Source organism: Schistocerca gregaria, chromosome 11 (genome assembly GCF_023897955.1).
Source record: "Schistocerca gregaria isolate iqSchGreg1 chromosome 11, iqSchGreg1.2, whole genome shotgun sequence".
In the NCBI taxonomy this organism is placed as follows: domain Eukaryota; kingdom Metazoa; phylum Arthropoda; class Insecta; order Orthoptera; family Acrididae; genus Schistocerca; species Schistocerca gregaria.
In genome coordinates this window covers 45277358-45421536 of record NC_064930.1, presented here as the reverse complement: position 1 = coordinate 45421536, position 144179 = coordinate 45277358, and the positions used below count along the sequence as shown (strand labels likewise).

The following is a 144179-nucleotide window of genomic DNA, read 5'->3' as shown; positions in this document are numbered from 1 at the left end:
CATATCACATCTATAATCTAGGTATAATTTAAGTTTCACAAAAGAGAAAACTATCAAAATGGTCTACAGTGACCCTCAATTATCTTTAATTAGTTATCTAACTTGCCGTAAATTACAGTGGCTGATGTGGCTTCTCAATAATTATATAACAGAGAAATCATTGCGTTTCAGATTTTTACTTCAAGTGGCAAATGTGAACACCATGAGCTTTAATTGACGATCGACACTAGTATTACGCAAAAAAGGGGGTGTAACAGATGAGTCTTCTGCAGTTCTGAGTGAAGCTTCATGCGCTGTTATGCGGCATCGCGTGCTTTCATTACCTTGTCGTTGGTTAGGCAGCTTCAGGGGGGGCAGCGGCCGGTGTAGCAGCCATCCAGCTCGTCGTCTCGGAACTAACTAACTTCTCCTTACAACCATTTACCGAAGTTGGTTAAAAAAAACTAGCTGGCTGTGTTTTCATCTGACCAATCAGGGTCTCAGTGTTAACCTTAAGCTCCGCCTACAAACGTTCTGTCTATGCAATGAGAAACGGTGTACTTTTCGTGGTGGGGAAATGTTTTTAAAGTTTGCAACGTAACAGAGACGCGAAAAAGTCTCACGCTAAAACTTGCAGCTGGTGTGGTCCTTTTAGCGTTATCTACACTGTTTTCTGAAGGACTCTATCTTTTAACATGGGCTGCGGGGTAGTCCTAACGTAACAGAGACGCGAAAAAGTGTAATGCTAAAACTTGCGGGTGGTGTGACCCTTTGTGTGTTATCGTAAGATCTATACTGTTCTTCTGGAGGGCTCTAGCTTTTAACATGGGCTCGGGGGTGGTCCTGACGTAAAAGAGACGCGAAAACGTCTCACGCTAAAACTTGCAGCTGGGGTTGTCCTAGTGGTTAGCTGGTGACGTGGGTGTCCAGTCCGTCCCTTATCGTAGGGCCTTCTAGCTTAACACGGTTGTGCTCTCGGCTTCTGTTCTCGTTTCTCCCCTCGGAACTGCGTCTGTCTCACGGTGGGAATGTACGACATGCATTTAGGCATTCTTCTGTTAGTCTGTGGTATTCCATTTGCTCACTCGTTACTCGTATTACTTTGGTTAATTTAATGTCACGATTTATTCGGAGCTATGTGACATACTACTGGATTTGTTTATCATGTCAGGGTTTTCATGGAAGGTGTTGGATTTGCCTGACACCTTACAGCCTCGTAGCACATGATAATGTCATTCGAAATTGTGGCACATTGTCCAGCATTCCGATCTCTTACTTTGGCCCATGTCTTTAACACTACTATTCTTTTTATTCATTTTATTTTATTCGTCTGCTTTGCGCGCTAGTACCTGTAGTTTAGACACTCCTCATCCCTGTGAAACAATGCTCTGGCAATAGCAACTTCCTGGGCTACACTCCTCAGACTTTGTCTTCCTTCCAGTTTCCCAATGGTTCCTCGCCATTTTAATCCATACAAATTCTGTCCCTGGGGCACATTGTAATAAAGAACACCACCACAGTGCATTGTAACTGCTCCCTGTGTGTCAGATACAATCTCTTCCTATTCCTTCAAGTGTCTTGTATCATGAGCCCATCTCAACTTGGTGGTATGGTCACACTGACGTCACGCCTGCGCATGACTGGAAGACATCTGGCAACATGCTCCCATACTTTCATTCCTTTCCAATGAGCAGTTACGTCACTTCATCTAACGTGTCCGTACATTCTTCAGAGCAGTGTAGTTTGTTCAAAGTAAATGATCAGTTTGGGGTTAATTTAATCAGCAGTATCATATGTGTAATCCAAAACTAGCTCTGTTGGAAAACGAAAGAAATCAAAATGTACAAAAATTTATTAACAACATTAATAAAGTAAGTACACCCTCTAGCACAAGGCTTCGGCTTTCAATAATACTGTGGCATGTGAATTACTGTGTGCAGAAACAGGGAGAGGGAGAGACAGGGACAAGAATAGTTTTCTTTTATTTTGCTTTTATATTGTCTTTTGGAGTCAAAGCTGTCATTGCAGATTGGCAGTAAGTTGACTGCTTGAGTTTGAGTAGGCAAAACCAATAAATGAGACTTCACGAGAATAACTTTGCTGTGGCATATATTTTACACAGACTAGGACTCTATCCTAAGATTCATGTCTACCATTTTCATAACATCATAGGTCAGTCAGAACAGATGGGATTGGCAGGTTCGATATTCACCATAAATAAATTTAAAATATAACGATTCTAAACTAGAGGTTCCATTACCAAGGTGGTATATAAGTAATGGGAAGTTCTAGAATGGATAAAACCCAGTTCTGAAAAGTTAAATACTGCTTTAACTTTAGAAGTGAACTTTAAAAAATGTTCAAATGTGTGCGAAATCTTATAGGACTTAACTTCTAAGGTTATCAGCTCCTAAGCTTACACACTACATAACATAAATTATCCTAAGGACAAACACACACACCTATGCCCGAGGGAGGCCTCGAACCTCCGCAGGGACCTAGACCGCTCGGCTAATCCCGCGCGGCGAACTTTAAAAACTATGTATGTTCTCTCACATGATGTGAAACTTGAATTGATGTGCTGAATACTTTCTGTGACATTTATAGATGTGAAAGCCACTTACATTGTATAAGTTAATAGAATATGTTTTTCAGTCAGTGTGTTTTGTGTAGTCAGAAGATACATTAGAACATTCTCACCACTGATGCATTAATACATGTGAAAATTGTTGCCTTGACAAGTATTTCGTGATATAGTCTCGAAGCAGATAGATGTTACTACTGACTCTTGTAGACTGGAAGCCAAAAGAAATTTTTACGTATGTTGTAGTTCCTATGGAAAGAGTGTCAGAGAAAGTCAACAGCAAACCACCTCCATTAGGATACGGCAGTGAGGGTCTCCCACGCTCTGTCAAGAAGCATGCGACTTCATTTGCATTTCCATGGAAAGATTAATGCCTCACTATCCACTTTCCTGATACTTTGCATTAACTAAGAAGGCAAACTAATGAACTGGTAACTACCTAGGCAAGAGTAATGTCGTGTACAAAGGAAATCAGTTACAAAAACTGTGTCCATTTGATTCTTGGGTATCATTTGTCAGTCAAGAACATTTACAAAATAAGATTAAATGAAAGACAAAGGATTCACAAAAGTGGAGCACTATTCGTTGCATGTTTCTGTCTTTAGTTTCAGAATGCCACAAAAGTGATAAAAGGATACCAGCAGCAGCTCCGACTGAGGTTGTGGCTCGCTTCCCTCGAAAAAGAAGACTTACCGAGAGCTAGTTTCAAAATAATTGATCTTATGAAACTTTTATATTGTATCATTGAATGCAGAGATCATAGTGCATAAAAGTACTTACTACACTATATTAATTTTTTTTTACCCTCGGTCCTGGTTTATTCGTTCAGCACGAAAGTGAAAGAAAAATTGCAGGAGAAGGTGAATTAAAAGGTAAACTTAAAAATTATCTGTCTATACAGAATTAAACTATGGTGTGTTGTGATATGTTGTGTTGAATGTAGTGGAATGGACAACTAATATTACAGCTGTGCATTAGCAGCCTTTCCTTGTATTGGCTGTAATGATGAGAGACTGATAGTAACATAATGTGCCTCTAGCAGAAACTAAGCAGAAGAAGGCAAAATCCGTTTTTAGGCTTTACACTATATGGATTGAAGTATTATTATGAGTGGGTGAAATAATTTGGGCATATGTACCTTGAGACTTTTAAGAAGTAGAGCGTCATATCACAATTATTGTCATCTCAGGATGTGAGCAATCGCCTAAATGGTGAGACTATAAAAGTGATTACTCACAAATACAGAAAATACAGGCTCTATTTCCGACTTTGGTAAAAATAAATTTATCTGGTGCAATCCTTAAGTATTGTTACATTAACTTCTATATTCCCACATTTCTTACAGATTTACAGAAGTTCAAAACCAGTTAAATCTAAAGTAATAATTTGTGCTTAAGAATACAGTATTTGTCTGCAATGGATCTGGTTGCCAACAGATAGAATACTCACTACATGTGCCTGTAAGGCGGTGGATAGGAGGGAAAGCATGAATAAAGTTGTAATTTGTGTAATATATAAAGGAACTTGGGATTCATTGTAAAACATGAGACGTCATGGACATTTTTTCAATAATAAAGTGGAAAGGTATTTACAGACCAGCATGTAATTCACAATTTTAAAAGCATGCAGTTTTCTGTCATTTCGAATTTTGTTTTAGTTGTTGTGGTTTTCTAACATAATATTTTAACTGCCATTTTTAACCTCTACTGTATCCTCTATTTTGACAGTGTTGAAAATATCCTTGTTTCTTTCCACTGTTTTTGTGTGTGAGTCTGTGCATGTGTGTGTGTGTGTGTGTGTGTGTGTGTGTGTGTGTGTGTGTGTGTGTGGGTGCGTGCGTCTGTGCGTGTGTTTGCGAATGGGCGAGCATGAATGGGATTTGTGACCATGGGTCACGTAGAACCGCTAGACCACCGCGGCCGGCTGTGATCATCTGATGGGTTGTTTATCTATTGTGTGTGTGGTTGCGAATGGGCGAGCATGCATGGGATTTGTGATCATCTGATGGGTTGTTTATCTATTGTGTGTGTGGTTGCGAAATGGGCGAGCATGCACGGGATTTGTGATCATCTGATGGGTTGTTTATCTATTACATAATCAATTGGTGTGAACAGAAAGTAGTTAGTCGTATTCACATGGTCGTTTAGTTGTAGTTTCTTTTCTGCCTGTTTTGTATATGTGATTTTGCAATGGAAAGTCCAGGCTGGACTAGCAATATTATGAATGAGATCGATGTGATTTTGCAGTGGAAAGTCCAGGCTGGAAGAACAGTATTATGAAAAGGACAGACTGCTACTCGCCACTTAAAGGAAGCACTGAGGAACAGACACTTGCTAGGTGGTAGCCTTTAAATCGGCTGCGGTGCGTTAGTGTACGTCGGACCCGCGTGTCGCCACTGTCAGTGATTGCAGACCGAGCGCCGCCACACGGCAGGTCTAGTCTAGAGAGACTCCCTAGCACTCGCCCCAGCTGTACAGCCGACTTTGCTAGCGATGGTTCACTGTCTACATACGCTCTCATTTGCGGAGACGACAGTTTAGCATAGCCTTCAGCTGCCTCATTTGCTACGACCTAGCAAGGCGCCATATTCAGTTACTATGTATCCTGACCAGATACTATTGTGAATCATGTACCGTCAAGAGCGACGTTCATCATTAATGGATTAAAGTTAAATATCAAACTAGCTACGTCCGCTTTCCGAATTCTCATTCCTTGTCATGTTCCAGAGCTCACGTCAGTATGTTTCTCCCCTCCGCACGCCAGCTTGCGTAAGCTAGAACGCGTGCATTTCGGCCTCCTCTAGTAACACGGTGTCGGCTCTTCTGCCAACACAACACTTCATGTTAGATGTCTTCTTTTTAAACTCCAGTGTTGAAACGGAGGACTTAAAGAGGCTTGTTAACGTCCCACCAGGGTGAAATGAGCAGCAACTACTCGTGGGGCGACGCTGTATGCAACCAACCCGCTCGTTACACACAGCCGGCATACATCACGTGACCCCTCGGCAGAACCGACCGGGAGCCACGCTGCCCTCCCGTCTCCACCACACTCTGAGCGCACGCCCCTACTTCCGCGCCACCACACGAAGTTACCACCGGTCAAAGATCTCACTTCCTTCATAGCAGTTTCCCGGACGCAGAAACGTAGATATCGATAGCAGAGAGAAAAGGCAACCAAGCAGCCACTTAATGACAGACAACGTATCAAACAAACATGTCAGGGGAAGAAAACGAAAACCAATGCAGTCTAAATACAAGCTGTAGCAGGGCTCAGATGCTAAACAGTAAGTACCTCTCCACTTTATTATTCAAAAGCTTTCACTGACTGCTTCAAATTAATTACCGTAATGTGACGATGAAGAGATTCATGTACGTGGACATGTTGAAAAGTAATGCCTCCGAATTTTTTATGTAAGAACGCGTAAAGCTTATTAAATAAAACAAACGTGACTAACATTCTACACCTTTATTCTTCATGCCTACGTATTTACAGCCTTCTGCTGGCTCTGAGCACTGTGGGTCATCAGTCCCCTAGAACTTGGAACTACTTAAACCTAACCAACCTAAGGACATCACACACATCCATGCCCGAGGCAGGATTCGAACCTGCGACCGTAGCGGTCGCCCGGTTCCAGACTGTAGCACCTAGAACCGCTCGGCCACTCCGGCCGGCCAGGCCTCTGCTGCTAGAAGGCTCCCAATTTAAGAGTGTAACATGACGGTGTGCAACTTACCTACAGCATTGCACGAGAAACAGCTAGCTTTAGTCGAGTTTCAAATTTGAACAGTTTGTACAGACACTGAGCGGCTGAGGTTCCTCTCCTTCAGAAAGACAATGCCAGAACACACACGGATGCTGCGATCTCTCCAATAATCGAACGCTTGGTTCCACTGTCACTGATCACCCTTCATACAGTCCCAACTGGGGCCACCTGATCGTAAAGAACACCTTTGAGTACTTCATTTTGACAGTGAAGAAATGGTGCAAACTCTGTCAACAAAGGGAAACATTCTCCACTGACAGTATCAATTAACTTGGCTCCTGTTGAGAGAAATGTGTTCGTTACCATATTGACTATGTTGAGAAATAAATAAGTAAATATGAAGGTGAAGATATATAACGTTAATAACATTTATTTTACTTAAGAAACCAGGATTTTCACACACAAAATTAAGACGCGTTACTTTTCAGCACAGCTTTGTAATATACTGAGACTCACACAGAAAGTGCCTAATATAGCTCTCTAAATAAATTTTAAGAAAATGGCAACATGCAGTATCTCTTTTTACAGTAAACTACTTCAGTTATATACAGCTGCTGCGAAAAATTGTTACTACAAAAAAATTGTACTACGAAGTATTCAGATAGTAACATCTCAACTGGTCACACATACACTCATGAAAATAAACAGTAAAACCACTAGAATGGATTCCTACCAATTCAAAGAGTTGTGGCACTAACCTAATCTTATAACAGCCTGTTTTAACAGTGGCTTTCATGTGTTTCTGTTCCAGGTACTAGAACTGAGCGGTTAATGTTTTGACAATAGACATGACTACATTCCAGTGGATTACACACTGCCGGCATGAGTGGCCGAGCGGTTCTAGGCGCTACAGTCTGGAACCGCGCGACCGCTACGGTCGCAGGTTCCAATCCTGCCTCTTCTTCAGAAACACTTTCCTTGCCATTGCCAGTCTACATTTTATTTCCTCTCTACTTCGACAATCGTCAGTTATTGTGCTTCCCAAATAAAAAAACTCCTTTACTACTTTAAGTGTCTCATTTCCTAATCTAATTTCCTCAGCATCACCAGACTTAATTCGACTACATTCCATTATCCTCGTTTCGCTTTTGTTGATAATCATCTTATATCCTCGTTTCAGGACACTGTCCAACAGCTCTTCCAAGTCCTTTGCTGTCTCTGACAGAATTACAATGTCATCGGCGAACCTCAACGTTTTTATTTCTTCTCCATAGATTTTAATACCTACTCCGAATTTTTTTTTTTTTGTTTCCTTTACTGCCTGCTCAATACACAGATTGAATAACATTAGGGAGAGGCTACAACCCTGTCTCACTCCCTTCCCAACCACTGCTTCCCTTTGCTTCTCCTCGACTCTTATAACTGCCATCTGGTCTCTGTACAAATTGTAAATAGCCTTTCGCTCGCTATATTTAATCCCTGCCATCTTTAGAATTTGAAAGAGAGTATTCCAGTCTACATTGTCAAAAGCTTTCTCTAAGTCTACAAATGCTAGAAAAGTCGGTTTGCCTTTCCTTAATCTTTCTTCTAAGATATGTCGTGAGGTCAGTATTGCCTCACGAATTCCAACATTTCTATGGAATCCAAACTGATCTTCCCCGAGGTCCGCTTCTACCAGTTTTTTTTCATTCGTCTGTAAAGAATTCGCGTTAGTATTTTGCAGCTGTGACGTATTAAACTGATAGTTCGGTAATTTTCACATATGTCAACGCCTGCTTTCTTTGGGATTGGAATTATTATATTCTTCTTGAAGTCTGAGGGTATTTCGCCTGTATCATACATCTTGCTCACCAGATGGTAGAGTTTTGTCAGGACACTGGATATCCTCCCATAATATGTAGGATACTGATTGAAGAGTGCTGTGAAGAATTAATTTTAAATTTGTTAATATCTAAATACATAATTGCATGAAAGGATTTTAATAAAACAGCCAATTCTACAATTGGGATAAAACATTTTTAGACGGACGGTGAGTCTGCCGTTGCACTGAAAATATTAGGCAAATGCTCAATTATGTACTTGAGTGAAGCATGGTGCGACGAAAGTCAGCCTGATGAGCACATAATCACGAATGTCCAGTTTCCATGATTTCACTGACGGTACTTGAAAGCCAAATCCAGAATTGTTTTCCTTCCCACAAGTCGCATTACTCTACTAGTTTTGAAATTCTAGCTCGTTCTAAGGTAAGGAAGTGAAATATTTTCGATAGGAAATCTTGTCATTGAATACTGTGAAAAAAGACTCATTTAATCCACTTATTGTTACTATTTATATCAAAAACAATGTGTTGGACATATGCACTTGTCGGCCACTGTGACCGAGCAGTTCTAGGCGCTATAGTCCCTAAACCATGCGGCTGCTAAGGTCGCAGGTTCGAATCCTGCCTCGGGCATGGATGTGTGTGATGTTCTTTAGTTAGTTAGGTTTACGTAGCTCTACGTCTATGGAACTGATGACCTCAGATGTTAAGTCCCATAGTGCTGAGAGCTATTTGAACCATATGCAATTACTGTGTAACACCAAACTGGTGGCTGTATTTCTGACTTTTTAAGGAACCTAATTAAGTTTCGTAGTGAACTTAGACCTGACGTGCACAACAAAACCCATAGCAGACCAACGCTCAACATTATGCAGTTTTGGGAAGGGAAATTTCTGTCAAATTATTTATAACTTGCCTGTTATTTGGGCAACGATTGTTACACCGGTTCCTGCAGTTCACCGAAGTTACATGCCGTCGAGCGTAGCCGGCACTTTGATGGATGTCAATCCAGGCCGTCATGCATTGTTGCCAGTTCTCGGAGTGCACTCAGCCTCTTGATGCCAATTGAGGAGCTACTGGACCGAATAGTAGCTGCTCTGGTCACAGAAAACCATCGTAACGCCCAGGAGAGCGGTGTGCTGACCACACGCCCCTCCTATCCACATCCTCAACTGAGGATGACACGGCGGTCGGATGGACCCGATGGGCCACTTGTGGCCTGGAGGCGGAGTGCTTCCTGTTATGTGTTACACTGTTCGTCGCCCTAGACCAGCTATCGGATTTCAGAAACATATAAGAGACCATAAGTTGAGGAGCCGGCCGAAGTGGCCGAGCTATTCTAGGCGCTTCAGTCAGGAACCGCGCGACCGCTACGGTCGCAGGTTCTAATGCTGCCAAGAGCATGGATGTGTGTGATGTCCTTATGTTAGTTAGATTTAAGTAGTTCTAAGTTCTAGGGGCCTGATGACCTGAGAAGTCCCATAGTGCTCAGAGCCCATAAGTAGAGGAAACATAGGCCAGCACACCATGCTACATATTGCCAATTCACAGTTCTCGCCTGGCCATACTGCTCCAACTGACACCTTTCTATCCATTGTACCAATAGTAAAACTATTTCCATCATTCGTTTAATGTCTTCATTTCACGCTCACTGCTTTATTCTGGCTTGATCAGTATTGTTCAATACATCATTTTTACTGAACCGAACTTTTCTTTTACACTGATAGCAAAAAAGAAAATCGCAACACCAAGAAGGATGTGTGTGACATAAACGAAAGTTGGTAGGCATGTTTCTACATCTGAAGTACGATGTCTACTCCAGCTTCCTGCGAGTTGCAGAAGTGGGTCACTAGCAGCCCAACTATGAAGATGCAAATCATGTTTGCTTTAAATACATGCCTTAACGGTCGTGAGCGCCAGTTCTGTTCGAGACTGCATGTGGTGAGTTGATGTCGTTCAGGAATGCCTTCAAGACTACAAAGACGCAGTTCTTCTTCTCCTCCTTGCGTTAAGGCCTCTGTAGGACCACGGGTAGTCCCTTCGTGGACTGTATTTTCCTCTTCTTCTCCCAGAACCTCTTTATTCTTTTTCTTCTCCTCTCCCGCTCTTCTTCCGAGATCTTCAGTTTCCGTTTCTCCTGGCAGCTCCACTGGTGACATTTTAATCTTTTCCTGTATTCTTCTCTGTCATTGATCTCCGTCATATTTGTCGTTGTATATTTCTTCCTCCAATTTTCCTTTCCTTCGACTTCGATCCCCAATTCCAACCAGTCCTTCGGAAGTTCAACAATCCACTTGGTTCCTGTCTTTCCCCTTGTCTTCCCTGTTGTTTCCCACACTCTCTTCGTCATTCTGTCCATACTCATCCTAATTACATGCCCAGCAAACCTTGCCCTTTTGAGTCTGATTTCCCCTGATATTGTTCTCACGTTCCGGTACAATTCTTCCCTAGGTCTTCGCATCCACGTCTGTCCAGCTCTTTTGGGACCTAGTTTTTTTCTCAGTCCATAATGAGATTTTCACTCTGGAGCTGAGTGTGCGCTGATATGAAGCTTCCTGGCAGATTAAAACTGTGTGCCCTACCGAGACTCGAACTCGGGACCTTTCCCTTTCGCAGGCAAGTGCTCTACCATCTGAGCTACCGAAGCACGACTCACGCCCGGTACTCACAGCTTTACTTCTGCCAATATCTCGTCTCCTACCTTCCAAACTTTACAGAAGCTCTCCTGCGAACCTAGCAGAACTAGCACTCCTGAAAGAAAGGATACTGCAGAGACATGGCTTAGCCACAGCCTGGGGGATGTTTCCAGAATGAGATTTTCACTCTGCAGCGGAGTGTGCGCTGATATGAAGCTGTGAGGACCGGGCGTGAGTCATGCTTCGGTAGCTCAGATGGTAGAGCACTTTCCCGAGAAAGGTAAAAGTCCCGAGTTGGAGTCTCAGTCGGGCACACAGTTTTAATCTGCTAGGAAGTTTCATTTTCCTCAGTATTTTCCTCTCTTCTTTCTCTAGTTGCTCTGCCACATTTCTTCCTAGTTCCATCGTCTCAGCAGCATATCATACTGCATTCCTCACTGTTGCCTTGTAGTGGCTTATCTTTGCCTCTGTGGATATATTCTTTTTATTGTATACCCATCTTGTCATGCAGAAGGCTGACTTCATCTTCTTTATCCTCCCTGTTATTCCCTCCTGTTCCTCCCTGTTATAAATTTTCCCTGGTATTTAAATTTGCCCACCATTTGCACAGTGCCTTCTGGTGTTTCCCAGTCTGCAGTGGTATTTAATGTCTGTGCCTTGTTATAGGCGGTCCTCAGTCCCACCTTTCTGGCTACCTTACTGAAGTTGTCGAGTTGTGTCTTTGCGTCTTCTTCCGTCTCACTTACTATTGCTATGTCGTCTGCAAAGGCTAGGCAGTCCACCTGAGCCCCGTTGTCCTCTTTGTCCCCCACATGGGTCTCTGGTATTCCCATTTCCTCGTTTACTGCTGTCCGCTGCCTGATCACTTCGTCCAGTGCTATATTGAACAACAATGGGGACAAAGACGCAGTTATCCACACCTCGCTGAGTTACAATGAGGTCACGTAACAGGGCCGCGGAGAGCTGCCTATTCCTTCTGCAGTCTTGCAGGTACGTAGCCACTGTACGTAACTGCTGGCAGCAGTCGTGACGAGAATGTGAGAATGTACGGTCTACATCTGCATCTACATCTACATCCATACTCCGCAAGCCACCTGACGGTATGTGGTGGAGGGTACCTTGAGTACCTCTATCGGTTCTCTCTTCTATTCCAGTCTCGTATTGTTCGTGGAAAGAAAGATTGTCGGTATGCTTCTGTGTGGGCTCTAATCACTCTGATTTTATCCCCATGGTCTCTTCGCGAGATATACGTAGGAGGGAGCAATATGCTGCTTGACTCCTCTGTGAAGGTATGTTCTCGAAACTTCAACAAAAGCCCGCACCGAGCCACTGAGCGTCTCTCCTGCAGAGTCTTCCACTGGAGTTTATCCATCATCTCCGTAACGTTTTCGCGATTACTAAATGATCCTGTAACGAAGCGCGCTGCTCTCTGTTGGATCCTCTCTATCTCTTCTATCAACCCTATCTGGTACGGATCCCACACTGCTGAGCAGTATTCGAGCAGTGAGCGAACAAGCGTACTGAAACCTACTTCCTTTGTTTTCGGATTGCATTTCCTTAGGATTCTTCCAATGAAGCTCAGTCTGGCATCTGCTTTACCGACGATCAACTTTATATCATCATTCCATTTTAAAATCACTCCTAATGCGTACTCCCAGATAATTTATGGAATTAACTGCTTCCAGTTGCTGACCTGCTATTTTGTAGCTAAATGATAAGGGATTTATCTTTATATGTATTCGCAGCACATTACGCTTGTCTACATTGAGATTCAATTGCCATTTCCTGCACCATGCGTCAATTCGCTGCAGATCCTCCTGCATTTCAATACAATTTTCCATTGTTACAACCTCTCGATATACCACAGTATCATCTGCAAAAACCTCAGTGAACTTCCGATGTCATCCATAAGGTCATTTACTCCCCTGCGGCACACCTGAAATCACTCTTACTTCGGAAGCCTTCTCTCCATTTAGAATGACGTGCTGCGTTCTGTTATCTAGGAACTCTTCACTCCAATCACAGAATTGGTCTGATAGTCCCTATGCTCTTACTTTGTTCATTAAACTGACCAGACTCTGGACGGCCATGCAGAACTACTGACAGGGAAGTATGGGTCCGGTGCATCGTACTCCATTTACAGCATCAGTTTTAGCAGCAGTTGGCACCGCAGTCACACAAATAATTTTTAAAAATCGATTACTTGAAGGGCAGCTCCAAGCCAGACCCAAAAACCATTTCCTACTTGAGTGGTGTGAAGCGACTGCTCATTGGAGGGCAAGATGGAGACCTGCTGTTTTCTCCGATGAAAGCTTGCTCTGCCTTGGCGCCAGTGACGCCCATGTGTTAGTTGCAAGACCAGTTGAGGCCCTGCAACGAACCTGTCTGTGATCTAGAAACGCTGGGCCTACACCTGGAGTAACCCTCTGGGGTGCACCCTTACTGCAAATTTGTACATCAGTCTGGTGATTCGACCCGCTGTGCTGCCATTCAGTAACAGCATTCCAGGAGATCTCGGTGTTTTCCACCAGGTTAGCCCTCACACACAAACCGCTGCTGGAACCCGACGTGCTCTACAGAGCGTCGACGTGTTGCCTTCGCCTGCTCGATTACCACATCTGTCTCCAATCGAGCACATATGGGACATCATCAACTCGAGTGTCATCCACAAACAACATTAACCCCCTGTATTTAGCGACCAAGTGCAACAAGCAGATAACTTCATACCATAGCCATCTGGCCCCTTTACAATGCAATGCCTGCACGTTTGCATGCTTGCATTCAGCGTTCTGGCGGTTACGCCGGTTATTAATGTACCAGCATTTCACATTTGCAATGACTCATCTCGTGCTGACGTTAACTTGTCATCCTGCATTGTTAGTTACATACTTTACCTAGACAAATGTCCGTATTCGCGAAATTTCATTAGCCTACGTTAATTACGAGTCTGAGTCAAATGAAAAGATTAAATATTTTTTAAAGCATTATTTATTGTGCAGAAGTGGTACAAAGCTCCGTCACGTTTCAACATACTCTCCCCCATGCTCAATGCAAGTCCTCCAGCGTTTACGAAGTGCATAAATTCCTTTAGAAAAAAATTATTTTGCTACTCCACACAACCAGTCATGCACCGCGTGGCGTATCTCTTCATCAGAACGGAACTTCTTTCCTCCCACTGCGTCTTTGAGTGGTCCAAACATATGGAAATCACTTGGGGCAAGGTGTGCTGAGTATGGTGGATGAGGAAGACACTCAAAATGCAGGTCCGTGATTGTTGCAACTAGCGTGGGGCCTCGCATAGTCATGTTGCGAAAGGACACCTGCTGACAGCAATCCACGTCGCTTTGATTTGATTGCAGGCCGCAGATGACGTTTTAGGAGATCTGTGTATGATGCACTGGTGACAGTGGTCCATCTAGGCATGGAATGCTCCAAAATGACGCCTTTTTCGTCCCAAAAGAGAGTCACCATAACCTTCCCTGCTAATGGTTCTGTTCGAAACTTCTTTGGCTTTGGTCATGAGGAATGGCGCCATTCCTTGCTCGCTCTCTTCGCTTCCGGTTGGTGGAAGTGAACCCATGTTTCGTCCCCAGTAACGATTTTTGCAAGGAAGCCATTCCTTCTCGTTCAAAGCGGCGAAGAAGTTCTTCACAAGCATCAACACGTCGACCTTTCATTTCAGGAGTCAGCTGCCATGGCATCCATTTTGCAGACACTTAGTGAAACTGGAGCACATCATGCACAATGTGGTGTGCCGACCCACGACTAACCTGTAAACATTCTGCAATGTCATTCAGTGTCACTCTGCGGTTTTCCTTCACTATGGCTTCAACTGCTGCCATGTTCTGTGGAGTCACAACTCGTTGTGCCTGACCTGGACGAGAAGCATCTTCCACTGAAGTCACACCATTTGCGAACTTCCTACTCCATCCGTAGACTTGTGGCTGTGACAAACATGCATCACCGTACTGAACCTTCATTCGTCGATGAATTTCATGGGTTTCACACCGAATAACAGAGCGCTGTTCCTCCCTGGTGCAAGTCGCAAGTGGGGCGGCCAACTTTATACTGATACTGCGACAGTATGTGTGCATCTGGACTATGCTGCCACCTAAAGGCCATTCTACACGCTGTTTGTAGCACGCTTACCAAGTTACAGGAAAACGGCGCGAAATTTCAGTTTGTTATTACAAATTAGAGGTTTTCATTTGACTCACCCTCGTATTTTGTGGTGGTGCGATTTTTTTCGTCAGTGTACTTTCTTTGTTAGTCTTCACATATCTGCTACACATGTCACCATGCAGTGCACAGAAATCTTTTACATCTGGTTCTTTGTACCTTTCAATACATTTTCACTTCCTACCTTTCAAATTTTTACAGTGATCAACCTTATGACAATATTGTGGTATGCTTGTTGATATGAGACTATGGATTACCGGTACCTAGTTTGTCTGTACCTATATGGTACACTTACATTTCTGAAGTGGATCCTCTGACAAGTAATTCGTACGCAGGGGACTACTGAAATTTGTTGCAGGGCATTGTCCCAATCTTTTGAATCCTTGCACAGCAGACGTGACAGCGGACAGTAAGTGACATGTAACGTGGGTTGCAGTTATCCTAGTAGGTCAGAACTCTGTTGGCAGAAGGGTGGTAACTCGAGTGATGAGCGAAGTGCAATGGGACTCTTTCGAAGAAAAACAACCCTTCCACAAGACCCTTTTGTGTAAATAAAGAGCGCCGGCATTGAAGGTAAAATGTGCAACGCTTCTGCTGGCTGCTTTCTTCATCAGTGCAGAGCTTTTGTTGTTCTGTTCAGGTCTATATGATCAGAAATTTCGTTTCTTATTATTTAAATAACAATATCACTTTATAAAATTTCATGACTTTTTCTGGAAATGCAAGGGGAGTACATGTCTAAAAAAGGTTTAAAATATTTTAAGTGATTTGTTCATAAACCCAAACAGTTACACATGTAACTTTCGTGTCATAGTGACCCGACGTTGGTTACTCTAACGTCGAATACTTTCTGGTCGTCTTTTAGATTTTATAGAAGTAAAGAGTCTCGTTGTTTATACTTAGCCTCATCACTAAACAAATCAGCAAAAGCAGTGCGTTTACAATAGACTTGTCATTAGCACTTCTCAGCTGTTCGAATTATCCATTGTTTCTACTCAGTTTAAACTGTGACATGGAATTCTCTATCTTTTGTGATCAGTGTGAAGTGTGACATCATGGACATCACTGACTGATGCTGAGTTGGAAGAACCAGTAAATGCCTCAACAGATGAAGGACCACTTTCCGATTTCGGAGATCATCTGAGTAATGCACCTAAAAAAAAGAATTTTGATGTCAACATGTTCAAAATAGTATACAGACTTCTGTTTATAGAAACTGTAACAAAGAATGGCAGTTGCAACCACCAGCGCACCACGGATGCCTACCTTCTTCAAACGTCATCAAGAGTCCTCCAAGAGTTACCTGGTATGCAAGTGGCCGAATAAGTGATGTGAAAAGGTCATTTGAAGTAGTGGTTTGTACAATGCTTCAGAATGTCATTATAGAAATGTCAAATATTGAGGGCCTATGAGCCTATGGTCAATAATGGGCAAACATCAATGATTCTAGAATGAGATTTTCACTCTGCAGCGGAGTGTGCGCTTATATGAAACTTCCTAACAGATTAAAACTGTGTGCCGGACCGAGACTCGAACTTGGGACATTTGCCTTTCGCGGGCAAGTGCTCTACCATCTGAGGTACCCAAGCACGACTCGTCCTCACAGCTTCTGCCAATACCTCGTCTCCTACCTTCCCAACTTTACAGAAGCTCTCCTGCAAACCTTGGAGAACTAGCAGTCCTGAAAGAAACGGTATTGCTAGGAAGTTTCATATCAGCGCACACTCCGCTGCAGAGTGAAAATCTCATTCTGGAAACATCCCCAAGGCTGTGGCTAAGCCATGTCTCCGCAATATCCTTTCTTTCAGGATTGCTGGTTCTGCAAGTTTCGCGGGAGAGCTTCTGTAAAGCATGGAAGGTAGGAGACGAGGTACTGGCGGAAGTAATGCTGTGAGGACGGGCCGTGAGTCGTGCTTGGGTAGCTCAGTAGGGTAGCATGCACGGTAGCTCAGCATGTTCGGTCACAGGGCCACCTGCCCTCTGTAATAAAAAAACTGAGTCACTGGATCAACAACGAACTGAAACGGTTGTCTTTCGATGTCCGCCAAGAGCAGATACAACGAACGAAAACAAACAAAATGAGATTAAAAAAAAAAGTAGGCAGAGCGCTTGCCCGTGAAAGGCAAAGGTCCCGAGTTCATGTCTCGGTCCGGCACACAGTTTTAATCTGCCACAAAGTTTCTACTTTATTTCTGATTGCAAGGACTCTTTGTATGTGAAAGTTTCCTCGTAATATCAGTATTATTTTCACTCTAATAAATTTCATATCTTGTTCCATGACGTCCATGCTACATCAGGTGTTCGGCGAAGGTAGAATATTTCCTTCCTTCCAGCTTCTTATATAAGTCCGAAAGTATGATAGTAGCTGAAACGCTTGTGGGGACAGATGTTGGATGCGACAGCGGGGGCCATAGTATGACGATGTTTTCTTGTTGCTAGGTGGGGTCGCGTCAGAGATATGGTCAACTTATTTTTATAAATGGAATATTATAGTTTGGCTGTCGAGACGATTATCGCATCTAATCGGATGCCCTAGTTTGGTACTTATTTTCTGATAGCGGCTATCGAGACGAATCCAGTGATGTGTAAAAGTAAGGCCTTCGAAGGTCAACAAAGGTGAAAAAGGTGGCATGAAAGTCCATTGATAGAAAGTGTTCGAAATGATGACCATAGGTATCAATGCAGTGCTGCAATCTTCTTATCATGGATTGAGTGGTACTTCTTATCACATCGGCACTCGTAGATGCACGTGCTCTGACAATTCTCTCTCGTATATCTTCAGGCGTAGTTGGAACGTCTTTGTAAACAATGCCTTTTACGAACCGTCACAAGAAAAATTACAGAGGCGTCAAGTCTGGCGAACGAGCCGGCCACGACACATCTCCTCCGCGTCCAATCCAACGATTTGGAAATTGTCTCTGCAACTCATTTCTAGCCATCAGCGGAAAGTCTGCCGGACACCCAACGTGTCGATACCACATTGTGTTCCTTGTTCCTAAAGATATTTCTTCCAATAACAGACCTAATATTTCTTGCAGGAATGTGGTGTACTTCCAACCATTCAGATTTCCTTCGATGTAATAGGAACCTATAATTCTGTCCTCCAGAATACCACACCATACATTCACCTACTACGGTTTTTGCTGTACAACTTGCCGCAACCAGTTGCCCAATAATGCATGTTCTGGAAATTAACATTTCCATGATTCTTGAATTTAGCCTCGTCAGTAAATAAAATCAAATTAATAAATGTGTCATCCCTCTGAATCTGAAGTTGAGCCCAGAATTAAATGCGACATTACAATCTGTACCAGTTAATTCTTGGTGGAGGCTGATATGGTAAGGATGATATTTATGGCGATGCAGAACACGAACAACACTAGTCTGGCTCATGCCAGATTCCCTTGCGATTAGACGCGAAGTAACTCAAGGATGTCAAACCACAGTGGCAAGGGTGCCAATTTCCGTTTCCTCGTTAGTAACCTTTGCCAGATATGTTTGCTCTGCGTTAAAGATCCAGTTGTTCTCAATTTGTCACGCGAGTACGTTGAGGATACCTTTCAGTGTGTAAGTCTGTAGCTCTCACTGAATTTCGTTGGCCTTCTCCGTAAATGAGAAGCGTTTCGACTTCTTCTTCGAAGGAACACATCATTCACATTCGCTTCGTTCGACGGTACTAGTCTAACCGTTCCTATTAGTGTTGCACTGCGAAACCGTCGAACGCTGTTTACATGTCAGTGGCACGTTAGATGGATACGCCATATTCGGCGAATATTTACTACTTGCACGATAAGCGAGAGAGAATTGTCAGAGCATGTGCTTCGATAAGTGCCGATGTGATGAGGAATACCACGCAATCCATGATAAGAAGATTGCAGCACTGCATTGATACCTATGGTCATCATTTCGAACACTTTCTATCAATGGACTTTCATGCCACCTTTTTCACCTTTGTTGACTTTCGAAGGCCTTACTTTTACACATCACTGGATTCGTCTCGATAGCCGCTATCAGAAAATAAGTACCAAACTATGGCATCCCATTTAAAAAAAAACAATGTTTACTTTCGTATCTTTGACGTGACCGCAAATAGATACAAGAAACAAATGTCATATTATGGCGCCCACTGTCCCATGCAACTTTTGTCCCACAAACTTTTCAGCTCCTATCATACTTTTGTAGTTATTATAGGTGACTCACCCAGTATATCTACTTCTTGGTATTTATCTGGTTTGTCTGTTGTTTGTTAACGTGAGAGGTGCGTGTTTCTTATTCTGTAGGCAATGTGTAATCCCTGCTTCTTTTATGTATTCGCTATTCTGTGTGTTGCTTTGCGTTTGTATGTTAAAGTGTACGATTCTTTTCTTCTGCTAGTCATGTTATGGGTGTTAATGTTTCATTTTACTGTATGTGGTGTGGTGTCTGTTGTGTTTGTATTCTCTGCTTGTATTCATTTTTCTTTGTGTTTTTGATTTTTTGGTTGAGCTTCTATCATATATGAGTGTTTTAACCATTATTTGTGGCTGTGAGTTGTACTGTTTGTAATTTTCTTTCATACTTTTGTTTGCTGAGTGATATATTATTTAGTCTGTGTAAATGTATTTAGGGCCATTAATTTTTGATTTTTCTGGTGGTTGGATGAAGCATGTATAATTGTATCTGTGGCTGGTGGCTTTCTGAAGATGTCAAGTGTGTGCTTATTGTTGCCTCTCTTTACTGTTATATCCAAAAAATGTATTTCCTTTTGTGTTTCTTCCTCCATGATGAACTGAATATTTTTATGTATATCGTTAATGTCTGCATTAACTGCTAGTTTGTCTACCATACAGATTATGTGATCCACGTATCTGTACCAGTAAACAATTTTGTATTCTTTCTTTGTGATGACTGTATCAAAGATGGTGTTTTCTATGTGGTTGATGAACATCTTTGCCAATGTTTCCAATATTGGGTATCTCACTGGAAGCCCATCTTCTTGTAAGTAAAATTGTTTTTCAAATTGGAAGTAATTTTGGGATGTGATTGCTTTGAGGGCTTCAGTTATTTTATTAATATTGTCTGCAGCTAGTTTTTTGTATGTCAGTAAGTTTTCTTTAATTAGTTTTAGTGTATCTGCAATGGGAATTGACGTATACATGTTCTCTATGATGAATGGGTGTCATGCTGTTTGTGGAATGTGTAAGTCCTCTATTTTTGTTGAGTTCATTTGTGTTTTTCACTGTTGTTGCATTGTGGTTTTGTTCATGTGTTTTGCCACATGGTATTATGGTGTGTTCACGAAATTAATAACAGGCCTCAACGAAATCAGGCCTTTGTGAACCTAGAATTCACTTCTGAATGTTGGTGCCTTTGTGTTCTTTTGTGTGATGTGTTGATTCTGTTTATCTGTGGATACGTGTTTGATGTCTCTGAGGGGTTTTTATGTATGTCTGGAAATATGCTGTTGTACCAGATTTCAGTTTTTTAGCATTGTTAGATGAAACCTTTGTTTTTTCCCTTTATATTGTTCTTTATTGATCAGTACTGTGTTGTTCCCTTTATCAGGTCTTGTGTCTATGATGTTGTCTTTATTTGACATGCTGATTATGTTGTTTATTTCACTAGTTCTCGTGTTTGCCCAATATTTATTGTGCTATTTTCTTATTTCACTTCCTCTGTCAGGATGCTTTCCGTTTCTACAATCAGAGTTTCTAGGTAGCGGTTAACTGTTTTTGTTCCGATCTGTTTGAGCCCTTCCTCTAATAGCTATGCTTCTTTCTCTGTTAATTCTGAATCTGTGTGTTTTATTGGTTTTCGATGACATTTGTAGTGGTACAGGTATTGTACTTTATAATGCTTTTCTTTCTGGTTGTTTCTTTAGTGAGTGTTCCAATGTTTCGTTTCTCTGTGTTCTGTGAATACTGCAGTGTTCTTGCTGTGGCTTGTTAAATTTTTTGTATTATTTTGTTCATTACTGTTGAGTTGTTAATAAATGGTGATAAGTCAAGATCACACCATGTAACATTCTATTAAGCATGAATTTCTTGGTATAATGTGACTTGATTTCAATATTTAGCCAAGTGTTTTGTGCATATGATTTCAGTCTTTGTGTTGCCAAAGAGTTGTTCTGACCTTTACATTAATATAACTCGGAATTATTTATTTTGCAAGTCTGATTGAATCCGATGTTTCAGATGGTCTTGTGGAGTATTCTCGACAAGAGATAAACACACAGAGACAGTTGCCAAACTATACACTGTAAACACACAAGTGTTGATCACAAAATGAAAAGTGCAAGAGATCTAAGTGATGTGTTGTAAAAAAAATATGGCTGAAAAACACCGTAAATCGGCCAGCTGGAGCAAGGGAACTAATGAACACAACTCCAGGACCACATATATGATCTAAAACCACAGAAAATCGTAGGTAACACCGAACGATAATTTCACTGCACAAAATTTGTGCTACGAAAGTTGATTCTAATATGAAAAACAAGAGAAAATGTAACATAGTATCATACTGTAACTACTACATAATAGCTGCGTGTAGTAGCCGTGCGGTCTAGGGGACCTTGTCACAGCTCGCGCCACTTCCCCCGTCGGAGGTTAGAGTCCTGCCTCTGGCATGGTTATGTGTATTGCCCTTAGCTCAAGTTAGATTAAGTAGTGTGTAAGCTTCGGGCTCGATGAGCTCAGCAGTTCGGTCCCATAGTACTTACCACAATTTTTTTTAAAAAAATTACTGCATAATACACTTATTATATGTATAAAAATAGATTTAAGCGTCAGAAAATCGTTTCTCAAAGTATTTGTATGGAGTGTTGCCATGTATGGAAGTGAAACGTGGACGATAAATTGTTTGGACAAGAAGAGAATAGAAGCTTTCGAAGTGTGGTGCTACAGAAGAATGCTGAAGATTAGATGGGTAGATCACATAACTAATTAGGAGGCACTGAATAGAATTAGGGAGAAGAGAAATTTGTGGCACACCTTGACTAGAAGAAGGGATGAGTTGGTAGGACATATTCTGAGGCATCAAGGGATCACAAATTTAGTATTGGAGGGCAGCGTGGAGGGTAAAAATAGTAGAGGGAGACCAAGAGATGAATACACTAAACAGACTCAGAAGGATTTGGGTTGCGGTAGGTACTGGGAGATGAAGAAGCTTGCACAGGATAGAGTAGCATGGAGAGCTGCATCAAACCAGTCTCTGGACTGAAGACCACAACATGTATAAAAAGAAACATGTATTACAGGCTACTGAAGATGCTTCGTAAATAAAAGAATCGAAACGCGTACAGCAAGAAACAAAATGCATTTCATTTAGTTGCGTAGACGGAACATACCTCTATGCAGATGGTCCATGACAGTTTACTACAGTATTTTTGTTGTTGCTGCTTGTAATACATTCGTCTTCTAGACTTTGATTATCCCTAATTGAAATACGTGAAAACTGAGTAGGACATTCTCTGAGTATGGTTATGAGTGTCCAAGACCCTGAAGGAGTGGTAGGTGTACCCATATCAGTGACAACAAGAAATCCTACTGAACACTCACTCATGCTGTAAGTTTTGTCCTTCAAGAAATGACAATAAAACAAGCGTGTTTAGCGGAAATTGTAATAACCGTGTGCAAAACACTCATGTTCAAAGAGCAGTGAATAAAAGGGAAAGTAAGTGATATGAATGGATGAATAGATGTTGAAAATGACTTGTGGTGGAAGTGTCTGATGTTTTTAATTTACCCTGAGTGAATATTAAATTAATAAATTTCCTTGCGTTACGTTCTGTGATTATTATTATCACTATTATTATTGACAACACATTGTAAAAATAAGAAGAATGTCGATGACTTTCCAATGTACAAAAATATGTGTACGCAGAAGTTTTTTGCAAAATTTGTGTACTAGAAATGGACAGAACAAAAGTGCTCTTGTCTCTTTCGATTCGATCCACGTGCAATATGAAGGCAGGACGACTTCTCAGTTGCTTCTGTGCGTGGTTTAATTAGTCTCAAATTGCCTTTGCTCTCCTTTATGTAGAGGGTTGTAGTATATTCCTAGTTTGCTCAAGCAACGACAGTTTTTGGAACTTCTGAGTGCTTTCTTATGAGGTAGCTGAGGTCTACCTAAAGGCGTCCATCACTTCCAGTTTTTGAGTATTTCTGTGACTCTCTCCCATGGATCAGAAAACCTGTGATCACTTGCGCTACCCTTTTAGCTCACAGTTAACGCCTACTGTCAATTCTGTTTGCTATTGGTTCTACACTCTAGTAAGATATTCAAGTATGGTTTGTACATGTGCTGTGGAAGAAATCTGCTTTGTGGAGTGGCTTCATTTTCCCAGTGTCCTCTCTTACCCATGAAAGGCTACGTAATCACTCCATTTCATATCCCAAAAAATTACTACCCCAGGGGTATTTGTATGAGTCGACTGATTCCAGTTTTGACTCAATAGTACTGAAGCAAAATAGGATGTATAGTTCTGCATTTAAAGCAAGCTGACAGCCTTTGGACCACTATTACTTTTCAAGATCAGAATATTGGTGTAGGTTGTGTATCATAAAACACTTCTTCATCAGAGAAAGCTGAGATTTTGAGTATTGTAATCTCAGATGATCAATATACAACATAAACAACAGAAAAGGTCGCAACACACTTCTCTGAGACACACCTGTAATTCTCTCTAATTCTATCAGTGACTATCCATGCAAGATAACATGCTACTTTTTCCCTGATACAAGATTCCTGGTGCAGTCACAAATATCATTTGGAGCTCCCAGATGATTGAACTTTAAACAATAAACTTAGATGTGCTATTGGACCAAATGCTTTTCCGGAATCAAGAAACACTCCATTTACCAGACTGCCTTGATCCGTTGCTTTGAAGCGTCACGTAAGAAAACCAAGAAGTGGATTCTGCATGACTGATGTTTTGGAAATCAATGTACATGCACTTTCATGTAGTCACTCTTTTGAGATATTCATTCATTGAGTATATTAAAAGTGTGCCAAAGTTTTATTTACTATCCTAGTGGCATACAAACTGTTTACTGCACACACATAATCAAAGTCATTTAACCAGAACAATCTTGAAATATTTCTTTTTAAATGAAACCTTCCCATCAAGGTTTGCATCTGTGGCTGAAGACTGCCTAATTGAAGCACATTATTGGTATGCCTGTCTCGAGATACCGCTCTATGAAAGACCTTCACCTACAACCAATGTTTCCACCATAAATACAGGCTAGCATAATCATACCAAAAATTCAGAAGGAATATTCCACTTTAACATTGAATGAACGTCAAAGACACTGCGCAATTTCAGTGAATAAGGATAGCAATAACTCAGTTGGTTAAGGTGACAGTAACATAATTTTTTATCTGATTTATAAACTGATGTAGACAATTCTATTTCATGTACTTTTATTATTTGAGTTACTACCAAGGCGCACCTTTCTGCATGGTGTGTCACATTTCGTCTACACTGCTGTAAAAAATGCGTTTCTGTCTTATGTTGATTGCTGAATACCTGTCTTTTGCAATTTCACCTCTTTCAACTGTTGTAGTTTGATGAGAGGCTATTGATTGTACTTTTTGCACGTAGTACCTTCCATTTGTATCTGCACTGCTGCATCTGGCCACTCCTTCAGTCTTTCTTACTCTAAACAAAGTGGATCTTTGAAATATATTTCACTGAAGACTCGTGATATTGAGATAACCGATAGGTTAATAGTGGAAAGGGGTCAAGACCATATGAGGTACCTGTAAGATTCTATAAACATTATGCGAAAGAACTTGCTCCCCTTCTAGCAGTAATTTATCGTAGATCGCTTGAGCAATGGAAGCACCTAACGACTCGAAAAAAGAGCAGGTCATTCCCGCTTTTAAGAAAGGCTGTAAGACAGATCCACACAAGTGTAGACTTGTATCGTTGACGTCAATCTGTTGTAGAATTACGCAACATGTTTTATGGTCAAGAATTATGACGTTTTTGGAAAATGAACATCTCTTCTATAATAACCAACATGGAATCCGCAAACAGAGATCCTGCGAAACCCAGCTCGCTCTGTTCCTCCATGAGATCCACAGCGCAGTGGAAAACGGCGCTCAGGTTGATGACATATTCTTTTATTTCAGTAGGGCATTTGAAGCCATCCCCCATTGCCATTTAATGACAAAAATACGACCTTACGCAGTATGTGAGCTGACCTGCGATTGGATTCAAGACTTTCTTGCAGATATAACTCAACACGTCGCTCTTAACGGAACAAATACGACAGATGTAAAGGTAACATCTGAAGTACCACAGGGAATTGTGATATGACCGTTGCTGTTTACAATATATATAAATGATCTAGTAGAAAGCGTCGGATGCTCTTTAAGGCTATTCGCAGATGATACAGTTGTCTATACCGAAGTAACAACGCCAGAAGATAGTAAGAATTTGCAGTTGACCCTGAACGTAAACAAATGCAACATATTGGGCATACATAGGAAAAGAAATCCATTACTGTACAGCTACACTATTGACAAATAGCTGGAGACAGTGTCTGCCGTAAGATATCCAAGTGTAACTATCCCAAGCGACCTTAAGCGGAATTACAATGTAAAACAGATAGTGGGAAAAGTGGACACCAGACTCAGATTCATCGAAAGAATCTTAAGAAAATGTAACACATTACATCCACCTGCAGACATATCACGTATCGACCACGAGGAGAAAATTCCAGAAATTAGAGCCCATACAGAGGCTTACCGACGATCATTTTTCCCACGCACTATTTGCGAATGAAGCAGGGTTGGAGAGATCAGATAGTGGTACCGAAAGTACTCCCCGCCACACACCATTGGATGGCTTGAGGAGTATGATGTAGATGTGAGAGTGAAGATCCATTTTACATCACACGTGGTGATGAGTGTTGTAACTGCAGCATTACAGCTGAGGGGGAAACGGTTCATTACAGGTTGTTGTATGATTCCTTTTAATTAAAAGTAAACTGATATTAAGTTTCCAAATGATAAACACGTAATGTGTAAATACTGCAGCAAGCGTCACACTGTAGTTAAAAGTGGCAAGCTACTGAACCATCTGTACTACTGGCACAAGAATAAATTCAGCATGGGATCACAACTGATGTGATGTGAGTACCCCTAAAAATGTCTCGTTGTAAGTACATGTACAAATTATTGCACCAACTGCACAGCGATGTTAGATGCTTTCCAACCACAGAGCTTATATGCCAGGAATTTGGATATGAGGAAACTTACTGTAGTTTAACGTGGCACCAATCATGTTCTGCCGAGTACTTTTCAGTAATTGAGGGTACTAGAGAACTGGTGGTAGGAAGTTAGTATTTTTAGATTTTTGTTGAGTTTTTACAAATGGACTACTGCTTCTAATGTCTTACGTTACCTTGTAGACACCTCCCATTGTCACTGTTGTGATGTTATTAGAGTACACACTTGTACATGGTGACAAGGAATAATGGGAATGATTGAAATGAGTCGCGGCGGCTGTGGGCAGATGGCAGCACTGCGTGTTCGCGACATTTACCGAGTAAACAGTCCGCCATTTCAGTAATCGTGAATCAGTGGAATAGACAACAGCGTGCGTTAGCCATAAAAACGGTTTATAAAAACAATGATAGTTTGGTAGCGACGCAGAGGGAGTTTCGTCGTTTTTATAATTTAGGACGTCATGATGCCATTCCGCTGAAACTCGCGATAAAATGTTGCATTAATAACTTTGAAGAGACTGGATCTGCCCACAAGAAGAAACCAACAGGACGACCGAGAAGTGTGCGATCTCCAGCGAACACTGTTTTTGTATGCGAGTCTGCTTCACAGGGCTGCTTGCTTCGTAAGAAAGCAGCAGTGACTGGAATGTCCCGGGAGAGTGTTCGCAGAATTCTTCACCTTGATTTAAAATTTCATCCATACAAACTACACATGGTGCAACAATTGAAGGACAACGATTACCTGTTACAATTAGGATTCTGTCAACAAATGATAAAAATAAACAATGACGATGAATTTCTAAACAAGTTTTGGATGTCAAATGAGGCACATTTTCATCTCACGGGTAATGCCAATAAACAGAACTACCGTTACTGGGCAAACACAAATCGTAATGGAGTACATGAGCAACGTTTGTACGCTAGTAAAGTGACAGTGTGGTGTAGTGTTTCATCACATGGGATTGTCGGACCGTATCTTTTCGCAAATGAACAGGGAAAAACAATAACTGTCAATGCCAATCGTTACGTGGAGATGTTAGGAACTTTCGTTACACCTGCATTGAAAAACTGGTTTCAACAGGACGGAGCAACATCACACACTGCACGGCAATCAGAGGCATATGTGCGAGAATTGTTTGGCAACCGTGTGATCTCACGATTCGGTAACATTCCTTGGCTTCCTACATCGCCAGATTTATCCGTTTCTGATTATTTCTTGTGGGGCTACCTCAAGAGAAAAGTCGACGACTCGACCTAGAGCCCTGGATGAGTTAAAACAGAGAATTCAAGATGCAGTCCACTGTATCCCAGCTAAGATGTTGCAGTGGTCAATGTGGAATCTCAAGAGCCTATTTCACGAATGTACACTACTTTCCACTAAAATTGCTACACCACGAAGATGACGTGCTACGGAAGCGAAATTTAACCAACAGGAAGAATATGCTGTAATATGCAAATGATTAGCTTTTCAGAGCATTCACACAAGGTTGGCGCCGGTGGCGACACCTACAACGTGCTGACATGTGGAAAGTTTCAAACGCATTTCTCATACACAAACACCAGTTGACCGGCGTTGCCTGTTGAAACGTTGTTGTGATGCCTCGTGTAAGGAGGAGAAATGCGTACCACCACATTTCCGACTTTGATAAAGGTCGGATTGTAGCCTATCGCGATTGCGGTTTATCGTATCGCGACATTGCTGCTCGCGTTGGTCGAGATCCAATGACTGTTAGCAGAATATGGAATCGGTGGGTTCAGGATGGTAATACGGAACGCCGATCTGGATCCCAACGGCCTCGTATCACTAGCAGTCGAGATCACAGGCATCTTATCCACATGGCTGTAACGGATCGTGCAGCCACGTCTCGATCCCTGAGTCAATGGATGGGGACGTTTGTAAGACAACAACCAACTGCACGAACAGTTCGACGACGGAATGAGATTTTCACTCTGCAGCGACGTGGGCGCCGATATGAAACTTTCTGCCAGACCGAAACTCGAACTCGGGACCTTGGAAGGTAGGACATGAGATACTGGCAGAAGTAAAGCTGTGAGGACGAGGCGTGAGTCGTGCTTGGGTAGCTCAGCTGGTAGAGCACCTGCCCGTGAAAGGCAAAAGTCCCGAGTTCGAGTATCGGTCCGGCACACAGTTTTAATCTGCCAGGAAGTTTCAGTTCGACGAGTCTGCAGCAGCACGGACTACCAGTTCGGAGACCATTGCTGGGGTTACCCTTGACGCTGCATCACAGACAGGAGTGCCTGCATTGGTGTACTCAACGATGAACCTGCGTGCACGAATGGCTAAACGTCATTTCTCCAGGTGAATGCAGGTTCTGATTACAGCATCATGACGGTCGCATCCGTGTTTGGCGACATCGCAGTGAACAGACATTGGAAGCGTGTATTCGTCATCGCCATACTGGCGTAATCGCCAGACATGATGGCATGGGGTGCCATTGGTTACACGTCTCGGTCACCTCTTGTTCGCATTGACGGTACTTTGAACAGTGGACGTTACATTTCAGATGTGTTACGACCTGCGAAACCCTACATTTAGGTAATGCACGACCGCATGTTGCACATCCTGTATGGGCACTTCCTGGATACAAAAAATGTTCGACTGCTGCCCTGGCCAGCACATTCTCCAGATCTCTCACCAATTGAAAACGTCTAGTCAATGGTGGACGAGCAACTGTCTCTTCACAATAATGAGGAACTGTGGTATCGTGTTGAAGCTGCATGGGCAGCTGTACCTGTACACGCCATCCAAGCTCTGTTTGACTCAATTCCCAGGCGTATCAAGGCCGTTATTACGGCCAGAGGTGGTTGTTCTGGGTACTGATTTCTCAGGATCTATGCACCCAAATAGAGTGAAAATGTAATCACATGTCAGTTCTAGTATATTTGTCCAATGAATAGTCATTTATCATCTGCATTTCTTCTTGGTGTAGCAATTTTAATGGCCAGTAGTGTATTTGTACACAAGGAAGCCGTCTGAGGAACGTAGTTTAAAAAAAAAGATAAATGCCATGAATATTTCGTAAATGTCAAAGTTGTAAGGTTTCAATTACTATGGATGAAATTTCTTTTCTTCATCATGTCTAGTTTTATTGGATTGTGGAAATGTTCCCGTTTTCTGTGTCGCCTTGTAGTTCATAAATATGGGTACAAAGGATAACTGCGGGATTAACTTTTTTGTATTATTTATTTTAAAAAAATAAATTTATGTACAGAAGCAGTTTTAGTTTTGCTCCAGAGTTATCTGTTGGAATGCTAGTTTAATCTCAGCATGTTTACCAAGTGCAGGTGGTTCTTCTGCCTGGCGATGTCCAGCGCTGTTTCCCCACACCCAGTCCTCACCCTCCTGTTAGCCCCTGCTTCCAGCAGCACCTCCACCGCTTCGGCAAAGCCATTGGATGCTGCATCGTGCATTGGCGTCCACCCCCATTGATTCCTGGCGTTGGGGTCGGCGGAGTTGGCCAACAGCAGACGCATCACGTCCGTGCAGCTGTTGAACGCGGCCCGGTGCAGAGGCGTGGTCTGCACCTCGTCTCTGGCATCCACCTCGGCTCCAGCTGCTACCAGGCACCGCGCCACCTCCAGGCGCCCATTGCACGCTGCATAGTGCAAGGGGGTCCACCACCACCCACCCCTAGCTGCCACGTCCGCCCCTGCTGTGAGCAGCTCCTTCAGCTCCTCCACAGCACCCACCTTAGCTGCCTCGATCAGCCTCCTGTCCTTTTCCTCTGCAGGAAGCCTTCTGTCAAAACAAAGAAATTCTCACACTTTTCTCCAAACACACACTTCTGATAAACTAAATTATAATGGAAGCTGAACTGTGACCAGTTATAAAAACACGTATGTCCAATGACAAATTGAAAATATACAGTACTGTCCTATGATACAGGTCACTAGGAAAGTGTTTTTGCATATTGAGGTTTGGATATACACTTGCATCGCGATCTCCAAGTACTCACACTCTTCCTGAAAATTTTTACGTTGTACATCTCAAGAAATTCAATTGTCATTTTGATTCCTAAGAGTAAGTTCATTTGATCTCATGATGCAATTGTTGTCATTCCCCCTGGTGAAATACATGGTGTGTGTGTGTGTGTGTGTGTGTGTGTGTGTGTGTGTGTGTGTGTGTGTGTGTGAGAGAGAGAGAGAGAGAGAGAGAGAGAGTGAGAGAGAGAGAGTGTGTACGTGTAATTTCTGAAGTTTTAGATGCCAGAACACACCTCTTCAATCATAAACGTCCTCTCCACTCCATCAACCATAAAAACAACAAAAAAGTGGTTCAAATGGCTCTGAGCACTATGGGACAACATCAGAGGTCATCAGTCCCCTAACTAACCTAAGGACATCACACACATCCATACCGCCAGCTGGAGTGGCCGTGCGGATCAAGGCGCTACAGTCTGGAACCGAGCGACCACTACGGTCGCAGGTTCGAATCCTGCCTCGGGCATGGATGTGTGTGATGTCCTTAGTTTAGTTAGGTTTCGGGCATGGATATGTATGATGTCCTTAGTTTAGTTAGGTTTAATTAGTTCTATGTTCAAGGCGACTAATGACCTCAGAAGTCAAATTGCATAGTGCTCAGAGCCATTTTCAACCACATCCATGCCCGAGGCAAGATTCGAACCTGCGACTGTAGTGGTCACGCGGTTCCAGACTGAAGCGCCTAGAACCGCTCGGCCACCCCAGCCAGCTAAAAATAACAACTTTCTGTGTTTGTATACTTGTGATAAAACTTCGAATGATAAATGATCTTTTACAAAATAATGTTGTGAAGTTCGCATATTTGAAACATACATTCTTACAATCAAACCAAGAAAACCACAAAATTTGCGCTACTGTAACAGTATCACTTTGTCCCCTTCATATCATGAACAAGTTGAGATTGTATTTGTGTAAAGCCAAGCAGATGGAAACAGAGCGGCAGTACGGCTATACCAAAACAATAACCCTCACAGACACTAACCACACCACATAACATTTTAAGCTAGTTTTCGGCGTTTGTGTGACCATGGGTCCTTCCAGACAGACGAATGTGCAAGAAGGCTGAGGACTTTGCATACACCAGGTCTGGAGGGTATTGAAACGAAATCCTTGTACAAGCTATAAGCAAGTGCTCTCCAACATGGTGTAAGCCAAAGTACAATTATGTGTATCATACATGACAACTGCTACCATCCCAATCACTTTGAACATTTCTTGTGATGTGGATGTTATGCAGCTCTGTCATAAGCTCCAGCATGACTTCTTGTCGTTGCATCCACATACTTGTATATACCTGCAGTTGGTTCCTGGGTAAGTGTAAAGCGATGCAAGAACTGTACATCTTCTAAGTTTTTACCTATTCGGTAAAATTAAAGTTTGGCTTCTAGACCTCTTTGTAAACCACTCATTTATAATGTTTCCATAATGAGAGTGCTTTGGCAAAACAAATTAGCTACATTTTCTCTGAAGAAAGTGTTTCTACTTATTGAGTTTTCATTTATGGAGCATACATAAATATTAAATAATAAGAGATGCTGTAGCTATACCACTAAGGCTCTTCCATCATTGCAAAACGAATGTATTACATTTTACTCCATATCTAGATAAAGTTGTGTACCCAACTGTATCGCCTACATTACACAATGTGTCATACCGAAATTTTTATTTTTTATCAGATTTTACTTCCTATAAAGAAATTATAGCTCACACAGCTGTGTAAAACTAGTCTTTAAAAGTCTATATATTTTCACTTATGACGTGTTACTTTTTTATAAAGTCTTATTTGTCCTCAAAACCATCTGATGTCCACCAAAGAGAAACGCCTTCACTTTCTTTGATCTGTACGTCTTTGTTCTTATTTGTTATTGGCAACATACCTAATAGTACTCACTCTCGAGACACATTCTGCTTTCCAGTACGGTTTTCTTATTCTCCTTACCAACAACCTTTTGGCCGCCTTTTTTTTTAAAGTGGCCTTCTGTTGACTTTATTTTCTGCTCATTTATTTCCTCCTCGGATTGTTCCCTTATCGCTTTTTAGTAACATACTGGGAACGCATCCTGAACGATGTCCTCACTCTTTAAATTGGTGAAACTGTAGTGATGTCTGTATTGTGGCAGACACACATTGTGGCAGGGTGCATGGAACGTCTGCTCTTAATTACACACACTGAAAATACATCACATTCCTATGTAAGCTTATTACGCTTGTACCACATTGAGTTTTAATATCCTCCAGTGCCATCAGGAAAACTAACGCATGGCTGCCCACTTTGGTGGGCTGTTTGTGAAAGCTGTGACGGTCATGCTTTAGGCCGCTGCCTTGTGGAGAGGCTCTTTTGTTAGCTTTAAGGTGTCGTTCTGGCTGCTAATTGAGTACTGTAAAACGTTATGTGGGCATATTGATATGCTTCAAGTCTAAAAATTGCAACAGAATTTTCCACAAAAGGAAAATGATAGATACGTGACTGCCCCCCTTGTATGGTACCACAGCATACTCCAGAGTTCCTGGTGTTGGCAAACAATGACACATTTCCTGCTCATATTCTGTTTGTGTTTAAGATACATTGCTGTCTTATTGGTAGAAAGAGCGACGCTACTTTTTGTACAGACGTTTTCATCGTGCAAGCCAAGGGCTGACCACTCTGCTACTGGCTTGCAAAGACCACAGGTCACTGTGTGTTATATACTGAACAGTTGGAGCTATGAAAAACTTGATTCATTCATGATCTTTGTTATCTAACTTATTTGCTAACAACCACAGATCAGTTCAGTCATGAAAAGGCAATGAAAGCATTGAGAGCTACACTAAATGCTCAACAGTATTTGGACACCCCAAAAAACATACGTTTTTCATAGGAGCATTGTGCTGCCACCTACTGACAGGTACCAGTTACCAGCGACCTCAGTAGTCATTAGACATTGTCAGGGAGCACTATGGGACACTCCGTGGAACTTATGGACTTCGAACGTGGTCAGGTGATTCGGTGTCACTTGTGTCATACATCTGTATCCGAGGTTTCCACACTCCTTAACATCCCTAGGTTCATTTCTTCTGATGTGATAGTGAAGAGGAAACGTGAAGGGACACGTGCAGCACAAAAGCGTAGAGGCCGACCTCATGGCAGGGTGTGGGTGTGGCGAATGCCTGTGTGCATGTGTAGTGCCAACAGTAAAATTCGGAGGCGGTGGTGTTATGGAGTGGTCATGTTTTCCACAGAGGGGCTTGCACCCCTTGTTGTTTTGCGTTTCAGTATGACAGCACAATCCTACGTTGATGTTTTAAGCACTTTCTAGCTTCCCACTGTTGAAGAGCAATTAGAGAATGAGATTGCATCTCTCACCATGATCGAGTACATGTTCATAATGCACGACCTCTGGCGTAGTGGTTACACGACAATAACTTCCCTGTAATGGACTGGCCTGCACAGTGTCCTGACCTGAATCGTATACAACACTTTTGAGATATTTTGTAAAGCCGACTATGTGCCAGGCCTCACTGACCGACATTAATTACTCCCCTCAGTGCAGCACTCCACGAAGAATGGGCTGCTATTCCCCAATAAACCTTCCAGCACCTGATTGAACGTATGCCTGCGAGAGTGGGAGCTGTTATCAAGGCTAATGGTGGGTCAACACCATACTGAATTCCAGCATTACCGGTGGATGGCGCCACGAACTTGTAGATCATTTGCAGCCAGGTGTTCGGATACTTTCGACCACATAGTGTAGAGAATTGCCGTAGCCATAACACAGCTACACCAAACTCAGTAGCAAATATTGTAGGCTTGGACGTAACAAACAAAAACACAAATATACACAAAAAATGTTCAAATGTGTGTGAAATCTAATGGGACTTAACTGCTAAGGTCATCAGTCCCAAAGCTCACACACTGTTGTTGTTGTTGTCTTCAGTCGTGAGACTGGCTTGATGCAGCTCTCCATGTTACTCTATCCTCTGCAAGCTGCTTCACCTCCCAGTACCTACTGCAACCTACATCCTTCTGAATCTGCTTGGTGTATTCATCTCTTGGTGTCCCTCTACGATTTTTACCCCCCACACTGCCCTACTCCAATGCTAAATTGGTGATCCCTTGATGTCTCAGAACATGCCCTACCAACCGGTCCCTTCTTCTTGTCAAGTTGTGCCACAAACTCCTCTTCCTCCCTATTCTATTCAATACCTCCTCATTAGTTATGTCATCTACCCATCTAATCTTCAGGATTCTTCTGTAGCACCACACTAAAGCTTCTATTCTCTTCTTGTCCAAACAATTTATCGTCCACGTTTCACATCCATACATGGCTACACTCCATACAAACACTTTCACGAACGACTTCCTGACACTTAAATCAATACTCGATGTTAACAAATTTCTCTTCTTCAGAAACGCTTTCCTTGCCATTGCCAGTCTACATTTTATATCCTCTCTACTTCGACCATCATCAGTTATTTTTCTCCCCAAATAGCAAACCTCCTTTACTACTTTAAGTGTCTCATTTCCTAATCTAATTCCCTCAGCATCACCTGACTTAATTCGACTACATTCCACTACCCTCGTTTTGCTTTTGTTGATGTTCATCTTATATCCTCCTTTCAAGACACTGTCCATTCCGTTCAACTGCTCTTCCAACTCCTTTGCTGTCTCTGACAGAATTACAATGTCATCGGCGAACCTCAAAGTTTTTATTTCTTCTCCCCGGATTTTAATACCTACTGCGAATTTTTTTTTTTTTTGCTTAACTGCTCTCTCAATATACAGATTGAATAACATCAGGGATACTTACACACTATTTAAACCTAAATTATCCCGAGGACAAACACACACACCCCTGTGGGAGGGAGGACTCAAACCTCCACCTGGACCAGCCGCATAGTCCATCATTGCAGCACCTTAGAGCACTCGGCTAATACACACACACACACACACACACACACACACACACCATCGGGAAACACAGAGGAGTGCCTTGTCTTGTCCTTACCTGATTTCTGCACGTAGCTCATTAAGTAGCCGATTCACCTCGCCTGTTTCTTCAGGCTGCTCACGTTCTGCATCAGCCCAGCCCCGCGTGGCAAACACCTGGGGGTTGGACCATATGAAGCTGATGGCAGCCGACTTGAGGGTGGGACAAGGGTGCCTGAGAGCGAACACAGCTGTGTCCGCCGCGTTCTCCACAGTCAGCCGAGCAGCCAGCTGCTGCTCGCAGTCGGCCTTCAGCCCCAGCAAGCCGTACTTGTCTGCAGCCGCCAGGAGCTGAAGGCTCATGCTGGATGGCTGTGGAGACTTGAGCGTGTAGCAGTAGCCCACCAGCAGGCGCAGGACAGGGCCCTCCACGTCGCTGATGGTGACCACGCCACTGCTGGCCTCCAGCGTGTCGTGGCGAAACATGGCGCCGAACACGGGGCTCCTGGCTGCCAGGACTGCTCGGTGGGCCACCAGCCGCAGCTCCCCGGCCACCAGCACCACGATGGCGCCGTCCGAGGCGTCCAGCACTGCAGCCAGGTCCTCGGTTACGGTGTCTTCAGCCTTGGTTTCCATTGAGGATGATTCTGAAACACGGCACCACTGAGCAGGCCTTTGCCCTTTCACAGCACCCTCACCACTTTTACAAGGCAGAGGAAAAGCTTTGTCAAGAAACAGATTTTAAAAGTGGCCTATTACATGACATTTACAAAACCGTGATATCCTTGCTGAGCCGGCCGTGGTGGCCTAGCGGTTCTAGGCACTTCCGTCCGGAACCGAGCGACTGCTACGGTCGCAGGTGCGAATCCTGCCTCGGGCATGGATCTGTGTAATGTCCTAAGGTTAATTAGGTTTAAGTAGTTCTAAGTTCTAGGGGACTGATGACCTCAGATGTTAAGTCTCATAGTGCCCAGAGCCATTTGAACCATTTATTTATCCTTGCTGACGGTTAATAGCTGCAGATCTTCAATAATACAATAGCAGTCTGTAGCTAAGGTAGAATTTTCAAAATTTTTAGGTGTGTCAATTGATGAGAAGTTAAACTGGAAGCAACACATTGATGGTCTGCTGAAACGTCTGAGTTCAGCTACGTATGCTATTAGGGTTATTGCAAATGTTGGTGATAAGAATCTCAGTAAATTAGCTTACTATGCCTACTTTCATTCACTGCTTTCGTATGGCATCATGTTCTGGGGTAATTCATCGTTGAGTAGAAAAGTGTTCCTTGCTCAAAAACGTGTAATCATAATAACTGCTGGAGCCCACCCACGGTCATCCTGCACATATCTATTTAAGGATCTAGGGATCCTCACAGTAACCTCACAGTATATATATTCACTCATGAAATTTGTTGTTAATAATCCAACCCAGTTCAAAAGTAATAGCAGTGTGCATAGCTATAACACCAGGAGAAAGGATGACCTTCACTATGCAGGGTTATATCTGACTTTGGCACAGAGAGGGGTAAATTATGCTACCACAAAAGTCTTTGGTCACCTACCAAACAGCATCAAAAGCCTGACAGAATTTCTAGATGACAACTCCTTCTATTAATTGGCTGAATTTTTAGATATAAATTAAGGGAAAAAAACAACTTAAACATTAGTCTCGTGCAATATTTTGTGTAATGTAATATCATGTACTGACATCTTTTATTAACCTGAAGCGTTCCACATCATTACAAAGTGTCATATTCATGATCTATTGAACACGTATTAAGCTAATCTCTAATCTTTCCCTTATTGTTTAGCCGGCCGCTGTTGCCGTGCGGTTCTAGGCGCTTCAGTCCGGAACTGCGCTGCTGCTATGGTTGCTGGTTCGAATCCTGCTTCAGGCAGGTTAGGATGGTTTCAGTAGTTGTAAGTCTAGCTGATGACCCCATAGCGCTTAGAGGCATTTGATCCTCATTATTTCAATATCCTCATTATGCACCTGACCAGTGACATCCTGATTATATACATGGCCACAGAAGCGTCAGAGATCTCATTTCTCTAACTTCTATACACATTATAGTGTTACTTGAACATTAAGTGTTTCAAAATTGTAACATAGGACAATACTAACAAGTGACAAGTGTTTTACTAAGCGACTTGTCTCCTACTCTCTCCTGACATTTAGGTATACAACGATATTTTGCGACTGGAATCTGTTGTTAATTGCTACTCCCATATGTTGCCATACAGGAGTTGGTTCATAAAGCTTACTGGTCACATGCTACCAAAGTTTGGGAGGGAGGAGCTAACTGAAAAACATTAGCTCTGGGAAACTGCCACAGTCAGACAAATTACTCCTCAACATGCTTCCCATATTCCAAAATGACAACAACCAACCATGTGTACACGAAATGTTGAGTGAATCATAGTGAGCATGTCATCCATTGTGAGATGATACTGGTAACAGGGTATTTCTTATTGAGTTACTTCTCCATTGCAGCACCACAAACTTTTGCTTGCCCAACACTCACTCCCACTTCATACAGACACAATACCAGCATAGACTCTTGGGGGGTGGGGGGTGGGGGGGGAGGATAAACTACTAAATAACTGGTCTTCCAATATTTTACCAGGATGATTGATTGTTCTTGGTGGTCATCAGTGACTGCTGTCAATTAGCATTTAAACACCTCCAATGTTTAAAAACCAGATAACAGAATCTTTAAACAAACTCCGTACAATGTCAATAAAAATGACACAAATTAAATTCTGATAAGAGGATTTCCCATTGGGCATGTCAGGGACGCAGCCTTGGGGTTTCTGGTGGGGGGAATGGCAATCAGAGTATAACGTGTGACCCACTGCGATCAACACGTACCCCGAACACATGGAAGTGCATCAAATCCGTCAAAAAACAACTCTACAGTAATAAATTCATCATTTACAGAAGAAAATAGTTCAAATGGCTCTGATCACTATGGGATTTAACTTCTGAGGTCATCAGTACCCTAGAACTTAGAACTACTTAAACCTAACTAACCGAAGGACATCACACACATCATTTACATTTGGTCTTTCCTTGTGTGTAGCAGTTCTTTACCATACCATTGCACTGTGTTTCCTTGCTAATTATAGAGCTGTCACATATAGTCTTAAAGATGTCTAAGGTCGTAAGAGGTCTCACCAATGATATGAGCAAAGTGGAATGACCGCAGTATATCATAAACACCAAGGGTCATTTTACAACTAACGGCACTACTAGATGTAAAACTAATTCCTATGCATACCATAAATCACTACCTAGGGATAGGAGTGGCGTGTTATACTGCACAAGAAAAGTGGTGTTCTGGGACACTCTGTAGTAATCTTTCTCTATTTCTAAGTGGACATGTGATGAAGACCTTTTGGATTAATGACTTTTTTGGGGTGACACGATGTAGTTTGGTAACAGCTGCATAGAATATGTTGCAGGTAGTTACTAGACTTAAGGCAGACACCGTCCAGATATACAAAACACAGGTAAAACTGTGACAACAGTGATTACTAGCGCAATTTATCTGATTATATGGACACAGCGTCGCTAGTGTCACGTGACCTTGATCTGTACTGGAGATCTTTACTTCTCCAGCATATGGGCAGGTAGCTGTATTCTGTGGGAAGTTAACATAAATGCTTTGTTTGAAGTGTTAGGTAAAAAAAGCAACTGAGTAGTACTGTAGAAGCAGTAGTCTCTTGTTTCACGGTGGCTATTTTTATCCTTATATACAAATACAAACTGCACGGGAAAAATCGCATTACCAAGATGGAGTTGTGCGACATAACGAAAGTTGTTAGCCATGTTCCTACATGGTGTCTAGTACACACATCGCACCACCCACATAAGTGTGGCGCTAGTAGCGCAAATATGAGGATGCAAGTCACTCCGACTCCGTCTGAACAGGCCTTGGGAGGCCCAACGGAACCGACCGGGCAGCCCACACGCATCACTGGATGGGGATACAGAGGGGCACGTGGTCAGCACATCGCTCTCTCGGCCGTATGTCAGTTTAGGAGACCGGAACTGCAACATCTCAATCAAGTAGCGCCTCAGTTTGCCTCTCAAGTGCACCCCGCCTGCCAACAGCATGCGGGAGACCAGATGGTCACCCATCCAAGTGCTAGCCCAGTCCGATGGCGCTAAACTACGGTGATCTGACGGGAACTGGTGTTTCCACTGCGAAAAGGCTGTTGGTGATGCAAATCAGGTTTGCTTTAAATCCACGTACTAACGGTCGTGACGGTTAGTTACATTTTAGACTGGACGTGGCGAGCTGCTGCAAGAACGACTAAGGCGACGATGACGTCATTATGAACACCTAACTGAGGTTGAACGAGATCGTGTAACGGGGCTACGAAAAGCTGGACGTTCCTTCTGCGATACTACAGAAAGACATGGCAGGAATGTAGCCACTCTGCTGGAAGCGGTGATCATGAGATTGTATGGCCGAAAAATGATTGGGCTCTGGATGGCCAAATGACACTACCAAAGGGGAGACCATCACATTCAGCATATGGCTCTAGCGTATCTGGAGCAACAAGTGAAATTGTTGGCACCACAGTGACACAACCAACCGTCACAAATCGGCTACTTCGAGGACAGCTCTGAGCTAGACGCACTGTGACGTGCCTTCCGCTGACCCCAAACCGTCGCCATTTGCGACTTCAGTGGTGTCAGTGAGAGCTCATTGTAGAGATGGGTGGAGGACAGTTGTGCTTTCTGATGAAAGCTGGTTCTGGCTTGGCTGCGTGCTGGCCAGAAGGAGGACACTTGAGGTCCTGCTATCAACCTGTCTTTCAGCTACGCACACTGGACCTACACCTGAGTTATAGCCTGGAGTGCCATTTTGTGTGACAATAGGATCACTCTTGTGGTTGTCTCACGCACCCTCACCGCAAAACTATACCTCACTCTGGTAATTGGACCTATTATGCTGCCATTCACGAGTAGCACTCCAACAGGACAACGCTGACTCAAACACTGCTTTTGTAAACCAACCGTCTCTACAGAGAGTCGACATTTTGCCTTGGCCTGCAACGTCACCAGATCTCTCTCCAACTGAGCACATATGAGACACGATCTGATGTTAGCTCTAGCATCATGCACAAACAACATTACCCATCCACGTACTGCCACACCAAGGGCAACAGGTACACAGTTCCATCCTACAAACTGACATCCAGCACCTGTGCAACACAATACATGAAAAATATGCATGCTCACATCCAACATTATTGAGGTAACAGCATTTTACATTTGAAATGGGTTATCTCGGACTTGCACTAACCTGTGATCATGCAATGTTAATCACTTCAATATGTACATCAAAAAAAGTTTTGCATCACCTCGGTTCTGAGAGTTACGAAACCTGCACAGAAAATTGGAACAGGGATCAGTAGTAAGGGCGTTGGTATAGGATAAAATAGGACAACCAAAAAATTTAAGCAAACTTAAGTGAGCAAAGCCAAATTGTCGAGCGTTGCGCCCCACAAAGCACATAGTTAAAAAGTATAAGCACATAACGAAACTAAATCGAAATAAATCAGAAAATCTAAATCAAACCATTGTAAATACAACACATCATGAACTAAGAGTAAACACATCCGTAACAGACTCCATGCTAAAGATGTTGTTGAAATAATTGAAAATGTTAGTACGAGAGAAGTAATTAAAGAAATAGCCGAAAAAAGAAAATTTTGAAAAAATCCATAGGGTACTCCCTTAGACCCTCAAAAATGGCCAAAAATGATTATTTTTTTATGAAGATAAAAATTGAAAGACCATAAATAAGTTTTCTTATATAAGAATTACAATGTATAATAATATAAGTGAAGAGGGTAATGAAGTTATGAATGAAAGTATGAATGAGTGTGTGATTAAAAATTTGCCTCCCACTATAAACTTAAACAACTAAGGGAGTTTGGTAAGACCTACAGAATTAAGTATTACTACAAACTTAACAAACAAGAACTATCTGAACAAATTTAGCGCATTGCAGAATTTTTAATGAATGAAAGTCGTTATGAGCAAGACATAAAAGATCAAACAATTGATGAGCAAAGGAACATAACATAAGAGGCTTTTCTAAGTTAAACAAATCCAAATTAATAAAAGCAATAGCTGATGATTACAGAACTAACCTACTAGGAGGACCTGCATCGAAGTTTTTTGAAGATATTGGAATGCAAGGACGTAATAATCTGCTACATAACACTTTCCCTTTTGACAAATCATTATTTGAATCCAAGAAGAAGAAGATGAACTTTAAAATAACTGAAACAACTGAGCCATTATCCAATCACTAATTCAAATCATACACAACAGAATACAGAATACAATTAACAAACATAAAATGAGAAACAATATCACAAACTATGAACCGCCTACACAGTGCTTTACACGAAATGATTGATCAAGTTAAACTTACCTCCAAGTTTCAGAAAGGTTATAAACTTAGAGTAACAGCACTTAACAATGGTTTGTGGACAAAAGCAATATCCACACTAATAACAAACAAACTTAATTCACGAAGCGTGTTTGATCATATACAAACAATATTAACTTCTGATGGATCAGTTAATATCGAAGAAACAACTTTTAACATACAAGTGATCAACATGCCAAAAGGAAGTAAAACAAACAGACAAAAAACTTAAAAGATGTATGAATGAAATCAAGAATAATGATAACCTCTGTTGCCCAAGAGCTATTATCACTGCACTAACATATAAAACAAACAACATTCTAGATCAGGAACTTAGTGAAAATGAAATCATGTAAATGAAATTATGTAATCAGTTAGGTGAATATAATGAAGAAGGGTTTACTCTTTAAGACATTAAACGATGTGAAGAACTTTTAAACACTGAGATAAAAATTGTATGTGCTGAAAACTTTAATTCACTCATCTACATTGGTCAAGAACGTGAAACACGAATTTATCTATACGAAAACGGAAACCACTTCGATGTAATCAACAATATGCAAGCCTTTCTTGGAAATAACTACTATTGTCAAAAATGCGACAAACGATATGATACAAAATCAAAGCACACTTGCAAGTCATCATACCAATCACTGTGTAACTTATGCAAGAAACCGAAACACAAAGAACAATAAATAAATAAAATTTGCTGTGACGACTGCAATCGTTATTGCTACAACAAAACCTGCAAAGACAACCATAAAGAAGTGTGTGATAAAATTTATAAGTGTGAAGGTTGTAATAAAATTCTCGATCGATCAAAGAAACACACCTGTGGTTATTATTACTGTCGCAATGCGACGAATCAGCTAAAGAAGCATCTCATCAGCGTTTTATGCAAAAACGACAACAAAAAGGTTTTACATGCGATGACGAAATTGAATGTGTATGTAATATGACTGAAGAACCGTCGATTACCAACCTGTTGTACAAACCAAGTCTTGGTAAACAAATTGTTGAAAGCGGTAAGATGTACAAACGTATGTCGAACTGGAAAGAGCTTAAATCTTTATATTAAAAAAAGAAATCAGGTAACATAACACAAGACGACTTTGAACGACGAATTAAAAGGCTATTATTGACTGAATAAAACTCATAAACGGTTGTAACTACATTGAAAAGTACATTTTCTTTGACTACGAACCACAACAACAAACAGGAATACACAACGCTAATTATGTAGTTGCACACGACTTGATTTCTCAAGAACATAGTAATTACACATGTGTAGCCCGTAATTCCAAAGGTTATAACTCATTCTTCGTTCTACAATACTGTATAAAGAACGCTTTGAAGCCTTACACGATTTACCAAGTATCAAAACTTATGTTGCTAGAAACAGAAAAAATTAACTTAAAAATTATCGACAGAATCAACTTTGTTCCACAATCACTAGCATCGTTTCCCAAGACATATGGTTTTGAACAACTAAAGAAAGGTTATTTCCCACACTTTTCACACCTGAAAATCAAAACTACATTGGTACAATGAAGAAAGAACAAAGAGAAAAATTCCTCAAATTGCACAAAGAAAAGAAACAAGAAAATTACATATTTGATTTTAAGAAAGAATTGAAAGAATACTGTGATTCAGGTGTTGACATTTTATGAAGAGGTTGCATTCAACTAAGAAAACAGTTCCTTGACATTGCTAACATTGATCCTTTCCAATACCTAACAATACCTAGTGTCTGTATGGGAATTTTCCGATCAAAATACATTAAAAAAGAAACCATCAGTGTGATTAAAGAAGACAAAAAGGAAAAGTTTTCTAAACAATCGCTCACCTGGCTTAATTCCTTTAAAAAACCAAATATTCATTACCTATTAAACAATGGTGAAGTAACAATTTGTGGTTCAAAAGTCAACGGCTATGATTCTACAGCCAAAACAGTTTATCAGTTTCATGGATGTTTCTGGTGCAGTTGTAAAGAATGTTAAAAAGAAGATACAATCAACAATGTTAACCACAAAACCATGAAAGATTTAAATAATAAAACAACATTAAGAACACAACAACTCGAAAATGCTGGTTACAAAGTGATAGAAACCTGGGAATGTAAATGGTGTAAAGATAAACAATACAAAACAATGATTAACAATACTAATGTTATAGAAAACCTGAAATTCAGAGATGCATTCTTTGGTGGTACAACAAATGCATCCAAGTTAAAAGTTGTCAACAAGAAAATGAAATACATCGATGTTTGTAGTTTGGATCCAACTGTTCTATACTATGATCAATTCCCAATTGGTCACTCAACAAGAATAACAAATATAGACCCTGAAGTGTATCCTTTGAAAGACTTCTTTGCATATATGAAATGTAGAGTCCTACCACCAAGAAAACTTAAAGATAATAACATAAACAAACTAATGTTCTATCTCTGTAACCAATGCATGATTGACCAAACAAAAATGTGTAAACACACCGACAAAGAAAGAATGATAATGGGTACTTGGACAATAATTGAACTAGACAAAGCACTTGACAAAGGTTACGAATTAATTGAAGTTTATGAGTTACAACATTTCCACAAAATAAGCAACAAACTCTTCACTGGTTATGTAAGAGACTTAATGAAAATGAAACTTGAAACATCACCGTGGCAAAACGATTACACTACAAAACAGAATTACATAGAAGATATCAAACAAACACTTAACCTCGATTTAGAACCGCAAAAAATTGAACCTCACCCTGGTAAAAGCTGTAGCCAAGTTGTGCTTAAACTCGCTTTGGGGTAAGTTCAGACAAAGACAAAACCTAGCTTAAACTGAATATGTTACAGATGTAATATGCTGGTATGAACTGCTATTGGGCGATGAAATTGAAATATCATAATGTTTTTTTATAATTGATGACACGGTTCAAGTGAACTACAAGTACAGAGACCACTACATTGATAATCATAACTGTACAAACATAATCAGAATGAAATTATCACTCTGCAGCGGAGTGTGCGCTGATATGAAACTTCCTCGCAGATTAAAAATGTGTGTCAGGCCGAGACTCGAACTGGGGACCTTTGCCTTTCGGCGGCAAGTGCTCTACAATCTGAGCCACCCGAGCACGACTCACGACCTGTCCCCACAGTTTTAATTCCGGAAGCACTTCGTCTCCTGCCTTCAAAACTTCACAGAAGCTCCCCTGCATACCTTGCAGAACTAAAGTGCGCGTCATTTACGACAGCGGCCTAGTTTAGGTTTGTCCTGCGCATCTGACGACACAAAACACAGTCAGCCAATGAACAGAGAACGATGTTGCCAGAGCACGACTGCAGTGCAGAGCACGGACGAGTGTCTTCATTTTTAAAACGTTCAATCATAAATAAAGTAATTGAACAAAAACAATGTCTTGATAGCAGACTTTCTTTTATAGAAAGCGCTCTTTATACCAATTGCTTCATATTCTATTAATTAATTAAACCAAACAAGCAATAAGCCTCCTAATTCAGGCGATAGCAAGGAAAGGTGTTTGTATCATTCGCACGAACCACTTTTTCGGAATAAAGAACAGTGGTACTTGTTTATTTCCTATTGTACTTCGACCAAACGTGAGTAATTCGTAATCATACCAACGGTGATTGTCGGTATTTTGCGTGGTATTTTAAAGTCCACCGGGAAATATACTGAATGACTAGCTGGGTTACCGTAACACGGTAGCTCAGCGTGTTCTGTCAGAGAGCTGGTTGGCCTCTGTAATAAAAAAAAACTGAGTCGAAGGCTCAACCACCGAACTTGAACAGGACGTCTTGCGACGTCCGCAACGACCGAACACAACGATTAAAAAAAAAAATTAATAATTAAAGTGTAGGGTAGCTAAGCGAAAGGTTCTGAGTTCAAACCGTGATTGGTGCTTAATATTTCGTTTATTTAAAAACAATATCGAAGTGTTTTACTTCATGAATTTTATTCGTTTGAACGTTATATTTTGAAATTTCTAGTGGCAACTAAAATCGACCATACGGAAAGTATACGCTATCGACTTTTACCTCTGCAAACTCTTCAAAATTTCGTGCAATGGTTTACTACATCTAATACTGCACAACAACTGCGTTGAAAATCGAAACAAAATTAAGTCATTTATGGGGGGAAGGTATCAGTCAAGATGATGTGTAAAAATCAAGTTTTTGGGCCAAATAGTTTTTGTGAAATCGAATGATAAGTGTGTCTTCACAGGCGAGCAGTGCAGTGATGACAAAATCGCGCGAAAAGCTTGGAGCACGTCTCTGCAGCAGCGAAAGGGTTAATGTAACCGTGGTGACTTTACTTCATAAACTGCGCTGCGAACTATACTATACTATGGCGAAGTTAAAAGAATTAAACTGTAGCACTCCTGGAAGAAAGGATATTGCGGAGACATGGCTTGACCACAGCCTGGGGGATGTTTCTAGAATGAAATTTTCACTCTGGAGCGGTGTTTGCGCTGCTCACATGAAACTTCCTAGTACATTACAACTGAGTGCCGCACCGAGACTCAAACTCGGGACCTATGCCCTTCGCAGGCAAGAGTTCTACCATCTGAGCTACCCACGCACGAGTAGGAGACGAGGTACTGGCGGAATTAAAGCTGTGGGGACGGGTCGTGGGTAGTGGTTGGGTAGCTCAGATGGTAGAGCACTTGCCTGCGAAACGCAAATGTCCCGAGTTCGAGTCTCGGTCCGGCACACAATTTAATCTGGCACGGAGTTTCAAGATTCGTAATGATTACATTACAACCTGTAGTGTTGGCAGAAGAGCCAACACCGTGTTACTAGAGGAGGCCGAAATGACCTCGTTCTAGCTCACGCAGGCTGGAGTGAGGAGGGAAAGACTATACTGACGTGAGGTCTGGAACATGACAAGGAATGAGAATTCAGAAAGCGGACGTAGCTAGTTTGATATTTAACTTTAATCCATTAATGATGAACGTCGCTCTTGACGGTACATGATTCACAATAGTATCTCTTCAGAAGACGTAGTAACTGAATATGGCGCCTTGCTAGGTCGTAGCAAATGACGTAGCTGAAGGCTATGCTAAACTGTCGTCTCTGCAAATGAGAGCGTATGTAGACAGTGAACCATCGCTAGCAAAGTCGGCTGTACAACTGGGGCGAGTGCCAGGGAGTCTCTCTAGACTAGACCTGCCGTGTGGCGGCGCTCGGTCTGCAATCACTGCTAGTGGCGACACGCGGGTCCGACGTACACTAACGGACCGCGGCCGATTTAAAGGCTACCACCTAGCAAGTGTGGTGTCTGGTGGTGACACCACACAACCAACAGTCGATATCGCAAAAGTATTTGCCCGGCCTCTTCGACCGAGCGGTTCTAGGCGCTTCAGTCTGGAACCGCGCTGCTGCTACGGTCGCAGGTTCGAATCCTGCCTCGGGCATGGATGTGTGTGATGTCCTTAGGTTAGTTAGGTTTAAGTAGTTCAAAGTTATAGGGGACTGATGACAGATGTAAGTCCCATCCATAGTGCTTAGAGCCAGTTGAACCAATAGCATTTGTTTATTTGCCCCTTTCGGCTTATGTTAAAGACGTTTTCAGAATTTTTTGCCACTTATGGCTAGTACTCGAGGCAACGGCCTTGTCGCAGTGGATACACGGTTCCCGTAAGATCGCCGAAGTTAAGCTCTGTCGGGCGTGGCCGGCACTTGGATGGGTGACCATCGGGGCCGCCACGCGATCTGGCCATTTTAGGGGTGCATTCGGCGTCCCATCATAACGACCGGGAGAGCGGTACGCTGACAACACGCCCCTTGTGTCCGCATCCTCAGTTGAGGATGACACGGCGGTCGGATGGTCCAAATGGGCCGCTCGTGGCCTGAAGACGGAGTGCCATGGCTAGTGCTGGCGGCTGCTGGGTCGGTTTCCTCGTGGTACCACTATCGTACACTGTATAATCGCACAATATACGATCGTGTTACCACGAGAAAACCGTGGAGCCGGCAGCACCCGCCACAGGGGCCAAAAATTCTGAAGATGGCTTCAACATAAGCCGAAACCGATGAATAAACAAATACTATTGCCATCTCGACTGTAGATTTTAACCTAAACATACCACCAGATCGCTGCACTCCATCGACAATGTTGTCTAAATTTATGAGATTTGTGATGGTAAAATATTTTTTGATCTTTCAATCAATGCTAATAACATAAAATTGTCTAACACATGTAATGATAAAGCATTTGAATGGGATTTTAACTTCCTTCTTCTGTTACAGTATTGCAGTGCCTGTGCTGTTAGGAAGAACCATGGGATGGTCCCCCTTGCATCTTTCCTCTTTACAAGGCGGGCACCGCAGTATCGTGTTTATCAGCCGATAAACTTTCAACTACAATCTCCACCCCTGTGTGGGCTTGACGCTGCGTGTGTACGAGTACAGGCTGTGAGATAAGGGCGACCGCTCTCGTAAGGCCGAAGATCCGGGTTCGAGCTCGGGTCAGGCACATATTTCCATTGTCGCCATTCCCTTACAAAGCTGCTGGTTGTTCGTATTTGCTACTGCGAGTGAGTTTCGCTTATAAGAGGAGCGTTTTTGAAGCAAGTACCGTTCTGAAATTTAAAAAAACGACGTGCTAAGATGTCTCAATAATTTTGTTTTTACATGAAAGCCTGTACCTCAATCTACTTTTCTACATAATTTCCATCAATATTGAGGCACTTGTCATAACGCTGTACCAGTTTTTGAATTCCCGCCGCATAGAAGAATTCTGCCTGACTTGTTAACCACTGCATCACCACTCTATTGACTTCGTCATCGTCTCGAAGACGCTGGCCGCCCAGGTGTTTCTTCAAGTGCAGGAACGGATGGTGGTCTGACTGCGCTGTGTGCAGTTTGTGGCTGGTTGGACTCATTGTTGGATTATTCCCTAGTGTAGTGTTTGGCGCGTAGCCAGCAGCGGTGGATGTGGGGAGAGAGATACCAGACATTGGTTACTATGAGCGGACGATCTGGACGTGTGCTCGTCAGAACAAGAAAATTTGTAAGACTGGATGTCATGAACTGACTGATATACATATTATGAGCACAAAGAAACTCTCATCTCTGAATACTAAGTACGGCACGTTTTACAAAACAGCAAACTTCAAATAGCTCGGTGAAACCCTACAAATGGGTGGACATAACAGAGACTCAAACGAAGAAAGAGAAACTAAACTGGACAAGGCATACAAAGTAGTGCGGAATCATTACAACAAGAAGTCTATCTCACAAAAAGCCAAATTACGCCACTACGACACGACGCAATGTATGCAGCAGAGGCCAGACTAATGCTAGGGCATACATCTATCAGACAACTAGAAAAAATAGAACGGAAAATACTTCGGAATATAATTGGCGCAACCAACAACAATGGAATATGGATCCAGAAACCTACAGAGGAACTGTACAAACATACGGGGACAATCACAGAAAAGACTAGAAAACGCAGACTACAATTTTACGGACACCTATACAGAATGCCATCACACAGGCTGACCAAACAGATCTTTGACTGGATGACCACTAGAAACAACAAATGGGTGTCAGAGGTAAAAGACGACCTCAACCAACTCAACACAACAGCAGGCACAATAAACGACAGAATGAAATTCAGAAACATCATTAAGAAAAGTAAACTACATGAGATACAATGTGACAAACGAACAGGCACAAAATGGACTGAAGAACGCAAGCAAGATCACAGCCGAAAGATGAAAGAAATACCGGCAACCAAAAAGGCAATCAAGATGAAGCCGACAAGAAGCATGGACAGAAGACCGGAAACAGAAACACAGCGAGCGAATGAGGGAAGTTTGGGCAGCAAGGAAGGCAGCAAAAGGAACTGGCCATGTAGTTTAGTCCAAACGCGCTCTTTAAGGGCAAAACACCAGTAATAATAATTACGACCTTTGAACACTATTAAGGTAAATACATTGTTTGTTCTCCATCAAAATCTTTCATTTGCTAGCTATGCCTATCAGTACCTACTGCCTTCAGTAGCTAGAATCTTTTATTTAGCTGCCAGTATTGGCGCTCGCTCTGTTGCAGTAGTTCGAGTAACAAAGATTTTTGTGAGGTAAGTGATTCATGAAAGGTATACGTTATTTTTAGTCAAGGTGATTCTTTTTTAGGGATTATTGAAAGTCAGATGGCGCTGCGCTAAAATATTGTAGTGATGATCAGAATAAGAGAAAACTGTCTAAGTACGTTCAGTTTTACTCAGCTGTTTCTGTATCAAATAACGTAGGGGGTTTATCAGCACTGTCATTCTTAATTTTCGAAAGGGAAGTTTCAGTCGTTTTACTTTAGTTTGTGGTGCTGTTGCGGTGTTTTACAAAAGTTTTGCTTTTAAATGCCTGGGTGTGCACGGATGTAATTTATCATTAGTTCCCAAAAGACGTTAAAGTGCAGAAGGTCTGGATAATGAAGTGTCACTGAAAAGATCGCTTCAATGTTGCGACGCCAACTGTTTGTTCGTTACACTTCACATCAGATGATTATCTCCGAGACTTTTGAGCAGAACTTCTTACTCTACCGCCGAGTGTAAATACACCAAGAAGTGTTCCCAGTGTTAGCGGAAATTCAGGCGCTGACGATATAGTTTCTCGGAATAGAGCAGACAGGTTGCCGGCAAGAAAGACAATGAAAAATGCACCTGGCTAGTGTGTCTCCGTAAAAAAGAAAAATAGACCAGTCAACAGCGACAGATGACTGTGACACTGATACTAAACACATCAGCGAACTCTGTAAACGTGTAGAAGAATTAGAATACAGCAACCGCAGACTGACAGCTATGTGTGCAAACCTCAGGTATAGTGAGAAGTGCTTGAAACTCAAAGTGAAAGCTTGTATGAGAAAATAAAATATCGACAAAAATTTCAAAAGAAGCAAGTGCAGGAGAAAGTAACTCAAATATTAGGCAAATTGTTTTAAAAAGAAATGGTTCAAATGGCTCTGAGCACTATGGGACTTAACATCTGTGGTCATCAGTCTCCTAGAACTTAAAACTACTTAAACCTAACCAACCTAAGGACATCACACACATCCATGCCCGAGGCAGGATTCGAACCTGCGACCGTAGCAGTCGCGTGGTTCCGGACTGCGCGCCTAGAATCGCTAGACCACCGTGGCCGGCTGTTTTCAGAAACTGCTTGTTGAGTGGGAAGAGATGAGCAAAGTGGCAAAGGGAAGATATTTGTAAAGCGGTTACGCTTCCTGCTGTGTCTAGGAAGTGTTATTTCTTTTTAAGGAATCAGGTCGGTTTCCCACTTCCAGAACTGTCAACAGTTAAGAGATGGACGTCACGCTCTATCAGATGCTTTCCTGGTGTACTCACCGATGTTTTGCAACTTTAAGTCCACTCACCCGTATTGACAAAAAACCGAACGTGTGTGTGTGTGTGTGTGTGTGTGTGTGTGTGTGTGTGTGTGTGTGTGTGTGCTATCATTCGACGAAATGAATGTAGATAGCAGTATTACTTATGATCCTGTTGAAGAACGTGTTGTAGGGCCACACAGTAACGTGCTATTTGTTATGGTACGTGGTTTGTTTTCTGGATGGAAGCAACCCATTCACTATGATTTTGACACACAAATAACAGCTGATAGGTTAAACAATATTGCCTGCTCTGTGTAAGATGTTGTTGCGGTAGTGTGCGACCTCGGAACAACAAATCGATCTGTGTGGAAAGATTTTAATGTGATAGAAACAAATTCCGGCTTTTCCAATCCGCAGTATGAAAAGGAACGAATCTGGGTGTTTTCAGATGTTCCACATTCGTTTAAATTAATGAGCAACCGCTTTCTGGATGACGTACTAGAGCTTCCAAGTGGGAAAATTGTTAATAAATCTATTATAAAAAGACTGCTCGCATTAGATAGGAGTGAAATGAAGTTGTGTTCTAAACTGTCACAGCTTCACCTCAGTGTTAGGGGGAGAGAGCTTCAAAGGGTTTATTTGGCAATGCTACTTTTTTCGAGTACCGCAGGTAAAGCCATAAAGTACCTAATGCCTGAAGGCGAGGAAGCAGCAATTTTTTTTTTCTGCTAGCAAACAACGCATTTGCCATTCCGAATGCTCGGATATACAACAAGAATGCGTTATCATGTGGTTATGGGATACAGAAGGGTGTTCAGGAAAGAATACTAAGAGAACTGTACACGTGAGCCTAAAAAATGCGCATAGGCAATACAAATCACTTGCTCCCATTCCAGAAAGGCATAATGACAACTGTTCGGTCACTATTTGGACTGTTTTCATACCTTCAGCCACTACAAATGATATATTTCAACTGCAAGATTGAACCTGGATGCACTGGAAAAAATGTTCTCGCCGATCAGAGCAATTGCTCATTTGCGTTTGAACCCATCTCCAACAGAAGTAAAATATCGATTATGGCTGTTACTGCTGGGACACAATTCTCATGATATTCCTCTGTCAAGTGACACATTCGTAGAGGCAGATGAGTGTAACGGATTTTTGACGTCACATCTGTTCACAGGAATTTTTCCCGGCATGAGCGAAGCACTGCGAATGATAGATGGGGAAAAAAGAGCCACAAGATATTAACTTTCCTCTTCAACCTGCACCAGAAGAATCTGCTGTCAAAGAGGGATCTACATCTACATCTACATCTACATGGATACTCTGCAACTCACATTTAACTGCCTGACAGAGGGTTCACTGAACCACCTTCACAATTCTCTATTGTTCCAATCTCATACAGCGCGCGGAAAGAATGAACACCCACATCTTTCCGTAACAGCTCTGATTTCCCTTATTTCATCGTGGTGATCGTTCTACATCTACATCTACATCTACATCGATACTCCGCAAGCCACCTGACGGTGTGTGGCGGAGGGTTCGTTGTGTACCTCTATCGGTTCTCCCTACCATATTGTTCGTAGAAACAAGGATTGTCGGTATGCCTCTGTGTGGGCTCTAATCTCTCTGATTTTATCCTCATGGTCTCTTCGCGAGATATACGTAGTAGGGAGCAATATACTGCTCGACTCTTCGGTGAAGGTATGTTCTCGAAACTTCAACAAAAGTCCATACCGAGCTACTGAGCGTCTCTCCTGCACAGTCTTCCACTGGAGTTTATCCATCATCTCCAGAACGCTTTCGCGATTACTAAATGATCCTGTAACGAAGCACGCTGCTCTGCGTTGGATCTTCTCTATCTCTTCTATCAACCCTATCTGGTACGGATCCCACACTGCTGAGCAGTATTCAAGCAGTGGGCGAACAAGCGTGCTTCCTTTTTTTTCGGGTTGCACTTCCTTAGGATTCTTCCAATGAAACACAGTCTGGCCTCTGCTTTACCGACGATTAATTTTATATGTTCATTCCATTTTAAATCACTCTCAATGCGTACTCCCAGATAATGGAATTAACTGCTTCCAGTTGCTGACCTGCTATATATGTATTCGCAGCACAGTACACTTGGCTACATTGAGATTCAACCTACCTATGTAGGTCAGTGTCTACCAAATATTTTCGCATTCGGAGGAGAAAGTTGGTGATTGGAATGTAGTGAGAAAATTCCAGCGCAACGAAAAACGCCTTTCTTTTAATGATGTCCACCCCAAATCCTGTAGGCCTATTATTTTTGTGACACATTATTCGATATTTCGCGATAACACAAAACGTGCTGCCCTTCTTTGAACTTTTTCAATGTGCTCCGCCAGCCCTGTCTGGTAAGGATCCCACACCGCGAAGCAGTATTCTAAAAGAGGACGGACAAGTGTAGTGTAGGCAGTCTCGTTAGTAGGTCTGTTACATTTTCTAAGTGTCCGGACAATAAAACGCACTCTTCCGTTAGCCTCCCTGACAACATTTACTATGTATTCCTTCCAATTTAAGGTGTTCGTAATTGTAATGCCTAGGTATAAAGTTGAATTTACGGCTTTTAGATCAGAACGATTTATCGTGTAACGAGTTCCTTTTAGCACTCATGTGTATGACCTCACGCTTATCGTTATTTAGGGTCAACTTCCACTTTTCGCACCTTTCAGATATTTTTTTCTAAATTTTTTGCAGTTTGTTTTAATCTTCTGATGACTATTAGTCGATAAACGACAGCGTCATCTGCAAACAACCGAAGACGACTGCTATAATTGTCTCCCAAATCGTTTTTATAGATAAGAAACGGCAAAGGGCCTGTAACACTACCTTGGGGAACGTCAGAAATCACTTCTGTTTTACTGGATGACTTTTTGTCAATTACTACGAACGGTGACCTCTCTGACAGGAAATCACAAACCCAGTCACATAACTGCGACGATACTCCATAAGCACGCAATTTCACTACGAGCCGCCTGTGTGGTACAGTGTCAAAAGCCTTCCGGCAATCCAGAAATACGGAATCGATTTGAAATACCTTGTCAATAGCACTCAGCACTTCATGTGAGTAAAGAGCTAGTTGTGTTTCACAAGAACGACGTTTTCTAAACCCACGTTGTCTGTGTGTCAAGAGACCGTTTTTTCGAAGTTGTGTTCGAACACAGTATATGTTCCAAAATCTTGCTCTGCAGAAGGATTCCGCTACCTGGCTGGCTACATTGCACATCGTGCAAAGAACTGTGACAACACACTGGGAAAGCCTTCTGGTGATATTTTAAGTTCTCCAACAAATGAAAATTATGGCTGGATTGAAGCCCTATCTCGCAGTGAGCTTACAGTTCCAACAGTTGAGTGGTTACATAAGGTGTCTCAGTTTAAACTAATTTTTAATGAAATTACTGGATTGGGTAGTATTTCCAAGGAAAAAAAATAGTTAAACCAATATGTACTGCTGTCCAAACTAAATATCCGAAGTTTTCTTCATTGTATGTCAAACACGACCTTTCATTCGTCTGCGGTTCCTCAATGTTGTTGTTGTTGTGGGCTTCAGTCCTGAGACTGGTTTGATGCAGCTCTCCATGCTACTCTATCCTGTCCAAGCTTCTTCGTCTCCCAGTACCTACTGCAACCTACATCCTTCTGAATCTGTTTTGTGTATTCATCTCTTGGTCTCCCTCTACGATTTTTACCCTCCACGCTGTCGTCCAATACTAAATTGGTGATCCCTAATACCTCAGTACATGTCCTACCAACCGATCCCTTTTTCTACTCAAGGTGTGAAACAAATTTCTCTTGTCGCTAATTCTATTCAATGCCTCCTCATTGGTTGTGTGATCTAACCATCTTATCTTCAGGATTTTTCTGTAGCACCACATTTCGAAACCTTCTATTCTCTTTTGTCCAGACTATTTATCGTCCACGTTTCACTTCCATATATGGCCACACTCCATACAAATACTTTCAGAAACGACGTCCTGACACTTAAATCTATTCTCGATGTTAACAAATTTCTCTTCTTCAGAAACGCTTTACTTGCCATTGGCAGTCCACATTTTATATCCTCTCTACTTCGACAATCATCAGTTATTTTGCTCCCCAAATAGGAAAACTCCTTTACTATTTTAAGTGTCTCATTTCCTAATCTAATTCCCTCAGCATCGCCCGACTTAATTCAACTACATTCCATTATCCTCGTTTTGCTTTTGTTGATGTTCGTCTTATATCCTCCTTTCAAAACACTGTCCATTCCGTTCAGCTGCTCTTCCACGTCCTTTGCTGTCTCTGACAGAATTACAATATCATCTGCGAACCTCAAAGTTTTTATTTCTTCTCCATGGATTTTAATTCCTACTCCGAATTTTTCTTTTGTTTGCTTTCCTGCTTGCTCAATATACAGATTGAAGAACATCGGGGATAGGCTACAACCCTGTGTCACTCCCTTCCCAACCACTGCTTCCCTCTCATGCCCACGACTCTTAAAACTGTCATCTGGTTTCTGTACAAATGTTAAATAGCCTTTGCCGGCTGGTGTTGCCGTGCGGTTCTAGGCGCTTCAGTCTGGGACCGCGCGACCGCTACGGTCGCAGGTTCGAATCCTGCCTCGGGCATGAATGTGTGTGATGTTCTTAGGTTAGTTAGGTTTAAGTAGTTCTGAGTTCTAGGGGACTGATGACCACAGATGTTACGTCCCATAGTGCTCAGAGCCATTTGAACCATTTTTTATTTTTTTTTAATAGCCTTTCCCTCCCTGTATTTCACCCCTGCCATCTTCAGAATTTGAAAGACAGTATTCCAGTCAACATTGTCGAAATCTTTCTCTACGTCTAAAAATTCTAGAAACATAGGTTTGCCTTTCCTTGATCTATTTTCTAAGATAAGTCGTAGGGTCAGTATTGCCCAATACGAAGCATAAAATGCAGAAAGTAGCAGCAGCAGTACAAAGTGAAAATCAAGGCAGTGGCACACTTCTTCCACTACAAACATGAAAACAGGCAAATCAACTGTTTCAACTAATTTCTTGAGTACTTACTGTTGTTGTACGTAGTTGCCTGTCTTTAATAAGAGTCGCTTGCTGCGGTAGTCACTGCCTCGCCTTGCTCCTGCAGTGACGTCACTGCGCCAGCCAATCACAGCCGATTTAGCTTCGGGTCCAACTTCCCTTTTAAATATCCTTGAGTCTGTCCCACCTTCTAACCACTGAATCACTTATAGCATTTTGTCCGTAAACTTCGTAGATTAGCCGATGAATTTCCTCTGGTTTAACTTTCTTTGCATTTAGAAAACGAATCACAGATCTGATTTCACACGAGGCGGCATTTTCAACTATGGCTGACATTATAAAGAAGCACTACAAATCAGCAGCAGCGATCTGAAAATGGGGTAAATGTCTTCTCCTTGAGTAACTGCCGCGAATGCTCAGAACTGCGATCGTAGCGCTCCCGCGGATAGAAATAGAAACGGAATTTACTTTGTGGAGGACCCTTGTACATATGTGCCCATGATTAATAAACAGCAGATGGAATTTAATGTGTGTGTCGCGCAACAAGAAACGAGGGAGACGCGCAAAGGAAGTTGTAATGGGAAAGGCAGGCAACTCACCAGACGACAAATCACTTCTGCTGAGACTAAATACGTTTTTGTATAATCACGCTGTCTGGACATACGAATAATTATATCATTTGTCAAACCTAAAGGAAACATCTTTCTGCCGCAAAAGTTTATGTGGCATACAGCTGCTCACATTATTAATGCATCATTAGCTTCCGGGAGATACGATACTGCGTGTAGAATTTGACAGAGCACTGAAAGACCTGAGTCGAAACAAGGCCCCCGGAGTAGACAACATTCCATTGGAACTACTGACGGCCTTGGGAGAGCCAATCATGACAAAACTCTACCATCTGGTGAGCAAGATGTATGAGACAGGCGAAATACCCTCAGACTTTAAGAAGAATATAATAATTACAATCCCAAAGAAAGCAGATGTTGACAGATGTGAAAATTACCGAACTATCAGTTTAATAAGTCAGAGCTGCAAAATACTACCGCGAATTCTTTACAGACGAATGGAAAAACTAGTAGAAGCCGACCTCGGGGTAGATCACTTTGGATTCCGTAGAAATGTTGGAACACGTGAGGCAATACTGACCCTACGACTTATCTTAGAAGCTAGATTAAGGAAGGGCAAACCTACGTTTCTAGCATTTGTAGACTTAGAGAAAGCTTTTGACAATGTTGACTGGAATACTCTCTTTCAGATTCTCAAGGTGGCAGGGGTAAAATATAGGGAGCGAAAGGCTATTTACAATTTGTACAGAAACCAGATGGCAGTTATAAGAGTCGAGGGGCATAGGAGTGAAACAGTGGTTGGGAAGGGAATGAGACTGCTTTGTAGCCTATTCCCCATGTTATTCAATCTATACATTGAGCATGTAATAAAGGAAACAAAAGAAAAATTCGGAGTATGTATTAAAATCCATGGAGAAGTAATAAAAACTTTGAGGTTCGCCGATGACATCGTAATTCTGTCAGAGACAGCAAAGGACTTGGAAGAGCAGTTGAAGGGAGTGGATAGTGTCTTTAGAGGAGGATATAGGATGAACATCAACAAAAGCAAAACGAGGATAATGGAATGTAGTCGAATTAAGTCTGGTGATGCTGAGGGAATTAGATTAGGAAATGAGACACTTAAAGTAGTAAAGGAGTTATGTTATTTGGGGAGCAAAATAACTGATGATGTAGAGAGGATATAAAATTTAGACTGGCAATGGCAAGGAAAGCGTTTCTGAAGAAGAGAAATTTGTTAACATCGATTATAGATTTAAGTGTCAGGAAGTCATTTCTGAAAGTATTTGTATGGAGTGTAGCCATGTATGGAAGTGAAACATGAACGATAAATAGTTTGGACAGGAAGAGACTAGAAGCTTTCGAAATGAGGTGCTACAGAAGAGTGCTGAAGATTATGTGGGTAGATCACACAACTAATAAGGAAGTATTGAATAGGATTGGGGAGAAGAGAAGTTTGTGGCACAACTTGACCAGAAGAAGGGATCGGTTGGTAGGACATGTTCTGAGGCATCAAGGGATCACCAATTTAGCATTGGAGGGCAGTGTGGAGGGTAAAAATTGACAGACAGGGATGCAGCACTACAAGGCCAATTGGAACAATGGAGAAACTGTGTTTTTAAGGTAAGCTATTACGATTAACATATTACTCTATATATAAAAATGTTCTATTGGTTTGTGTATAGCCACTAACCTCCGAAAGCTCTTGAACGATTGCTTTGAAATTTTGACACAACGTTGCATTCTAATACAGGATGGTTTTTACGTACATATTTCTTTAATATATTATATATAACCTATATACATGTAATTTTTCGTAACAATGTTTCCCATATATATATATATATATATATATATATATATATATATATATATATATATATATATATATATGCGGGGGGGGGGAGGGGAGGGGGCAGAGGTAAAAAACGACCTGAACCAGCTCAACATAACAGCAGACACAAAAAACGACAGAATAAAATTCAGAAACATCATTAAGAAAAGTAAACTACCTGAGATAGAATGTGACAAAGGAACAGGCTTAAAATGGTCCGAATAACGCAAGCAAGATCACAGCTGGAAGACGAAAGAAATATGGGCAATCAAGATGAAGCCGAAGACAAAAAGCCGACAAGAAGCATGGACAGAGGACCGGAAGCAGAAACACAGCGAGCGAATGAGGGAAGTTTGCGCAGCAAAAGGAACTGGCCATGTAGTTTAGTCCAAACGCGCTCTTTAAGGGCAAAACAACAACTATATATACAAACACGAGCATATTCTACTAGAACGTTGTGTTAAAATTTACATACGCATAGTCCAGTGCAATGTCGTGTCGAAATTTCAAAGCATCGGAACTAGGGTTACAATATATCCAAATGAAGTAACCGAGGGTATTGCAGTCCTTATGTGAACACAATGGCTTAATTTTTTAAATATATAAATATAAAAGCATACTTCTCGCTTCCTCGAACTTTCTTAAGTAACTATCCCTTGGATTAATTGTTTTCATAGATTTGAGAACATGTGGGGTCTTCAATTAGCTTTCCCTCCATTTCGAACTGCCAACAGCCAGAACCACCGTGAGCCTCGCAGTAAACTGCGTACAGGAGACTGCGGCCCACAGGGTCACCCAACGCAGCAGCTGCGTGACGTCACGCTGCGCTTTAACGTGCGCGGGACCATTCAGTCGTGTAGTTCGCAAAAACTCACCGTGAGTCACCCTGCGTCGCCTCACGGACCTACGTCACATCTTGCGGCCAGCTTTATCGGCGCATTTAACTTCCGCGGCAGTGGCCAAACGGCTGGTCCAGACTAACCTGCACACGTGTGGGCAGTCGCAGTTAAGACGTAAAAAGAGACGAACAGAGAAACATCGTAGTTACGAATGTTATTTAATTTTTAAGCAGTATGAAATAATATGTGTCAAAACTCCAGCAATACCGCACGCTTCTTAGGGGACCAGGCGGAAAGCATGACATGTTCTCGTTCTTAGCTGACATAGTATTGTAATTAAAAACAGGACTGACGGAAATTCTTAATGTAAACGCGTGGTAATTTTTCTGATCGACGTATGTGCAACGCAAAAGCATATTGCAGGGATTTCACTGCATGGTTACATAATGAAGCAACTGAAGGTATTAATTACAGTCTGTCGTCTGGTAATCTCTGAACTGTTTCCATATCCCAATCCGAGAAATACATATTTCTACTAGAACTGTCATCCACTACGTTGATAACGAGTCGATCAGCAACAGAATTCACAAAGCCACCCAAACGCCACATTTTCTCCTCTTCTTTTATAACACGACCTTTTGTATTCCGCCAGCGTTCACCAGTGACAAAAGCTTCGTAGACCATCAGTGGCAGCTTAAGTGTCTTCTTATTTATCGCGGCAAATCCCTTAACTTTGCCCCAGATCACTTGTGTTCTGTTGCGTTCATATTGGAGCGGTATGGTATAATTTTACTTGCAGTATATTGTTAGAAACAAAAAGACGTGCAGTTTTCAATAACATAATGATTAGATATCTTAATTAGCATATATCTGATGATTCTTACGTTTAGAATATGTAGGTATTCCAAAGTGTGGAAAAAAAGGAAAATGAAAGGAGATTTGCACTGTCGATTCATGGGTTGTATCTCTTATCATTCTACAAAGCTACGGATTAAGTTATACATCAGATTTTCAAAGCCCACTTAACTTTAATAAATACACTGACTCAGAAAACTTCAAAGCTGATGCAATTTTTAAATATGTAAAAAAACTTGAAGAGCCACCTGTTTCTCCCAACTTTTCAGCTGTGTTTCACGCGTGTTTTTCACTACGGAACAGGACGCAGCGTCAGTCGTTTTGACACACAGCACAACAAACAGAGCGCAACAGTACAAAGAGTGACTGTACACGATTTTTTAAATAAAAAGTACATAGCTAACGGGTCGTTGAGAAAAACGTTGATTGCTGTCACTACATTATAATGTCTAAAAACTTCATTTCCTGCAACATAGTAACAAGATATATTAACACATAAATGGGACCTACTTCCCAGAGTATACCACCAGTTTACTGCTTGCCTCCTAGAGAAGACACTTCTGTCATAAACTTTCGTGAAAATAGACTTCATTTACCACGAAAACCTTCGTTATGAGTTATAAAGGGTCAAAAACGGACACTGACGAACTTTATTTACAAAAATATTACGAAAAACATTAAATGTGTCCTAAGTTACAAAGAACTGTTACATGCAAAACTAATATCTATGATCATTACCATTCTTAGAACAAATGCTCTGATGACTTTTCTGTTCTCAATTCTTCTTCTTCGATTTCAGATGTCGTACCATGAGCGTGCTGGGGGCCGGACCTAATTGCTGTAAGTGTAATGTGGTAATTTCAAACAACAGGCGCAATTTTACCTAATTTTCTACTCTCTTATTGCAATATTTGCTAACGCCACCAACCTACGTTCCAAGAGGTCTCTGTGAATATTTTAAATAACACACTAGAGACACAGGTGCTATTCATATTCTTATCGGCCATCTTAAGACCGACAGCGTTATTTCTCTGTATTTCTGAACTGATTAATAACATTCAACTCAGACTCGTTTTTAAAAAATAACACTGATAATACTCCGTCAGAGTGGAGAGGTAGTTTGCCTAATTTCAATGGATTTTACATAGAAACATCGTGCTTGTGTGTGTGCTGATAGATCTGTGGCAAAGACGATGTTTTATCAATACTTAAAGGAAGCATATACTTTCCGAGAGAAGTTTCAAATATTACGAGATGGTACACACAGTTGTTAATTCTAGACAGTTTAATACCGTTAGATTGTAGTTTTTGGATGTAGGGGAGATGCACTTTCTGATAAAGCAGATGAACAATTAACAGAATCTTACCACCAAAGATAATTGCTATTACAGATATTCATGCTGCTTCATTTACATCTACATCTACATGGTTACTCTGCAATTCATACTTGACTTAAGTGCCTGGCAGAGGGTTCATCGAACCATTTTCATACTACTTGTCTACCGTTCCACTCTCGAATGGCGCGTGGGAAAAAGGAACACCTAAATCTTTCCGTTCGAGTTCTGATTTCTCTTATTTTATTATGACGATCATTATTGTCCCTATGTAGGTGGGTATCAACAAAATATTTACGCAATCGGAAGAGAAAGTTGGTGGTTGAAATTCCGTAAACTGATCTCACCGCAAAGAAAACCGCCTTAGTTTCAGTGACTGCCACCCCAACTCGCGTATCATATCAGTGACACTCTCACCGCTACTGCGCTATAACACGAAACGGGCTGCCATTCTTTGCACTTTTTTGATGTCCTCCGTCAATCCTACCTGGTAAGGATACCACACCGCGCAGCAATATTCCAGCAGAGGACGGACAAGTGTAATGTAGCCTACCTCTTTAGTGGATTTGTCGCATCTTCCAAGTGTTCTGCCAACAAGCGCAGTCTTTGTTTCGCCTTCCCCACAATATTATCTGTGTGGTCGCTCCAATTTAAGTTGCTCGTAATTGTAATGCCTAGGTATTTAGTGGAATGCACAGCCCTTAGATTTGTGCGATTTATCGTGTACCCAAAATTTATCGAATTTCTTTTAGTACCCATGTGGACGACCTCCCACTTTTCTTTGTTTAGTGTTAATTGCAACTTTTCGCACCATACAGGAATTCTCTGTAGATCATTTTGTAATTGGAACTGATCGTATGATGATTTTAATAGACGGTAAATTACAGCATCATCTGCAAACAATCTAAGGGGGCTGCTCAGATTATCACCTAGGTCATTTATGTAAATCAGGAGCAGCAGACGGCCTATGACATTACCTTACAGCTATCACCTCTGTTCTACTCCATGATTCACCGTCTATCACTACGAACTGTTACCTCTCTGAGAGGAAATCACGAATCCAGGCACACAACTGAGACGGTACTCCATATGTACGCAATTTGATTAATAGTCGCTCGTGAGGAACGGTATAGAAAGCATTCTGAAAGTCTAGAAATATGGAATCGATCTGAGATCTCTTGTCGACAGCACTCATTACTTCATGGGAATAACGAGCTAGCTCTGTTGTACAAGAACGATATTTTCTGAATCAATAAGTCAATTTCTTCAAGGTGGTTCATAATCTTCGAGTACAGTATATGCTCCAAAATCCTAATGCAAATTGAGGTCAGTGATATGGGTCTGTAATTCAGTGAGTTACTCCTATTTCCTTTCTTGAATATTGGTCTGACCTGTGCTACTTTCCAGTCTTTAGGAACAGACCTTTCGTCAAGTGAGCGGTTGTATATGATTGCTAAGAAAGGCGCAATTGTGCCTGCATTCTCCGAAAGGAACCTGATTGGTATACCATCTGGACCGGAAGACTTACCTTTCTGAAGTGATTTGTTTCGCAACATCTAAGATATCTACTTTTATGTCACTCATGCTTAAGGAAGGACCAGAGGTAAAGCTATTTATCTGCATTTTAATACATTCAAGATATTGTCAATCGATTTCAGCGTATATTTTGAAAGTTTCACGTAACGTCACGCAGACAATAATGAAGTAGGCCCACATCCAAAGATTTACTGTAGACATACAAGCTTTATCAGATTCGTACAATAGATGTCACAGCGTGTGTATGTCTTTGCAATACATTAATACAATAACACGATTCACACAGACAGACATCCTACACGATACACACCACACCAGCACACGTGCGGTATGGCTGCTGACCAATCATCGCATTTGTATATTGTTTACATAAGCTTCAGCCGGCCGCGGTGGTCGAGCGGTTCTAGCGCTGCAGTCCGGAACCGCGGGACTGCTACGGTTGCAGGTTCGAATCCTGCCTCGGGCATGGACGTGTGATGTCCTTAGGTTAGTTAGGTTTAAGTAGTTCTAAGTTATAGGGGACTGATGACGTAAGATGTTGAGTCCCATAGTGCTCAGAGCCATTTGAACCATTTTTTACATAATCTTTATTCTTGGAAAATTAAAGAGACCTTTGGGAAAAAAAAGAGAGCCACTTGTATGAATATCAAGAGCTCAGATGGAAACCCAGTTCTAGGCAAAATACTAACACGAATTCTTTACAGGCGAATGGAAAAACTAGTTGAAGCCGACCTCGGGGGAGATCAGTTTGGATTCCGTAGAAATACTGGAACACGTGAGGCAATACTGACCCTGCGACACATCTTAGAAGCTAGATTAAGGGAAGGCAAACCTACGTTTCTAGCATTTGTAGACTTAGAGAAAGCGTTTGACAATGTTGACTGGAATACGCTCTTTCAAATTCTGAAGGTGACAGGGGTAAAATACAGAGAGCGAAACGCTATTTACAATTTGTACAGAAACCAGATGGCAGTTATAAGAGTCGAGGGGTATGAAAGGGAAGCAGTGGTTGGGAAGGGAGTGAGACAGGGTTGTTGTCTCTCCCCAATGTTATTCAATCTTTATATTGAGCAAGCAGTGAAGGAAACAAAAGAAAAATCCATGGAGAAGTAATAAAAACTTTGAGGTTCGCCGATGACATTGTAATTCTGTCAGAGACTGCAAAGGGCTTGGAAGAGCAATTCAAAGGAATGGACAGTGTCTTGAAAGTAGGATATAAGATGAACATCAACAAAAGCAAAACGAGGATAATGGAATGTAGTGGAATTAAGTCGGGCGATGCTGAGGGAATTAGATTAGGAAATGAGACACTTAAAGCAGTAAAGGAGGTTTGCTATTTGGGGAGAAAAATAACTGATGATGGTCGAAGTAGAGAGGATATAAAATGTACTGGCAATGGCAAGGAAAGCGTTTCTGAAGAAGAGAAATTGGTTAACATCGAATATAGATTTAAGTGTCATTTCTGAATGTATTTGTATGGAGTGTAGCCATGTATGGAAGTGAAACGTGGACGATAAATAGTTTGGACAAGAAGAGAATAGAAGTTTTCGAAATGTGGTGCTACAGAAGAATGCTGAAGATTAGATGGGTAGATCACATAACTAATGAAGAGGTACTGAATAGGATTGGGGAGAAGAGAAGTTTGTGGCACAACTTGACAAGAAGAAGGGATCGGTTGGTAGGACATGTTCTGAGGCATTAAGGGATCACCAATTTAGTATTGGAGGGCAGCGTGGAGGGTAAAAATCGTAGAGGGAGACCAAGAGATGAATACAGTAAGCGAGGGCTCCCCAACCTTTTCGGCTGGCGGACCTGTTCTTCAGTCGAAAATCCATGGCGGACCCCTAGTCAGTCAAGAGCACATCCAGACACTTACTAGTGGATTTACTCCCATTGTTCAACACACTATAGCCTGATTAAAATTACTTGGTAATTGAAATTTCACACGGATGAGCTGTCTTCCTCCAATAGCAATCAATGTCACGTCTAAACTGTTCGCTGTTCACAAGCTGCTGCTTATGGTCTGTTCACTTCCATTGTTTGGCTACTGTTGTGTAAGGAGCATGCATATTTTCTAACAGTCGTGTGTGGGTGTGTGTGTGTGTGTGTGTGTGTGTGTGTGTGTGTGTGTGTGATTTTACATGAAATCCGAAGAAAAATGTTCAATGATCCTGTCTTCAGCCACCGATCCATGTTAGAAGTAACAAAGAGGTCAGAAATCGACTTATGAAATAGGTAGTGCACTCACAAAGCAAGTTTAACATTTAATGATGCCTGGGGCCGCATACGTACCAGCGAGCGCTGTGATTGGTCGACAAAGCTCACTCCGCGCATGCGTAAAGGCTTCAGCGCAGCTAGCGCCGTGAGCCGGCGAACAAACGACCCCCTTATTGTTGCCAAACAGTGCATCAGAGAAGCCGCATTCTCCGGCAGTAAACTGCGTATTCGTTCTCTCTTAGGAACCGCAAAGTCAGCTTGGGGATACGACATGAAGTAAAAGTACACACGTTTTTCACACGAAAAAAAAAATTGTGATGAATTTGATTTTCACATTTTTATTCAATAATTTCACTCATTATTTTACACGATTTGCTGAAAGGTGGCCGTGGACCCCACAGAAAGAGCCAAGGTTGGGAAGCCCTGCACTAAGCAGATTCAAAAGGATGTGAGTTGCAGTAGGTACTGGGAGATGAAGAAGCTTGCACAGGATAGAGTAGCATGGAGAGCTGCATCAAACCAGTCTCAGTACCGAAGACCACAACAACAACAACAACAAAAACATGAGACAGAAAACGCAACTGAAAATAAGAACCGTTCGTTGTAACACATTGCACTGAATATAAATAAAAAGAACTTTGTGACTGGCGGCAGAAACGTTATTTCATAAACGAAACTGTAAAATTATTTCATTTTTAAGTAGCAACTATTAAATCAGCAGCAGGTAATTACATAAATCTGAAACACTTTTTTTATTCCCGATCTTTTAGAGATTGAAGTACAGAAAAGATAGAAAAGTATGGCAGAGTCATTCAAGAAATACGTGAAAAAAACCAAGGAAGAAACGGTGATTCTGCCACTTCCTGCACACCACATGTATTTTACAAACAGACGTCTTTCCTTCAAGGAGTGTTTCAACAAATGACAAAAGTAAGAACGATACATTGTCGCTGGATGTGTAACTTCACTGATTGTGCTGTAGCAGCTGTTTGAGTTACCCTTATATGAAATAATATTCCGTTAAATTATATAGAAAAACGTCAATTTTAAAAACTTAGGAGAAAATATAAAAATGCAGTAAATGAAGCAGGCAAAAAGGAATACAAACGTCCCAAAAACGAGATCGACAGGAAGTGCAAAATGGCTAAGCAGGGATGGCTAGAGGACAAATGTAAGGATGTAGAGGCTTATCTCATTAGGGGTAAGATAGATGCTGCCTATAGGAAAATTAAAGAGACCACTTGTATGAACATCAAGAGCTCAGATGGAAACCCAGTTCTAAGCAAAGAAGGGAAAGCAGAAAGGTGGAAGGAGTATATAGAGGGTCTATACAAGGGCAATGTACTTTAGGACAATATTATTGAAATGGAAGAGGATGTAGATGAAGATGAAATGGGAGATAGATAGTGCGTGAAGATTTGACAGAGCACTGAAAGACCTGAGTCGAAACAAGGCACCGGAGTAGACAACATTCCATTGGAACTACTGACGGCCTTGGGAGAGCCAGTCCTGACAAAACTCTACCATCTGGCGAGCAAGATGTATGAAACAGGCAAAATACCCTCAGAATTCAAGAAGAATATAATAATTCCAATCCCAAAGAAAGCAGGTGTTGACAGATGTGAAAATTACCGAACTATCAGTTTACAAAATACTAATGAGAATTCTTTACAGACGAATGGAAAAACTAGTAGAAGCCGACCTCGGGGAAGATCAGTTTGGATTCCGTAGAAATATTGGAACACGTGAGGCAATACTGACCCTACGACTTATCTTAGAAGCTAGATTAAGGAAAGGCAAACCTACGTTTGTAACATTTGTAGACTTAGAGAAAACTTTTGACAATGCTGACTGGAATACTCTCTTTCAAATTCTGAAGGTGGCAAGGGTAAAATACAGGGAGCGAAAAGCTATATACAATTTGTACAGAAACCAGATGGTAGTTATAAGAGTCGATGGGGATGAAAGGGAATCAGTAGTTGGGAAGGGAGTGAGACAGGCTTGTAGTCTCTCCCCGATGTTATTCAATCTGTATATTGAGCAAGCAGTGAAGGAAAGAAAAGAAAAATTCGGAGTAGGTATTAAAAGCCATGGAGAAGAAATAAAAACTTTGACGTTCGCCGATGACATTGTAATTCTGTCAGAGACAGCAAAGGACTTGGAAGAACAGTTAAACGGAGTGGATAGGCTCTTAAAAGGAGGATATAAGATGAACATCAACAAAAGCAAAACCAGGATAATGGAATGTAGTCGTATTAAGTAGGGTGATGCTGAGGGAATTAGAGTAGGAAATGAGACACTTAAAGTAGTAAAGGAGTTTTGCTATTTGTGGAGCAAAATAACTGATGATGGTCGAAGTAGAGAGGATATAAAATGTAGACTGGCAATGGCAAGGAAAGCTTTTCTGAAGAAGAGACATTTGTTAACATCAAGTATAGATGTAAGTGTCAGGAAGTCATTTCTGAAAGTATTTGTATGTAGTGTAGCCATGTATGGAAGTGAAACGTGGACGATTAATAGTTTGGACAAGAAGAGAATAGAAGCTTTCGAAATGTGGTGCTACAGAAGAATGCTGAAGATTAGATGGGTAGATCACATAACTAATGAGGAAGTGTTGAATAGGATTGGGGAGAAGAGAAGTTTGTGGCATAACTTGACCAGAAGAAGGGATAGGTTGGTAGGACACTTTCTGAGGCATCAAGGGATCACAAATTTAGCATTGGAGGGCAGTGTGGAGGGTAAAAATCGTAGAGGGAGACCAAGAGATGAATACACTAAGCAGATTCAAAAGGATGTAGGTTGCAGTAGGTACTGGGAGATGAAGAAACTTGCACAGGATAGAGTAGCATGGAGAGCTGCATCAAACCAGTCTCAGTACTGAAGACCACAACAACAACAACATGGGAATATGAACACCACTGTAAGGGATGAGATTACAGTGACATCTGGACCACCATATGCAATCCGCGGCTTGTAGTATAGTGGTGCCGGCACGGTAGCTCGGCGTGTTCCGTCAGAGGGCTAGCTGCCCTCTGTATTAAAAATACTGCGTTAATCGATCAACGATGAAATTGAACAAGCGCCATGGGACGTCCGTTCCGAATAAATTCGACGAACAATAACGACAAAATGAGGTGGTTAGCGTTGCTGCCTCTGGATCACGGGGTGCCGAATTCGATTCCTGACTGGGTTGGGGATTTTTGTGCCCGGGGACTGGGTGTTTGTGTTATTCGCGACCGTGGCGAGATTGTAACGTGTAAAGACGGGGAATTTGTACGGGCGCTGATAACCGAGCAGTTGAGCGCTTCACGAACCAAACATCATCATCCATCTGCAGGAAGTACGCTGAGGCAAAAATATAAGTAAAGGAAACAAGATTCATTCGAGGAACAACTTGTACGTTAAAAGGGCATTCGCCACAATGTACACCCCAAGTGCCTGACGCGGATGAAATATTTCTCAAGTCGCAACATCCTTTGATTAGGAAACTGAAATTGCAGGACAAACTTGACTTCTAGTTTAAACTTATTCAGCTATTAAAATCTGATGAAATTCCCACGCCTTCCCCTCCTCCACCTTCACCAAGTGGCAGCACAGTTAAGCAGACTGCAGTACAACACTACGAAAGCGGTGTATCAATTTGTAGCGAACGCTATGCACTAATATTACACTACTTAATGCTTCAAATGGCTCTGACCACTATGGGACTTAACATATGTGATCATCAGTCCCCTAGAACTTAGACTACTTAAACGTAACTAACCTAAGGACATCACACACATCCATGCCCGAGGCAGGATTCGAACCTGCGACCGTAGCAGTCGCGCGGTTCCGGTATTACACTACTGGCCATTAAAATTGTTACACCAAGAAGAAATGCAGATGATAAACCGGTATTCATTGGACAAATATATTATACTAGAACTGACATGTTATAACATTTTCACGCAATTTGGGTGCATAGATCCTGACAAATCAGTACCCAGAACAACCAACTCTGGACGTAATAACGGCCTTGATACGGCTGGACATTGAGTCAAACAGAGCTTGGATGGCGCGTGTACGAGTACAGCTGCCCATGCAGCTTAAACACGATACCACAGTTTATCGAGGGTAGTGACTGGCTTATTGTGACGAGCCAGTTGCTCGGCCACCATTGACCAGGCGTTTTCAACTGGTGAGAGATGAGCAGAATGTGCTGGCCAGGGCAGCAGTCGAACATTTTCTGCACCCAGAAAGGCCCCTACAGGACATGCAACACGCGGTCGTGCATTATCCTGCTGAAATTTAGGCTTTCGCAGGGATTGAATGAGGGGTAGAGCCACGGGTCGTAACACATCTGAAATGTAACGTCGACTGTTCAAAGTGCCGTCAATGCGAACAAGAGGTGACCGAGACGTGTAACCAATGGCAGCCCATACCATCACGCCAGGTGATACGCCAGTATGGGGATCACGAATATGCGCTTCCAATGTGAGTTCACCATCACGATTCTGTAAACAGAACCTGCATTCATCCGACCTAATGACGTTTTGCCATTCGTGCACCCAGATTCGTCATCGAGTATACGATCGCAGGCGCTCCTGTCTGTGTTGCAGCGTCAAGGGTAAGTGCAGCCATGGTCTCCAAGCTGATAGTCCATGCTGCTGCAAACGTCGTCGAACTGTTCGTGCAGATGGTTGTTATCTTGCAAACGTCCCCATCTCTTGACTCAGGGATCGACACGTAGCTTCACGATCCGTTACAGCCGTGCGGATAAGATGCCTGTCATCTCGACTGCCAGTGATACGAGGCCGTTGGGATCCAGCACGTCGTTCCGTATTACCCTCCTGAACCCACCGATTCCATATTCTGCTAACAGTCGGTGGATGTCGACCAACGCGAGCACCAATGTCGCGATACTATAAACCGCAATCGCGATAGGCTACATCCGACTTTTATCAAAGTCGGAAACGTGATTGTACGCATTTCTCCTCCTTACACGAGGCATCAAAACAACGTTTCACCAGGCAACGCTGGTCAACTGCTGTTTTTGTATGAGAAATCGGTTGGAAACTTTTCTCATGTCAGCACGTTGTAGGTGTCGCCACAGGCGCCTACCTTGTGTGAATGCTCCGAAAAGCTAATCATTTGCATATCACAGCATCTACTTCCTGTCGGTTAAATTTGGCGTCTGTAGCACGTCATCTTCGTGGTGTAGCAGTTTTAATGGCCAGTAGTGCAACTAAAATAATTTTTAGTAATCTGCTACAAAGATTAGAAAATAAAATTTACGACGTACAGAAAAGTAACAGAAAGTTTTTCTTTTGCACTGAAACATTCCCTCTTGGATCTGTTCCTTTTTGAAATTCCGCCTCTGACCATACTCAAAAGCATTTCAACGCCATATAGTATTGGAAAAAATTCTCTGGATTTGTCTTCAGTTTCTGCGTAGCAGCAAAAACTTTCCCTCTGTTGATCTCTCGCTTAATATCGGATCAAACCAGTCTTTTTTTTTTTTTCTCATTTCGTCTTTTCCGACGCCTGTTGACTAGAGACGGGCAAACTCGTTCGTCCTTGGGAACTAGTTTACTGGTGATCGCTCTTTTTTGGGAACCGTGGGGTTTTACACGTTCAGCGTTCATTTGTGTTTGGTGAACGGTTCTTATGAAAAATTGAAAATTACTAGCAAAGGTGGCTGAAGATGAAAGGCAGGAAGAGGGGGCACTTTCCTCCCCCCTGGAGTACAGAGTTTTTATTCGTAACAAATTCTCACACAATTGTAATTTTTGTGATTCTGTAATACCTCTCGTTTAGCCAATTATAGCGTTATCTGGCTGATCGCAGTGAAATAATATTAAGGTGGCGCACGAAAAACCGGCCCCGAGTACAGATTGCTCGCCAATTACGCAGGATTTGTTGACGGCTTCGTGCAGAATAGATAAACATGTAATAATTAGGCAATGAAGAAATAACAAATAAGCTAACGCAAACAACAATTTCGAAAGAATAGATGACGATCGGTTTGCGACAATAAGCAGTCTAGTGCTAGGGGCCGATTTTTCGTGCGCCACCTTCTACCACTGTAATAATATTGTAGAAGTTATCGTATTCTCTTTACAAAATGTGACCGCATACACTCGATTATGGAACGCGGACTTCATTGGATTGTTAAGTCAGTCTGCCTTCCATAACAATGACCATGCTCTTTTACCTTGGATCAAAAAAAGACGGAAAATGGCCATTTCCTTTGCATGTGTAATAAAAAAATCTTGCCTTTTTAGAAGAATTTCTTCTGCTGTTTATCGACATTGTGAAGTAAGCTGATATGCTATTTTGTTACCTGAAAACATGTATGTATTACATACCAAGTAATTTTATGTAATTTACGTAATTATGAAACACTTTTCTAAATTAGTGAATCGTGAAAAGCCTGCAGAAAAATTTGAGTTCCATCATACACAGCGAAGCCCAGACTCAAAGCCACCAAGTTTACAGGAGATTAGAGATAATTCAGTCACTGAAAAATAACAAAGCATCAGGAGAAGACCAAATCATCGCAGAATTATGGAAAAATGCAATAACTCAAAGAAATTATACATGAAATCTGAAAAACTGAAAAAATCCCCACAGATTGGAAGACTGCAGTCATACATGCTCTGAACAAGAAAGGAAGTAAAACAGACCGCAACAACTATCGTGGAATCTCTTTATTGTGAATAACATACAGAATTCTGTCTAAAGCGCTACTAAACCGCGCAGAACTTCAGCTGGATTCAAAATTAGGCGAATACGAAGGTGGGTTCAGTAAAGGTCGATCATGAGTAGAACAAATCCTTAACTTGAGAAACTCAATGAAATGTTTGCTTAGCACTTGAAACAAAAGTTATGTCATCCCGTTTGTTGACTTTAAAAAAAGCATATGACAGTATAGACCGAGAATCCCTTTTTGAAATATTAGCAGAATTTGGACTAGATCAAAAGACAACAAACATCATAAAAGAGACACTCACGGAGAGCAAATCCAAAGTAAAATTTATGGGAGAATGGAGCACAGAATTTGAAATAGACACAGGAGTAAGACAAGGGGATGGACTGTCCCCAGTGCTCTTCAATTGTGCTCTTGAACAAGTTGTTGGAGAACGGAGAAAGGCAGGTGCATCAGCACACAGCCTGGGAACAAGACGTAAGGGCATAGAACTATACTGTTTAGCACTTGCTGACGACATGGCGCTGATCGCACAAGACATTACCGATGGACAGAAACTGCTTGAATTATTACAAGAGCAGGCAGCAAAAGTAGGATTAGAAATTTCATTTGAAAAAACAAAATTTACGACTGACATCAAAGATTCACCTTCTGATCTCAAAATTGGTAATAACTATATCTCTGGAGTAAAAGAATTTAAATATTTAGGTGAATGGATTGCAGAAAATTGTAATGAAAAGAAATCTGTCAGATCAAGAGTCCAGAAAATGGAGACGGCGTTTCAGTTAACAAAAAACATTTACAACAAAAAGTCTCATGGAACTGCAATATTAGAAGTGAAAGAACGTAAAATAATGAGGAAAATCCTAGGACCAAGAACTAAAGATGGTGTGCATTATCCAAAACCCAATGCAGAAATATATAAAAATAACAGACACAATGTGCATGAGAAGAATCCAATTCATGGGGCACTTGGAAAGAATCGACTCAAACAGGTTAACGCACAAAACCCCTACAAGACGGAACTGGTACAAACAGACGGAAAAAGACCTGAGAGAATTAGGGTCTCCAAATCTACATGATAGAAATGAAATCAGAAAAATCACAAACACAGGGCGTTTTGAGGAAGAAGAGAGAAAAACTAACCGACATACGTGGTCTACGCAACGAAAGCTAGCCCATTGGTTATTTATGAAGGAATACTGGGCGAAAAGGAAGGCCAACAAATGTTGATTACGCGTGGTCCTAAGTGATCCATCCGCGAAGAAGACGAAGAAGAAGAAGAAAAAATAGAGTTTAATTACCGGTCATGGACGCTGAATAGAACACGAAAAGAAACAAGTTAAAAGTTCAAAAAAGGTATGCAACAGATATGGAACGGGCGTGAGCAGCGAACGAAACAAACGACTGCACACTGTAGCAGCTATGGCCAGGTGTCGCCACGACCTTCACACAGGCACTACTGACGGCATCCCCCTATGCTCCACGCTGCGCCGGTAGGCGGACAGCACCGACCAGTTCCCTCACGTCTGCGTTAATTACGCCACACACGCGCGTGCAAAAACCCGCTCAGGTCTAGTGGGGCACCAAGCAAATTGCGAGCTCCACACGTGCGTCAGCCAACGCTGCTCCATATTTCCCTCCTTTGTGTCCCCCCCCCCCCCCTCCTGCCCCTGCAACCCTACATCCAGTACGATTCCACCTGTCAGGCAGCATCGCGTCATCTCCAGGCTCAATGCCCTACGTCTTCCGGCCTTGAGCTTATGTGGTTTTCAAGTACAAATGGTTTCATGTTTAAATACATACAGATAAAGATAAAATCAACATACATTATAACACATAAATAATGTCTCGTCTTTCGGACATTCAATTAAGGATTGAAAGGTATCTGTTGGATTCCTTTCATGTTAATTTCTGAAATCTGTTGTCATTTACGGCATAAATTCCTCTTCCAAATTTACTGTGGTGTTTCTATCTGGGAGGAGACTGAGCAGTGAAACGTGTTGCTTTTACACATAAACAAGAACGATCTGTCACACTACTACACTTTAAAACACAGTTTATATGTAATTCATGTCACACAGTCTCATATGGAACCTACATCCGGTTTCTTTTATATGCTGTATATGATGAGATACTGTCATCCCCCTTCCCTTCTGTGTGAGAGGATGAATGAGCAAATGTATTTCTAATTGCATGCTTGAGGGTAGCAGGCAAGCATGTCTGCTAGAGAACAGTAGGACCAACGTCGGAACAGGTAGCTATGCTTTCTAAAAGCAAAGAGGTTTCTATCCTTAGTATTGTGCTGTCCGTCCCTTGTCATGTTGGTATAGGAAGCTGCCCCTCTGGTCACTTCCGTTTTGTATCGGGAAGCACGCTCGGTAGGAGCGCAGGTCAGTCTGTCCGCGGCGAGCGTCTGAAGTGGTAAGATCTCCGGCTAAGCGCGTCTCTGCTAAGTCCACAGGACAATGGATTTCTTAAGTTCAGCCTAACTGAAAATTTAATCAACTTTATTTCAGGTTTAGCTCTAAAATATCTAATGTTATCTTAAGTTGCAACGCAGTGTATTTCGAGTGCGAACTTCATATTATTTTACAGTAGTTGCTTTGTCACTAGTTTGTGAGTAAAGTGGAACCACGTGTTGATCAGTAACTCTAAGATCATCAATCTCAAATGCGAATGTGCGTGAGATTATAACGTCTCGCCTTGACAATATTTTACAATATAGCAGCTTTTCTGTATGTTTAACCGACGTGGGGTGTACTTTGTGAGACCAGTACCACGTGCTTATACAATTGTTTGACCCGTCAGGTTAATAGTAAGACGATAGTAACCAGATCGAGGTTTTTCTTTTGTACATTGCTTTTCGATCTAATTTATTTTAATTATCAAACTTATTGTGGCATTACACTCTTTGTGTAAAGCAAGTTAACCACGTGAAGCATGTGGTGTAATCATCAAAGTATTCTTTTCGGGAAGATTTCACAGAGAGTTAGTATGAATTTAGTATACCAGGGTGTGGTAATTACATGATGGACAGGATTGCGCTACGAACGTTACTTCTTTGGGTGAAAATTGAATCGGTTGGTTGTGGTTAATTTCCTCTTACATATGTTTCAATGTTCTTCGTGTGTTATTTTATGAATGTAGTGTTGTATGCAGTCTCCCAATCTTGGCTCCCTATTTGATGTGTTCCGTAAGATTACAAACTCACATTTTCACAATCCAAAATAAGGCACCAGCTTAGTTATGACTCAAGTTTAATATGCTGAAATTTCAATGATCAATGTTAAAATAAATTTCCAAATATAAACTGATTTATTTATTTTTATTTAAATTCTCTTTTTTATATATGTATCACCGGTTTTCGTATGACTATTAAAAGATCTTAATTAATGTTAGTCTGGTTGGAAATTTGGTAAGCTAGATTGGATACCTGGTGAAACAGTTGCTCAGTAATGCAACGTTAACTTCCTCAGATAGCTCACACCTTTTAACCCTCTTTTATTGTCTATCAGCACCGCTTTCACATAACAAATTAAAGCGACAACATTACACTGTCAGCACCGCTTTTATATCAGATTAAAGCAGCAACATTACAGGATAAAGTAAGCATACACAGGTTGTTACAATAAGGTAACTTGTCATAGATAAGATAAAATTATCATATAGAAATTGTTGCTATAAGGTCATTCAGCAATCACATATATGGAATCTATAGAGTCTCTTTAAAGTTCCATGTCTAGGTTTTCCATCCATTCGACGGCTGCAAGGGGAGGCTGCATGAATCCTTTAAACGCACTAGGGCATTCCTGAGTGATGTGCTGGATCGTTTTCTCCGCACGTCCACAGTCGCACTGTGGTGAATCTAGTATGCCCCATCTACAGAGCATCTCACTGCTTCTGCCATGACCAGTTCTGAGTCTATTGGGTATAACCCAAGTTCAGCTTGGCAGGTCTGTACCAGGTAGGTTTCCACCAGGTGATATTTCATTGCAGTTCTTGGATAGTCCGGTCTGAGACTATTCATTTTTCCATGAAGCCATAGCATCGTAAGACGTAGCAATAAGGTTTTGAGCTGTTCTCCCTGGTAGTCTTTTAGATCTTAGTCGGGAAAGATTTGGGGCAATCTCCTGATGGATTGGGAGGGTGGCATTGGAGGAGATTTTACGCCATTCATTAACTAAGGTGATTTGCCGCCTAAGATGTGGTGGAGCTATACTGCAGAGAAAAGGAATCCAAAGGTAGTGGGGTGGATTTAATGGTACCAGTTCTCATGCTATTGTTTAGTTGGGTATCCACTTTAGATGTGTGGCTGCTGTTAAGCCAAACAGGGCTGCAATATTCCGAGACAGAGTATACCAGCGCTACAGAAGAAATCTTCAGAGTATGTACATCAGCTACCCAGCTAGTATTGGTGAGCTTTTGAATAATATTATTTCTTCTACGTATCTTAGCAGCAGTATCTATTGGGTGTGATTTGAATGTAAGCGATCAGTCCGATTTAATACCAAGATATTTTGGGTTTGGGTTATGCTTTAACTTTCTACCAGCAAAGGTAACGTCAAGGGATCAGGTTGCCTGTTGGTTGTTTAAATGAAACACTGTAACTTATGACTTTATTGGGTTAGGAATTAATCTCCAAGATCTGAAATATTTACCCATTACTCCGAGGTCAGGGTTAAGTAAGTTTTCACACTGTTCAAAACTTTCATGTTGCACAGCCAGGGCCATGTCATCTGCGTAACAGAACTTCCGCGCATGTGTTGTTGGTATGTAGCTTATGTGCACGTTGAAAAGTAATGGTGCCAATACAGAACCTTGTGGTAAGCCGTTGTCTGAAACAATGTTTCGACTCTTCATTCCTTCTAGATGAACTTCAAGGGTTCTATTGCTGAGCGTATCACTTAGTAATTTCTACAAGGTCTGGCAAGGGATAATTTCAAGTGTCTTGCTAAGAAGACCATGTCTCCACACAGTATCGTATGCAGCGGTTAAATCTACAAATGTAACAGCTGTTTTAAGTTTCCGTTCATAGCCGTTCTCGATATGTGTTGTTAAAGCCAGTACTTGGTCGCAACAGTTACGTGGTGGTAGAAAACCAGCCTGCTCGATGGGGATTCTATCATTCAAAGTCGTCCCAATTCAATTATACAAGAGTCTGTCCAAGAGTGACGTGCGTATACATCCGTCAATGCCACGTGCCTCCTTTGACTATTTTTCTTTCATTTCACAATTTAATATCATGACACTTAACGGTCTTAGTATATAACAGCCTACTTCATGAATAAGAATGATAACTCAAAATGAAGGGTTAAGTTTCAAATGTAACAAAACCTCAACATCGTAATGGCAGAAAGTTTTACCGTGTCGCCTAACATAAGAGAAAATGAACTGAAGTGAACTCTTTGGAAACGAAAGAATCATACACTGAAAAGTCAAGGAAACTGGCGCATTTGCCTAATGTAGTGTCGGAGCCCCCGCGAGCGCGCAGGAGTGCCGCAACACGACGTGGCACGCACTCAGCTAATGACTGGAGTAGAGTCTGCTGGTCCACTGACACCATGAATCCTGCACAGCTGTCCACAAATTCGTAGGAGATCTCTTCTGAACAGCACACTGCAAGATATCCCAGATATGCTCAATAATGTCCATGTCTGGGGAGTTTGGTGGCCAGCGGAAGTGTTTAAACTCAGAAGAGTGTTCTGCAGCCACTCTGTAAAAGTTCTGGACGTGTGGGGTGTCGCATTGTCCTGCTGGAATTGCCCATGTCCGTCGGAATGCACAATGGAGCTGAATGGATGCAGGTGATCAGACAGGATGCTTACGTACGTGTCACCTGTCAGAGTCGTATCTGGATGTTTCAGGGGTCCCATATCACCCCAACTGCACACACCCCACACCATTACAGAGCCTCCACCAGCTTGAACAATCCCCTCCTGACATGCACGGTCCATGGATTCATAAGATTCTCCGCATACCCGTACACGTACGAGACTCATCTGGCCAGGCAACATGTTTCCAGTCAACAACAGTACAATGTCGGTGTTGACGAGCAGAGTACCATCATGATCTTTGTTGAGTGTCTCATTTCCCCTGGTGTGTAGACAGTACCTGTGCCAAACTGATTACCAGACTATCATTACAGCTAAGCAGTGAAATCAGTTAGTGCTTACCACGGAAATCAGTGTTTACATGTTTCAATATGCCTTCTCTTTCACTGTGACTGTCTCCTCTCTCATTCTCTTTTACTTTCGCTCAGCACTTTTATCTAATTTGTTTTACGTTTAGTTTGTCCACTGCTTCCGAATGTGTTGTTCCTCACTCTGTCGGTCTAAGTGTAACACCGTTTGTTTCATGACCTAATATAATGTGTTTCTTGCTCCACCTTGCTTAAACGTAATATGTAAATAGTTAAAATACCACATCATTTTAAAGCTGAAAGTTTTTTTAACATATAGTAAAAACCAGGAAATATCCTGCATCCATGTGATAGTAAAACTGTAAAAACAATACACAGAACCTTAACTGCCCACAGCATACGAAATAATAATAATTATTATTATTATTATTTACTCTCCATCCCATTTATGTAGGTCTCAAAATAGAAAACATAGACGACACAAAATATCACTGTAGCCAAACTAGTATTCCGAGTGAGAAGACATTACTATTGTTATTGATTTTCTTTTATTTTGTGTAATTTAGCTCCTTATTGCTTTCAATGTTTTCTGATTTCGTTCTAGTTAAACGTATAAACGGTTGCTCCCCTTTTCACAAAAAGCTATGTTATTGTGCTAAACTGCATAAGCAAGCACTAACGAATGTAGTTCGAGGGGCACTCACAAATTAAAGACACCCACGAAAACAAAGACCTGGACACTAGCAAGAGAGATCAATTTATCGTACTGAAAAACGTAACACATATGGTGTTTTGTAAAACGTAATTTGTTATTCTGCAACAAAAAGTATAGACACGTTAAAAAAAAGATCGAAGTCCTCTCTCTTTTTTTTCTAAATGTACTTTTTTTTTCAATACAGGCCCTATTATTTCAAATATATGGCATTTCAAAGATAACAATGTCCAATCGTATTTGGCTGTTTGCTAGTTTTGATTATTACAACAAATATTATATTAATAACCATCGATAAGTAAATGATCAAACGTATCATGTTTTCCTTGATTTGCGAAATCCCTTACAACTTCAAGGCACACAGAGCTGTTTTGCACCATGTGGTTTATAAGCGAAACGGAATTCAAGCAAAATGATAAATAGATATAATGAACGCAATAATGTAACAAAAAAACAGGGTGATGAAAGAAATTTCGTCAAAATTAATATATAAAATTATTTATAAACACATGAACAACGATTTCAAGCGGGCAAAGAGTGACAGGAAGAGAAATTACAATGAAATGAACACCCTTAGCTGCTTTCAGGCGTCGACACACGTCAACGGGTACAGATGAGAATGTGTGCCCCGACCGGGACTCGAACCGGGGATCTCCTGCTTACATGGCAGACGCTCTGTCCATCTGAGCCACCGAGGACACAGAGGATAGCGCGACTACAGGGATTTGTATCTGGCACGCCTCCCGCGAAACCCACATTCTCAACGTACTGTCCTGCTCTACATTCGTAGTGCCCTCGCCCATTATACTCATTACTCGCGGCGCGTTGCCGATTCCCGTAAGAGTTCGGGCACTGTTTGTGCATTGGACATGTACGAAAGAACAGATACCATCTTAGTAAATATATAGTTAAGGCTCACCGAAATAACAGATACCATCTTAGTAAATAGATAGGAAGAAAAATGACAACAAGTGAAAGCAAGCGAGTGGATATTATGATTAAAATTATGTGACAAAGAAATGGAATTAAAATTGCATTTAAACCTAATAACACAATAAAAGTAATGATCAAAGTCATTTTGATAAAGATTTAAAAATACAAAGAATTTGGAGCACCTGACAAGATTGAAATCCACTAACTCTTGTATGCGAAGCCTGTCATCCTATCAATTATACAACGCAACCAAGCACCTATTTTAATGATATTCACCATCACACAAAATTCTGATTTTTTTTTTTTTTTTTTTTTCGTTAATGAGTCGCAAGTGAGGGCCCACCGGAGTGAATGTCTGCGTGTGTGATACAAGGAATCTTAACCTATATCAGCGTATAGGTATTATCGAAAAAAGTCGATTGACCGCTAAGGACTTCAATATCTATTTTTGTTATCAGATGTGCATTTGTTTTTTGCACAGTAATTGTCACACAAAGATTTAAAACCTAAATACCTATTGCCCTATCGACAAAATGAAGCACACGAAAATTCAAAGGAAGGACGGGTTTCTAAGCGAAACAGAATTCAAGCAAAATGATAAATAGATATGATGAACGCAATAATGTGGGCGAAAAAACAGTCTGATAAAAGCAATTACATCGAAACTAATTCACAAAATTAATTAAAAACGGATGAACAAAGATTTCAAGCGGGTAAAGAGTGACAGGAAGAAAAATGACAGCTACCGAACAAGTTCATATTATGATTAAAATTATATGCCAAATAAATGGAATTAAAAAATTGCATTTAAACCAAATAACTGAATGAAAGTAATGATCAGAGTCATTTCGAGAAAGATTTTAAAAATACAAAGAATTTGGTACACCTAACGAGATTCAAATGTACAAACTCTTTTATGTGAAGCTGCCATCCCACGCATTATACCACGCAACCAAGCTACGTAAAGCACCTATTTTAACGCTATTTAGTGTCACACAGAATTCTGATTTTTGTTTTTCTTCGTTGATTACTCGCAAACGAGGGCCCACCGGATTGAATGTCTGCGTTTGTGATACATGGAATCTTAACCTATATCAGCGTATAGGTAGTTTGGAAAAGTCGATCGACCGCTAGGGGCCTCTCCTTGTAAGCAGTACGCCTTATTAATTACACATTACGTTGTCCTCCTAACGAACTACTAAAAGTGTACAACGTTTGAAGTGATAATGATGATGTTTTGTTTCTGGTACGCTCAACTGTGGGGTTATCAGCGCCCGTACAAATTCCCAATCTTCCCGATCCCGCCACTGTTATGAATGATGAGCACAACACAAACACCCAGTCGCCAGGCGGAGAAAACCCCCAACTCGGGCGGGAATCGAACCCGGGGCGCCATGGTCCAGAGGCAGCAACGCTAGCCACTAGACCACGAGCTGTGGACTTGCACTAAATCCGTGATCCAAACGCCGTGGCCGCGCTTTGTGGGATGTAAACACGACGTTCTAACATTTCGCGGCAAGCCACAACCAGCAACGTATGGTGCAACAGTCGAGAGAGTGCACATAAGTTTCATTTCTCGTAAATATGCTCCCGGAATCAATGAAGGCGATGAGTAACGAGCCGTGCTTGCTCGGCGCTCCTACCTGGCGTGTACGCACAGACATACACACACAGAGACGGAACTCAGCGCTGCCTGTTCTGCGATGTCCTACCGCTGCCACGCCACGCTAGTGACTGTTCCAGAACAGTAGCGGCAGCAGCTCTGCAGTCACATGACTCGCCCCGCCCTCCCCCCCCCTCCCCCCCCCCCTACCAACGGACAGTCACGGACTGCTTGGAGGGGGCGGGGGAGGGGGAGACGTCCGAAGGGGCACAGCCTGACTGCTCCTGGCAACATTTTTTCCTGTAATACGAGGTTTGCAAGTGCAAAATGGCTAAGCAGGCATGGCTACAGGACAAATGTAAGGATGTAGAGGCTTACCTTACTAGGGGTAAGATAGATACTACCTACAGAAAAACTAAAGAGACCTTTGGAGAAAGGAGAGCACCATGGGTGGAGCCTATACTTAACAGCCGAATTAAGTTAATAATTGGCTCCTTCCACCGACCCCCCAGACTCCGATGATACAGTTGCGGAACAGTTCAGAGAAAGTTTGGGTCTCGTAACAAATAAATACCCCACTCATACGGTTGTAGTTGGTGGGGACTTCAAAATACCCTCGGTATGTTGGCAAAAATACTTGTTCAAAACCGGTGGTAGGCAGAAAACGTCTTCCGAGATTGTCCTAAATGCTTTCTCCGAAAATTATTTCGAGCAGTTAGTCCACGAACCCACGCGAATTGTAAATGGTTGCGAAAACACACTTGACCTCTTAGCCACAAACAATCCAGAGCTGATAGAGAGCATCATGACTGATACAGGGATTAGTGATCACAAGGTCGTTGTAGCTAGGTTCAATACCGTTTCTTCCAAATCCATCAGAAACAAACGCAAAATAATTTTATTTAAAAAAGCGGATAAAGGGTCACTAGAAGGCTTCCTAAAAGACAATCTCCATTCTTTCCGAACTGACTATGCACATGTAGACGAGATGTGGCTCAAAATTCAAAGATATAGTAGCAACAGCAATTGAGAGATTCATAGCTCATAAATTGGTAAGAGATGGAACGGATCCCCCGTGGTATACAAAAAAGGTCCGAACGCTGTTGCAGAGGCAACGGAAAAAGCATGCGAAGTTCAGAAGAACGCGAAATCCCGAAGATTGGCTAAAATTTACAGACGCGCGAAATTTGGCACGGACTTCGATGCGAGATGCCTTTAATAGGTTCCACAACGAAATTTGGTAGAAAATCCGAAGAAATTCTGGTCGTATGTAAAGTACACAAGCGGCAAGACGTCGTCATTGCCTTCGCTGCACAGTGCCGATGGTAATTGACGAATCTGCCGCTAAAGCGGAGTTATTGAACGCAGTTCTCCGAAATTCCTTCACCAGGGAAGACGAATGGAATAGTCCAGAATTTGAAACACGAACATCTGCTAGCATGAGTTTCTTAGCTGTAGATACCTTAGGGGTTGCGAAGCAACTCAAATCGCTTGATACGGGCAAGTCTTCAGGTCCAGATTGTATACCGATTAGGTTCCTTTCAGATTACGCTCATACTATAGCTCCCTACTTAGCACTCACATACAACCGCTCACTCACCGATAGATCTGTACCTACAGATTGGAAAATTGCGCAGGTCGCACCAGTATTAAAGAAGGGTAGTAGGAGTAATCCATCTAACTACAGACCTATATCATTGACATCGGTTTACAGTAGGGTTTTGGAGCATATACTGTATTCAAACATTATGAATCACCTCGAAGGGAACGATCTATTGACATGTAATCAGCATGGCTTCAGAAAACATCGCTCTTGTGCAACGCAGCAAGCTCTTTATTCGCACGAAGTAATGGCCACTATCGACAGGGGATCTCAAGTTGATTCCGTATTTCTAGATTTCCGGAAAGCTTTTGACACTGTTCCTCACAAGCGACTTCTAATCAAGCTGCGGACCTATCGGGTATCGTCTCAGTTGTGCGACTGCATTCGTGATTTCCTGTCAGGAAGGTCGCAGTTCGTAGTAATAGACGGCAAATCATCGAGTAAAACTGAAGTGATATCGGGTGTTCCCCAGGGAAGCGTCCTGGGACCTCTGCTCTTCCTGATCTATATAAATGACCTGGGTGACAATCTGAGCAGTTCTCTTAGATTGTTCGCAGATGATGCTGTAATTTACCGTCTAGTAAGGTCATCCGAAGACCAGTATCAGTTGCAAAGCGATTTAGAAAAGATTGCTGTACAGTGTGGCAGGTGTCAGTTGACGCTATATAACGAAAAGTGTGAGATGATCCACATGAGTTCGAAAAGAAATCCGTTGGAATTCGATTACTCGATAAATAGTACAATTCTCAAGGCTGTCAATTCAACCAAGCACCTGGGTGTTAAAATTACAAACAACTTCAGCTGGAAAGATCACATAGATTGTGGGGAAGACGAGCCAAAGGTTGCGTTTCATTGGCAGGACACTTAGAAGATGCAACAAGTCCACTAAAGAGACAGCTTACACTACACTCGTTCGTCCTCTGTTAGAATATTGCTGCGCGGTGTGGGATCCTTACCAGGTGGGATTGGCGGAGGACATCGAAAGGGTGCAAAAAAGGGCAGCTCATTTTGTATTATCACGTAATAGGGGAGATAGTGTGGCAGATATGATACGCGAGATGGGATGGAAGTCATTACAGCAAAGACGTTTTTCGTCGCGGCGAGACCTCTTTACGAAATTTCAGTCACCAACTTTCTCTTCCGAATGCGAAAATATCTTGTTGAGCCCAACCTACATAGGTAGGAATGATCATCAAAATAAAATAAGAGAAATCAGAGCTCGAACAGAAAGGTTTAGGTGTTCGTTTTTCCCGCGCGCTGTTCGGGAGTGGAATAGTAGAGAGATAGTATGATTGTGATTCGATGATCCCTCTGCCAAGCACTTAAATGTGAATTGCAGAGTAGTCATGTATATGTAGATGTAGACTTGTATGAATATCAAGGGCTCAGATGGAAACGCAGTTCTAAGCAAAGAAGGGAAGGCAGAAAGGTGGAAGGAGTATATACAGGGAATATACAAGGGCGATATTCTTGAGGACAATATTATGGAAATGGAAGAGGATGTAGATGAAGATCAAATGGGACATATGATACTGTGTGAAGAATTTGATAGAGCACTGAAAGACGTAAATACTGGGTGAAGAATTTGATAGAGCACTGAAAGACCTGAGTCGAAACAAGGCCCCGGGAGTAGACAACATTCCATTAGAACTACTGACAGCCTTGGGAGAGCCAGTCCTGACAAAACTCTACCATCTGGTGAGCAAAATGTATGAGACAGGCGAAATACCCTCAGACTTCAAGAAGAATGTAACAATTCCAATCCTAAAGACAGCAGGCGTTGACAGATGTGAAAATTACCGAACTGTCAGTTTAATAAGTCCCAGCTGCCAAATACTAATGCGAATTCTGTACAGATGAATGAAAAAACTGGTAGAAGCCGATCTCGGGGAAGATCTGTATGGATTCCGTAGAAATATGGGAACACGTGAGGCAATACTGACCCTACGACTTATCTTAGAAGCTATATTAAGAAAAGGCAAACCTACATTTCTAGCATTTGTAGACTTGGAGAATGCATTTGACAATGTTGGCTGGAATAATCACTTTCAAATTTTGAAGGTGACTGGGATAAAATACAGGGAGCGAAAGGATATTTACAGTTTGTACAGAACCAAATGGCAGTTATAAGAGTCGAGGGACATGAAAGGGAAGCAGTGGTTGGGAAGGGAGTGAGACAGGGTTGTAGCCTCTCCCCGATGTTATTCAATCTGTATATTGAGCAAGCAATAAAGGAAGCAAAAGAAAAATTCGGAGTAGGTATTAAAATCCATGGAGAAGAAATAAAAACTTTGAGGTTCGCCGATGACATTGTAATTCTGTCAGAGACAGCAAAGGACTTGGAAGAGCTATTCAACAGAATGGACCGTGTCTTGAAGAGAGGATATAAGATGAACATCAACAAAAGCAAAACGAGGATAATGGAATGTAGTCGAATTAAGTCGGGCGATGCTGAGGGAATTAGATTAGGAAATGAGACACTTAAAGCAGTAATTGAGTTTTGCTATTTGGGGAGCAAAGTAACTGATGATGGTCGAAGTGGAGAGGATATAAAAAGTAGACTGGCAATGGCAAGGAAAGCGTTTCTGAAGAAGAGAAATGTGTTAACATCGAGTATAGATTTAAGTGTCACAAAGTCGTTTCTGAAAGTATTTGTACGGAGGAATAGCAGCCTCCCAAATGTGGTGCTACAGAAGAATGCTGAAGATTAGATGGGTAGATCACGTAACTAATTAGGAAGTGTTGAATAGGATTGGGGAGAAGAGGAGTTTGTGGCACAACTCGACAAGAAGAAAGGATCGGTTGGTAGGACATATTCTGAGGCATGAAGGGATCACCAATTTAGTATTGGAGAGCAGCGTGGAGGGTAAAAATCGTAGAGGGAGACCAAGAGATGAATACACAAAACAGATTCAGAAGGATGTAGGCTGCAGTACTTATCGGGAGATGAAGAAGTTTGCACAGGATAGAGTAGCATGGAGAGCTGCATCAAACCAGTCTCAGGACTGATGATCACAACAACAACAACAACAACGAGGTTTGTCTGGAAAATACGTATAAAAGTTGAATAATAACTTTATTTTACAATTAATCAGGTATTACAATATCGTCTCCTTCAAAGTACTCGCTCTGATCCGTGATACACTTCTGCCAACGCCGTTTCCACTGTTGATAACATTGGTGAAAGTCTTCAGTTGTGATGTTGTTCAGTTGACGTGTCGTCTCCGCCTTGATGGCTTCCACATCTCCCAAGTGCCGTCCCCCCGAAGCACCATTTTGCATTTCGGGAACATGAAGAAGCCACACGGGGCTAAATCAGGTGAATAAGGCGGGTGGTCTGTCACGGTGATTGAGCTCAGGGCCAAAAACTAGCGCACAACGAGCGACGTGTGAGCGGGCGCATTGTCGTGATGAAGGATCCACCTCCCCCATTTGCCAACTCCGGTCGAACTCGGGCCACACCAGCTCTGAGACGTGTCAGAACTTCAACTTAAACATTTCCGTTCTCTCTCTGCCCTGGAGGGACAAATTCCTTGTGAAGAATGTCTCTAGAATTGAAACGTCCCATTAAAAAAGTTAGTGAATGATTGTGCTGGTAAATCTCTTACGTTATTTGATTTTCAAAGAGCTGAGCGGAATTGTACGTACTCAGACATTTCGCTCTTTACCTATTTTGATCAATACTAAACTGACACACAATATTTTTAGCGCAACACAGTCTGACTTTCAATAATCCCTACAAAAGAATGGCCCTGACTAAAACTAACCCATACCTTTCACAATTCACTTACCTCACAAAAATCTTCATTACTCGAACTACTGCAATACAGCAAGCGCCACTACTGCCAGCTAAATAAAAGATTCAAACTACTGAAGGCACTAATTACTGATAGGCATAGTTAACGAATGAAAGATTTTGATAGAGAACAAGCAATGTATTTACCTGATTAATAGTGTTCAAAAGCAATTATATATATCAGTCGATGATACCCAACACTACAAATTTACTCTTTCTGATGGACACACGTCCAGATCGTCCGCTCTCAAAACTCCGCCATCTCTCTCCCCACATCCACCACTGCTGGCGGCTCACCTCCAACTGCGCAACGCTATGCGCTGTTAACATCCAACTGCCCAACACTACAATAGCATATAGTCCAACAATGCAAACGAACCACAGCCATCACACAGCACAGTCAGTGATTTTCATATAGAGCGCCACGTGGCGTTACCAACATAAAAACCTAAAGAGCCTCCTTACAGAATCAAAGAAAACAGTCAACATTGTCTTCACACAGGACCTCGATTTTCGCGACTTTTTTGTTCTCGGTTCTACTGCTAGTTTCCGTTCCTTGCTTTGAGTTTTGAGCTCCACATCGAATTCGTAAAACCACGACTCGTTTGGGAAAGTCCCCTCGTTCCTCTGCTTCCAACCAATCCTCACAGCACTCAACCCCCTCTGCTTTCTGTTCTGGCGTCAAGAGGTTCGGTACGATTTTCGCGCGCAATTTCTTCATTTCAAGTTTTTGTGTAAGTATTTCGTGAACGATCGTTTTGGGGATTGACAGCTCGTCAGCTGTCATTCTGACTGTCAATCTACGGTCTTTAGGAACACAAGCCAGAATTCGTTCAACATTCGCATCGGAACTGGATGTCGACGGGCGTCCTGGGCGAGGGTCATCGTTCACTTCTTATCGGCCATCCCGGAACCTTTTTAACCACTTGTTCACGGTCGGTTCCTACAGAGAATTGTCTCCGTAAACCTGCTTCAAACACTCAAAAATCTCTCGGCCGTTCTTGCCTAGCTTTGCAAGAAACTTGATGCTGACGTGTTGTTCCTCAATCAGAGAGAGCTCCATGCGTACAGCAGGTGGAGAAGGGTAACTGTCGGCAAGCTGCCGCACTCTCCCACCTCCACGCTGTGTGCTCTGACTCGAACTGAGCGCTGATGGGCGGTGACTGCAACTTGTAACATAAAGACATTATTCAACTTTCATACGTATTTTCCGGACAAACCTCGTATATCGACTGGTAACTTCCTGCGAAAGCACTTACACACAAGCCCAACGAAGGCAAACGAACAACAGTGATTGGATTTGGCCGGGGGGTTGTCGCCAACGCATTGGCGTTCGATCCGTCATACTCAACAAAACAAGTGCGTGGGACAAGGCTGTTGTAAAAATACCGATACATCGACACTCTTCCAAAATGTGTCGTAAAATAGTGGCGTTGTATCTACTCCCGACGTATCGAACATCGTTACCGAAATGGCCATATCCAGTGCTGATATTTTTACTTTATATTATATTTTTTCGCCATTTTTCTATAAATAATTGAAGCTGTTCATTTGAAATTCTAGTAGAAAATAAGTTTCCTTTGACTGTGTGAAGGATTCTTACTACTTCTTGAGTTCCGAGGATGAAATTTTCACTCTGGAGTACAGTGCGCGCTGATATCAAACTTCCTGGCAGATTAAAACCGTGTGCCGGACCGAGACTCGAACACGGTACCTTTGCCTTTCGCGGGCGAGTGCTCTACAAACTGAGCTATCCAACCACGACTCACGCCCCGTCCTCACAGCTTTAATTTCGCCAGTGCCTCGTCTCCTATCTTCCAAACTTTACAGAAGCTCTCCTGCGAACCTTGCAGAACTAGCACTCCGGACAGAAAGGATACTGCGGAGACATGGCTTAGCCACAGCCTGGGGGATGTGTCCAGAATTAGATTTTCACTCTGCAGCGGAGTGTGCGCTGATGTGAAACTTCCTGGCAGATTAAAAGCCATGTCTCCGCAATATCCTTTCTTTCAGGAGTGCTAGTTCTGCAAGGTTCGCAGGAGAGCTTCCGTAAAGTTTGGAAGGTAGGAGACGGATACTGGCAGAAGTAAAGCTGTGAGTACCGGGCCTGAGTCGTGCTTCGGTAGCTCAGATGGTAGAGCACTTGCCCGCGAAAGGCGAAGGTCCCGAGTTCGAGTCTCGGTCGGGCACACAGTTTTAATCTGCCAGGAAGTTTCATATCAGCGCACACTCCGCTGCAAAGTGAAAATCTAATTCTGGAAACATCCCCCAGGCTGTGGCTAAGCCATGTCTCCGCAATATCCTTTCTTTCAGGAGTGCTAGTTCTGCAAGGTTCGCAGGAGAGCTTCTGTAAAGTTTGGAAGGTAGGAGACGAGGTACTGGCGGAATTAAAGCTGTGAGGAGGGGGCGTGAGTCGTGCTTGGGTAGCTCAGTCGTTAGAGCACTTGCCCGCGAAAGGCAAAGGTCCCGAGTTCGAGTCTCGGTCCGGCACACAGTTTCAATCTGCCAGGAAGTTTACTCCTTGGGTTTACGTCAAGTCCAGTCTTCCTCTTTTACTGTATGAATGCAAGAACAGAGAGAAAAGATTAACGCGATTGTAGTAAACTGCAGGAGCATCTAAGGAAAGGTCCCAGAATTAGTATCGCTTACTGAACGTTATAATGCACAGATAGTATTGGGAACAGAAAGCTGGTTGAAACCACACGTCAACGACAACGAAATCCCAAGTTCAGATTGGAATATTTACCGTGAGGATAGGCTAGTCGCCGATGGTGTCAGCGTGTTTATTGCAGTAAAAAATTCGATGAAATGTAGCGAGGTTATCACGGGTTCCGAATGTGCGTTAATCTGGGCGAAGTTGAGTGTCAGCCGGCCGGGGTGGCCGAGCGGCTCTAGGCGCTTCAGTCTGGAACCGGGCGACCGCTACAGTCGCAGGTTCGCATCCTGCATGGATGTGTGTGATGTCCTTAGGTTAGTTAGGTTTAAGTAGTTCTAAGTTCTAGGGGACTGATGACCACAGAAGTTAAGTGCCACAGTGCTCAGAGCCATTCGAACCATTTTTGAAGTTGAGTATCAAAGAACGATTAAAAATGGTGATCAGATGCTTTTATAGACCACCTGGGTCAGGATCTGTGGTTATAGAGCGCTTCAGACACAACTCGCAGAATATCATTTGTAATTTTCCTGATCATGCCGTTATAATAGGGGGTGACTTCAACTTGCCATGCATAGATTGGAAGTGTCACGCCGTCAAAACTGGTGACAGAGGCAGGGATTCGTGTGGCATTGTTCTGGGTGTCTTGTGCGGAATTTACGTTCAGCAGGTAGTTAGAGAACCAAATCGAGAGGGTAACGTCTTAGACCTCCTGGCAACAAACAGAACTGAGCTTATCGAATCAGTTAACGTAGAGGAAGATATCAGTGATCATAAGGATGTGACAGCATCTGTGACTACGGGTCCTACAAGGAATGTCAAGAAAGGAAGGAAGATATACTTGCTCAGCAACGGCGAGAGGATACAAATTTCAGATTCGGTGATGAGAACGAAGTTGTGGAGAACAAATGGAAAACATTCAAAGGAATCGTTCAATATGCCCTAGACAGTTATAATCCGAGTAGGGATTTAAGGGGCGGAAAAGATCCACCATGGTTTAACAGCGGTGTTAGAAAAGGGCAAAGAGCACTTCATCTCAGATTGAAGAGAAGTAAAAACCTAGCTGACAAACAAAAGCTGAACGAAGCGCGAATGAGCGTAATGAGAGTATTGAGAGTAGAGTTCAATGACTTTGAAAGTAAGAAGCCGTCAGCCGACCTGGGTAAAACCTCTAACAGATTTTGGACGTATGTAAAATCAGTAAGTGGGTCAAAATCATCTATTCAGTCTCTCAGAGACCACACCGTCACCGAAACGGAAGATAACAGAGATAAGGCCGAAATACCTAATTCGGTCTTCCGAAGTTGTTTCACCGCAGAAGATCGTAACACTGTCCCTCCTTTCAATGGTCGTACGAACGTCGAAATGGCAGACATTGAGGTAATCGATCCCGGAATTGAAAAGCAGCTATAATAGCTTAATAGTGGAATGGTTTCAGGACCAGATGAGATACCTATGGGATTCCATAAAGATAATGAGAAAGAACTTGCTCCCTTCTAGCAGTAATTTATCTGAGATCGCTTGAGCAACGAAAGATATCTAACGACTGTAAAAAAGCGCAGGTCATTCCGGTTTTTAGGAAAGGCCGTACGACGGATCCACACAATTATAGTCCTATGTCGTTGACGTCAATCTGTTGTAGAATTACGCAACATATTTTATGCTCAAGAATTATGACATTTTTGGAAAATGAACATCTCCTCTATAAAAGACAACATGGATTCCGCAAACAGAGATCCTGGGAAACTCAGCTCTCTCTATTACTCCATGAGATCCTCATCGCAGTGGACAACGGCGCTCAAGTTGATGCCGCGTTCCTTGATTTCAGGAAGGCATTTGACACCGTCCCGCCTTGGCGATTAATGAAGAAAAAGAAGAGCTTACGCAGTATTGGAGCAGACCTGCGATTGGATTCAAGAGTTTCTTGCAGATAGAATTCAACACGTCGTTCTTAACGGAACAAAATCGGCAGATGTAAAGGTAATATCCGGAGTCCCACAGAGAAGTGTGATAGGACCGTTGCTATTTACAATATATGTAGACGATCTGGAAGAAAGCGTCGGATGCTCTTTAAGGCTATTCGCAGATGATGCAGTTGTCTATACCAAAGTAGCAACGCCAGAAGACAGTAAGAATTTGCAGTTGAGCCTGAACGTAAATGAATGTAACGTATTGCGCTTACATAGGAAAAGAAATACACTACTGTACAGCTACACTATTGATGACAAACAGCTGGAGACAGCGTCTACCGTAAAATATCTAGGCGTAACTATTCAGAGCGACCTGAAATGGAATGATCACATCTACATGTACATGGATACCATGCAAATCACCTCTAAGTGCCTGGCAGAGGGGTCATCGAACCACCTTCACAATTCTATATTATTCCAATCTCGTATAGCGCGCGGAAAGAATGAAGACCTATATGTTTCCGCACGAGTTCTGATTTCCCTTATTTTATCGTGGTGATCGTTCCTCCCTATGTAGGTCGGTGTCAACAAAATATTTTCGAATTTCGAGGAGGAAGTTGGCGATTGAAATTTCGTGAGAAGATTCCGTCTCAACGAAAAACGCCTTTCTTTTAATGATGTCCAGCCCAAATCCTTTATCATTTCTGTGACACTCTCTCCTATATTTCGCGATAGTACAAAACGTTCTGCCTCTCTTTGAACTTTTTCTATGTACTCCGTCAGCCATATCTGGTAAGGATCCCACACCGCGCAGCAGTATTCTAAAAGAGGACGGACAAGCGTAGTGTAGGCAGTCTCCTTAGTAGCTCTGTTACATTTTCTAAGTGTCCTGCCAATAAAACGCAGTCTTTGGTTAGCCTTCCCCACAACATTTTCTATGTGTTCTTTCCAATTTAAGTTCTTCGTAATTGTAATACCTAGGTATTTAAACAGATAGTGGGAAAAGCAGACAGCATGCTCAGATTCTTCGGAAGACTGTTAAGGAAATGAAACTCTTCCACGAAAGAAGTGGCTTATAAGGCACCTGTTGACCCGATTGCTCATCTATTTGGGATCCCTATCAGGGAGGACTGACAGAGGAGATAAGATCCAACGAGGAGCGGTGCGTTTCGTCACGGAACCGTTTAGCTGGCGAGAGAGCGTTACGGAGATGTTAAACAAACTCCACTTGCAGACGTTACAAGAGAGGGGTTGTGCATCACGGAGAGATTTACTAATGAAGTTTCGGGACAACACTTTCCAGGAGCAGTTGGAAAACATATTACTTGCACCCACGTATTGACCACGGGCAGACAATTCGAGAAATTAGAGCCAATACAGAGATTTACCAACAATCTTTCTTCCCACGCACTATTCGCGAGTGGAACAGGTTAGGAGGTCTCAGATAATGGTGCCGAAAGTACCCTCCGCCACAAACCATTAGGTGGCTTGCGGAGTATGGTGTAGATGTAGGCGAAGTATAGATGGCACGAAGAAGGAAATCCGATTGCACTAGGGCGTGAATGGAATAACAAGATATCCGACGTGAAGAAACAGTTGGAAAACTATTTTAACGCATCTGTATTCCACTCCACGAACGATGTCTGTTAGCGCATGTCGAGGCATGGACGGGGATTGCATTGTTGGCCATTTCAAGCGACAGTTGCGGTACGTTCAAGTGCGTGCTTTCCGCTTGAAAAACGCGTACATCCTGCAAATTGCCTCTCTCGGGCGCTTTAGCAGAATTTATCTCTTACCACCACCATCATCGATGACAACTCGCAACAAATGTAATGGACATTCACTAAACAACTCGCTACGATCACGTTTAATGGTATCATTAGCTACGGCATTCACTGTAGTGTGCCCACAAAACCTCTGAGCCCTCATTGGCTGTTGAAGAATGCGTGACGTAGGCGCGCAGAACAAACCTAAACTAGACCGACATTCTTCAAAAACAGTTGCTGAAACTGATGACCAAAAATCTAAATGACAAGACTGGCCTTTGCAGTGCACATGGATGTGTGAGAGGAAAAGGTGACGTAATTCTGCGCTCGGTGCTGCCAACAGAAACTGGTGCGTTTAACTTCACCACGCAGTTTTGACACTACAACTGTTAGGTCGCAAGTGTTGGCAGAAGTGAAGAAACAGGAAAGTCGACATGAAATATTCCAGACAAATCCGATATGGAGCGACGGACCCATCAGATACATGTTATTGTGGCCACAAGCAGGTACCGTTCTTAGCAACGTGGTTATCGCCAAGCGTGAATGTGCATCGTATTCCTTACATTTGTTGCTCTCAGGGCAATAAGCGGGCTGCTAGCTTGTTGCTGTACAGAATATCTAATAATAAATCAATACTCATATACGTCTACATCTACATGATTACTCTGCCATTCACATAAAGTGCCTAGCAGAGGATTCAATAAACCACCTCCAAGCTGTCTCTCTACCGTTCCACTCTCGAACGGCGCGCTGGAAAATCGAGCACTTGAATTTTTCCGTACGAGCCCGATTTCTCTTATTTTATCGTGACGATCATTTCTCCCTATATAAGCAAGTGCTAACAGAATGTTTTCGCGACAGTAGGAGAAAACTGGTGATTGAAATTTCATGATAGGATCCTGTCGCAACGAAAAGCGTCTTTGTTTTGATGACTGCCACTTCAATTCACGTATCATGTCTGTTTTAATGATTGCCACTCCAATTCACGTATCATGTCTGTGGCACTGTATTTTGCGATAACGCAAAACGAGCTGCCCTTTCTTGTACTTTTTCGATGTCATCCGCCAGTTCCACCTGATGCGGATCCCACACCGCACAGCAGTACTCCAGAATAGGGCGGACAAGCGTAGTGTAAGCAGTCTCTTTGGTAGACACAAATTGTCAGTTTTAATGCACCTGTACAACCGCTACCATAACCACTATTTTACCAATACCATCGAAGCCAAAGCTTAAAGGTAGGCACCTCCTCAAGGGACCTACGCCTCCTGGTAAGAGGCGGCACACGGCCTGGATGGAAGGATCTTAATTATAGTTCCTCTTGACTGAGCCCAACCCGACAGATACATCTTGTAGATCGGGGAAAACCACCGTTCAGGCCGTGTTGTCGGCGGGGCCGGGAGGTGCTAACAACCGAACAGTCTTTATTAGGAGCCATGCAAGCCCGAAATAAACAGCCACATTCCATCTCACCTCTATTACCATTACCATAACAACTTTCCACCAATAACTTCTGAGGCAGATCATAAAGCTGGGCATTATTTGTTATTCATCACAAGGTAACTTTGCAGACTAGACATGGAGGGTTAGTTGGCTAATGTACCTCAACCTTCCATAGTTAAGTAAGTACTTAGAATGGCAGACATTAGAAGGAATGGTGAGCGACGTCCAGCGACTTGAGGATCATTCCAAGACCCTGGACGCCGCCCACAACCAGGTGACGGGCCCATACTACACCATTCCTTTCCCTATTCCTTTCCCTTTTCTCTACTTCTTCCAAACATCCTATTAATTATTAAGTTTTTGTATTATTATTTTCTTAATTCTTTCGTATACTTGTCTGTCTGTCTGTATCCTACTTATTTTATATTTTATATTAGTTTTAAGATTTTAATATGCTGCACAATAACAAAAAAAAGATAAGAACCATACAAAGCCCGCCTCCACGTGGCGGGACACGGGCAACGGTGTGGGTGGGGACGGGAGCCGGGGTGATGGCACAATCAGCCACTCCGGACCCCGGACCCAGCCACAGCGGCCAAGAGGCTATATAAGACCCACCATAAGAAATTAGGCGGTGGGTCATTAAATATAAAGCAGCAAGTGAGAAAAAAAAAAAAAAAAAAAAAAAAAACCTGTTGCACCTTCTAAGTGTTCTGCCAATGAATCGCAGTCTCTGCCCACAACATTATCTATGTGATCGTTCCAATTTAGGTTGTTTGTAATTGTAGACCCTAAGTATTCCGTTGAATTTACATCCTTCAGATTTGAGTGACTTACCGCGTCATCGAAATTTAGCGGTGGTGGTGGTTAGTGTTTAACGTCCCGTCGACAACGAGGTCATTAGAGACGGAGCGCAAGCTCGGATTAGGGAAGGATTGGGAAGCAAATCGGCCGTGCCCTTTCAAAGGAACCATCCCGGCATTTGCCTGAAACGATTTAGGGAAATCACGGAAAACCTAAATCAGGATGGCCGGAGACGGGATTGAACCGTCGTCCTCCCGAATGCGAGTCCAGTGTGCTAACCAGTGCGCCACCTCGCTCGGTCGAAATTTAGCGGATTTCGTTTAGTACTCATGTGAATAATTGCACACATTCTTTATCCACGGTCAACTGCTACTTTTCACACCATACAGATATCTTATCTAAGGCATTTTGCAATTCGTTTTTGTCATCTGATGACTTTACAAGACGGTAAATGACAGCACCATCTGCAAACAATCTAAGACGGCTACTGAGATTGTCTCTTGTGTCGTTAATATAGATCAGAAACAATAGACGGCCTATAATACTTCATTAGAAAACGCAGGATATTACTTTATTCGTTATTCGAGGGCCGATAACGATATTTTTGAAATATCGATAAATCGGATACCCGACATTTTAAAAAATATAAACAGTCCTAGTTGGGTCAAGACAGTCATGTGGGATTGCAGTTGGCTCTGATGACATGCCGAGGTTGCTCCTTATTTCTCATTGTTGTAGAGTAGGGCTTAAATAACAGTGTCTCCGGGCGTTATTAATTGTTATAGAGTAGGGCTTAAATAACAGTGTCTCCAGGCGTTATTATGAAGGTTCAGCCGTCGTCGCGTGTGCATCATTTACAAGTGTTATTCGGTCGAGAGCCGGCCGGGGTGGCCGAGCGGTTCTAGGCGCTACAGTCTGGGACCGCGTGGCGGCTACGGTCGCAGGTTCGAATCCTGCCTCTGGCATGGATGTGTGTGATGTCCCTAGGTTAGTTAGGTTTAAGTAGTTCTAAGTTCTAGGGGACTGATGACCTCAGAAGTTACGTCCCATAGTGCTCAGAGCCATTTGAACCATTTTGATGGGTCGCGACATGGATACCACAGTGAAAATCCGCTGAAGCTCAGCGTAAACCTGTTGCACTGTGTGTCTTAGTACGTCCGTCAATCGCCTCACGCTGTTTTTTTTAGTTTCGAGCGCACAGCGAACACTTAAGAAACGCTTAGCAAATAATGTCTCTTGCAAAGTAGGAGTGTCTCTGAGAGATATCTCCTGACTTCTTGGAGTCGACACGAAGCAATGGTCGCTATCGGCAGGGGATCTCAAGTTGATTCCGTATTTCTAGATTTCCGGAAAGCTTTTGACACCGTTCTTCACAAGTAACTTCTAATCAAGCTTCGGGCCTATGGGGTATCGTCTCAGTTGTGCGACTGGATTCGTGATTTCCTGTCAGGAAGGTCGCAGTTCGTAGTAATAGACGGCGAATCGTCGAGTAAAACTGAAGTGATATCAGGTGTTCCGCAGGGAAGCGTCCTGGGACCTCTGCTGTTCCTGATCTATATAAATGACCTGGGTGACAATCTGAGCAGTTCTCTTAGATTGTTCGCAGATGATGCTGTAATTTACCGTCTAGTAAGGTCATCCGAAGACCAGTATCAGTTGCAAAGTGATTTAGAAAAGATTGCTGTACGGTGTGCCAGGTGGCAGTTGACGCTAAATAACGAAAAGTGTGAGATGATCCACATGAGTTCCAAAAGAAATCCGTTGGAATTCGATTACTCGATAAATAGTACAATTCTCAAGGCTGTCAATTCAACCAAGCACCTGGGTGTTAAAATTACAAACAACTTCAGCTGGAAAGACCACATAGATTGTGGGGAAGACGAGCCAAAGGTTGCGTTTCATTGGCAGGACACTTAGAAGATGGAACAAGTCCACTAAAGAGACAGCTTACACTACACTCGTTCGTCCTCTGTTGGAATATTGCTGTGCGATGTGGGATCCTTACAAGGTGGGATTGACGGAGGACATCGAAAGGGTGCAAAAAACGGCAGCTCGTTTTGTATTATCACGTAATAGGGGAGAGAGTGTGGCAGATATGATACGCGAGTTGGGATGGAAGTCATTACAGCAAAGACGTTTTTCGTCGCGGCGAGATCTATTTACGAAATTTCAGTCACTAATATTTTGTTAAGCCCAACCTACATAGGTAGGAATGATCATCAAAATAAAATAAGAGAAATCAGAGCTCGAACAGAAAGGTTTAGGTGTTCGTTTTTCCCGCGCGCTGTTCGGGAGTGGAATGGTAGAGATATAGTATGATTGTAGTTCGATGAACCCTCAGCCAAGCACTTAAATTTGAATTGCTGAGTAATCATGTAGATGTAGATGTAGACGTAGCTGACATGCACTTCCTTCATCACAACAATTCGCAACTCCGTACTGCAGGAGCAATGAGAGCGATCTTACAGTCTTTTCGATGGGAAGTGTTTGATCACCAACAATACAGCCCGAGCTTGGCTCCCTCTGATTTTCATCTCTGCCTACATAAATCGCTGCCTATAAAGACAAAATTTCGACACACGCGACAAGCTGCAGATTAGCGTACTGAGTTGGCAGATAGGGTATTGGCCGGCCGTGGTGGCCGGGCGTTTCTAGGCGCTACAGTCTGCAACCGCGCGACCGCTACGGTCGCAGGTTCGAGTCCTGCCTCGGGTATGGATGTGTGTGATGTCCTTAGGTTAGTTAGGTTTAAGTAGTTCTAAGTTCTAGGAGTTAAGTCCCATAGTGCTCAGAGCCATTTGAGCCAGGTAGGGTACTGGAACGTTGGTACAGCCCTACGAGAAGTGTCTGAGAGCGGCGACCGTGGAGACAAGCAGCTGGAAGGTGTATCTGTTGCAAATAAAAACATGTTTGTTTTTCACTGTGGTTTCCATTTCGCTGCCGACCGAACCTCACTTTCCAAATAGCCCTCGTATTTGACTACAAGAAGCTAACCAGGCAGGAAACGAAGTAGAAGATGAAACGACGCCACTGAACAACCTGTGTTTTAAAAAGTAGGGGACAGTATGATGGGACAAAATACCTGACCCTCAAACTGAATTGGAGTATGGGCAGTTTTTCCATTTTCTGTACAATATCGTGCACATTATTTTCTACGGCTCGTTTTTCTTAAGCGCCAAACAAATTGGCATGCCTATACCAATAAACAGGCAGAATACGGCGTTGCGATCGACACCGCCTACATCAGACAACAAGTGTGTGGCGCAGCTGTTTGACTGGTGACTGCTGCTGCAGTGACAGGTTATCAAGATTCAAGGGAGTTTGAACGTGGTGTTACAGACGGCGCAGAGCATCTCAGAGGGAGCGATGAAGTGGCGATTCTCCGGTACGACCATTTCACGAGTGTACCGTGAATATCAGGGATCCGGTGAAACATCAAATATCCGACGTCTCTGCGGCCGGAAAAAGATGCAGCAAGAGCGGGACCAATGACCACTGAGGAGAATCGGTCAACGTGACACAAGTTCCTTCCGCAAATTGCCGCACATTTCAGTGCTGGGCTATCGGCAAGTGAAAGCGTGCAAACCGTTCAACAAAACATCATCGATACGAGCTTTCAGAGCCGAAGGCCCACTCGTCTGCCCTTGATGACTGCCGGCCGGGGTGGCCGAGCGGTTCTAGGCGGTTCAGTCTGGAAACGCGCGACCGCTACGGTCACAGGTTCGAATCGTGCCTCGAACATGGATGTGTGTGATATCCTTAGGTTAGTTAGGGACTGATGACCTCAGATGTTAAGTCCTATACTGCTCAGAGCCATTTTATTTGAGGTGAGCCTTAATGACTGCGCGACACAAAGCTTTACGCCTCGCCGGGGCCTGTCACCAGCGACATCGGACTGTTGATGACTGGAAACATGTTACCTAGTCGGACGAGCCTCGTTTGAAATTGTTTCGAGCGGATGGACGTGTACGGGTATGGAGACGACCTCATGAATCCATGGACCCCGTATCTGAGGGGACGGGAGGCTCTGTAATGGTGTGGGACCCCTGATACGTCCGGATACGACTCTGACAGGTGACACGCACGTAACCATGCTGTCTGATCACCTGCATCCATTCATATCCACTGAGCATTCCGACGGACTCGGGCAATTCCAGCAGTACAATGAGACACGTGACACGTCCAGAACTGCTACGGAGTGGCTCCACAACACTCTCTGAGATAACACTTCCGCTGGCTACCAAACTCCTCAGGCATGAACATTGTTGAGCAAATCTGGGATGCCTTGCAACGTGCTGTTCGGAAGAGATCTCCAACCCCTCGTACTCTTACGGATTTGTTCGTAGCCCTGGAGGACTCATGGTGTCAGTTACCTCCAGCACTACTTCAGACAATAGTGGAGTCCAAGCCACGCTTTGTTTCGGCACTTCTGCTTGCTCACGAGGGCCCTACACGGTATTGTGCGGGTGTACCAATTTCTTTGCCTTTTCAGAGTATATCCCTCCAAGCGCCTAACCTTTCCAATTTGTTTTTACAATTGCAGCTTGTAGCGTCCTATAATCATTCCCTTTCGCGACAAAACCATCAGCTTTAATGCTGTCTCAGTTCCGCTCAGCACTGCAGTATTTTTAGACGCAACAGACACATACCCGTTCAACGGTCACAGGAGATCGCCACGGAGCTAACGAACACTGGACAAGACGTCCACTCTGGAAGATGCGTTCGCAAGCCACACTCTTCGCCAACGCTTTGATGTTGCTGCCGGCAATCCGAACTACAACCAAGCACACACATTTCGTTGGCTCTGATTTGCCGACACAAATCCCGATTTTCGCCAACGAAGCGGTTGACTGTCGTTCTTTGACCTTCGTTGGTCTAGCGTGCAGCCCCCACGACTGAGCGCTGCTTTCCAAGTGAGTCGCTCGGTCCTCTGTATCGCTGCACGTCAGCTTAGCCATCGTCAGTGACGACACAAGCCACGTATTGCAGCCAGCACACAGTGGTCAACCAGCAGTATCTATCCTCCCGCGGTTCTGAAAGGCGTTCCATACTGCGTCACATCGTCTACTGCCAACCAAGATTCCGACATGCCGAGTGGTCTTCGCTAACATTTGGCTAAAAGGAGAGACTACTTTATACTGTGCATGTTTTGTGTTGTTATCATTGAGGCCTTAAATCGGAAGACTGGTTTGGTGCATCTCTCCATGCTACTCTGTCCTATGCAAGCCTCTTCATCTCCGAATAATTACTGCACCCTGGGCATGAAAGGGAAGCAGTGGTTGGGAAAGGAGTGAGACAGGGTTGTAGCCTCTCCCCGATGTTATTCAATCTGTATATTGAGCAAGCAGTAAAGGAAACAAAAGAAAAATTTGGAGTAGGTATTAAAATTCATGGAGACGAAGTAAAAACTTTGAGGTTCGCCGATGACATTGTAATTCTGTCAGAGACGGCAAAGGACTTGGAAGAGCAGTTGAACGGAATGGATAGTGTCTTGAAAGGAGGATATAAGATGAACATTAACAAAAGCAAAACGAGGATAATGGAATGTAGTCAAATTAAATCGGGTGATGCTGAGGGAATTAGATTAGGAAATGAGACACTTAAAGTAGTAAAGGAGTTTTGCTATTTAGGAAGTAAAATAACTGATGATGGTCGAAGTAGAGAGGATATAAAATGTAGATTGGCAATGGCAAGGAAAGCGTTTCTGAAGAAGAGAAATTTGTTAACATCGAATATAGATCTATGTATCAGGAAGTCGTTTCTGAAAGTATTTGTTTGGAGTGTAGCCATGTATGGAAGTGAAACATGGACGATAACTAGTTTGGACAAGAAGAGAATAGAAGCTTTCGAAATGTGGTGCTACAGAAGAATACTGAAGATAAGGTGGATAGATCACGTAACTAATGAGGAGGTATTGAATAGGATTGGGGAGAAGAGAAGTTTGTGGCACAACTTGACTAGAAGAAGGGATCGGTTGGTAGGACATGTTTTGAGGCATCAAGGGATCACAAATTTAGCATTGGAGGGCAGCGTGGAGGGTAAAAATCGTAGAGGGAGACCGAGAGATGAGTACACTAAGCAGATTCAGAAGGATGTAGGTTGCAGTAGGTACTGGGAGATGAAGCAGCTTGCACAGCATAGAGTAGCATGGAGAGCTGCATCAAACCAGTCTCAGGACTGAAGACAACAACAACAACAACATCCTTCTGAATCTGCTTAGTGTAAGTAGGCTGTTTAGGTTTTCTTATTGGTAACGCCACATAGCGCTCTGTATGAAAAATCACTGGCTGTGCTGTGCGCAGTCTGTGGCTAGTTTGCATTGTTGTCTGCCATTGTAGTGTTGAGCAGCGGCAGCTAGATGCTAACAGCGCGTAGCGTTGCGCAGTGGAAGGTGAGCCGCCAGCAGTGCTGGACGTGGGGAGAGAGATGGCGGAGTTTTGAAATTTGTAAGAATTGATGTCATGAACTGATATATGCATTATGACTATTAAGGTAAATACATTGTTTGTTCTCTATTAAAATCTTTCATTTGCTGACTCTGCTTATCAGTAGTTAGTGCCTTCAGTAGTTTGAATCTTTTATTTAGGTGGCAGTAGTGGCGCTCGCTGCATTGCAGTATGTTGAGTAACGAAGATTTTTGTGAGGTAAGTGATTTGTGAAAGGTATAGGTTAATGTTAGTCAGGGCCATTCTTTTGTAGGGATTTTTGAAAGTCAGATTGCGTTGCGCCAAAAATATTGTGTTTCAGTTTAAGCACAGTCGTGTATAATTGTTCAAAGAGGACGTTTCACATAGACCAGTCTTGTATAATTTTTCTAAGGGGACGTTTCATCATCTCTTGATCTCCCTCTACGATTTTTACCCTCCCCGCTTCCCTCCAGTACTAAATTGGTGATCGCTTGACGTCTCAGAACGCGTCTGTTATTCTGGAAAGGATGCGCCACAAATTCCTCCTATTCCCAATTCTGTTCATTCTATTCTCTTCTCCTCATTAGTCACGTGATCTATCCACCTACAGCATTCTTCTGTTTCAGTACATTTCGAAAGCTTCTGTTCTCTTCTTGTCTAAACTATTTATCGTCCATGTTTCACTTCCATACATGGCTACATTCCATACAAATACTTTCATAAAGGATTTCCTGACACTTAAATCTAAATGTTAACAAATTTCTCTTCTTCGGAAAGGCTTTCCTTGCCATCGCCAGTCTATATTTTATATCCTCTCTATTTCGATCATCTACTGCGCAAATAGCAGAACTCGTCTACTACATGTTTTACAGAAACGAAAATAATATTGGGAAGGCTTGAAGGAACGCTAATACGACCGTTGATACTCTCAGCATTCGTAGACGACTTAACAGGTAGAGGCAGCAAAACTGTAACAATGTTGTTGTCCCCAGGGAAGCATCGTTATTGGACGATCCGAAGGTAAAGTTTGGAAACAATCTTCACTTTGTGTAATAAATCGCAGCTCTCTTCACATGTGAGAAACTTAAAATAGTGCCACTAACAAAGAGAAAGAGGCCGACAGGATGTGACTGCAGTATCATCTTCAGTAGGTAGCCATGTGTAAACATTGAGGGTACGTTCTAAGTGACGATGTGAAACGGACCAGTCGCGTAAAATCAGCATTAGGGAAAGCGAATGGGAAACTTGGATTGGTTGTAAGAGTTGTGAGAAAGCGTGGTGCATCTCTAAAGGGTGTTCCTAGTGGGACTGCCCCAGCGTTTGGAGTTCGTATCAAGCAGCCCTGACGACAGACATCGAACGAATTTAAAGACGCCCTAGTATCGTCGTAACAGGTTGTTACAACGAAAGTCTAATACATAAGGTGAAGGAACATACAGGAAACTCTGGAAGGAAGGAGAACCTCTTGAATAAATTGAAAGAACCTGTGTTGCACAGGAACCGGACGACTGTTCTGCTGCGGCCAACGTACGTCTCCCTAAGGGATCGTGAATATACGGGAGTAAGTAAATTATTATCAGCAAATTAGTTATATTTTTGTTTGTTTTGGTAGTACTGTCGTTTTACGTTGATGCCTCATGCTTTGTTTATTTGTTGTTATATCTTTGCAAGTTTCAAGCAGGTAGGTTAGTTTCGTCATCGCTTCCGTGCTGTTAATCATGTCTGCTCCGCTGTCTATTGGCACCAAAGAAGAGCAACGTTCAGTGATCCGTTTTTTTTTTTTTGTGGTCGGAAGGCGTATCAGGGGCCGAAATTCATCGAAGAATTTCGGTACTGCACGGCAGCAGTGTTTTGTCAAAATGGAGTGTCTAGTATGGACTGAAAAATTCCGAAATGCTCGCACGAGTGTTACGCACGATGAAGGAACCGGACGACCGTTTACCGCCACAAATGAAGAAACTATTGAGCGTTCACGTGAAATGATTCTCTCAGACAGACGATTAACTACTGAAGAAGTGGCACATGGGCTGTAAATTAGTCACGGTTCTGCCTACGAAATCATCCGCAACAGACTTGGGTTTCATAAAGTCAGTGCAAGATGGGTCCCAAATCAACACACACAGTTGCATAAACAAACGCGCTAGGACATCTGGAAAAAAAACATTTGGGTCGCTATGGTAACGAAGAGGACAACTTCTTAGACAGGATCATAACTGGTGACGAAACATGGATCCATCATTACGAGCCGGAGAGTAAACGGCCGACTATGCAATGGAAACAAATTGGCCGTGCAAGAAAAAGTCTAAGACGCAACCGACCGCAGGAAAACTGATGTTTAAGGTTTTTTGCGACGCACAAGGTCCAGTACTGGAACATTGTGGGGAAAGGGTCACAACAGTAAACAGTGTACGTTACAGTGAGGTGCTTACTGCCAGGCCAAAGCCTGCAGTTCGAAGCAAACGCCGACGATTGCCGTCAAAAGGTGTTGTGTTGTTGCACGACACTGGCAGTCCGCATACTTAATTAAATCGAATGCTAATAATTTTTATTTTTAGTCGCTGTTTGTCCGGCTACGCAGTCTCGTAACCGGTTGGCCCTGAATAATATTAGTACCCAATCTGACTGCACAGAATAACAACAAAGAATGAAAGGAAATTTCCGTTAACACAATTAATTAACTCCCCAGCAACTATAAAAGCTACGATACAACAAAGTGTAAGTATAACTGTTCTGTGTGTGGATGTGTGATTCAACGTACACATATGGCACGGTTCTTCCACGATAAGACAAGATATTTTACACACGATTTACACTGAAGTAATTAAAAAAACTATAAATACTATAATTGCATATAGAAACCAGAATTACAGTCTAACACAAGGATACGAGACAGATGCTTTGTTGACTGAACCTGTGGTCAAGAGGTATTGTTTTATAGAACATTAAAAATAAAAAAATTTCTTTACGTTCATATATATTGACAAAAAATACACTTTGATCATTACAGCATCTCCAATCGAATAACATATGGTGTCTTGCACAACAGAACAACTAGTACTCCATTGACGTCTCTTTGGCGCAATTTCTGGCGCTGTGGCTCAGTGCAGCCACCTTTCAGTGTGAAAGAGACTTTTCATACTTTTTAGTAGGCAATAGTTATTTGCCTTAACGTTACGTGGTTTTGTATACATTGCATACCTCAATTTTATTTTCCTATGCCATAGTCAAAAGTTTCAACTCTCGTGGTCCAAGAGGCTACTCCAGCCGGGTGTAAAATGAATGTGCGCAACGTAAAATAATAAACGCTAAAATGATGATTTGGCCCTGTCTGACTACCCCCTGAAGCAGATCTTAGAATCTCTTAATTCTATAAATTACAATCTAAACATAAATGAATTATGAAGGCAACTAATCCTAGTAAATGATAAACGTTGTTCCTGGTTACATTTTTATTGTAGATTAAAAAAACTTTATATTATAAAGTTTACATTTCCTAACTAAAATTACTATTCAATTGCCCAACTCTGCCCTTTATTATGACTGCGCGATCTAATATCAATAATGCGAAATGACTGACATCATCTACGTACCAAACACTAGAAGACAGTACTTTCAAAGATGATCTATGGTGGTGTGGAACCTCAGTGGAAATAAACTAACATGATCACAGCTGTTTAGCTTTTATAGCCCTAATAAGCCGAAGCAATTTGTGATATCACGGTATGTACTGCGTCCGGTGCGTCGAACTGATGGTTCTCGTACTCGTTTGCGACGATGGAAGAACTCCAGCCACAAGTAAACTCTTTCAAACACTAGAACGGTCGAAGGCGGTCCTCTGACTAATATACTCTAATACTGTCTTCTCCTCTCTGTGTTCTACAGACGAGAAACGTGAGCTCCCAGGCACAAGGACAGATTTCAGATAACATCTCAACCTAAGTATAGGCAGAAGAGGAGCTCTCAATTACTGAACACTGCATACTCAATAACGACTTCCAACCCGGAGGTGAAGTTCAGAATCGTAAAGGTTCGTAACAGTACAGTGCCTGACTGTTCTAACCATAAACTCTCCTGAGAGCAAGGACAGCAAGTCCGCCTGTGCCAACAAAGCTGATACCGGCCGACCGTCACACATGAGCGCTCACAACAGAAGATCTCGTCTCTGCACCGCTGGCCTCCCAGCAAGGCTCGGCTCCCCATCCTCGTAATTCCGAAAACAAATCATATACCCGAAACGAGGGAATATTCTCCCTCTCTACACAGTCTTCCGATCGCCGACCAACCAAATTTTAATCTTTTGTCATGCAGCCCGGAAAGTTTGCGAGAGAAAACGTCTACTCGTACAATGGTACGCTTCTGAATGAAAATCCTTGGAAATAACCCAGCCTGCATGGTTTCTGAGGCGGCGATTCTTTGTTCCTCTCACCTGCGTCCAAGATTTTCGTAGTTTCCGAAGTATAATCCTTCCGGTTCGGCTAAAAACGGGCCGGTCGCGACTCTGTTGTGCTCCAGCGCTTAGGTACCACGACGTCTGTCTTGCTACTTCCTGTGTTTAAGCAGGACCAACACACCCGTGTGAGCCTTCCACCCAGGGCTTGAGTTCCGTCTGCTGTTTCATTTCCACTGTCATTGCAGTCTCTAGCAGTATGATAATAACGACACTCCATCACCTTTCATGCAATAAGCGTTAACAATTATTTACAAGGCTTATGTGACAACGTCACTTTCCCTTAAACATTCACATATACGATGTACTACCTATCAAATAATACCTAAAGTGGTTGTAGATCACGACAAAGTATGTGGATAAGTGCTTGGAAGGTGTGAAATTATAGCCACGCTACAGTGTACCACAGAAGGTATACACTAACGAAAAAAAATCGCGGCATCAAAAAGGAGTTCTGTGACAAACCAAAGTTTGTAAGCGTTTTTCTACGTGTGAAAGACGATATCTATTCAAATTTCACGATAGTCGCGCAAGGGTGGCGCCAGCAGCGCCTGTATGAGGGTAAAAATGAGGTTTGCTTTAAATACTGTCAAGAGCATTAAAACCTTTGAGATTGGATGTGGTGAGTTGATAGTCAAAAACGCCTTTAAGGCGATAAAGGCGCCATTATCCAACACCTCACTGACTTTGAACGAGGTCGTGTAATACGGCTACAACGAGCTGGACATTCTTTCCGCAACAGTGCAAAAGGACTTGACACGAATGTGGCCACTGTATACAGGGTGTTACAAAAAGGTACGGCCAAACTTTCAGGAAACATTCCTCACACACAAATAAAGAAAAGATGTTATGTGGACATGTGTCCGGAAACGCTTAATTTCCATGTTACAGCTCATTTTAGTTTCGTCAGTATGTACTGTACTTCCTCGATTCACAAGCAGTTGGCCCAATTGAAGGAAGATAATGTTGACTGCGGTGCTTGTGTTGACATCCGACTCATTGCTCTACAGTACTGGCATCAAGCACATCAGTACGTAGCATCAACAGGTTAGTGTTCATCACGAGCGTGGTTTTGCAGTCAGGGCAATGTTTACAAATGCGGAGTTGGGAGATGCCCATTTGATGTATGGGTTAACACGGGGCAATAGCCGTGGCGCGGTACGTTAGTATCGAGAGAGATCTCCAGAACGAAGGTGTCCCGACAGGAAGACGTTCTAAGCAATTGAGGGAGCACGGAACACTCCAGCCTACGACTCGCGACTGGGGAACACCTAGAACGACGAGGACACCTGCAGTGGACGAGGCAATGCTTCGTGCAGTTGACGGTAATCCTAATGTCAGCGTCAGAGAAGTTGCTGCTGTACAAGGTAACGTTGACCACGTCACTGTATGGAGAGTGCTACGGGAGAACCAGTTGTTTCCGTACCGTGTACAGTGTGTGCAGCCACTGTCAGCAGCTGATTGGCCTCCACGGGTACACTTCTGCGAATGGTTCATCCCACAATGTGTCAATCCTCATTTCAGTGCAAATGTTCTCTTTACGGATGAGGCTTCATTCCAACGTGATCAAATTGTAAATTTTCACAATCGACGAGAATCCGCACTCAATTGTGAAGTCACGTCATCAACACAGATTTTCTGTGAACGTTTGGGCAGGCATTGTTGGTGATGTCTCGATTGGGCCCCATGTTCTTCCACCTACGCTCAATGGAGCACGTTATCACGATTTCATACGGGATACTTTACATGTGCTGCTAGAACATGTGCTTTTACAAGCACGACACAACATGTGGTTCATGCACGATGGAGCTCCTGCACATTTCAGTCGAAGTGTTCGTACGCTTCTCAACAACAGATTCGGTGACCGACGGATTGGTAGAGGCTGACCAATTCCGTGGCCTCCACGCTTTCCTGACCTCAACCGTCTTGACTTTCATTTCATTTATGGGGGCATTTGAAAGCTATTGTCTAGCTAACCCCGGTACCAAATGTAGAGACTCTTCGTGCTCGTATTGTGGACGACTGTGATACAACACACCATTCTCCAGGCTGCAGCAGCGCACCAGGAATTCCATGCGACGGAGGGTGGATGCACGAATCCTCGCAAACGGAGGGCATTTTGAACATTTCCTGTAACAAAGTGTTTGATGTCACACTGGTACGTTCTGTTGCTGTGTGTTTCCATTCCACGATTAATGTGATTTGAAGAGAAGCAATGAAATGAGCTCTAACATGGAAAGTAAGCGTTTCCGGACACATGTCCACATAACATATTTTCTTTCTTTGTGTGTGAGGAACGTTTCCTGAAAGTTTGGCCGTACCTTTTTGTAGCACCCTGTATAATTACTCGCAGTAGTGATCACGAGAATGTACGGACGGAAAGGGACCAGGCCGTGGTCTGTCACAAGGCGCTAGGGAGACCATAGTATTAGGTGTATGGCTGTAGAGCATCGTACTGCATCTGCAGCAGCAGTCAGAGCAGCACTTGGGACCAGAGTGACACAACGAACTGTTAGAAAATGGTTTCGTGAAAGACAGCTCCGAGCCAGACGCTCTGGAGCGAGCATTCCACTGACCCCAAACCAACGCCGTTTGCGATGTCAGTGGTATCCCCATGACCAGAATGGAGGTCTGTTTTGTTTTGTGATGAAAGCCGATTCTGTCTCGGTGCAGGTGATGGCCGTGTGTCGGTTGGCATGAGGCGAGGTAGGCACCAACAACCAATGTGCCTGTAGTGCAGACACAGCGGACCCACACCTGGAGTTACGACGCGGGTTGCAATGTGGTATGGCAGCAGAGCATCCTCGTGGTTCTCACAGTCTCCGAGACGGCGAATTTGTTGATCATTCTACTTGCGCTGCCATTCATGAAGAGCACTCCAGGCAGGTTTTCCAACAGGGCAACTCTAGCACACCTAGCACTTTAGTAACCTAAAGTGCTCTATCGAGAGCCGACATGTTGCCTCGACCTGCTCCATCACCAGATATTTCTTCAGCCGAGCACATATCGGACGACAACTCAACCACAGACAGCAATAACCGTTTCTGTACAGTCCGACCAAGTGCTACAGACATTCAACAATATGCCATCAACCGGCGCCTCTACAACACAAGGCATGGCCGTCTGCATACTTGCATTGAACTTTCCGAAAGTTACGCCTCTCATTAATGTACCAGAATTTCACATTTGCAATAGCTTATCTCTGGTGTACATTAGCTTGTGAATCGCAATGGTAACTTCTTCTGAAGAAGAGAAATTTGTTAACATCGAGTATAGATTTAAGTCCGGAAGGCGTTCGATACAGTTTCGCACTGTCGCCTGATAAACAAAGTAAGAGCCTACGGAATATCAGACCAGCTGTGTGGCTGGATTGAAGAGTTCTTAGCAAACAGAACACAGCATGTTGTTATCAACGGAGAGACGGCTACAGACGTTAAAGTAACCTCTGGCGTGCCACAGGGGAGTGTTATGGGACCATTGCTCACAATATATATAAATCACCTAGTAGATAGTGTCGGAAGTTCCATGCGGCTTTTCGCGGATGATGCTGTAGTATACAGAGAAGTTGCAGCATTAGAAAATTGTAGCGAAATGTAGGAAGGTCTGCAGCGGATAGGCACTTGGTGTAGGGAGTGGCAACTGACCCTTAACATAGACAAATGTAATGTATTGCGAATACATAGAAAGAAGGACCCTTTATTGTATGATTATATGATAGCGGAACAAACATTGGTAGCACTTCTGTTAAATATCTGGGAGTATGCGTGCGGAACGATTTGAAATGGAATGACCATATAAAATTAATTGTTGGTAAGGTGGGTGCCAGGTTGTTATTCATTGGGAGAGTCCTTAGAAAATGTAGTCCATCAACAAAGGAGGTGGCTTACAAAACACTCGTTCGACGTATACTTGAGTATTGCTCATCAGTGTGGGATCCGTACCAGATCGGGTTGACGGAGGGGATAGAGAAGATCCAAAGAAGAGCGGCGCGTTTCGTCACAGGGTTATTTGGTAACCGTGATAGCGTTACGGAGATGTTTAGCAAACTCAAGTGGCAGACTCTGCAAGAGAGGCGCTCTGCATCGCGGTGTAGCTTGCTCGCCAGGTTTCGAGAGGGTGTGTTTCTGGATGAGGTATCGAATATACTGCTTCCCCCTACTTATACCTCCCGTGGGGATCACGAATGTAAAATTAGAGAGATTCGAGCGCGCACGGAGGCTTTCAGACAGTCGTTCTTCCCGCGAACCATACGCGACTGGAACAGAAAAGGGAGGTAATGACAGTGGCACGTAAAGTGCCCTCCGCCACACACCGTTGGGTGGCTTGCGGAGTATGAATGTATATGTAGATGTAGAAATGTCAGGAAGTCGTTTCTGAAAGTATTTGTATGGAGTGTAGCCATGTATAGAAGTGAAACATGGACGATAAATAGTTTGGGCAAGAAGAGAATTGAAGCTTTCGAAATGTAGTGCTAGAGAAGAATGCTGAAGGTTTATGGGTAGATCACATAACTAATGAGGCAGTATTGAATAGGATTGGGGAGAAGAGGAGTTTGTGGCACAACTTGACCAGAAGAAGGGATCGGTTGGAAGGACATGTTCTGAGGCATCAATGGGTCACCAATTTAGTATCGGAGGGCAGCGTGGAGGGTAAAAATCGCAGAGGGAGACCAAGAGATGAATACACTAAGCAGATTCAGAAGGATGTAGGCTGCAGTACGTATTGGGAGATGAAGAAGCTTGCACAGGATAGAGTAGCATGGAGAGCTGCATCAAACCAGTCTCAGGACTGAAGACCACAACAACAACAACAACTTCTTAAATGCCTTACCAAAACGAATGTACTCCCATTAATTTGATTTTAGTACTCTACATTGCAAGATGTATGAGACAGTCGAAATACCATCAGATATCAAGGAGAATATAATAATTCCAGTCCCAAAGAAAGCAGGTGTTGACAGATGTGAAAATTACTGAACTATCAGTTTAATAAATCACAGCTGCAAAATAGTAACACAAATACTTTACAGACAAATGGAAAAACTGGTAGAAGCCGACCTCGGGGAAGATCAGTATGGATTCCGTAGAAATGTTGGAACACGTGAGGCAATACTGACCCTACGATTTATCTTTGAAAATAGATTAAGGAAAGGCAAACTAACGTTTCTAGCATTTGTAGACTTAGACAAAGCTTTCGACAATGTTGACTGGAATACTCTCTTCCAAATTCTTAAGCTGACAGGGGTAAAATACAGGGAGCAAAAGGATTTTTACAATTTGTACAGAAATCAGATGGCAGTTATAAGACTCCAAGGGCATGAAAGGGAAGCAGTGATTGGGAACGGAGTGAGACAGCATTGTAGGCTCTCCCCGATGTTATTCAATCTGTATATTGAGCAAGCAGTAAAGGAAACAAAAGAAAAATTCGGAGTAAGTATTAAAATCCATGGAGAAAAAATAAAAACTTTGTGGTTTGCCGATGACATTGTAATACTGTCAGAGACATATAGTTTCATATGGCTGTGAGCACTATGGGACTCAACTGCTGTGGTCATTAGTCCCCTAGAACTTACAACTACTTAAACCTAACTAACCTAAGGACATCACACACATCCATGCCCGAGGCAGGGTTCGAACCTGCGACCGTAGCAGTCGCACGGTTCCGGACTGCGCGCCTAGAATCGCGAGACCACCGCAGCCGGCTGTCACAGACAGCAAAGGACTTGGAAGAGCAGTTGAACGGAATGGATAGTGTCTTGAAAGGAGGATATAAGATGAACATCAACAAAAGCAAAACCTGGATAATGAATGTAATCGAATTAAGTCGGGTGACGCTGAGAGAGTTATATTAGGAACTGAGACACTTAAAGTAGTAAAGGAGTTTTGCTATTTGGGGAGCAAAATAACTGATGATGGTCGAAGTAGATAGGATATAAAATGTAGACTGTCAATGGGAAGGAAAGCGTTGCTGAAGATGAGAAATTTGTTAACATCGAGTATTGATTTAAGTGTCAGGAAGTCGTTTCTGAATGTATTTGTATGGAGTGTAGCCATGTATGGAAGTGAAACATGGACTATAAATAGTTTAGACAAGAAGAGAAAGGAAGCTTTCGAAATGTGGTGCTACAGAAGGATGCTGAAGATTAGATGGATAGATCACATAACTAATGGGGAGGTATTGAATAGAATTGGGGAGATGAGGAGTTTGTGGCACACCTTGACAAGAAGAAGGGACTGGTTGGTGGGACATATCTGAGGCATCAAGGGATCACAAATTTAGCATTGGAGGGCAGTGTGGAGGGTAAAGATCGTAGAGGGAGACCAAGAAATGAACATACTAAGCAGATTCAGAAGGATGTAGGTTTCAGTAGGTACTGGGAGATGAAGAAGCTTGCACAGTTTACAGTAGCATGGAGAGCTGCATCAAACCAATCTCAGGACTGAAGACAACAACAAAACAACTCTACATTCATTATTTTTTTGTGTTGCATTTTTATTTTCCATCAGTGTATGTGCAATGATTGAAAGAGTCTTAAACATAAACATTTGAAAAGGTTAATGACTTGTTGCACAAATGTAGTCAACTAGACAGTATGCAACATTATACACTCCTGGAAATGGAAAAAAGAACACATTGACACCGGTGTGTCAGACCCACCATACTTGCTCCGGACACTGCGGGAGGGCTGTACAAGCAATGATCACACGCACGGCACAGCGGACACACCAGGAACCGCGGTGTTGGCCGTCGAATGGCGCTAGCTGCGCAGCATTTGTGCACCGCCGCCGTCAGTGTCAGCCAGTTTGCCGTGGCATACGGAGCTCCATCGAAGTTTTTAACACTGGTAGCATGCCGCAACAGCGTGGACGTGAACCGTATGTGCAGTTGACGGACTTTGAGCGAGGGTGTATAGTGGGCATGCGGGAGGCCTGGTGGACGTACCGCCGAATTGCTCAACACGTGGGGTGTGAGGTCTCCACAGTACATCGATGTTGTCGCCAGTGGTCGGCGGAAGGTGCACGTGCCCGTCGACCTGGGACCGGACCACAGCGACGCACGGGTGCACGCCAAGACCGTAGGATCCTACGCAGTGCCGTAGGGGACTGCACCGCCACTTCCCAGCAAATTAGGGACACTGTTGCTCCTGGGGTATCGGCGAGGACCATTCGCAACCGTCTTCATGAAGCTGGGCTACGGTCCCGCACACCGCTAGGCCGTCTTCCGCTCACGCCCCAACATCGTGCAGCCCGCCTCCAGTGGTGTCGCGACAGGCGTGAATGGAGGGACGAATGGAGACGTGTCGTCTTCAGCGATGAGAGTCGCTTCTGCCTTGGTGCCAATGATGGTCGTATGCGTGTTTGGCGCCGTGCAGGTGAGCGCCACAATCAGGACTGTATACGACCGAGGCACACAGGGCCAACACCCGGCATCATGGTGTGGGGAGAGATCTCCTACACTGGCCGTACACCTCTGGTGATCGTCGAGGGGACACTGAATAGTGCACGCTACATCCAAACCGTCATCGAACCCATCGTTCTACCATTCCTAGACCGGCAAGGGAACTTGCTGTTCCAACAGGACAATGCACGTCCGCATGTATCCCGTGCCACCCAACGTGCTCTAGAAGGTGTAAGTCAACTACCCTGGCCAGCAAGATCTCCGGATCTGTCCCCCATTGAGCGTGTTTGGGACTGGATGAAGCGTCGTCTCACGCGGTCTGCGCGTCCAGCACGAACGCTGGTCCAACTGAGGCGCCAGGTGGAAATGGCATGGCAAGCCGTTCCACAGGACCTCATCCAGCATCTCTATGATCGTCTCCATGGGAGAATAGCAGCCTGCATTGCTGCGAAAGGTGGATATACACTGTACTAGTGCCGACATTGTGCATGCTCTGTTGCCTGTGACTATGTGCCTGTGGTTCTGTCAGTGTGATCATGTGATGTATCTGACCCCAGGAATGTGTCAATAAAGTTTCCCCTTCCTGGGACAATGAATTCACGGTGTTCTTATTTCAATTTCCAGGAGTGTACATCATCAGAACAAATGCCACTTGACCGGGCAGTGCACGGGGAACGTCAACGGGCCGGGCGGGATTCGCCGTGTTTACTTTCTCACGAATTTGTTAACATCGAGTATAGATTTAAGTGGCAGGAAGTCGTTTCTGAAAGTATTTGTATGGAGTGTAGCCATGTATGGAAGTGAAACATGGACGATAACTAGTTTGGACAAGAAGAGAATAGAAGCTATCGAAATGTGGTGCTACAGAAGAATGCTTAAGATTAAATGGGTAGATCACATAACTAATGAGGAAGTACTGAATAGGATTGGGGAGAAGAGAAGTTTGTGCCACAATTTGACCAGAAGAAGGGATCGGTTGGTAGGACATGTTCTGAGGCATCAAGGGATCACAAATTTAGTATTGGAGGGCAGCGTGGAGGGTAAAAATCGTAGAGGGAGACCAAGAGATGAATACAGTAAGCAGATTCAGAAGGACGTAGGTTGCAGTAGCTACTGGGAGGTGAAGAAGCTTGCAGAGGATGGAGTAGCATGGAGAGCTGCATCAAACCAGTCTCAGGACTGAAAACCACAACAACAACAACAACAACAACAACAGTTTCTCACGTGACGGGCACGGCCGGATCCCTTAGCAGTTTCCTTTTGATCCATCCTCTGTTCGGGCACCCTATAACCTTCCATTTTTCGAATTAAGTTGTACAGTACACACGCAACCGTCACAATCATTCTAAGGTTATTAGGATGTCCCTGAAGGATTCTTCTAAATATTCGAAATTTCTGTTGCAATATAACGAATGCATTTTCGGATATTCTTCTTAAATGTAGCCTTGTCAGCCGGCCGGAGTGGCCGTGCTGTTCTAGGCGCTACAGTCTGGAACCGAGCGACGGCTACGGTCGCAGGTTCGAATCTTGCCTCGGGCATGGATGTGTGTGATGTCCTTAGGTTAGTTAGGTTTAAGTAGTTGTAAGTTCTAGGCGACTGATGACCTCAGAAGTTAAGTCGCATAGTGCTCAGAGCCATTTTATAGCCTTGTCATTTATCAAGTTCCTGCCAGGATATGGTCGCATCAAGTATGTTTTGAGAGGAAAAGCTTCTTCGCCTACAATTACCATTGGAAGTTCAAAATCAGTTCCGGGTAAAGTTTTACTGTTTGGGACGCTAACTGTATTGTTTTCCAATGACTTTCCAAGGTTTGAATGTACTAGAATGCCTCCATCAGAATTTTTTCCGTACGCTCTCATGTCTATTGCAATAAAATTATAACATGTGTCAACCAGAGCAAGAAGCAAAATGGATTTTTTTTTTTTTTTTTTTTTTTTTTTGTAATTCCAATAGGGACTTCCTGAGTAGTTTGGAGCCTGTATTGTTACGTGCTTTCCATCTAAAGATCCAATGCGGTTTGGAAACTGCCATTTTGTCCAAAACTCCTCAGCTATAGGATTCCATTTTTCTTCATTCGGCACAGGCATGAACTCTTCTAACAATAAATCGATAACTGCTCTAGAGGTGTCATGGACGATAGCTCCAACTGTGGATTTTCCCAACCTGTGGAAAACGAGTCAACAGAACCTACAGCAGCTTTTGGATCTGCAAACGGATTCCCACAATTCGTATATAAATAACCAAAGCCATCATCCTCCAAGTTCCCCTGCATCTTCATCAGCTTCAGAAACCAATTCACTGAATAGTCCTCATTTGGTTTTGTTACGGTAGTGGAAATTTAACTGTATTGTTTACTAACTTATGTATTTATCTTTCAATTGCTAAAGTAATAAAATAAAAATACTGTACTTAAAACTTCTTATTTATTTGTGTTCTGTGTACTTTTCTTTAACCTACGTTAAAAAAACAGCCAGTCGTTCCTTGGGTGGAACTGATACTCTCCAGAAAGTGTCGTTTTTTCTCGGTGTTGGTTGTAGTTTCTTTAAAAGTTCACAGAAGGTGTACTGCGTCATCCTAAAATATTCATAAAACTTAGTCTCATGATCTATGAGATGAGAAAATTATGTTCGAAACTCTCTCTGTACTAGTCTTGTTTTCCAGGCACTGTGGATCCACAATTTTCTTCTTCTTGTTTGCCTTCGTTCCTTTCCCTCTTCGTCTAAAGCAAGTGCTGTAAGTCCTAATTCACTATTACGAAAATTAGTGAACATGTTTTCCAGCTTTGACAAACAGAAACACAGATCACTACAAGGAACAACAGCGACACGGACGTGGCCCGGTCACGTGTCGCCCCTGCACGAACGGACCGCAGCAAGGCCGACACCCGCCCCACGCTCTGGCCTCACACGGCCCGGCCGCGTGTCCCGACCTTTTTTGTGGTATCCACATTTTAGAAAGACGCTACGGAAAATTCGAAAAGTTTGCAATGAGAAATAGGGGTTGCTGTGATTTTGCGTTTGGTGCGTATTACACCATATTTTGCTGCGTATGAAATTTAGCTAACATGTTGAATTTTTCTTTACACTTGGGAGGACGTCTATATTCGCCTCCGATCGCGAGAAAATGGATGGTATGTAGCGCGCTCACACCCGATCTTACGCCCGCGACAATGGAATATTCACAACAGCTCTCGTATCTCCTAAACCACTGGAGACATCGAAGGGAGATTTGGGCGAATGATAGCACACAAGGAGGAGAGTATTTTACCAATTTGTAAACACACAGAACTTTCTTATCTATGGCGATATACCAGTAGTTACACTTCCATTTTTACTTTTTTTCACTCCAGGGACTGTAATTTCTTAAGACTTATTGACAGCTAGTTCAAAATGGTTCAAATGGCTCTGAGCACTATGGCACTTAACATCTATGGTCATCGGTCCCCTAGAACTTAGAAACTACTTAAACCTAACTAACCTAAAGGCATCACACACATCCATGCCTGGGGCAGGATTCGAACCTGCGACCATAGCAGTCGCGCGGTTCCGGACTGAGGTGGCTAGAACCGCTAGACCACCGCGGCCGCCTGACAGCTAGTGAAACAAGAGTTTCCTAGTATGAAAATAAACACGTAATTTCTTCTCTTATGTTACAGCAAACCGACACTATGACGTTCTTCGTAAGCTATTGAGACCTCTGATTGCCAAATTATTTGTTTAATGGGACACTCTGTTCTAGAATTCTGTCGCGATAGCTGCTGCGAGATGAGTCTGTGCAAATGACACAGTCTTTTGGCAAAGGAAGCACGATTAAACCTGTGAGCAAGAGAAATGTGCCCGTTAGTCACAAACGGTGACGCTTCTTCGAATGAGAAAAGGTTAACGATTCACACAAAATAAATTGCCAATTCTGTGGGAATTTTGGTGGAATTCCCGTAACCCATCGTATTTTTAACACCGAGCGACTGTAATGGAAACCTACGATACGAATGTATTGCTTCTCTTGATCTAATTAAATAAATTAAAATTAAATTGAAATAATGATGAGCAGTCCCTTCACACGGAATGATAAGCACATGCCAGATGCTGGTTACTCAATCGCGGCTTGCCAAACTGACAATGCCTGATTCACGAATAAAAAAAATAAACAACTGGTCCGTCGCACAACACAATGGTCAGTGTATTGTCAGCTGAGAATAACGCGTGCGACAGAAACACCGAAGTTCAAATGGCTTTAAGCACTTAACATCTGAAGCCATCAGTCCCCTAGAACTTAGAACTACTTAAATCTAACTAACATAGGGACATCGCACACATCCATGCCCGTGGCAGGATTCGAACCTGCGACCGTAGCGGTCGCGCTGTTCCAGACTGAAGCGCCTAGAACTGCAACAAGTAGATAATCTTGTTTTACTTTCCAGCCTTGCTTCTAGATCCCGTGATTTTATAATATTCCTCACTTCCTTATTCACTACCCTCACGGTGAATCGTCTGTCACTTTTTACGATCTTAAAACATTGTGGAGGCAGATGCAATCCCAGTGACTAATGGCTGACCAGTTATTGGCACAAGAGAAAGCAGCGAAAGAAAAGAACTGTTCACATACATGACCCTGAAAACTGTTATGTTCTAACGAAAAGAGATGCAGCGCTTAAACGGCAAAAAACGAATCACTACTCAGCCATAATAAAATTCGGTACACAGTAAGGCTGCCCTTTTCGGATGGCCAATATTTCTGTTGCCCCGATGCGCCACTCCGAGGTGAGAATATGACGGTACTGCCTTCCTGCTCCCCGCCACCTGCCCCCCTCCCCCCCCCCCCTCCCGGGAACTCAGGTGGCACGCGGCCCCAGAAACTGTGCCGCAACCACACACCGCCCGACCTGGTGCAGGCGCGTGTCGTGTCCCATCTCTCGCGCGGTCCCATTTGAACCTGTGAAGCTACAAAAAAACGCAGTGCGCTGCACAGCTCCACAAGCGCTAAAGGCCTGGCCAGACAGAATGCAACCTGGCCGTCCGGCCTGTCGCCTTGAACCGCAGCCGGCAGGCCGCACTGTTCAATCGCTCGTTAAGGAGGTGAGACAATACAACTTTTTGTATGATACACGCGATCCTGATTTGCACGTAGAATACTTTTGCCCTCGATATACTCTCGATAGCTCAATTCTCAGAAATAGTGTTGTCACTATGAAGTCCATAACTTCCAATGTCAACTACTGTAAACCCGAAGTATGGATCAACGATCGCCAGAAGAACTAGCTAAAAGGACTGTTTGTAACAGAAGAACTGGCATCCACTATCCTTTGGGCATTTTAACCATCTTTTCCGCCTATGCTTCCAAGGCGGTTCGGAAACCCCAAAAGCTCTAGAATCTTTCTTCAGATTTCTTCCACATCTCTGTTGCAGGGGTAGCTCAATACTTGGGCTGTAGAACAGTCCATATTGCCTGCCACACTTGTTTCACAATTTCTGAGACTGTTGAACGTCCTAACCGAAAAGAAAAAGCTATGGTCTGGTGACTGTCGCCTACAGTCAGGTATCTGGAAAAGATTAAAATAAATTATGCCGATAGAACGAATAGATAAGTCAACGACCAAAGATATGTTTGTTTAAATTCAATGACAATGTTATGAATACAATGAAACGAAACAATCTATTAAGTAGAAAGTTCTCTCTAGCGGGACATACGGAACTAGATGTTACTATCGTTTGCTGTATTCGTAAACAGTGCAGATAAATTTATCACTCCACTCGTAACTACGTTGTGGGATAGCACTTTCTTCCGCCAAACCTTTCATACGATACAGCAAAACCGAAATGGAATAAATTATACGACTTCTGTTTGAAGCACAAAGAGGCCACAAATGGTAAAACTTATCGCAAACAAATGGCTAATCTGTGCCTTGCGTATCAATTGGCTTTCTTCAGTTTGTTGTCTACTTTTTGGTGCTACCTTTTTATCAGGCGATGCAGTTCCTCGAAGCATTCTCGCGACATGAGAAAATATTTGAAGAACCTATCTTCGTCAGACTCTAGATCAGGGGCGGGCAGACGTTGCACGCAGCTCATGAGTACACAGCGCTGCACGTGTGCTGCTCGCGTGCAGTCGTCGAATGGGGCAGTGGTGACAGCTGGCAGGTTGCGGCAGTGTAGTGCCAGGCTAAGCTGCGGACGTTGAAGCGAAACGACCGCTACGTAGTGAACGTTGCATTTCAAGAACCGGAAAATGCAGAGTGAATCAAGGAGAAGTGGATATTTGCTATCTTTTAAAAAGGAATGGGAGAATCATTTTTTCTTTGTGCAAAAACGTGAAAATTCGAAATGTATAATTTGTGACAGTATTCTCGCTGGTCAGCGGAAATTTAATATTGAACGCTATTATAATAAATTTCAATATGTTCCCGTACTTAGTGCAATAAAAGAGGAAATTCTCAAGCGATTTGGGGATATATCATACCTATCCCAAGGTTTTGAATAGTTCTCGAGACAATTTGCTGTTTCTGTAGATGATATTCATCCCAGTTTGCAAATGGAATTAATAGATCTACACTGTATATTCTACAGCGTAATTCTCGTATGAGAGACAAGTTCCTTTTGGCAAGACGTGTAATAGATTTTTATCACAACTTTCCACAGCTAAAGTTTCCTCGTGTCCATCGTGAAGCCGCGAAGATAATATGTTTGGCTCGACATACGTCTGCGAGAGATTTTTTTCTGTTATGAAAATTAATAAGTCTCGGTTCAGAGCAAACATCAGTAATGACAATTTGCTTAACTGTTTGCGTTTGTCTGTATGTAGGAGTTTTGTTCCAGACATTAAACGTGGTGTAAGCTGCACCTGTGATAATTAAATACAACGTATCGTAGGTAATGGGTACTCTTTCAAACCATGATTTCCTTCAAGCACTCGTACTAAGCTAATTCCTTCATTCAATAAAGCAGGCCAGGAAACAAAACGCATTACAGACGAAGACGCGGAGAGACGGTATGGTGGGGAGGGGAGAGAAGCGGGTGGCCAGCTTGCCCCTGAGTGCACGCAGAACACCTGTTAACTGCACACGTGCAAGCGCACCGCACACGTGCACGATTCCTGCTCGCCCCTGCTCTAGATCAATACACAGACGATGGTATTGTCCTAAGCTGTCTCTCTTGCTATTAATGTCGTGCACCCACCATCTCTTCTTGCTGCCATTTCGTATCGCTAGTGCGAGCTACTTATTTCCTCGCACAAAGCTAACGTGTCCCGCGTGAAGCTTCCAAATCGTCTAACGCCAAGACAATCGCGCTACGCATGCAAGCTGAACAATGAGGTTCGGCCCTTTCCACAGTGTTAACAGCCGACGCATCGAGATTCTGTCTGGCCAGGCCTCAAACGAGTCTCAATTTGCGGCCAGCAGCCACGCGTCTTCTCGGCGAAGCAGTGGAGCAGAGCGGACGCGACCGCAGCTATGGAATACTTGTCATTCGATTTTAAGGGAACTATTCGGTGAAAAATTTTGCTTCTTCCGCATCTTATAGCTTTATATCTTTACTCGATAAAGGTCTCGATTTATTTTCGTTCTCCGTCATAGTTACTGTGATGCAGGTAACTGAGTACATGGCTGCGAGAAATTTTTAAGATTTAGCAGAGGTAAAATCACATTGCGTAGACTTCCCGTATAGTTCATTTAAAGCCATACATTATTGCGTATGAAATGTAACAAATATATCTAAATTCTATTTAAAGTTGAGATCTGAATGATATTTCATTCTTGAGACACTGGTTGTTATACATGGTGTTACAAAAAGGTACGGCCAAACTTTCAGGAAACATTCCTCACACACAAATAAAGAAAAGATGTTATGTGGACATGTGTCCGGAAACGCTTAATTTCCATGTTAGAGCTCATTTTAGTTTCGTCCACCTACGCTCAATGGAGCACGTTATCATGATTTCATACGGGATACTCTACCTGTGCTGCTAGAACGTGTGCCTTTACAAGTACGACACAACATGTGGTTCATGCACGATGGAGCTCCTGCACATTTCAGTCAAAGTGTTCGTACGCGCCGGTCGTGGTGGCCGTGCGGTTCTAGGCGCTTCAGGCCGGAACCGCGTGACTGCTACGGTCGCAGGTTCGAATCCTGCCTCGGGCATGGATGTGTGTGATGTTCTTAGGTTAGTTAGTTTAAGTAGATCTAAGTTCTAGGGGACTGATGACCTAAGATGTTAAGTCCCATAGTGCTCAGAGCCATTTGAACCATTTGTTCGTACGCTTCTCAACAACAGATTCGGTGAGCGATGGATCGGTAGAGGCGGACCACTTCCGTGGCCTCCGTGCTCTCCTGACCTCAACCCTCTGACTTTCATTTATGGGGGCATTTGAAAGCTCTTGTCTAGGCAACCCCGGTACCAAATGTAGAGACTCTTCGTGCTCGTATTGTGATACAGGACGCCATTCTCCAGGGCTGCATGAGCGCATTTAGGATTCCATGCGACGGAGGGTGGATGCACGTATCCTCGCTAACGGAGGACATTTTGAACATTTCCTGTAACAAAGTGTTTGAAGTCACGCTGGTACGTTCTGTTGCTGTGTGTTTCCATTCCACGATTAATGTTATTTGAAGAGAAGTAATAAAAAGAGCTCTAACATGGAAAGTAAGCGTTTCCGGACACATGCCCACATATCATCTTTTCTTTCTTTGTGTGTAAGGACTGTTTGCTGAAAGTTTGGCCGTACCTTTTGTAACACTCTGTATTCGCGGACGGCTCGCTCCCGGCGCCTCGGAATCCTTTCCTGAGCTTCAGGAATCAAGTAGTCGTAAAATCATCGTATCTCATAAACGGCTCGTTGAAGCGACGTTTTCTGGAAATGACAGCATGCGGTAAGGACTATTTCCGAATAACTAACACTAGATACGGTTTTGTAAACGCGTGAGCAGAGCGAAAACAAGACTCCCTATACGTTACACCATTAGGTTTTCTCCGAATTTTCATAGCCAAACAAAGAGAGGAGGAACAGGCAATCGGGGTATCAAAGTGACCAGCGTGAGACCTATTTTTGCATGAAAATATTTAACTGTTTAAAACTAATCGCGGCTATTAAGGAAAACTTATTGGTTGAGGAAAAATTGAAGTATTTCACAACAAGCTGCTGCCAGGATGTCTAAACAAAGTGTCAAAAAGTTTATCTGTTCAAGGCCTAGCTATATAGCACATAAAAAGATACACTAGTGCGGCATTTAAATGTCAAAGAGACTTCCTTCGAATCAAGTACCAAAGTTAGGATTTTCGAGAACAGAAAACGTTAGCAAGGCAAACGGGGAGTCAGTAAGACGTTGCTTTCCGGAAAAGCTTGAAAATAAAATAAAAAAAAGAAATCGGTCAAGTAGAGTGTGAAATGATTTGTGTAAAAGAGATAGACCAGAGAGATATCCTACGTGCCTTTGAATGATGCTTGACGTCATGAACACAAAATGAGGTGCATCAAACGTTTCCATAACATTTTTTATTTCACACTTTTATAAAAATAGTTTCACGAAACGTTTGACTTTCTTTTCAAACATTTTGTATTCTTTACTTTTACGGACTATTGTCCTCCCCCGGCAGCTGAGTGGTCAGCGCGACAGAATGTCAATCCCACGGGCCCGGGTTCGATTCCCGTCTGGATCGGAGATTTTCTCCGCTCAGATACTGGGTGTTGTGTTGTCCTAATCATCAACATTTCATCCCCATCGACGCGCAAGTCGCCGCAGTGGCGTTAAATCGAAAGACTTGCACCCGGCGAACGGTCTACCCGACGGGAGGCCTTAGTCACACGACATTTACATTTTTATTTACGGACTATTAAGATTAAGTGAAACGTTTGGCCGTAACACTGGCTACTAATCAATTACGTTCGGAACATCAAATATCTGTGAAATTTCGTGGTTGTCCATGGCATTTAATGTGTGTGTTATACTGGGATAGGTCTGTATACAATTAAGGACCAAGTACTTTGGCACGACCTTAAAAATGTATTTCGCGGTGCAGAGTAAACAGTATACATTAAACTTGGTATACAGAATTTTAGCATCAGTTAAAATGTAGCTATTGACAGGGATCGAACCCACAACTCTTCCGTAGTTGAAGTCACCAGCCGGCAGTGGTGGCCGATCGGTTCTAGGCGCTTCAGTCTGGAAGCGCGCTGCTACTGTGGTTGCAGGTTCAAATCCTTCCTCGGGCATGGATGTGTGTGATGTCCTTAGGTTAGTTAGGTTTGAGTAGTTCTGAGTTCTAGGGGACTGATGACCTCAGATGTTAAGCCCCATTGTGCTTAGAGCCATTCGCAGCATTCGTTGTCGCTTTATTTTCATAAGCAAAGCTAACTTTGTAGCCTTACGCTCCAGCTACAAGGAAATGTGGTCACATATTCGTCAATGTGGCTGTAAAAGAAGGTATTGCACTGTAATCATATTTTTCGTCAAAGTTCAACGTGGCGGACAACAACAAGTTGTTATTATGCGCTGCAGTTGCTCGTACCGCAATCGCTTCGTGTGTGCATTTGGAAGAGAAACGGTGGAAAAGAGGAAACATATTTGGGTGAAGCCGTGGGTTTTACGTCGAGATACTAAAATCATTCAGTAAAATTTGTTATGGGAGCTGCATGTGGAGGAAGTTAAGTCTTACATAAATTACGAGGATGATTCAATACGTAATGCCCCCATTAATATACAGAGGCAAACGTCCTTGTTGGTGTTTCACATTTGATGTTTGTTCTGTGCACCAGTGAAGTCTCGAACCGTTCTGGCAGGTGGCAGGGCTGTAGTACAGCGTCGATATGGCGCCTATATACGACTCACGTTACAAGCCGAGTGCTGTTATTGAATTCTTGTGTGCAGGAAAAGAGACCGTGGTGAACATCGATAAACGTTTGTGTGCAGGGTATGGCGATGCTGCAGTTGACAGGAGGACTGTTGGACGATGGGTAAAGGAAGTTACAGCCTCAGGAACTGCAGAAACAGAGCTCCACGATCAGACACGGGACGCCCTGTCACAGCCGCTGCTCCAGACGTGCTGAGCCGTGCGGATGCCGTTATTCGTGCCGACCAGAGCATCACCACAATTGGCTCTTCAGTTGTCTATGGGGAAAACACTTTGAAGACGACGAGAGTGTCAGCCATGCAGTGAAAACATGGCTACGCCTACAGGACAAGAGCTTTTACCAGCAGGGAATACATTCTCTTCCACAACATTGGAACGTGACGGATACTACGTAGAAAAATAGCACGTGGACAAGACATGTTCATTTATATTGTGACTCGTAACAGTAAATATATTCCGAGAAAAAAAAGTGTGGGGCATTACTAATTGAACGACCTTCGTAGTTACTGAAATGGACTCTCATCCATCTGTATTAGCTCAGTGAAATAGTTTCTCATATTACAAAATACAATACTCCCTTAAGAAATGCTGGATGTGCATAAGACAGGCCTATCATAACACCGTGATTTTTCCCTGCAGTAGAAAGTTGTTCTAACGTACAATACCACACAGCACATAAACCAAAATAATTCAAGAAACGTGTGAGCGATTTATGAGGCAACGAAAGAGGAATATCTGAAAGTAAATAAGCGTTTAGTACACACAGTATGTGTGATAAGAACTACTTTCATTTTTAATTAGTGTAATTAATAAAAGGTGTTGCAACAACTACCTACACAATAAAAATATGAAACACATGAAGTACTCTTTGACTTGTGGTTCAATGGTTCAAATGGCTCCCAGCACAACTTCTGTGGTCATCAGTCCCCTAGAACTCAGAACTACTTAAACCTAACTAACCTAAGGACATCACACACATCCATGCCCGAGGCAGGATGTGAACCTGCGACCGTAGCGGTCGCGCGGTTCCAGACTGTAGCGCCTAGAACCGCTCAGCCACCTCGGCCGGCTGACTTGTGGCATCCAGAGTTCAAAAATAGAGAAAATAGAATGTAGAGATAAGATTTTTTTTAGAGTGTTTGCTTCTCCTCCACTCTGGCTTGCTGAAAAGCTGTCTGGACGTTTCCAGATGCAGAGGTGGATGACTGCAGCTCTGACTGCAGATAGGAAGTCGGCTGCAGCGTATCCCATCTGGCCATCGGCACACGATTAACAGCAAACACGCTGCCCCCTCACTCACCCTCCACCCCAGTCGAAGCAAGCCTATTATTAAGAGTCGAATGAACACACGAACTAAACTTTGCAGCCATGTTTACAACAAATAGCCCCTTGCGATGCCAGCGCTCCAAGTGGTTGCATTTCACATTGCAATGAACAGTAAACGAACGACTTTTATGATCAAATCTACAGCCAGGCTCTAAATTTGATCATTTTTCTTTGGCGAAAGGCGAGATTTGACGAAATTCTCTATTACACTGTCAAATCGCTTTGACATAAATGTTTGACATACCAACTCTGACAAGGAAATATGATAGTGAAATGCCGGCCTTGACTGACTGACTGTTCACAGTTATCGAGATATGACAAGGTTCCCTATTGCACTGTCAAATTTGTTTGACACAAACGCTTGACATATCAACTCTGACAAGGAAATATGATAGTGAAATGCCGGCCTTAACTGACTGTGAGCTGGCCGCTGGCAGTTATTGAGATTTGGCAAAGTTCCCTATTACACTGTCAAATCTGTTAGGCATAAGTGCTTGGCATATCAACTCTGACAAAGAAATATGACGGTGAATACCCACATCAGCTGACGGTGAGCTGGCAGCACGCATTTATCTCTGCTGTTCACAAAACTGCCGCTCTGTGATTTCGTCCACAGTATCGTCTGGAAAACGTTTTGCTGGCAGTTTACTTACTGTAAGTAGGCTGTTTAGGTTTTCTTATTGGTAACGCCACATAGCGCTCTATATGAAAAATCACTGGCTGTGCTGTGCGCAGTCTGTGGCTAGTTTGCATTGTTGTCTGCGATTCTAGTGTTGGGCAGCTGGATGTGAACAGCGCGTAGCGTTGCGCAGTTGGAGGTGAGCCGCCAGCAGTGGTGGATGTGGGTAGAGAAATGGCGGAGTTTTGAAATTTGTAAGACTGGGTGTCATGAACTGCTATATACATTATGACTTTTGAACATTATTGAGGTAAATACCTTGTTTGTTCTCTATCAAAATCTTTCACTTGCTAACTACACCTATCAGTAGTTAGTGCATTCCGTAGTTTGAATATTTTATTTAGCTGGCAGTAGTGGCTCTCGCTGTATTGCAGTAGCTTGAGTAACGAAGATTTTTGTGAGGTAAGTGATTTGTGAAACGTCTAGGTTAATTTAGTCACGGCCATTGTTTTGTAGGGATTATTGAAAGTCAGATTGCGTTGCGCTAAAAAATATTGTGTGTCAGTTTAAACACAGTCGTGTATAATTGTTCTAAGGGGACGTTTCATAACTACAACAGAACGCCAAACACATTTCATCTCGCTGTCAGACGAGAAGACTCTGCCCAGAGCATGCACCGTTGCCTTTCTCAGTTACGTCCGGGTAGCTGTGTCTTCCAATGAGTGAACGGTGGAGGATAGCTTATACCAGCTGACCTTTTTCTTATTACGTTTAGAATATAAGATTTGAAGATCGGACAAGGAAATCAATTTCCCAATGCAGTAAGATGCAACTCTCAGGAGCACAGCAATAAACGAAGATTTTCGAGCGTCGTTATCGTTAAAAGTGTAGACGAGTTTTAACATTGCCACTTCCAACTCAGTGGGCAATGTCCTAGCTTTGCAAGTTTGTACTAGAATCCTATGTTTATCATACAACTGAAATGTTAATTAACAAATATTGAATTTATTATTTAATACAAATAACATTAAGTTTCTGTTTAATAACTGATGAAAATTCGGGTGTCTACAATACTTAAAATGTTATACTTAGGTGCTAGATGTTTTAACGTTAGTTGAAAAAATTGTACGTATCAATATTAGCGCTCTATATTTCGCACTATTTTTGGAGGAAATTGTAACTTTTTGAAATTACTCGCATTTTAATGCTATTAGCAACGAGAAAGAAAATAGTTATTATTATAAAATATAAGATTCAATATTTTTTCAATTACATATCAATTTGATAATGAAAAGAGACGTCAAATAAAAATAAAAGTGGTCTCTACTAGGAAAAGTGTAATTAGAGTTTATAAGATTACTGCATTGCAACTCACCTGCAAGCGTTTAGGTGCACCTAATGGTAAATCCTTGCTACGAGAAATCTTTAAACTCGAGTTTTTTGGGCGTTGTTTGAATGTTCGTAATACTGCTGTATGACATCGATCTCCGGCCACTTACATTCAGCTGCTTTCAGTAGCAGAAAAAGGAATCGCAGAAGTCCACCTACCTGTATGCAGGTTTAACTGTTCATTATCGATAATCACGCAGTGTAACAGGGTTCATGATATATGCATATGTACATGAGCCTCGCAAAGTAATGGCAGGAATGGTTTTGCAATGATACAGAAATTGAGAACCGTCAAGAAATAAATCCTGTACTTACGACATTTTGGCTCTCGTCGTATAACAGAAAGTTCAGCTTCCTACTTTTTAAGAATAAATTGATAAACAACACAAGGTGTGATAGTCACCTTGTGTGGAGAAGACACCCCCGGGTCCCCAGGCACCAGCTAGGGCTGTTGATAGTAAATCAACATAGGGATATTTCTTCCAAAAGAAATTGATATACAGGGTGTGTCAAAAAGTATGATCCGATTTTTTTTAAAAAAAACGTAACTATTATGTTATGTGAGAGTTGTGCGTGAACAGCGTACTGTCGGAAAGAGCAAACTCTCGAGTTTTGCTTGATTCTTGTTAGTTCAATTGTTGATGCTAGTCTTCTTCTAAACAAGGCTCAGAAGAGTGATACAAATACTTCTGATGCAATAAATAGGATTATTCCTCATCGTAATCCAATTGATACAAATCCTGTAGGTAATCCTCGATAGGTTCCTTCCCGTAGTACATCCTGTCATCATTGAATCATAGTTAATAAGCTAATTCCAAATCCAATTATAATTAAATTAATGTTAAACAGGTGGAATCATCAAACTTCCTGGCAGATTAAAACTGTTTGCCCGACCGAGACTCGAACTCGGGACCTTTGCCTTTCGCGGGAAAGTGCTCTACCAACTGAGCTACCGAAGCACGTTAACTCAAGTCCGGTACTCACAGCTTTACTTCTGCCAGTATCCGTCTCCTACCTTCCAAACTTTACAGAAGCTCTTCTGCGAACCTTGCAGAACTAGCACTCCTGAAAGAAAGGATACTGCGGAGACATGGCTTAGCCACAGCCTGGGGGATGTTTCCAGAATGAGACAGTTTTAATCTGCCAGGAAGTTTCATATCAGCGCACACTCCGCTGCAGAGTGAAAATCTCATTCAGGTGGAATCATTTTGCTAATCCTGATACTGTGGCAGCAATGTTGCTAGATGTTTTATGAATGAAGCTATCATACAGTAGAGAAGAATACATGTCGTCTAGTTGAAATATATGGCACTGGAGCTACTGTGGTCTGTGTGTCCCTAGTGTGGAGCACATGGAGTCAAGACTGGAAACTGACCTCATCCTTCATTCAGTTGTAAAACAATTTCGCCTGGTTAGCATCACTAACTGTGCTGCTTTTCACGACCGGAGGTGCACCAGATGGATAGGCATCAGAAGCTGCATTCTTAAACATAAACTTCCAAAATTAATTTGATGCGTTTCGGAGTACGGGGTGGCTGTAATTAATGTTTCGCTACTTGATAACCTTTCCATAAAAAAAGGGAGTCGTCATGGGACAAGGAAGCCTTGTAGGAACATTTGCGGGGCTACACAGAAGAGAAATAATGAATAAATAATTGAAAGAAATGCATTATAATTTCACACATGGGAGGCTAACATTTGCTGATTGCATGCCATGTTTACATTTGCATTGCAAGGATTGCTGCGTGTGACCACCATCTGCGTCGACGGCAGCGTCGCACTGGAGGTGCCGTTTCATATTTGTTCGCAGCACCTTTGGAACGTGTAACGTTCAGCTTTCGTGGCACAGCTCGTGCAGTGCTTGAAGGCGGCATACTGTCTTCAATTGTTTTGATGTAACAGGTTCACGAGTAAAGCCCCGCTCAGCTTGTCCAGGTCCAAGTTGACTCACTGACTGCAACGGTGGTGGTCACTGCTGCTTGGGTTTCAACGCTGCGTCGCCTAGAGAGCCTGTATAGGGAGAGAGAGGCCAACCGGACGATACGGCGGCCATATTTCTGCCAAACTGCGGGCGGGACTTTTGAACGGCCAGTACTGGAGTACACACTCACCGAATCAAAAGCACAAGACAATATGGCGAAATCATTCGTTAAATGCCTTTCTTTATAGCTATAATACACTCATAGTAGCCTATTACGTACAGCACGGTAAAATTTGATACAGTGGCTGTAAAAATTATTCGTTACTTGCATTTATCTCCTTCAAAGTTCGTTTACTAGACATATTGCAATCAAAGTAACGTAAATAAAAAAAATGTACTGTATAGCATTTGTTTTGTATCAGAAGTGCATAACGCTTAAGATTTAAACTACCTGTATTACGCCAGATGAATGAAAGTCGTAAGCAGTTGTTTAGTTGTGACCAAATATAACAAGAAAACTACGGTATCCCTCCTACCCCACAACAAGTAGGCCTATTAAAAACTGTCTTCAGGAGTACCTACAATTATTTACTACGAATGATGTTTCAGCAAACACGACAACTGCGGAAAACGTGCTTACAACTTGCCTGCGTCAACAGTCAGGCAACAATACTGAAACCAAAATAATGCCTAGTGTTCTGATTGGGAACGGAATAAAGTTTGACGCTATAAAGTCGAATGAGCATGGCACAACAATTACAGGAACTTTCCGTTTCCAGCAAGGACTGTCAGATATTGGCTTCAGAAAAGGTTGTGATGCTACCAGTATGCAAGAGCTTAAAAATTGGAACAACCAAATGCAGCACAAGCCGGCATCGTATACGGTCGCAGGTTCGAATCCTGCCTCGGGCATGGATGTGTGTGATGTCCTTAGGTTAGTTAGGTTTAAGTAGTTCTAAGTTCTAGGCGACTGATGACCTCAGAAGTTAAGTCGCATAGTGCTCACAGCCATTTGAACCATTTTGAACAACATCCAGGAAGATGAAAAAGAAGCTGGAAGACCTGATAGAGGCCAAAGAAGGGCCATCATATGCAGCAGGACAGGTTTAATGAAATGTAGGTGACAAATTTCAGAAGTTTTTTCTTTAAAGTCAATTTACCTCAAACTAAAATTTTCAGTACATATGCCCCATTATATCAGAAACTATGATATATAAATGAATGCAATTTTCAGAGACTTTGCACAACATAAAAAGCCACCTCTGGTACTACATTCTTTAATATTCCCCCATTAGGAAGTTCACAAAAAATATTTTCTGGAGAAAAAAATTAATATTTTTTGTTAATAAATTTAAAAAAGTATTTCTTAAAAACTATAAAATGGATAAAGTAGATTTTAGTTTGTTGACTCTATTAGCATCATGTAACATACAGTAAAAATATTGAGGTCCTGCATCAAATAGTTTTTTTCAGAAATGGGCCAAGTACTTGCCTAAATTAACATGCGTTAGATAGACACGGTGTGGGCCCCTTAAGGGCTGTCGAGGCTACCTCTTTGATGTTTTCTTGGTGTTCGGCAAAATATACAGCTGCTAAGAGCAACGTGCGCGAATGTACACTGGGAGGAGAATGTTTGGAGCTATTTCCTTAAAGGACTGAATGTGGGCAGGAGCTATGAGAAATATTTTCCTTACGAGGGAACCTCCCCATCGCACACCCCTCTGCTTTAGTTATAAGTTGGCACAGTGGATAGGCCTTGAAAAACTGAAAAACTGAAGAAACAGGAAGAAGTTGTGTGGAACTATGAAAAGAAGAAGCAAAATACACAAATTAAGTAGTCCATCGGCAAGATAGGCAACATCAAGGACAGTGTGAGCTAACGAGCGCCGTGGTTCCGTGGTTAGCGTGAGCAACTGCGGTACAAAAGGTCCTCGGTTCAAGCCTTCCCTCTAGTGAAAATTAAACTTTTTTATCTTCGCAAAGTTTTGATCTGTCCGTTCGTTTATTGACGTCTCTGTTCACTGTAATAAGTTTAGTGTCTGTGATTTGCGACCGCACCGCAAAACCGTGCGATTAGTAGGCGAAAGGACGTGCCTCTCCAATGGGAACCGAAAACATTTGATCGCAAGGTCATAGGTCAACCGATTCCTCCACAGGAAAACACGTCTGATATATTCTATACGACACTGGTGACGGCATGTGCGTCACATGACAGGAATATGTTGTCCACCCACCTAACTTGTACCTGTACACTTGGCGAATGGGTAAAAGGATTCCTCTACAATGCCCGATTTAGGTTTTCTTGTGGATGTGATAATGACTCCCAAAAAAGTGATGGAAACATAAGAGTTTGTCACATAAACTGCAACAAATGAATGCAACAGCTTCGCAGTCCCACAGTTTTCCCTGTGCTCTGTCCAAACATATGTTTTTTGCGTTTTCATACAACGTCCCCATACTACGGCGCGGTTACCTCGCATCGGACGGACAGATAATAATTGTCTGAAAATAAAAAATTAAACTTTTCACTCGAGGGAAGACTTGAACCAAGGACCTCTTTCCGCAGCCGCTCACGTCAGCCACGGGACCACGGCGCTCCTGAGCTCACACTCTCCTTGATGTTGCCTATCTTGCCCATAGACTACTCAGTTTGTATATTTTGCTTATTTTTTTCATAGTTCCACACAACTTGTTCCTGTTTTCTCGACTGATCTGTGTTCAGTTTTTTCAAGGCCTATCCACTGTGCCAACTTATAACTAAATCTGAGGGGGGTGCGATGGGGAGGTTCCCTTGTTAGCAAGGAAATTATGCTGTTGGCCTGAGAAAATTATTTCTTTCCGTTTCTGCTAGAGTTTGGAGGCATGGGCAGTGGTTCATACTGGACAGAACTTTTTCGGTGTTGCGTCCGCTTTTGAGATATAGCCGTGACAGTCTTTCATCAACAGCGAACACTTCTCATCTCCGCCTTCCTCCGTCCGCCGGCTGCACGGGGGGATCCCTGCCAGAGCGGGCTGCACTACAGAGCTTCTACTTCAATTCCTTACACAGGAGTAGGTGGTGTTTCCCTGTCGCCAGGGCAATCTAATTTCAGCCATAAACGTGCCACAGCTGTCAGTGACCTCGTCAACCTAAAGATAATTATAGTGGTTACCAATGTCTGTTTCAGTATCAGAAAAAGCTTTTTCAGACGTCTGTTATAAACAGCTTATGCGCACTGTCGGGTCACCTGCGATCTCCAGAATGCCCTTAAAAGTAGGATCCCTCAGCATCTTTTATCGTACATTAGCCTACACTAAAGCCTCACACAAGTCTGTATCATCAGCTGCACTACTTGCCACAGAGGAAATCAAGATTTAACCCTTTCAGACCCTCTGGCTACAATCACACACATTAAATTTTACTATCTTTTGGTTGCAACAGAAATATTTTTCCGCAGTGAATATGGCTCTAAGCACTATGGGACTTAACATCTAAAGGTCATCAGTCCCCTAGACTTAGAACTACTTAAACCTAACTAACCTAAGAACATCACACACATCCATGCCCCAAGCAAGATTCGAACCTGCGACCATAGCAGCAGCGCGGTTCCGAACTGAAGAGCCTAGAACCGCTCGGCCACAGCGTCCGGCCCACAGTGGAAATCTCAAGTACACATTTGTGAGTGTTCCATCTTTTCATTATGGTCCAAAATGGTTCAAATGGCTCTAAGCACTATGGGACGTAACAGCTGAGGTTATCAGTCCCCTAGACTTAGAACTACTTAAACCTAACCAACCTAAGGTGATCACACACATCCATGCCCGAGGCAGGATTTGAACCTTTGACTAGAGCAGCAACGCGGTTCCCGACTGAAGAGCCTAGAACCACTCTGGCACAGCGGCCAGCTTTTAATTATGTACAGCTGCTGCCAACTGTTGCGCTTCTCTATAAAAATATCAACAAATCAGTGTAGGACTGTGCATCAGGTTGTGTCCGTCAGAATACACGGAAAGGGTTGGTTAGTTACATTCCACTGTATAAATGAACATCATTATTGTAAGTTTGCATGATAGTTACGGAATGATGAATTTATTAGAAAGCACAGTGAATATCTCAAAAATAGTTATTTTAGTCCATAAAAGGAAGTCAAGTGTACAAAGCATATTTTCAAAACGGGTATATATTTTAGTTTAAATGTTGCAGCTAAAATCGCTAAAAAAATCACCCAAGTGTATTACAGCATAAAGAATAATTTTCCTTCCTCCAGAAGAAATTCAGGTCTCATAGGGTTAAACAGCTGCTCGTTCTTGTTCCTTGTGACTTTCGTATTGTGAGCTGTGGAATCTTTGTGTTGAAGGAAACGTGACTTTTTGTAGTGTATTATCTAACTCAAAGCAAACGAATGCTAAGAAGATAAGTTACCAAAAAATTAAACCGTGAACGTGTAAAATGTCTACTTCAATTGAATCCAATATACATTCCAGTATATTACCCACCTTACAAACTAATTTCATTGCACCACTAAAACGTTGAGGAATACGTAAAAAATCAACCTGATTTCGAGTCATTCGAATTTAAATATAAGCTAAAACCTTACGTTCTAATGAAGTTAAAAAAACTACAATATTTAAAACACAAATATCTGAAAGGTAATTTTAAGTTTCAGTTTGAGAATCAGGGGAACGAAGATCTGCAAGAATGGAGATAAAATGAATGTCAAGAATAACCTGTATTTACTTACTTTTTAGTTTAACAGGCTTGGAAAAACATTACTCGGCCATCGGTGGAGGAATTGTAGTGTCCCCCAAACCACTGCCTGAAAAGACCAATTTTTGACTATATCTGTTTCAATTAAATAACAGTCAAAGCGCACTATTCAGTGCGAGTTAACACAGTACTCAACTTTACTTCGTTGTTGTTGTTGTTGTGGTCTTCAGTCCTGAGACTGGTTTGATGCAGTTCTTCATGCTACTCTATCCTATGCAAGTTTCTTCATCTCCCAGTACCTACTGCAACCTACATCCGTCTGAATCTGCTTAGTGTAGTCATCTCTTGGTCTCCCTCTACGATTTTTACCCTCCACGCTGCCCTCCAATGTTAAATTTGTGATCCCTTGATGCCTCAGAACCGGTCCCTTCTTTTTGTCAAGTTGTGCAACAAACTCCTCTTCTCCCCAATTCTATTCAATAAACTGTAGCATCACATTTCGAAAGCTTCCTTTCTCTTCTTGTCCAAACTATTTATCGTCCACGTTTCACTTCCATACATGGCTACACACCATACAAATACTTTCAGAAACGACTTCCTGACACTTAAACCCATACTCGATGTCAACAAATTTCTCTTCTTCAGAAACGCTTTCCTTGCCATTGCCAGTGTACATTTTATATCCTCTCTATTTCGACCAACATCCGTTATTTTGCTCCCCAAATAGCAAAACTCCTTTACTATATTAAGTGTCTCATTTCCTAATCTAATTCCCTCAGCATCACCCGACTTAATTCGACCACATTCCATTATCCTCGTTTTGATTTTGTTGATGTTCATCTTATATCCTCCTTTCAAGGCACTGTCCATTCCATTCAACTGCTCTTCCAAGTCCTTTGCTGTCTCTGACAGAATTACAATGTCATTGGCGAACCTCAAAGTTTTTATTTCTTCTCCATGGATTTTAGTACCTACTCCGAATTTTTCTTTTGTTTCCTTCACTGCTTGCTCAGTATACATATTGATTAACATCGGGGAGAGGCTACAACCCTGTCTCACTCCCTTCCCAACCGCTGCTTCCCTTTCATGCGCCTCGCCTCTTATAACTGCTATCTGGTTTCTGTACAAATTGTAAATAGCCTTTGGCTCCCTGTACTTTATCCCTGCCACCCTTAGAATTTGAAAGAGATGTCCTACCAACCGGTCCCTTCTTCTAGTCAAGTTGTGCCACGAGTTCCTGTTCCCCCCAAAATCTGTTCAATACCTCCTCATTAGTTATGTGATCTACCCATCTAATCTTCAGCATTCTTCTGTAGCACCACATTTCGAAAGCTTCTATTCTCTTCTTGTGTACACTATTTCTCGTCCATGTTTTACTTCCATACATGGCTCACTCCATACAAATACTTTCAGGAAACACTTCCTGACTCTTTTATCTATACTCGATGTCCGCAAATTTCTCTTCCTCAGAAACTCTTTCCTTCCATCACCAGTCTACATTTTATATCCTCTCTACGTCGACCATCATCAGTTATTTTGCTTCCCAAATAGCAAAACGCATCTACAACTTTAAGTGTCTCATTTCCTAATCTAATTCCGTCAGCATCACCCGACTTAATTCGACTACATTCCATTATCCTCGTTCTGCTTTCGTTGACGTTCGTCTTGTATCCTCCTTTCAAGACACTGTCCATTCCGTTCAACTGCTCTTCCAGGTCCTTTGCTGTGTTGACGTATATCTGTGCTACTTCTTTCCAGGATTTAGCAGTGGCGGATGACTATTTATATGCCTCTTTAGACAACCTAATCCCCCCCTTCTTTGTTCTCAGGATTAGTATTTCAGACGAAATGTAAGCCACTGTGCCTGGAATTCCTTTTTTCTAAATTTCGACAGTACATCGAAGACAAAAGAAAGAAAAATCGTCCTTCATGCAGACATTACCATTTAAATTTCCCTACCATCTCCGTTACGTTTGCGTTTACCGTATACTGACCTCTCACGATCTAAGCTCTGAATCAGATCGTTTTCCAGGCTCCGACTTGATAAGATCTCCAAACACTGTATCAGTAGTCTATAACTGACCATGCTACCGTCTTCCTCATCACGCTATGATTAAATGCTTCGACCAAACCGAAGTCTTCCAGAGACATTCCGTGCTACACACTCTTTACATGTTTGGCATACTGCTTATCGCTTCTTGCAAACCATGCATATTATATGAATGGTTGTATGTAAATGTTATGTTCCTGATCTCCTCCTAAAACACTGGATCTGTTACAACGAAACAGGGTACACATATTCCTTACTGCTAGGCAACAATTTCTAAAGGGATAAGATCGTCCAATCTGTCATAGTCGGCGGGCAAGGCTTCATAAACAACGAGGTGTGTGTAAACTGTTTCGCCCTGCATCGCTTCTGTGCTACTTAATCGATTCACAACAAATCTCGCACACAGTATCCACATATGTCGCTAAATGCACCGACATATAGTGCGTCCTGCTGCCATTGACGTAATACCATTGATGTAACGGTAGTACACGATCCATTATGAGGACAATGCCCTTTTATTCATTTACATCGACAAATGGCACTAACTTATCCGGTGTTTCTCAGCTCCGTTAGCAGACACACACAGGCTTACCTTCGGGCATCATCTTTTGGCGTATAATAAAGGGAACAGTCCTAATGATTGATCAGGGAGTTTTGTCATGAATGCTTGCATGATGTAGATGTTTATATCATGGTAGCACGCATAGTTCAGAAGAAATGAACTCACAAACACTGAGATGCGTGACGAACTCCAGTATTGAGAATGACGTTTAAATTTACTACTAACTCAATTTACTAATAACTCAATTCGCAACATATTTCGCTGGCTGTATGCACATATACCGCTAAATGTATGTAACGAAATATATCATAGTAACGCACATAGTTGAAGAGATATGGCTTCATAAGCAGTGAGACGTGTGAAAAAATGCCGTAACGTGCATGAAGTTTCAAGACATCTATTTTTTACTACCAAGACATTCCTACAGTTGAGTCACCTCAAGGAAGTTCTTGATAGCTGACAGCTCTTTCGACAGCTTTCAGCTGCGAAACGGAAGTGGCTGTAGGCGGAAACAGCTGGCAGTGGGCATCTATAGAACGTTGCCATTGAGACGTTTACAAAATGCCGTTGTACACACCCGAAGCAGCTGCGCCAAGCGCACAGAAACAGGCAAACGTCATGTCATACCGACTCTACTACACAGTTTCAGAGGTGTTTTCACGAATACACGGAAACGAAATTTTTTGCATATTGCATCGCAAACACAACTGATTTTTTTCCTTGTTTTAGTTTCTAACAGAGAACTGGAAAAATGAATACCTGCGCAATACCGGCTTTGTAGGCTACTATTTCTGCATATTTTAACTGCAAGACGTGTTCCAAATGACATGCACTAGTATTTCTCTTAATCATAGGCGTTATAATGCATTTACTCGAAATGAAAGACAGCTATCATTTATCACACAAAGATGAAATTTGCTGAGAGACTGTCCACATTTTCTTGCGAGCCTCTACTGACTATTTTTACTTTTTAAAGAAATATATGAAACAATAAAAATCGCTCAAAAGAGTTAAGGCCGCTAGACCTGATGGGATACCAGTTCTATTTTACACAGAGTACACGAAGGAACTTGCCCCTCTTCTTGCAGCGGTGCACCGTACGTCTCTAGTAAGAGCGTAGCGTTCCAAAAGATTGGAAACGGGCACAGGTCATCGCCATTTTCAAGAAGAGACGTCGAACAGATGTGCAGAACTATAGACCTATATCTCTAACGTCGATCAGTTGTAGAATTTTGGAACACGTATTATGTTCGAGTATAATGACTTTTCTGGAGACTAGAAATCTACTCTGTAGGAATCAGCATCGGTTTCGAAAAAGACGGTCCTGTGAAACCCAGCTCGCGCTATTCGTCCACGAGACTCAGAGGGCCTTAGACACGGGTTCACAGGTAGATGCCGTGTTTCTTGACTTCCGCAAGGCGTTCGATACAGTTCCCCACAGTCGTTTAATGAACAAAGTAAGAGCATATGGACCATCAGAGCAATTGTGTGATTGGATTGAAGAGTTCCTAGATAACAGAACGCGGCATGTCATTCTCAATGGAGAGAAGTCTTCCGAAGTATGAGTGATTTCAGGTGTGCCGCAGGGGAGTGTCGCAAGACCGTTGCTATTCACAATATACATAAATGACCTTGAGTTCATTGATGCTTTTAGCGTATGATGCTGTGGTATATCGAGAGGTTGTAACAATGGAAAATTGTACTGAAATGCAGGAGGATCTGCAGCGAATTGACGCATGGTGCAGGGAATGGCAATTGAATCTCAATGTAGACAAGTCTAATGTGCTGCGAATACATAGGAAGAAAGATCCTTTATCATTTAGCTACAAAATAGCAGGTCAGCAACTGGAAGCAGTTAATTCCATAAATTATCTGGGAGTACGCATTAGGAGTGATTTAAAATGGAACGACCACATAAAATTAATCGTCGGTAAAGCAGATTCCAGACTGAGATTCATTGGAAGAATCCTAAGGAAATGCAGTCCGAAAACAAAGAAAGTAGCTTACAGTACGCTTGTTCGCCCACTGCTTGAATACTGCTCAGCAGTGTGGGATCCGTAACAGATAGGGTTGATAGAAGAGATAGAGATGATCCAACGGAAAGCAGCACGCTTCGTTACAGGATCATTTAGTAATTGCGAAAGCGTTACGGAGATGATGGATAAACTCCAGTGGAAGACTGTGCAGGAGAGATGCTCAGTGGCTCGGTGTGGACTTTTGTTGAAGTTTCGAGAACATACCTTCACCGAAGAGTCAAGCAGTATATTGCTCGCTCCTACGTATATCTCGTGGAGAGACCATGAGGGTGAAATCAGAGAGATAAGAGCCCACGCAGATGTATACCGATAATCTTTTTTTCCAAGAACAATACGACACTGGAATAGAAGAGAGAATAGATGTACTCAAGGTACCCTCCGCCATAGCCGTGAGGTGGCTTGCGGAGTACGGATGTAGATGTAGATGGCATTATTGACCCTTCTATACTACATTGATGCACTATAGATTTTACATTCGTTCCTGTTGAATATTACCCGTCCGTTATAATGTACTGGGTTCCGTGAGTCATTCATTCAACCAGATAGCCCCTCATCAGCGAAAACACACTGTACAGCCGGACGTTCTTCAGAAGTCGCCAGCGTAGTGCAGTGATCAACGCTTTGCAAATGATAATATGTACAGAGTGTAACCGCCTTGTCCATGTGTAACATAGTGTGTGTGTGTGTGTGTGTGTGTGTGTGTGTGTGTGTGTGTGTGTGTGTGTGTGTCAATGAAGCGATATGTGTACGACACGAGTTGTTATTTCGGAACTGGTTCTGATAGCGACAGCAATGGAGATGTTATCGAAGACAGTGCTGCCAAAGCAGAGTTACTAAACACAGTCTTCTAAAATGCCACCATTAAAGAAGACTAAGTAAATATTACAGAATTTGAATCAAGAACAGCTGTCAACATGATTAATGTAGAGGTAGCAGCTTAAATCACTTAATAAAAGCAAGTCTTCCGGTCCAGACTGTATATCAATTAGGTGACGATGCAATAGCTACATAGTTAATCATATACAGTCGTTCGCTCGACAGAAGATCCGTACGCACAGGCTGGAAAGTTGCACAGCTCACACCAATATTCAAGAGATATAGTAGGAGTAATCCACTAAATTACAGGCGCATATCATTAACGTCGATATGCAGCAAGAGTTTGTAACATATATTGTGTTGGAAGATTATGAATTACCTCGAAGAGAACGGTCTGTTGACACACAGTCAACAAGGATTTATAAAACATCGTTCTTGTAAAACTCGCACCAAGTGCTGAGTGCTACTGGCAAATGATTTCAAATTGATTCCGTATTTCTGGATTTTCGGCAAACTTTTGACACTATAGCACTCAAACGGATTGTAGTGAAATTGCGTGCTTATGGTATATCGTCACAGCTATGTGACTGGATTTGTGTTTTCCTGTCAGAGAGGTCACAGTTCGTAGTAATTGACGGAAAGTCATCGAGTAAAAGATAAGTGATTTCTGGAGTTGCCCAATGTAGTGTTATAGGCCCTTTGCTGTTACTTATGTATATAAACGACTTGGGAGCAATTTGAGCAGCCGTCTTAAGTTGTTTGCTGATGACGCTCTCGTTTATTGACTAGTAAAGTCATCAGCAGATCGAAACAAATTGCAAAACGATTTAAAAAAGATATCTGAATGGTGTGAAAATTGTTAGTTGACATTAAATAACGAAAAGTGCGAGGTCATCAACATGAGTGCTGAAAGGAAACCGTTAAACTTCAGTTGCACGATGAATCAGTCAAACCTAAAGGCCGTAAATTCAACTAGATACCTAGGAATTACAATACTTATATTGGAAGGAACACATAGTGTTGTGGGGAATACTGAACATATACTGTGTTTTATTGGTAGCAGACTTAAAAAATGTAACAGATCTACTAAGGAGACTACGCTTGTCCGTCCTCTTTTACAATACTGCTGCACGGTATGGGATCCTTACTAGATAGGACTGACGGAGTACATCGAAAAAGTTCAAAGAAAGGCAGCACGTTTTGTATTATCCCCAAATAGGGGAGAGAGTGTCACTGAAATGATACAGGATTTGGGACGGACATCATTAAAAGAAAGGCGTTTTTCCTTGTGGACGAATCTTCTGACGAAATTAAAATCTCCAACTTTCTCCTCCGAAGAGGAAAATATTTTGTTGACACCGACCTACATAGGGAGGAACGATCACCACGATAAAATTAGGGAAATCAGAGCTCCTACGGAAAGATATAGGTGCTCATTGTTTTCCCCGCGCTATACGAGATTGGAATAATAGAGAATTGTGACGGTGGTTCGATGAACCCTGTGGCAGGCTCTTAAATGTTAGTTGCAGAGTATCCGTGTAGATGCAGATGTAGATTCTTCGTGAGAAGCCTCATTTCCAAGAAGAACCTCCCTTATGTTTCAGATCAGAACTTACAGCGGGACACTCCAGTACATGGACGACGTTGATTGCAGTCTCTAATTCTCTCTCGCAATACGAGAGAGACGCAGAAATGACGGACGTTACGGCTGACAAAGAATACCGCAGTGACTCTTCTCTTCCCACACAGCTACCAAAGGTGTTTCACAGCATTGATGTTTAACAGTCGCATAGATATAGCGCTCCTCAGTTGTTACCCATCTTTATTTATTTTTCGGCGTGTGGCGCAACATATGATATTATTGTACAGGACCTTATACAGGTCGGGCTAAAAGTATGTAGAACAGGGTATATGGTACAATAGGTTTTAATACTGTACTGAATTTCCCAGTACAATCAATAGCTTCTGGGATCAGTGTCCAGAATTCTTTTGCATTGCCTGGAAACAGTGCTATGCTTGCTGCTGCATATTTACCTTCGGTACAGTTAAAAACGTTCAGTTAAAAAATTTGAGGATGATTTCAGAAAATTTAATATATTAATGGAAAGTAAGTTTATATATAACCCCAGAGTCAAATCCAGTCATCTGCTTAGCCTCTTCTTCCTTGCCCTTGGAATATAACCTCTTGACTCTTGATATAAAAAAGAATTTGGAGAAATTTTTTGTTTTCATATATTCCAGAAAACTAATAAAGAAGCACAGCACAATTGTAAACAAAATAGTTTTTGATGACTGGAATTCCAGTCTGAATTGTCGTGAAAACTTACTAGTTTTTGCTTTTTATTTTCTTTCCCCTATGTTTAAAAAAATACTCAGGAATACATATTTTTATTTGAAACAGTAAACTGTATATGCTAAATGCACAATGAAAATAGTATTCTCAATGTTAAAACTTTTGTAATATATGATTTCCAATAGAGGGTTTTGATGATGAACTAACACAACTTCACAAATGCAAGAAAACGATAATGATACAATAATTTCTGGCAAGTAATAATTTACTATTTACAGTAAATGGATCTTAACGTCACGTTTTATGGTTGATTGGTTGATGTAGGGAAGGGACCAAAGTGCGAGATCGTCGGTCCCATCGGATTAGGGAAGGAAGTCGGCCGTGCCCTTTCAAAGGAACCATCCCAGCATTCGCCTGAAGCGTTTCAGGGAAAACACGGGAAACCTAAATCGGAATGGCCGGACGCGGGTTTGAACGGCCGTCCCCCCGAATGCGAGTACAGTGTGCTAACCACTGCGTCACATCGCTCGGTGGTACATTTTGTGAAAAATTTCAAAACCGTTATTTTTTATTTTCAAAATACCGAAATACATTCCGTGTTACGCATTTTACACGCGTGTTTCATATCTTGCAGTTGAGGCCAGATTTCCTGCATTTTCAGCCAATGCTTGCCTCAGCAGATTCTGTTACTTGACCAACATTGTAAAACCTAACTTCTGAAATTAGTTGCAACACAGCTCTTCCTGGCTTTTTATTCACATTCTCTGCCTCGACCACATCTTCGCTATCAGAGGAATTCACTGTACAAGGACGTGTTCTTCCCCTAACCACTGACACAATATCGCAATGTTGTTATTGTTTACGCTCTGTTTCATCAATAGGATAATTTTAAGCCAAAAACGAGAATTCGTCACCTTCCCAATCGGATAATTCGGCATTACTGCCATTAGGAAGAGTTTCTAATTGCTCATCATTAAATATTTCATGTGTTGTTGCAGAGTCTAGAAATAACAGTTATTTCAGTTTTCCGTTATTGTAGTCCAAATTAAAATTATGTCCGTTGTACGAGGACTTATAGAAAATGGGTTACTTCATAGCAACGAAGAAAATTTATAAAAAATCTGAAATAATTCTCAACATCTAGAATAGTTAGCAAGCGTTACGGGTAGAACACAGTGTAATATTTTGGCACAATAATTATTTACATGCCTTTTCGGTTTGTTAAAGTAACAATTTTCTGCATACAACTAGCTGTAAATTTTTCACATGACTCGTATCTTGCAGGAAAAAGTGAACCCAGTACCTAATTGCAGCTTCTCAGCGGGAGCGCATTCAACCCTCATTTCACTCCGTCCGCTTGGTGGTCCCCGACTGCAGTATTAAGTTTATCACTAATCTCATTTCTGCTGCTCCTCATGCTTTCTCCTGTCTTTGCTTTACACTCATTTCATACGCCGTGCGCAGGAGATTATTCGTTCTGTTCAGTATATTCCGCAGTTATTCTTATCGGAACATAGCAATGACATCTGAAAATGTTATCGCTGGCACTCTTTCGCCCCGAATTTTATAAGCACTCGCAAACCTATCTATCATGTCCATCATTATTTCGTTGTTACAGATTGAATAGAAAGAGGAATATCTTACATTCTTGTCTCACGTCATTTTTATCCTAGCACTCCCGCATTCATCTTCCTTTTTTTTTATTTTTCCTTCCTGGTTCATATACATACTTTCCTCAGAACATCGAAAACCTGGCACCATTTAACCCTGTCGAACGCCTTTTCTGGGTCGTCAAATCCTATAAACGCGCCTAAAAAATCCTCAGTTTCGGTTTCTGTTACCCTGAATATTATTCTCCTCAGAAATTGGGATGCATGAGCAATTAAGTTGATTGTACGATAGTTCTCACACTTATCTCTCTTTCCTATCTTCAGAGTTGGGTGGACCATACTTTTGGGTAAAGTTAATGGCTTGTCTCCAGATTCTGCACACCAACTTCAATAGCCATTTGGTTCCCACTTGCCCGAACAATTTTAGGACTTTCGATGGCAAGTTAATCATCAGTTCTGCAGTATTTGTTAGAAAGTCTCCCAAAGCTCTGCTAAACTTTCAGTGTCGGACTTAAAAAACATCGTTCTTATGAAACACAACTAGCTCTTTACTCGCAATAAGTGTGAGTCCTGTTGACAAGTGGTTTCAGATTGATTCCTATTTCTAGATTTCCACAAGGCTTTTGACACTGTACCACACAAGTAGTTTGTAGTGAAATTGCTTGCTAATGGAATATCGTCTCAGTTATGTTAC

The 144179-nt window shown here is 42.5% G+C and overlaps 1 protein-coding gene across 2 annotated transcripts; it reads right to left on the bottom strand.

The window, feature by feature from the left end:
- Positions 1-29302: 29302 nt before the first annotated feature.
- LOC126295147 (poly [ADP-ribose] polymerase tankyrase-1-like) lies at positions 29303-81245 on the bottom strand. Of its 2 annotated transcripts, none has more exons than XM_049987434.1 (3): positions 81150-81245; positions 35104-35671; positions 29303-29876 (listed from the first exon to the last, which is right to left on the bottom strand). In XM_049987434.1, the coding sequence occupies exons 2-3, from the start codon at positions 35658-35660 to the stop codon at positions 29390-29392; spliced, it is 1044 nt and encodes a 347-aa protein (XP_049843391.1). In that variant the 5' UTR covers positions 35661-35671; positions 81150-81245; the 3' UTR covers positions 29303-29389. The 2 variants fall into 2 exon arrangements, with proteins under 2 accessions (XP_049843391.1, XP_049843390.1); XM_049987433.1 differs by lacking the exon at positions 81150-81245 and adding an exon at positions 65107-65299.
- Between the last annotated feature and the right edge of the window lie 62934 nt (positions 81246-144179).

What these genes read in the sequence shown, in the direction of transcription:
- LOC126295147 (XM_049987434.1), bottom strand. Translation starts at nt 35,660, where the DNA reads ATGGAAACCAAGGCTGAAGACACCGTAACCGAGGACCTGGCTGCAGTG. An exon ending in GAGCTACGTGCAGAAATCAG is followed by an intron (nt 29,877 to 35,103) that starts GTAAGGACAAGA and finishes TTGTTTTGACAG; the next exon opens with AAGGCTTCCTGCAGAGGAAA.